Below are 144,179 nucleotides of genomic sequence, written 5' to 3'. Positions count from 1 at the left end.
GTTTGAGCTATTTAAGCATGACCCACCATGAAAACAGCATTGTGGACCATGATTTATATTTAGGGCATTGTTATCCTCTGTCTGGAAATAACCTCAAGTTCTTTTAATTTAAGGTCTGTGCTAACTTCCAGGAAATAACCTTAAGGTCACGAATATCCTTGCAATCCTAGAAACATATATGAGGAAAAACAAATCAATTAAATTTTTGGTTTAGGTTAATTCGATTCACACATTGCTCCATATCATGGTATAAAAACAAAGGATGATGTGTTTGTTGTTATATCCTGTGGATATGTGTTCCTTCTTGTTTTTATGGAAAGAATGTCCTAAGCATTTAGAAAATTGGCTCATAGTACCAAAATCACCAAATTGCTCACGTGCTTTGGGGCTTGAACTTGAGATCTGGACACTGTCCCTGAGCTTTTTTTGCTTGAGGCTAGCTTCCACCACTTGAGCCATAGCTTTACTCCCGGCTATTTGGTGGTTAATTAGAGATAAGAGTCTCAGGGACTTCCCTGCTCCCACTGGCTTCAAACTGTGATCCTCAGATCTCAGCATCCTGAGAAGCTAGGATTACAGGCATCAGCCATAGGTACTTAGAACAAGCTTTTCTTTTTTTATTCCTTCCTTCCTTTTTTTTTTTTTACAATGATGTTTAGTGCCTCTGACCTCAGATTAATGAACTACTTTTACTTAATTTCTCTATCAATTACACATAATTATATATAAATGCCTTACAGCAAAAGTTAATTTTTCTGAGAAATTATTCTTGAGATCCTTCCGAAGCTTACAATATCATTACACAAATATTTGTATTTGGCATGACTGTAGTTTTAAAACCCTAGAGAAGGAAAAAATGTACATATAAATTTAAATACCCTTTCGAGATGTTCTGAAAAAAAATATTACTTCACATTTGCAAAGCGGAACAAGTGCTTTAAGTTTTTGATCCTGTGCAGTTTGAGATTTATGTTTAAATCCACTCCCGAATTCCCTGCCGAGAGCCGTGGTGCACTCCTCCTCTTTCTCACCATAACAAAGCCCAGGCTTAGAATGCTTCTCAAGTTATGAGCCTGAATGAAACAGCTGTCCTTTCTAATGCCAACCTGGCTGAAAGCGAGCCAGTCACCAAAGTCTGGAGGAGAGACCCACCAGGGATCTCTTGCTATCACAATTGGTCCCCTTTCCTTAGGCCTCTTTGCACAATTCAGCATATCTTTGTCACTTAGCTGGTGCGAGGGGGTGGGGAGGGGAGGGGTAAAACGATTTCTTTGCTAACACGGGGAAGGGGCCAGTTGAATGGGAAGTTCATTCACATGCAGTACTTAAAATCCATCACTCTTATCACATGATAAAATATCGTGAGAACTGAATCTAATTCTGTAAGGTTTGCTTCATTATTTCTTCTTATAATACCACCGAATTACAAAGGTGTGAGGGGGTTCTTGTATTTCTAAGATATCAAGTCTTAAGAACATTACAGAGCTATATCTGCAGTCTTTTGTCTTTGGAGAACACTTTTCTCAAGCTTCTATTATGGTTTGGATAGAGTCTAGCTCTGAGACTGAGCTGTCTTAGCATGACACTATGTGTGTGTGTATGTGTGTGTGTTGGTCCTGGGGCTTGCGCAGAAGGCCTGGGTGCTGTCCCTGAGTTCTTTTGCTCAAGACTAGTGTTCTACCACTTGAGCCACAGCGCTACTTCTGGTCTTTTGATAGTTCATTGGAGATAAGAGTCTCATGTACTTTCATGTCCGGGCTGGCTTTGAACCTTGATGCTCAGATCTCAGCCCTCTGAGTAGGATTACCGGAGTGAGCTACTGGCAGCAGGCAGCATGGCTCATTTTCAGATAGATTTTTCCAGCTAAATGCTATTCTATGAAAATTATTTCATAGTTCTGACAATGGAAAACACTTGAAGTGACAGATCTAGTTAAGTAAACATATTAAAATTGTGAGTGATGAACCTTGTGTTTGTCAATATTTTCTTTGCTACCTATCAGCATAAAAAGAACCAACAATTTGGAGGGGGGGGAAATTCTATCAATAGTTTTTTTTTGTTGTTGTTGTTAAGATAGGGCTTCCTCATAACCAAAGTTATTCTGTGGGTAGTCCTTTAATCCACGATAATAACTCCAATGCATATCACCATAAATATTTTATTTCTCTAGCATTTTTCATTTGGTAGGAAAAATGGGGAATAAGAGAGATGTTAACTTATTAGGAATCTGCATAAATTTCTCAAGATAGTCTAACTTGTCTGCAAAGCCCATGCCTTTCCTTGAGCATAAGAATTACATTTCTTGGTATTAAGAACCAGTTGTAAAGAAGATGATGGCTTAGATCTCCAAGGGACATGGAAATAATGAAAGAAAAACATTGAGTACATATTAGGAGTTTGTAATGCAACTTAAATAAAAAACAAAACAAGATGCCTGCCATTTCCTCCCTCTAAAAATACCCCTTTCTTAACCACTGATGACATCTTTGTGTCCTTGCTATTTTGGTGCCTGTGCAGGTCCAGCATTCTCCTGTTGTTCTCATTTTCTGGGCTCTACTGTTGCCTCTGTCATTCATTCAGAGGAGTAGGGCAGAACCTTGGTGGATTGAAATTGCATTTTGTCAGCTCAAGAAAATAATGGAAAGGTCCATTTAATTGCTACAACATGATTACGAGACTTCCATCTGGCTTGAAATATAGAGTTGGTTTTCATTTTGCCGTGAGGCAAACTCTCGAGGGGAATTAGTTTCCCCTTGAAATGAGAATCCTTGGTTCTTGTAGAGTTGAAGAAACACTGAAGTAAACCTAAGGCACCTCTACCAAGATAGAGCCGCAGAGATCACTCGAATTAGGTCACGTTTGACCGTTCCCTTGGAGAACCCTTTACAAGTTGGGATTTGTGTTTCTAGAAAAGCCCTTTTTGCTCATTTCTGTAAGTTTAGGAAAACCCATTTTGGCTTGGTGTCCTGAATCAAAGCTTCTTTTTCGTGTGTGTGTGTGTGTGTGTGTGTGTGTGTGTGTGTGTGTGTGTGTGTATGTGCAGTAGCCAAGCGGGAGCAGTGTATTTCCTAGAAGGAAGACCATGGATGCTCTACCTGGATATTTAATTTTTGTGAATTGTATATTGATTTATATTTTAATGAACCTTTGCTCCATCTACTAAATGTAGGCTTGGCTGGAACAAGATGTTAATCTGTATTTAATGCATGCATCAGAAGGTTAAATCTGGCATGAAAGGCAATGCAGATTACCACAGTTCTTTGGTTCAGTGCTTGACGGGAGAGATCGAGAGCCCAAACCTAATTTTACAAAGAAATTGCTGAAAGAATTGATGTAATAGAATGGCTATAATAGAACAATGTATTTAATTTTTTACATGCTCAGGTGAGTAATAAGGACTTAGAGATTATTTCTTGCCATGGGAAAAAGGCATGTTTGCTAAAACAGATACTACTGTTTTTTGATAGCCATGAGTCAGGTTATTAACTTTGCTTTTCTTTCTTTTTTTTTTTTTTTTCAGTTTTACTTTTACTATTAAGGTGACTTTACTTCAGCTGTATTTTATGGTGGGTGTTTTAAAATAATGTGTGCATTCATGAATGCGAATAGAAGTTATATATGTATACGTATACACACACAAATGCAACTATAAAATTGGAATGCTGGGGTGCTGGAGAAAGGTGATTGCTATCATACTTGGGTGTGCTGAAAAGAAGGGTAAATGGGCAGAGAGTGTCGGCTGACATATACTTTAATCACCTTTGCAATGACTTAAGCCTAGCAATGACTCTCTCCCTTACTGTCCAAAAATGAGAGGAAAAATGCACATGTAATGGGGTTGCATTGAAATAAAAGGCCTGCCTGTCTCCCAGCATCTCAAAATGCGACCTGATTTAAAGACAGTCTCCTAGCATTTATTAAGGTAAGATCCTACTACAGTACAGTGAGATTATCATAAGTAAGACTGCTTTGACCACATTTAAATGGAAATCTGGGCACAGACACGCCCATGGAAAGAATGCTATGTGACCACCATTGGGTCCACATTGGGTGGAATTTCTCTAAGCTAACAAATGCCACAGATTGCCAGTAAAGCCATCCATAGCTGGGAGAGAGGGCTGGGGTGCATTCACATTCTAGCCTCTGAGAAGCCTGTCTTGCAGAATGCCAGGGCTCAGAATGGAAAGACAATGCACTTCTGTTGTTCAAGCAGTCCAGCCTAAAGTTAGCGGGTTACTGCAGCCCTAGAAGACTCTCAGTACAGATAAGAAGTATTATTGAAACTCAAAGTAGTGGGAAATTCCTGCCAAAGATTTAAGATTTAAGTTCAAATCTTCTTTCTCATGCCCTATGTCCCCCAATCAATACGCATCCGCTTTATGATGGAGATGAAGTGAAGTTCATTGTTAGAGCACTCTTAGAGGCTGACATAAAAACTTTGTACCAAATGCTGGGCATAATGATGAAGGGTTTTGGTTGAGAGTTGATATTGTATGCTTGGGTACCGAACTCTAACATTTGGTATGGTTTAAGCAAGGCCTGTTTGGATTTAGTAAAGTTAGATGCATATGTCAAGTATGCATGTTAGTATGCTCGTAAAGCTAGAGGCATACATGAAGAAGAGGACCCAGGTTGTGACTGATTTTAGAACCAGGTCTAACAACCATTTTTCTAGTAGTGGTAAGTCTGCCATTGGTTCTGTGTAGTGTGCATGGGTGGTGGGATCTAATCAGCACTTCCTGCAGTGGTTCTTACCAGGTGAATGTGCAGCAGCTGTCTTTCGAATAGCATGGGATGCACAGGGAGCTTTACTCCCCACACAGGGTCTCCCCACACGTGGAACCAAGTGCAATAGGCTCACATCTGGCCAAGTACAAAGCCAAAACAAGCCTGGCCAAGAAATACCAGAGTGGAGAAAGATTTATAATCCATGCCAGGTAAGCGGAGCCTGTAGTTATTTCCATAAAAATGCCATTCTACAGCAGAGGAAGTGACACATGGATAATCACTCAAGGAGCCTATTCATATTCAGATAGGGAAGGATTTTAGAGGTAGGCACGTTCTTGAGCATGCTTAGTGAAGAAGTACAATCCTAAAACAGGTACTGATGGATCCTACCTGTTTTCCTTGCTAGGTAAGAAGCTGGAATTTAGAGGACAGGAGTTCAAGGACAGCCCCAGGCAAAAAAGGCCAGTAGACTCCATTTCCAAAATAACCAGCACAAAGCAAGGATGGAAGTGTGTCTCAAGTTGTAGACCAAGCCCAGCAACCTCAATGCCCTGAGTTCAAGCCCCCACATCACCCTCCCCTAACCCTTCCAGCAAAAAGAAATACATTCTTGAGTGTACTTAGCCCAAGGTCATAGTCTAAGAAGGAAAGATGGCGGACACAGTTTTGGACATGCGTATCTCTGGAGCACAAGTTTGGAAGGTTAAAATGGTAGATGAAAACCCTTTTGGGCATGCTAAATTTGCACCATAAAGATGGCAGATAGAATATATCTGCATGTGCTCAATATCCTTCAATTGTTTTTCTTTTAGTTGAAACAAAAGGAAAAGGCACTTTGGAAATGTGTTACTATAGGATTTTCCCCCTTCCCTTATTAGCTAACAGAGACACTGAGGCAGATCACTGCTATGGGCTGCAGAGAAACTATCTTTGCTAACCTCCCTACAAGCCAGAAATTCATATCCATTGCTGATCTCATCTGCTGATCGTGGCTGGACCATAGCTGACATTTTTTGTCAACAAAAAAACACAAAAGTTGCTTTGTAAAATATTGGGAAACAGGGTCTAGTTGTTCATACCTGTCATTGTAGTCCTAGAAAGGCTGAGGCAGAAAGATCAGGGGGAGATAAATAAGTTCCAGGTCACTTTAGGATACCTAGTGAGGTCCTGTGTCAAACAAATCAAACAATAAGATGTTGGATGTCAAACCCTGAATACGACCTCATCCGTATTCATATGCATCTATGAAAGTATCACTGCTCTTTTTTCATTATTCTTTTGGTATGAAGATGATAAAGGAGGAGGAGAAGGAGAATGGAGAAGAGGGAAAAGGTGGAGAAGAGGAGGAAATGTGAGTTTTTCTGTTTGCACTCAAGAGGACATGCAAATGTCTGGGGGCATTCAAGTCATTGCTCAGTTGGGGTTTGGAAGAAACTAAAAGAAAGAGGATACTGTCATCACTTGCCCTGACTCACCATCAGATAAGCCAGGGCCTCCCCCACCTGGCAGGTAACTTGTTGGAATGTCCGGAGGGTAAGTAGGGAAGAACAAGAAACCTGTCAGAAAGGCCAGTGTGTCAACTCTGCTTTTCATCAAAAGAGATAGGGTCAAAGAGCTAAAAAGGTTAAGATCTGTCTAGATACAAGAATATAAGAAAGAAGTATTAGGAAACCAACTGACCAAATAAAGAAAATAAAAGTAAATAAGCAAAAACTCAACCTCCTGTATAATTCTTTTAAAGACAGAGAGATGTACACTTGATGACCTGATGGTATGTTGGCAGAAATAGAAGCAACACCAATACTAGGTCATCTTGGGCTGACCGTTCATTTCTATCCTGGCATCTCATGTTTAAAGTAAGGAGAGTTGTCTCGAAGTATCAGTCTGGAGTGTGGCCATTCATCTCAAAGCACATTTCATCAGGGATGTGAGCAGAAATGTTCATGAATAGCACATGGGAAGATGCAAACATTCAGATACATAAATGGGTATCTTTTTTTTGTCCCTCTTGACTTGAGGAAAGGAGGGAGAAGGAATTGGCTTTAGGGAAAGATGGAGAAGGAAAGTTAAAATGAAACCAGAAGGAAGAGAATGGCTTTGATGTGTAGCGATGTATTCTGTAGCAACGGTCACTGGTCTACCTCCGGCCAAGCAGTTCTTGTTCAGTGAGAAGCACCGTAGCAAAAGCGCTTTCCTTTCTAGAATATTGTAAAGATACAAATTGCAAAATATCTTTACTATGCACTTAACGTTCCCAAGTTATTAGTCCAGCAAAAGTCTACCTATGTTTTAAACCCAAGTAAAAAGATGGTAGTTGGTTAAAGTCCTTGCCACCTATCTTATTTATCTACTTATTCATTTCATAGTTCAAATCACCTTCTTCATAATATTGCTTTTTGAAAAACAAACAAACAACACTTTAAATGTCTTGTATGTTTATACTGGGATCGATGATGGACTTCGTGTCTGAAAACACATGGAGATGCTCATGTGTTTAATGGCAATATGAATATTGTTGTGTGTGTACACCATCATTTAGTAACGTAGAATCACATAAGATGTATGATTTCCAGTCTTAAGCTCTGATGTCCTACACCAGACAGAAGATATCTTCAAGGCAGTGGACGTGTTGGCTGTGTTGAGACGTGTCCCAGTTCTTGTATTGTCTGCAAGGGCACTTAGTCAAGTGCATGAAGGAATTGACACTTAGGGAATTTAAAACAGCCATTCAAATGCCATCTTCTCAATGAACTTTACGAATAGCATTGTTCCCTCTATTTCAGTCCAGTAAATGTGCAGTTTTGACTGTCTGTCTATCTGTCTGTCCAACCATCCAACATATCCATTCACTCAAGCATCTATTTGTCTGTTTGTTCACTCATCCACTCATCTGTCCACCCACTCACCCACCCACCCACCAACACAGCTCTGTCTGTCTGTCAATGGCTCATGCATGCACAGCCTAACTGGAGCTGTTTCCTCAGCGTCCTTACACTGAGTGCACACTGTGACTTCCTTCAGGAAAGCACAAGGGATAGCACTGTCTCTTCAATACTGAGCACACAGCACCAGCTTACAAGGTGTAGTATGGTGTTTGGGAAATTCTGCCCTAAATACCTTGAGCAGCTTTCTGTTACTGTAAAAAATATCTAAGACTACCAACATATAAAGAGAGAGGTTGATTGTGGCTCTCCACCTTCCAGGGTCTAATCCACGATTGTTTGACCCCCTTGCTTTTGGCTCTGTGCCAAGGTAGTGAATCGTGGTGGAAGCAGAGGGCAGAATGAGGTCCTTGCTTAAAGGCCAGGAATCCAAAAGAGAGAGAAGATTAGACCAGGATCCCAGCCCCATTACCCTCAGCCCCCATGACCTAAAACCTCACACTAGGTCCATCGGCTTCTAATAACACCAAGCATTTCAGCTCTTACTAAAGCATTGTCCCTTAAACTAGGAGAACCTCTTCCACTGGTAATCAGGGAGTGCTTGCATTCTCTCTCTGATGTAAATAGTCATTGTGTTGTTCTGGCTTATAATAGGTGCTGGTAGCTGGGGGCACAGCTATGGTGCTCCTCCTCCATGAAGGAAATGTGGGACCTCAGGGCAATGGGGGAACTGGGGTCAGTACAGGAAGCTGGAGGTGGCAGAGACAGAGGTGGCCAAGGTCCCTGCTCTGAGCTGGGAGAGGGCCATTCCTCCCACACTGAGTGCTCTGGAACTGTTTTTGGCTGACCCGTGTGGGGGTTTGCATCCAATGGGCCTCGTTTCATAAGAGCTGACCTTGACCCTCTTCCAGGACCACAGCGGAGATTTTCAATAGGAGAAAGTCGGTTTAATAAATACACTTTGTAAACACAGAATTGAATTCACTAAAGCCTTATTTTGCTTGTATGCAGTTTTGCACAATAAGTTCCATCTGGGAAAAGTTGCTTCTGGGGATGGGAGTGGAGTTCTTCTATTTTATTCCCAGGGAAATCTGAATTCACAGATCACTCTAGTTGTTTGGATGAGGAACGTTAAGCTTCATGCAATGACTGGAGGAGATGGAGAATCCCCTTTAGGGACCAATGACACTTTCTACAAGATTATCTGAATTTAATATTTACTATAGACTGACTTTTTAGGAGTCAGTGGAAGCTATGGCGACCTGCAGTGTATCGATCATCTAATATTTTTAGTCCTCTCATCATGTGCTTTTAGGAGGTAGCACATTTCTTCTCAATGTTACCATTAGGTAAGAAAGAGAAGACTCAGGAAGAAATACGGAGGAAGAATGGCTTCTTCTAAGGAGAAATCTCAAGTCAAAAACCAAACCAAAGAGCTAAAAAAATCCCCACACATCACTGCTAAGCCAGGCTCTGAAGACTGGGTGTTATTTCTGGGTACTTGTTTGTACTGTGTTTCGGTAAACAGATTCCCTTTTGAATCTCTGCAATTCCAAGTAATTCTCTTAGACTGAATTTGTTTTCTCAGTGACAATATCCATATCCACATCTAAACTCACAAATTGAATCCAGAAATTAAGCGGAGCCCGAGGAGCACTCTCTCAAGGAAACAGCCAGGCCTTCCACTATGCAAGAAGCCAGCATTCCCCTTAGCACATGAACAGCCACTCTCCTGGACCTTCTCCATTTCCATTTGTCTCTAACCCCGCGGGCTGCTGTGCCAAAGTGGTGGCCTGTTTCTGAGAATGGAGGTTTAGCAAGCAGGATCTCTCACCTGGTTATCTCTAGGAGGGCTTACATAGATAGCCCCGGGTCTCTGATGGTCTAGTGCAGTTGCACAGTTGATTCCCAAACGTGGGAGACCATGTGACCAGCCTCCTCACCCTCAAGACTGAAGGTGTGATGCAGACATCCATCCCCAAGGTCCCCAGAAGCCCACAGATGTTAGAGCTCTGATCCTGAGGGCTCCGGAAGCCCTCCATCATTGCTCAGGGAGTGTAGAGTGTGAGCAGGAATTTGTTACTTTGTAAATCACCAGAGATAGATAAAAAGCCTGGAGTTTCTGAAGCCCTGATTACATGGCTGTGGGATCGATTTTCTTCAAAAACATTTTGCTAACCTTTCTGTATACTTTATCCATTGTTGCATAGGAACCTGTGTCAAAATTTAGTGGTTTAATGTCTTGTGATTTCTAGGGATTCCCTGGGTCAGGAATTGGACAGGGGTCAGAGAATCTGCCCCCGGGTGTTGCCAGCTGGGCCTGTCATCAGCTGCGCTCGGCTGACTGTTGGGCTGAGCGGGTCTGAGCAGGGCTTGAACCCATGCCAGCTCTGAGGCCAGCTTCCACGTCTCACAGCCCACTGGTTCCAGGGGAAGGAAAGCCACGATGGCTTCTAGGAAGCGGCAAGCAGCTTGGAATGGATAGAACAACACTTCTACCTTAGTTTAGTAGGAGACAGTCAAAGTATAAGGAGGGAGAAAGGGCTTCCCTCTGGGGCCAAGGATGGATGTGTGCGTGCCCAGATGGTAAAGGATCGATGGCTGCCATCTTGGTTGAGCCTGTGCTGCACTGTATTGGTGCAGCAGTGCACCTTGCTACTCCAAGGTATCCTGAGCTCCTGGCTTCCTTCTGAGTCGACAGAGTCTATCTAACTGGCTCCCTTTCCTTGCAAGTGACCTGTAGTTATTGGAGCTCTACTATGGACTATCAGAGCATAGTAGCATGTTTCATGAGGAGTCCACCAGAAATGGCCAAAGGGAAATTACTCTCCTGTTAGTGATACATATTTGCAAAAGCTTGAAAAAAATAGCATTAACTTCCCAGGATGGGGAAGGATATTTTGTAGGGAGAAGGGAGTGGGCTGTGAGACAGGGGGAAGAAGCGTGGAAAGAGAGATGGTGGACAAACATAGTCATCATACATATGAAATGGTAGCGGGTAACTGGAAGGGATGGGTGAGGTGGGAAGGTGGTGATGGAAGGGGTGATGTTATACTCATAAAATGACATGTTGAATTAAACCCCTTTATACAGCTACTTAAAGGTATTAAGATTATCTGAAGCAACAGTCATCAACGATATCAAAGACTGAGCAGAATATAATACAAATCATAGAGTTTGTCTTCTCTTGGGCATTTTATTTTTCTTTATTTTTTTATTGTGAAGATACTGTACAGAGGGGTTACAATTACATGGGCAAGGTAATGAGTGCATTTCTTATCAAGCATTGTTGCCTCTTCCTCTGGGGCATTTTATCTAGAAGCAAGTAAATTTTAAAAAATAAAATAAAGGGCTGAGAAGTTGGCTCAGTGGTAGAGTGCTTGCCTCACATGCATGAAGCCCTGGGTTTGATTCCTCAGCACCACATAAGCAGAAAAATCCAGAAGTGACACTGTGGTGCAAGTGGTAGAGCGCTAGCCTTGAGCTGAAGAGCTGAGGGACAGCGCCCAGGCCCAGAGTTCAGCCCCCATGACCGACAAAAAATAAATAAAATAAAACAAGCTACCTTTTGAAACAAGAAATCCCGAAAGTATGAAAAAAAAGTGAACAAAAGTTGACAATAACTTGAGAAGAAATATATGTATCTATAGATATAATATTTACATATCTGTGTATAATAGATTCACATGATATACACACACAGCAACTCTTTTTTAATGATGGTTTGAGATAATGCATTTCTTAATGGACTGAGGAGCCGGCCTGTGTATCTTTTGAGAATGACCAACCCAGGTCCCCCAGATTTCAGCTTCTTCTTATCCCTGCCTAGGACCAATGGCATAAAGTGCTGTTGGTGCTGGGCACGGTGCTGGGCACGGTGCTGGGCAGTGGGACATGATGTGGGGTGGGAGATGAGTGTTGTTCTGGAGATTGCACCTGGAGTACCCAGGCAAAGCACTTCCCCTGAGGGTTACAGATTTGGCTAAGTGAAGGCAAACTGAGGCCTCCTCTTCCTTCTCCCTCCCTCACCTCCAGCACCACCCCGCAGGTCCCTACTGCACTACCCCACAGTGTCAGGAGCCACGGAGGTGGAAAGTGCCCCTTGGTGCCACCCGCCTTCTCCTACTGCCCCTCCGGCCCCCCTCCACCTTCTTGTCACCAGCTACTTCCAGCTGAAACGCATGGAGTCTCTCAGCAGGTAGCACCATCTGGCTTTATTTGAGGGTGAGGGCTTTTGGTTTATTTTGTTTGTGTTTTGAAGACCAGCTCCCGTCTGGAGACCATATGTAGTCACCCCGGACTCCCCCGCGGCCCCCACCATAAACCACCTTCATAAGGAGACAAGGCTCGGAACACCGTTCTCGTTTTCCAGAGATGGCTCATTTGAATTTAAGATATGTTTTATTCAGCACATTAGGAAGATGGGACCTTCAAGTCAGGTTAATCTATGATTACATTTTCTTCTGTTGTTCATAAATCCAGGGAGGGTCTTTATGGGCCTGAGCCTTTCGGCACCTCCCTCTCCCCAAGAGGCCCTGGTTTGGAGGCAGCCCTGGGCTCTCTCCACTCCATCTATCAATCAGTTTCGCTCCTTATGCAAACACAGACAGTTTTGTCATTATTGTAAAAGTAGGTGCTTTCAAGCAGGCTGGTAACCAGTTCGTCTTGTTCTGTTCTGAGGCTGTTTGCACTCGGAGCAACAATATCAGGAGCTACCTTTTCAATGTCTTCAGATGTTTCTCTCACTGAAATAAGCAACTCACCTTTTGGCCTGGAGTTGTCTCGCTGGGGAGCATGATTATTTCTTTTATTGCTGCTTTGTAAAATAGCTTGCCTGTCACATTACAGCTTAATTGGGAACACGAAATCATAAATAACTTAAAACAGAGGAATACTGGCATCTTTCTCCCGGTCTCTCTGGGGAGATGAACAAGACATGCCCCCAGACCTCATTTTCATGGGGTCACCCAAGGGCGTGGAGCCCAGGGGTTTAGTGTGGTTCGGTGCCCTGGATGACCTAAAGACAGGTGTGAAGTCATTCCTACCTCTAATTCTTCCCTACAAATATCTTCAGCCATCTTGTTTCCATGAGCAGATTGGACATCTTTTGCTATGTGTTTATTCAGTGGAAGGGCATTAATGTCTCCGAACCTCTGCCGTCTGTAATGTGACAAGGTAATCAATCAGAAGTACTCATCGGAGAGACTGGCACAGAGGCAAGATGGAGTACATTTCATGGAAAAGAAAAACCGTTGCCCTTTGCAATTTTAACTTTAAAGACAAGTAAACAATTAAAATGTTCCCTGCCCCGAACAGATGGGTTTGGTGTTGAACGTGCTCATCTGTGGGGAGAGGATGACAGAGACAGGGGAGCAGAGCCCTTAGTGTTGTCTGCCCTGCGAAGGCTCATTTCCTGCATCTCGTTGGCTGAACTTTGCTGACCAGACATTGGTCGAACTTTCTTCTAGATGTTGCTCTAGAAGAGTGTTTTGTGGTTTACTAAGCTGCCATAGTAAAGCAGATGGCGTTTCATTGTCTGGACCTGTCTAATCAGCTAAAGACCTAGAAAAAAACACTAAAGAATCCTGCAGGAACATTGCCTCAATCCTACAACATAGAAACCTGCCTGATGCTTGCCCCTTAGGATTTGAACGACTTGGACTAGAGACAGAAGCATGAGTTCTCACTGCATCTTCTAGCTACTGGGTGGCCAAACTGATTCCAGATTTGCCAGCACTCCATGAACAGTTAAAATCCTTTTGGTTCAGGTTTTTTTCTGGAGAACTCTGACTAGTGCCTTACTCTCCTCTCTAGTCTTCATTCGTGGTGAAACAGACACATGGTTCGTTCTCATAGAGGAGATATCAGGTTTCAGGGTGCAGATGGATGCGAACGTGAACTCTCTGAAAGTCCTCCATTCAATCCCTGAGCCTTGTGGTCACGAGAAGGATCCCTCAGGGACGCTTCAGAAGTCCCCAGGTGCGGTGTGTCACCTTGCGGCTCCCGACGGGACATGTGCTAACCAGACTCCAACTCTGAAAGTTGCCATTGGCTTCCAACTCACGTCAGCTGTCAAAACTTAAAATGCCTTCTTGGGATAATCTGGGGCCTATCATCTATCATCAGGAAGTCATTACATTGCTGCAGTGGAATATATGATATGTCTATGTAAGCCCTCGGTCTTCTGAAGTGTTGGAGGGCTACGGGGTCTCCAAGTGACCCTTTGTATCTGAGTCGCGGGGGAGGGACTGTGTAAGTGCTTCAGTAGCTGGTAACACTGGCCAGTTCCCTAGCTTTCCTGGGCACCATTCCTCCTCTAAAATAAGTGAGGTGCAGGTAGGCCATCTTGTTAAAAGAGTCTCAAGCTGGGCAAGGTGAGGAGTTCAGCTTGCTGTCTGGCTCAGCTCGTGCCCTGCATCCATTCTCCATGGCCAGAGCAGCAACTTCTCTTCAACTCACATGACTGGTGCCACAGGGCATGGATGAAGGTTTCCTTCCTGTTTCCTGGCTCCACTGTTTCTACTGAGCTGAGCAGTTTATTTGGAAATGGTTACTTACTCCAAGATTGCATGAGAAACCAGGAAGATCCCTGAGGTTGGAGAATTTAGGACAATACTAAGAAGAAGGACACAGGCAAAGCAGAGCCTAAGAAGGTACTTCATATAAGAATAGTGCAAATTTTGGAAGTGGCGCTGTGGCGCAAGTGGTAGAGCGCTCACCTTGAGCTGAAGAGAGCAGGGACAGTGCCCAAGCCCAGAGTTCAAGCCCCACGACTGACCAAAAAAAGAAAAAAGAAAAAAAAAAAGTGAAAATTTTATCCACCAAATGCCAGCATCATGCATAACTTTTGGTCCTACCTTGAAATGCTGAAAGCTGATTGGCTAAAGGGTCCTAGGGCTCCATAGGAAGGAAACCATCTTTGCTCAGTGACTGCTATGTTCTAGCACTTAAGGAGCGGCTTTATTGTACCTTTACAAACAGCCTATGTGGCTGGTGTTACTTTCCCAGTTTTCGCAAGGGCTGACAATGAGGGTCAAATGGTTTAGTAGCTTTCCTCAGGACTGAGAGTATAGGTCATTGTAGAGTGCTTGCCTAGCATGTACATACTCTGGGTTTGATCCCCAATACTGCAATATGTGTGATGTAGTGGTGGTGGTGGTTGTGGTGGTGGTGGTGGTGGTGTGTGTGTGTGTACCTGAAAAAAGTGGAGCTAAGATTGTGAGTATGGTCTTGCTGATCTCAAATATTCTATGAAGAAATGAAGGACTATGTGCTTCAACTTCCTTGTTTGAAAATCTGCAGCAACAGTCTTTTCCATTCTGTATTACATCTTTCAAAACAACTTTCTGAATGGTATTTCTGATGGTAGAGAGATGCCCTGAGCCAATGTGGGGTTCTGGGGTTGCAAGTTCTCTGTGGTCAGGGTGCCTGCACAACCAAGCTATCTGTTTTGATCTGAGATCTTGCTCAATAGGCTATGAAGGAGCCAGTTTCTAAAGAGGAAGCTGATAGGACCAGAGACCTCAAAGGGCCACCCACATGGACACACTTAGTATTCCAAACTTTCATCCTGGGGATTGATGAGGAAATTTCCCCCTTCAGTGCCAAGCTCTCCCTGGGGGTAGATGAAATCTGGCATCCTCAGATTTGTCTCCTAGTTAGTCATGCGTGCTTGTGCTTATGAATAGGTATTTGAAGAAAGATTTCATGACCATGGGGTCTGATTCAAGAGCTGGGGGCATGACCAGTGGCCCATCTGCAGGTATTGCCAACAGAGGGGCCCCACGGTTAGGCCACCGACAGCAAGCGGAGGCAACCCTTCACCACCCCCACCTCTTCTTAGAGACGCTCTGTCTGAGAGGATGGAGGGACATTTCTCCCCGGAGTCATTGTTAAATTATGCACTTTACCAGAACTCCATGGGGTCATGGAGAGTGGGTAGGACATGGCTTAGTTTAAATATGCACTATGATAAAAATAGTGCACTGCAGACTGGGGAACTTCAGATGTTCACGGACCCATTGGCTTACAGTGGGAAAGTCCAGTATGAAGGTTCTGGCATCCAGCAAGTCTTCTGGCTGTACCACCTTGTGATGGTACCACCTTGTGATGAGAGGCAAAGGGAGGGGTGGGAGAGAGCAGAGGTCACATATCCTTTTAAAATGATGCCAGTTTCACCCCTGAGTGTGGAGCCCTCCTGCCACCTAAGCACCTCTTAGAGACCTCTCGGCCCAAGATTGCTACAATGGTGTTTGTATTAGGAAGCCTTCCATGACTATAAAAACGTAAGTAAGACAACTTCAAAGAGAAAAGGTGGATTTGGGCTCTCTGTTTTTTAAATTTAATTTAATTTAATTTTATTGTCAAAGTGATATACAGAGGGGTTACAGTTACGTAAGTAAGGCAACGGGTACATTTAGGTTGAACAGTGTTACCTCCTCCCTCACTTTCTTCCACTCTTCTTCCCCCCCTGGGTCCCCTTCTCTACAAGTTGTAAAGTTCATTTCCAACATAGTGTCTTGTGAGTATTGCTGTTGTATTGGTTTACACCTTGTCCTTTGTCTCACCATTATGTTGTTCCCCTTTCCTTCCCCAACTCAAATAAATGTATATACAAGACACATATAAAGTGATGCTAATCAAAATGAACTCCAAGATGTAGAACCAAGACGTGTTGTTTTTTTTTTAGTGTACTATGTGAAGTTATTTCTTTTTTCTTTCATTTTGTGTCCTTTAGTTCATCCCCTGTAGTCACTATTTTTGATTTCAGGCTTACAGATTAAGAGGCTGAAATCTAAGATCATTTGGCCTCTTGCTGTGAGCCTGTGGTGAGGCAGTGTCTCATCATATGTAGCATGTGGTAGAGCAAAGTTACTCACTCATGGTGGCCAGGAAGTGAAGGAGAGAAACAGGAAGTAGCCAAGATCCCAGATCCTCTTCAAAGACATGCCGACCTCTCACCAGACCGTACCTATTCATGGTGACACTCTCATAGTGTCACCTTTCCTTTCCTTCCACTAGTGGCTCTCTCTGGAAAGCAAGTATTTATTTAAGTCATGGTTCTTTGGGGTCATTTTACTGTGCTATAGTGGCAAATTGACTTTCCCCATGAATTTGTGAGAGGATACACAAGCCATCCATAGTAGAACTACCTTCTATTAACATAGATTATTCTATCCAATGACCTTCTTGAATCATATGGAGAAGCTCGCTAGTGATTAACGGGGCTCACAGTAGCAGGTAGTGCAGGTGTTGGGCTGCCTGAGCCATAAGGGGTATGGAGATGGACAGATTCCTGAGGTCTAACGAGTAGGGAACGAGTACTCAATACTTGACATATTCTGAAGGCACTGGCAACAAAGAGTAACAATTTGATACCATTTAAGAATATAGTGAACCTAGTTTTCAAGTATTTCAACCAAACAATTCTGATTTTTAAAAAGTTCTACTAGCACCTTTTCTCAATGGATGTGGATTGGGCATACTAGAGATATGGCCACCACATGCCTCCTTGCTTCCCTTCAGTTTGGAGTTTTTTGCAACACGAAGTGGTAGGAGAGGGAGAGAGCCAGGGAAGGGCTGGAGCCCTGACTGCTCACTCACTCCCTGTGTGGTCTCAGAGAGGTCCACAGCCCTGAGGCTCAGTACTCTCATCAACAAAGCCATGAGATTCCATGAGATGACCTCGTTTCTTCCTAGGTCCGCAGTGCGGTAATTCTCTTATTATTTTTCATTGGTGTTCCTTTTCTCCACGGTGCCCTATTTCAGTAGGGAAAAGGGAAGGGGAAAAACACCTAGATGGAAAGCAAGAAAAGGGTACAAACATTTAACAGACATCAATCAAGTACTGGGCTCCCTAGGTTTGCTATTTCATTGGATTCTATAATGACTATGGGGGTACACTCAGTGTTAGTGTCAACACTTTGCAGGTGTGAGTGCAAAGGTAAAACCTTCGTCCAAAATCATACAACTGGAAAGTAGTTGTCTTAGCCCATATGAGCAATTATTACAGAGAACCAAAGACTGGATGGATTTCCAACAACAGGAATTTATATTCCTGGCAGCTCTGGAGTGTGAAGTCTGAGATCTGGGTACCAGCACAGTCTGCTTCTGGTGAGGCCTCTCCTCCTTTTGCCATGGCTTCCCAAACAGAAGCCTTGTTCCTGTGTTCTCGTAGAGTGGGAGAGGCAAGGTGTCTCTGGAGCTTTATTGTAAGTGTGCTAATCCCACTGTGGATACTCTGATCCCAGGACCTAATCACTTCCAGAAGAAGGGGGAAGAGGGGCGGCGGTTTCCGCATGTGGATTTAGAGGGGAGATATAGACAGAGAGGAAGAGGAAGGTGTCTTTAACTTGAACATTTTAAGAACTATTCAGAGAGTGTCCTAAGGGTTTAGGTCAGAAGTCACCTTCTGATTCCATCTTTGGTCACTCTTGACATGATCCAGGAGCTCAGGCCTATCTGGCAGGGTGGATGGGATGTAGGACTTGGGCCCTCATCTCTCTGAGTCAGTCTTTGAGCTCTGAAGGCATCAGCCGGGGTGCATCTAAGCCAACTTGTTCTCAGCAACCAAAGGTTTTAAGATGAACGAGGGATTTTCCCCGACTTGGCACTCCCGAAGTTCTGCGCTGAGGGCAGTACTGAGACATATAAGATGCGTAACATCACACCTATTTCTATCCACGAGACGCCCTGAGTATCTCCCTCCTCCCTTCCTCTCAGCTGTGACAACCAAAGTGTCTGCAGACCTTGCTAAGGGTCTCCAGCTCAGGTTTTAATTGATGGAGCTATGGTGGAGACATAGTCCTCTCTCTTGAGTCTGTGGGTGGACTTTCTTCTCCCCTGTACAAAATTAGAGTTGCAAAGAAGGGAGATCAGTGAGCCTACCAATGGTGGTGGGGTCAATCCCAAGCTTTCAAAGTAGAGGATGGCCGGTGTCAGTCCATGTTAGACTCAGGGTGGCTTCTCCGATGCATGGCGTCTGTGCTAGAGTCAGAGACAAGATGGCCGAATACCTGTCTGTGCATGTCCTAAACAGCTTCCAGGGGGAGGGGTGAATCCTTGTTGCCCACAGCTGGCTGATGCTCTCCCAAGACGGGGAGCACGTCTGATCTGGAGGCTGCTCTGTTCCACTGCGATTGTTAATGACTTGGAACACGGTCTCCAGAGCCAGGCTGCCCTTCTCAGCCCCCTGGGAGGGTATCTGCCACTCACTGCTAAATGAAAGCTTTTCTAGTTTCCTTCAGATTTAAAATAAAATGTATGTTCCTTCCTGAGGGAGAAGTGATTGTTTTCTTTGTCCTCTTAAATTATGTCGATGGAGATGTGACTGCACTTGGGTAGTTTCCTATCTACCAAGATGACATTACTTATAGAAAAGCCAGCGATTTTCAAGAATAGTAACGTTGGTAATTTGTCTTTCAAATACTGTTTTACTTATAGCAGCAATAACAGGAAATGTGCACTATTTTTCAGTGTTATAATCTGATTCACTCTTTGATATAAACAGCTTTATCTCATCTCATTGTTTATATCACATTCCTATTCCTCTAGAAAGAACAATATTTTCCCCCTTGAAAAGTCATATATTCTTGTCTAAGGATGGCTTAAATAAGTAACAGATGGCCTGTTTTTTTTTTGGGGGGGGGGTTGGGTTTGCATCTCCCATCCGCTCATTCTCAGCATTCAATCAGATATTAAAATCAGTATTTTGGGGATGTTGCGTGTCTCCGAACTTAGACATTGTTACCAGTTTGACTTTTCTTATTTATGGAATGGTAGTTTCACTTGGATAGGTTTAGAATACAGGCGATTGAACGAATTTATTTGCGCATGTCAGATGCAATGTGCTAGAATGAATGTCTTTGCCAGTTTGTCGTTACCCAGGATAATGTGAGGAAGACAGATCAGAGCAGTCTCTGTGTGCCGCTGATGTTGGCCAGGAAATCAAATTCACCATGAATCAGGAACTGGCCAAACAACTTATTTGTATTACCTCTCAGGTTAAGATTTGTTCCGGGGCCAAGACTGAGTCTTCTTGTAAAAAGAAGCTTGGTTGAGTTAGGGAAGATGGAAGGCAGTTCCCTTTTAGTGTGGAAGGCGCCTAGGTTGCAAAGGTCACAGACTGTCTCAGCAATCTTCCGCAGAATGCAGATACTGCCCCTCCTACAGCGGTGATTGAAACTATAGCAATGTGAGTTCATAGTCACAAAAATGCCTTAAGAGTTCAAAATTAGCCTCAAGTTGGGGCATATGCCTGTGAGCCAGTAACATTAGCATCAGAGCAGGAGGCCAGAGGATCAAGATGGAGACCTGCCTGTGCCCCACGGAATTCCTGGCTAGTCTTAGCTCAGTAGAGGGCGGGAATATCTCAAAAAACAAACAAAACGGTCAAAAGCAACTACTTTACCACTTTTAAACTTCAAAATCAGGTAACTAAATGTACCATATAATAATAGTGTTGTCTATAACCCTGCAGTTATTATATTAATCATTTTGTCACAGGACATTTCCCCAAGAGGCAACTTTTCTTGACAGTGGAGGCAGAGGGGAAAAGACCACGAACATGCATCAGGTCCTTACTGGAAACTTTCAAAACCTCTCGTCCTAGAACAGGGCCTATGATATAGGTTCCTATATCTGGGCAAGGGGTGCTCTTGAGCCCAGAAGGTATTTTACTGCATTGAACAAAACCAAAAATATTGTGTATAAGCCACACAAAGTCTTTTTTCCTTTTTAAACAAAATCTTAAAATTTTGATGATGATACAATTTTATGTTTTTCCATATTCATTTCACCATCATCATGGAGATCATTAGTTTTTCTTTATTACAGAGAAGGCGGGACCCAGGGATCCTCCTGTAGGATCCTCCTGTTCACTTGTTTTGGTTCTCATTTTTTTGTTTTTTGTTTGGTTCCAGTCCTGGGACTTGAACTCAGGGCCTGGGTGTTGTCCTTGAACTTCTTTGCTCAAGTCTAGCACTCTACCATTTGAGTCATAGCTCCATTTCTGACTGTTACTGAGTAGTTTGTTAGAGATAAGATTCTCATAGCCTTTCCTGCTCAGGCTCACGTTGAAGTGCCATCCTCAGATCTCAGCCTTCTAAGTAGCTAGGATTATAGCAGTGAGCCACCAGTGCCCAGCTGTTTTGGTACTCTTCGTAACATAGTTGTGTGTATATATCATTACAGTCCATAATACATGAAACAGTTCTCTATCATAGGGAAGCTTGAAAGTACAGATGTACAGAAAAGGAAGTTATTACATGAATAGGCCTCCAGTGTGTGTCATAGTACATGAAGAAGCAAGTCACATAAGAGTATGTCCATGTAAGAGCAGTTACATTTACATGGGTATGAGAAACTCACTCACCAGTCCAAGCTGAGGGATGGACTTGGAGACAGAGATGCCTCAGAAGTGAGACTCTAAGGGCTGTCTGTAAAGATCAGGCATCTGCTGGGCAGGCATGCCCTGGCAATTAGAAGATGTGTGAGCCCTCCCCAATTCCTCGTTGCTTGAGTACTATGGGGTTTATATTTTCTCCTTGAAGTTACCTGTTTTGTTAACATTCAAACACAAGCACCTCTTGGGGTTGGTTGACTTTCAGCAGCAAGCTGTCTGTCTCCTCTCCCTCTTTGGCTCTTCTGAGTATATGCTTCTAGCATTCCCATGGTTTCTACCCATCTTTAAAAAATGTTATTTCAGTCCACTCTTCCCCTTGCTAAGCAGATGCCTTCTAACTGGTCCTGTTTGTCGCTGGACTTTCCCAGGCATGAACTTTGGTGCTGCTTTATCGCTTCTCAAGTCATCATGCAAGCTCCTGGTAATTTTCTACTCCGGGTCAAATGCTTTGTCTTGAAAATGGACTGCCATTGACTTTATTTCTAACCGTGTGTTCCTATGCATGCAGAAGAATGTACACCTAGTCTATACGACTGTGTGTATGGATGACGAGCCAAAAGACTAATTACATTGAAAACACATGGATTAAGTCCAGAGAGGAGTCGACTGGAGATGTTCAAGAGTAGGGAAGAATCCTTGTGTGCAGGAATGTGTGGGAGCACCAGCTCACTCTCTAGTCCAGGCTGGCCTGGCTCTTAAGTCCCCTTCCTGCGCTCTGAGTGCTGTGATTCCAGGCATCTCCCTGGGCCTACCTGTGGAAGCTGTCTTAGGGAGGAGGTTGGATTTGAGAGAGGACTCAAAGAACAAGGATGACTTGGATGACCAGAGAGGGCCGGGAAGCTCTATCCTGGTGCTGTATGGTTGAGTGCCTAGGAGGGAGGGATGGAGTCGATGCAAGAGAGATGTTTAGAAAGCTGCGGGTAGAGACATAAAGGCATGTGAAAGCCCTCCTGAGTCAGTGGGAGACAAATATTTTAAATGCTTGAGCAGATGAGTGAAATCAAATGTTCCGGTGTCTTAAAGACAATCAGAAGTGAACTAGAGTTTAAACAGAATGGCCTGGAGTGCGGAGGACTGAGTGTGAGGCCAGGACTCCTGATGTGGACATGAAATGACTTCACTGGAGGAGAGGAAGCCACAGGATGTAGGCTGGCATGGTCAAGGGCAGGAGACACTGGAGGGAGTTGTAGGGGAGAATCTAAGGTAAGGGCCTCTGTTAAGCCAGTGACTTCAGTAATGCTGCTGCTGGCAGAAGTAGGGTGGACTAATTGTTATAGGTAAGAAAAGTTCCTCCTCCACCACCTCCTCCTCATTATTATTTTTACTGGAAACGTTCTCAATGTCAGGCACTAGTATGTGGTTTAAATTGTCAAGATTGTAGGGCGCCGGTGTTTGGAAGTGTGATGCAACATGATATAATGTGGTATACTGTTGTACATTATATTTATTGATTTGGTATCCTCAAGAAATATAACAACTCGCAGATAGGCAGACTAATAACAGGAGATACCCTTGATAAGGGCCTGAGCAGCCGTATGGTTTCCTAGCAATGGGTCATGTACTACAGAGGGACTGCTGGCACAAGAGATCCTGAAAGTGTCCTGTCTTTCCTCAAAGCCACTGGAAGGTGTGTGCAACCACCTGCCACCTCCCCCAGAGATGGTGTAAGTTCCAATGCATATGGTGGCTCCTGAAGGCCCCAGAAGACAACGGGTAACCTATTCTTGACCTTTCTTTTGTCAATAGGTTTCACAGGTATGAAATAAGACTCAATTTATTTTGATTTCAGTAAAAAGAGGCTTTCATTTGAGGGCGCAGGACAAAAGGGCAGCCCCAGGGAGGATGAGTCAGGAAGGAGGGAGAAGGGAATCTGGAAATGTACTCACTGGCTTCCTGGGGTGTTCTGGCTTTATTGCTAGTGGCCCCATGGAGGCTTCAGACTAACACAGCTGTTCTTTAATGGCCAAAGGAAAGTCTGAGAATCTAGGAGGGTTCGTGTTTGCTCTGTGTTTGTGTTGCTGTGGATGTCACACTTTCCCTTCAGCCATTTAGTCAGGATGGTATGGTGAAACATTTCTACAGGTTAATACATACCCTCAAACAAAGCTCATATAAGTAACTACCAAATGCAGTACTTACCACAATTTTGTAATAGGTGTCATAGAGGTATTTATAATATCTTATAAGTAATCATAATATCTTATAAGTAATCATAAGTTAAAACTACTTTTTTCTCTGTAATAAGAATTTTATTCATCATTTTTACTTTTGCTTGAATGTACTTACCACTTTTAAATGATTTAGAGGCAAGTAGATTCTCTGTATTTTGGAATTCATTGCATAATATTTGTGGTGCTGGGTGCAGAAGTATGCAAGAATCAATGTCTTGGGCCTTTTTTTTTTCCTAGTTACTTGTTTCCAGTGCTGGGGTTTGAACTCAGGGCCCTGTGCTTCCTAAACAGGCACTCTAACCACAGCACTACACCTCCAGTTCTGATTTTTTGCTGGTTGATTTCTGGATAGGGTCTCACTTCCTGCCTGGGTATATACCTGGATCTAAACCCAGATAAAAGGCTTCCACCACACCACCTCCCTGTCCAACTCTTCACCAAGAAGGTTAGCCTGTAGACATTTTTTTTTGTCTTCTGCACAGATTGGCCTCCAACACTGACCCCAACAATCTCAGCCTCCAAGGAGCCAGGAGTGCAGGCATGAGCTATTGGAGATGTCTCAGTTTTTAAAACAAGAAGTGCCTATTTTCTCAGTATTTGATATTAATTTATTACTTACCAAAAAATAGTGTGTGGACTTGTTATTATCCAGGATTTCATTCACGTGGAAAGATAGTATTCTGAAGTTGCTATAATTGACAACCCTCAGGCCACAAGAAGGGCTTGAGGTAAAGGACAGAAGTTGCTTTAAGTCTGAACACTGGCCTGTCAGCTTGGTCCCTTTCTTCAGGCCCAGACCTGGACAGTCTTTACCTGGCTTGGAGATAATCCCTCCTTCCAGGCATAGCTGAGCAGAGCTTCTCCTGTCCCAGAAGTCAGAAGGGGCTCTCTCTGAAGAGAAGAGCCCGTGGTTGATCTTCGGTAGCCTGGGAAAGAGAGACATGGGAGCAACCCAAGGGGGCACAGATCTACCTTTGAAGAGAAAGATCCCTGGCTCTGGTGTCACTCACCGGCTCCCAGTGCACACTCGTGTCTACTGCCAGTCCACCAGCAGTGCTGAGTCCATTGTCCCTCTATCCTGGTGCTTTTGAACCAACACAAACAAGAAACGTGCAAAAGGGCTTTGTAAACCCAACATGACTCCCCAGGCCCAGGGGCAGGCTTCCGAGTGGCCTCCTGCCATTTGCTTGGCTCTTTAGCATGCTGTTTGGGTCTTGTTTCTCTACCTGTGTTCTGTATCCATGTATGAAAAAAAGCAGTGCAAGAGAATTAGTATTCATTTGTTTTAATTACCTATTAAAGGTACACAGGATTGATATCTAGCTTCTAAATATTCTTAAGGGCTAATCTAAAAATAGTCCAATTAACCCAAGGTTCTAACCCAGAGTTATTACACCTAATAAAATGTGCTTAGTTTTCATGCTAATTTATTGGTAGGTAGAGCCACCAGTAGATCTACTAATAGTTGTAGTGTTAAGATACACATTGCATGTGTTCAAGCTAATTAGGCCTCCTGCCTTTTCCTTTATTCGTATTCATATTTCTTCATTGATAATGAATGAGCCAAATCAAATAGCATCACTCAGATGCATTGGTTTCCTCCTTCAATAAATGGCTTGGTGATAGCACTTCAACTTTAATGTCTTTGCTCTTAGCCCTCTCTCCAAATAAACACGGGAAGTCCCCTCCCCTTCCCTCGGTGCTGGGAAGGGGCTGTGTAATCATCTAGAATGTTCTCTTTGGCCAACACCGGCCCAACATCTCACTGTTAACCTTTCCTAAGAACAACAACCTTTTCCTCTTGCAAGTTTGGGACTTTAAAAATACCAACACCAAGTGTTTTTATGCGGTCAATGCTCATTATAAATTTGTTTCTTTTCCCCCACCTCCTTGAATCCCACTGTGTCTCTTCTTGCAGAGAGAAGCATGGCCTGTGGTCCTCCACCCGGACCAGCGCTGTCTCCCCACCGTTCAGACGTCCCGGGAAGGCATCTGCTGATTCTCCTCCAGGAGACCCAGGCCTGCGGCTGTTCTCTCAAAAGCAAACCTCCCCTGGGAAGGACACCCCCATGAGGCCAGCGCAGGAAGAGAAGGCCATGTGCTGTTTAAAATCTGGCCCTTTTGACCTGTGGACTCTGAGTTCCTTTCCTGTAGGAGTCCCTAAGAGCAGAAGCGACTGAGAGGTGGAGCTCAGTGAGTCTGCACACACACACACACACACACACACACACACACACACACACACACACACACACACACACACACACACACACACACACACACACAGAGTAGGGTTTGTTTTATTCAGTACGGGAACTCGAACTCAGGTCTTTACCCTTGCTAGGCGGGCACTCTCCTGCCTTGAGCCACACCTCCAGCTCCTTTTTCCATCAGTTATTTTACACATAGTGTCTCACTGAGCTGGGCTGGACTGTGATCCTCCTGCTTGTGCCTTTCTATGTCACTGAGGGTGAGAGCTGTCCACCAGTATACCCAGTTGTTGTGTTTCCTCTGTGGCCTGGAAAAGAGACAAGCACCACTGAACTCCAACACTGATTGAGATAGACTCTCCTGAACTTCTTTTTGTTCAAGCTGGCCTTGAACCGTGATCTTCCATTTCTGCCTCCGAAGTAGCTAGGATTACAGGCTTGAGCCACCAGTTTTTCTTTTTGTTTATTTGCTGACTTTCTCAAGGTAAACTCTCCCTAGGTAGGCCAGGCCAGTCTGAAGCTTGAATTCCTCCTGTGATCTGAGTGCTGGGATTACAAACATGCATCACTGCAGCTAGCTCAAACAGTTGGAAGTAAAGTAAGTTTTGTCTTTGCATTTGACCTTTCTGAGGCTGTGGGATTTTATATCAAGTGACGGAATGATCTGCAGCATCAGCAGGCCCTTCCCTTGGCTTTCAGCTGTAGAGATGCGCCTCCTCTTGAGACACCACAGGAAAGGAGCAAGCCCACCTGTGTCTCTGTAGGACCAGAGTTTGGTTCATGTTGCCTATGGACATGGCAGTCTAATGGTCGCTTAAATATCTTCTTCTCATCTATTCTGGAGGCTTAAAACTGAACCATAGTCAAATTTGAGACGTAGAGAGGATAGACTGGGAGACCCCTGTGCTACAAACAATACAAACAATACTCAGCCAGCACTGGAAACTGAAGAAGACCCACTGGATTTGCTGACTCAACTGGATTTACTTGTTTTGTGCACCCGTTCCTGGACACCATTGTTGCCTGTCAGGAAACAGTGGACTCCATCTTTCTAGGTGTGATCCTACCAAGATGGCACCACCCATGCAAATAGGATTTCACTGTTGTCCTGGGAAAACACAACCCAGTAAGGAGGACATTACAACATGACGCCAGAATGTTAAATTCTATACCAACAGACTAACTGCACACAGAGTCGCAGAGAAAATCTAGGAACTATGAGGGGGAACAGTTCCTTGTGGTATACAAAGATATTTTCAAAGTCTCTGATAAAATTATCATCATAGAAAAATGGACAAATGATACAAGCATGCAAATAGGAGAATAAAATATAAAGTTAAAGTATGCTAAACTTCATACGAGCTAAGTCAATACAAGTAGTGTCGCTTGAATGGAAAGGTAAACATAAATCTATGTTTGATTCTTCTCCTGGGGGCTTGGGGAAGCAATCACTGCATATATTTCTTATTCATATGCAAATCAGCACAAGACTTACTTATCTATCATAACTTCAAATGTTCATAACTCTGAAATATTTATTCCAGATATTTCAAACCTAAGAATGAACCTTAGGATCTCTTGTACAGCAGCAGAAAGAAGAATATGTAAATTATGGGAATCAATCGTAATAGTGCAAAGTACAGAGTCAACCCAAATATCCATTATTACATAATGATAGTCAAAATGCATATTGAAACATTATAAATTATATTATATTTATTTACATTTTGTGCAAATGTCTTATTTGCATAAGATATAGCCCTCCATTTGCTAACATGCAAAGGATGTACAATCCATTAGAATGACTTTCTGAGCATAAAGATATCATTTTCTATTTGAGTGTGGTGGTGCAAATTTCCTGTCACTCAGGAAATTTGGAGGCAAGAGGCTCATGGGTGCAAGGCCAGCTTATGCTACACAGCAAAACCCTATTTTCAAAAAACCAATGGTTGGGTGTAATTTAGTGGGGAGGTGCTACAGGAAGTCTCTATCTTCTGTAAGTGGGTGTTATTGAGGCTTAAATTCAGGGCCTCGAGCTTACTAGGCAAGCATTCTAGAACTTGAGCCAGGACGTGAACTCATTTTGCCATGGTTAGTTTTTGGACAAGATCTTATGATTTTCTTGGAGGGGGTTGGGAGAGGCCAGGGCTAGCCTGAGTCCAGGCTACCTAGGCTTTCTCAGTAGCTGGGATTGCAATCCCTAGTCACCACACCTGGCCAAGAGCCTGTTTTATATATTATATCATCAAACAATATCAGGGAAAATGTCTTCGAACTTCAAAGGGACTTTTACTCTGTATTAAAAATTTATGTTTCTCTTTTATAGCAAGGATATATTATGACCAGAAAAAAACAAGGCGATAAAATTCTGAAACCAGGCTGTGTACGGTGGTTCATATCTGTAATCTCAGCTACTTGGGAGGTGATCAAAAAGAGGATGGTTTGAGGCCAGCTCAGGCAAAATGTTAGTGAGTTGCCATCTCAACAAAATAATCTGAGCATGGTGGTTTGTACCTGCAACTCAGGTACACCGAAGGTGTAAGAAGGAGGAATGCAGTCCATAGTAGCCTGAGACCATACCCAGATAATAACTAAAGCCACAGAAAACACAGGAGACCTGACTCAAGGGGTAGAGCACTTGTCTACTGAGTTGTCAGGTCCTGAGTCCAAACCCCAGGACCACCACCCAAAAAGAAGTAATACATAAATTAAAATAGGAGACAAAATGATGTGTATGCCCAGATCTTGCTGCTTTTTTTTAAAAAAAATCCATTTTTGTTCAGATTTTCTAACCAATCGGAACACCTGAATAAGAAAAGACCTGGGGAACGTTTGCTGCTTGTCTCTTTGCTCTCTGTTTTTGAAGGACAGAGTAATTGTGCTCAACATGGTAGCTGAGTTTCTCTGTTGGTTTGTGGTCCAGGTGGCTAATTCTCCTGTTTGGTAATTATTTTCAACAGATTGATAGCTTGGCCCTGTTGAGTGCCACGGGAAGAGTGCCACATGCCCACATGATCTCAGAACCACCACCTTTCCTTCCTTCTTTTTCTTTTGCTTTCCTTTTCTTTTTTTGGACAAGGTCTCTGTAGCCTACGATGGACTCAGATTTGTGATCCTCCAGCCTATGCCTCCTGAGCGCTGATCTCATAGGTCGTGACCATCCTCATGGCTTCAGGGTAATTTCTTGGAATGAGGCTTCTTTTTTTTTTAAATTATCACACATTTTTATTTATAATTCATCCATTGCTTGTGTCATTTCCATACATTTTTACTGCGAGCGGGTTTCCACACATGCACAGTGTGCACTGAACAAACTCTTCTTCTCTACCTTATTCCCTTCCTTCTCTCTCTACTCCCTGTGCTTATTCTTTTATTTTTTAAAAAAAAAAACAGTGGTTTTTATGTGTTGATATATTCAGGTGTTTATATATAAGTATATATAAGTAAATATATATATATATCCTTACATATGTCCTTTGACGCTCTTTACCCCTCAGAATCCTTTCCCTTCCCTTCCCCTTTCTGCTGATCCTTTCCTAGATAGTCTATTACATTCATTCCTCCTCTTCCTCCTCACTATCATCATCATTTTGGTCTGACCTCCACAAATGAATGAGCCACACCTGATATTTGGCTTATCTTGTTCAACATAATGATGTCTAGATCATCCATTTTCCTGAGCATAACATCATTTTATTTTTCTTATGGCTGCGTAGTATTTTGAGGTGTGTATACTTCTATGCATACATATATACATACACATATTTTATGGTTACACACACAATCCTGAACTTTCTTTATCCATTCATCTGTTGTGGAGCACCTTGGCTGATCCTCTAGTTGGTCTGTTATGAACAGATGATTGACACATGTGAATACTATGTATTCACACAGGTATCTTCCTTGTTTGTTGCTGCATTCCTGGCATGAGACTTCCCAGGCTCATGTCTCAGACCCTGGCTTCCTTCTCCTGGTCCTGGCTTTTCCTCCATGTACTTTTCATGGCCAGCTGGTCTCTTCATCCCCTCCTTCCTATCAGATCTGGGAATAGCTTTATTCAGTTATTTAGGCCAGGCACTGGTGGCTCACGCCTATAATCCTAGCTACTTAGAGGGCTGGGATTTGAGGATCCATTCAAAGTCAGCCTGGGCAGGACTCTTATCTTCAATTAAGCACCAAACAGCCAGCAGTGGAGCTGTGGCTTAAGTGGTAGAGCAGTAGGCTTGAACAAAAAGCTCAGGAACAGTGCCCAGCCCTGAGTTCAAGCCCCAGGACCAGCATACACACACACACACACACACACACACACACACACACACCACACACACACACACACACACACACACACACACACACACACACACAACGGGAAAAGAAAACAGAAAGAAAGAAGAGAAAATATATGACTTTCTAGTTAGTAAGAATCTTCCTTTAAATTCCTCCAGGGAAGTACAAATGACTGCTAATACCTTACCCTGTTATTTCGCTCTGGGGAGTGTGTGCAAAGAGCTAAATCAAACAAGTCAATTATTTAAAATATTTTGAAAGCAAATATATTAATTTCTACCAGCAATGCTGCTGTGTTCATTGAACTAATGGCAGATAAAATTTGAGGGCTGGGGTGGTGGAAAGAGGGGGGGGTGGGGAGCAGCCTCCAAAATTAATTTTCAAAATGCTCCAATCTCAGAGTAGCATGCCAGCTAGCCCGGATTTGTGCTGTTTATTCTTCTCAGAGTCACTCAGCTCCTTTAAATGAGTAACTAGAGCTGCTTGTCTAACTGGCGTGTAAAAATTAACATGTACAACGTAGACATTTCATGTTCTAGCGTGTGAAAATCATCATGTATGTTTGCATATAGTTCCTCCCTGAATGATTCTCTCTCTGGCCCCCACTGCTGGGCTCCCCTGTCCAGTCAGACAGGACAACCACTACTTCCCCCTGTTTCTGAGGCCATCGAAGTCGAATAATGCACAATGATCGGAGACCGGCTCCGTTCTTCAGCTTGATGACTTGCCCTCCACGCAGGTTGTGCGGCTCTGGAGTTTGTTCCTTTCAGTTGCGCAGCAGCATCGCTTTGTACTGACCCCTGGAAGTCTGTTACCTACTGGAGACTCTGGAAGGACCCGCTCTGAACACCAGCGGACACCTTTCTGTGTGGAATGAGTAGCTATTTCTCTAGTGTGACTTAACTAGCGTGGATTGCTGGGTCCCACTCTGGCAAGTGTGTGTTGCCTTTCAGCTGCACGCATGGTATGGCTTTGGGGAATTTTGGTTGGGATTTTTCCCCTGCCCCTTCTGACCAGAGCATAATCTTAGGGTCTGAAAGGGGGAGAGGGGGTCACCCTTCAGCCACAAGGATGCACAGCTTCCTCTCGTGGCAATGCAGCAGGTGCTTGGGTCACTGAGGGTGGCTGAGACGTCCACATGGGAGGCTTGTCACCTGAGGGCATGGTCTTCATCGAGTGACCATCCTGCCATGGAGCTCCTGCACCAGGTGATGGGCGATGTCCTTCTTTCTTTGAATAGCACTCAGGTCAGTGATCTACCACAGCCAGAAACTGACTGAGGGAAGTCCATGGCCACCTTGGCATTTCTCTGATAGGCTCACTCACATGGTGAGTGGCTCAAAGCAAATGCATTGGTGGCTGGGAGCCGGCAAGTACTGAACAAAGGCCTGATTGCCTATCCCACCTAGCCATGGTATGATTTCTTCCATTCATTTCCTGCCATCCACTAGTCCTATGGATAATACATAAAAAGCAAGCAATTCCAATTCCTAGCCACTACACTTGAGTGTACAGAAAAGATTATTCCCCTCCGTTAAAGAAGCAATATTTTTCAGGGGAAATTAATAAGCATGCTATGAGTTAAATGGATATTAATAAGCACCATTGGAAAAAATAGTAACTTTAATAATATACAATGGCGTTAAATGTGAAAACATTGCTTCAGTAGGTTACAATACCTATGGTTAGTTCAAGGGCAGATGGGCCCAGCAGATGAGAAAGACCTGTCTTCGTGGATGCCCAAGGTAGAAACAGACAGACATGAATCTGTGCTCCAAGCTAACAATTACTAACTACACTGCATTTCACACTATTGCCTCCCTTCAGACTCCAGGCAAAGCTGCTAGCAGTCACACATCCAAGGCCTGTGATGGGTCTAGAGGCCCAAACTTCTCAGGGCTTTGTTCATATTAAACAAGTTCTCTGCCACTTAGTAGGCATCACCACACCCAACAGTGAAATAGTTGACATGTGACCCCAGCATTCTGACTTCAAAGCTCATACTTAGAACAATCATGTAACTGGAGTGTGTGTGTGTGTGTGTGTGTGTGTATGTGTGTGTGTGTGTGTATGTGTGTGTGTGTGTGTGTATGTGTGTGTGAAGTACTGGAGATTGAACTCAGACCTCAAGCTTGCTAGGCTTGCTTTACTACTGGTCTTGGCCACAGTCTTCAACTTCTTAAAGATCCAAAGAACTCAATGGCATGTGACCTCAGAACAACCCAGAAAGTGCCAGGAAGCTCTAAATCTTGCTGTCAACCTGGGAAAATGTCCACATCTTCTTTGAGGAATTCCCCCCAAATTAACATTTTCTTGGCTTTGATTGGCCCTAGGATGGTCAGACAGGAAGGAGACATAGTAGAGTTTTCTGTCAAACTTATTTTCTCCATACTTGGTGTGTGTGTGTGTGTGTGTGTGTGTGTGTGTGTCCTGGTGGTTGAATTCAGCTGACATTGAGCTTTTATGCTCAAGGCTAGAACTCTAGCACTTGAGCTACAGCTCTACTTCTTTCCTGCCCTGACTGCATTCAAATCATGATCCTCAGATCTCAGCCTAGACTAGGATTACAGATGTGAGCTTCCTGCTTCTGGCCTTGGCACTCTGCTTTCTGATGTGTTTTTTTGAAGTGTCCATTCTGATCCAAACCCCAGTGTTTCTTCTGCTTCCTGAACATTGGTTTGTTTTTCCTCCTGAATTGAGATGTTCTAGGTGAGGGGTGATGAGGACAAAAGAATTGAATGAATCACAGAAGTATTCTATTAGCAGAGATCATTCTTATATACCACGAATTAATTCTTATGAATTAGGTCCAAAGAGCTTAAGTAAAATACAGCTAATATTTTGTAAGTCATTTCAGCCCCCTTTAATAGTACAAGTCTCTGGTGTGTAATATTTAGGTAATGATTATCATAAAACAGACATCTTTGGAGGGCAGTTATGTGTTCCTGCTACTTCTTTACGAGGGAGCAGGGAGGAGAATGTCATTACATTTGACAGTATATTTATCTCACCTAATAGTGCTGATATGCAGATGGAAATGTGGTTATCTTCCTGTCTAAGAACGTCTGTCTGGAAGCTAGGATACAGATCACAGCATCACACTCACTCACATGTGAAAATCAGCACAACTCAGCTCCCAGAGTAGAAGGTGTCTGGGGCTCGCACAGTGGGTGGTTTTGTTTATGGAAATGGAGTTTTGCCCATGCAGAGACAAGGGCTCCCTCCCTCTCTGGTCCTGGAAGGGACCAGAGAAAACGCTAAGAGATGAGGTCAACAGATTAAGTCCAGAGAATGACAAGTGCTTTTCAGGGTAAATGTGAGAGCTTTGTGCGTGTGTGTGTATGTGTGTGTGTGTGTGTGTGTGTGTGTGTGTGTGTGCATGTGTGAGCACATGTGTGTGCTTGATGTGCACATTTGTATGCATTCACAAATTATCTATCATCTATGTATCATCTGTCTGTCTATCTATCTATCTATCTATCTATCTATCTATCTATCTATCATCTATCTATCTATCTGGTGATACTGAGGTTTGAACTCAGAGCCTTGCCCTTTCTAGGCAGAAGACCTGCCACTTGGCCCCCTGTGTGCTTCCTCCTCCTCCCCCCATCTTTTAAGGAAACTGAAATTGGCTGAGGCAGGTCCCTGGTGTCGAGTGAGCACTGAGCTAGGCACTCCAACACCCCATTCCTCTATTTCTCTTCAGAACTAATGGAAACATGAATTCTGTGACAATGATTTGTACACATCTCACATTTTCCCATTGTCTGGGATGTTTTATATGAACCTTTCATTTTCTGATGAATAAAAAGGGACTGTTACTGGAAGTCCATGGCTCACACCTGTGATCCTAATTAGACAGGAGGATGAGATCTGAGGACTGCAGATCGAAGCAAGCCTGGGCAGGACAGTCCCAGATTCTTACCTCCCAATTTATCAGCCGAAAGGCAGAAGTGGAGCTGTGGCTCAAGTGGTAGAGTGCTCTCAAGCAAAAAAGCTCAAGATTAAGTCCCAGGCCCCAAGATTAAGTCCTAGGACCAGCACACACACACACACACACACACACACACACACACACACACACACACACACACGAGGACTGTTGTTCTTCATTTATAAAGAGGAAATCAAGCTTAAAATGTGACTCAACTATGTGTAATGACACCAGCATCTTGAGCCCAAGTCCAGAGTCTACCCTTAGATGACAAAACACTGTGACAAGAAATAACCCTATCCTGCTCCCAATTATACCCAGCCTGGCTTCCAGTCTGTGTGTGTGTGTGTGTGTGTGTGTGTGTGTGTGTGTGTGTGTGTGTGTGTGTGTGTGTGTGTGAAGAAGTGATCAGGCCATTCTGTGGCCTGGAACATTCTAGTTTCTGCTAATAAACCTGCCCAGTCAATTATGCAGTTATGAAAAAATGGGGGTGGAAAAAAGAAAACCTAAGTGGATTTTGGCTTGGTTGACACTTTTTACAAGTCAGTAAAGAAGTCATATAAGATCTAGGAGACTCTTTGAATTTCTAGCTCTGTAGAGCCTTGGGAGTAAGTCCCTTGGCAGAATTTTACATCCTTTATAAAATAGTAGAATTCTCCAAGACAAAAAAGTCCTCCATCCTTTACCTCTCTTCTTGTCTAATGTTACGACTTTGTGGCTAGAAGGTCAGCACCCATTCTGTGATGCTGAAGTGATAGTGAACAGAAAAAGCTCTAGAGAGGTAGAAAAACGTTACCCAGGTAGTTGAACTGAGGCAGTACCCACTGACCTGTGCATGTCTAACCCTGTTGGTGGAGGTCTCTGCTTGGCACCTGTTCTGTTTTTTACCAATACATGTGGACGGTTCTTTCCAAAGCCTTCACCTTTTTGATGATCCATGGTAGTGACAAGCCAGAGTAGTAGGAAGAAGTACTGAGTTAACTGCTTGTGTGTAAAAGAGCTGCTTTGTTTACGTACTCTTCCTAACTCCAAATGATCATCCGAATCCTTCCTCTCTCCATCTTCAGAGTTATTCATGTCTCTGGCAATTGCCAATGAATAAATCCCCTGCTACCGACAGTGGCGCTGGGTCTTGAACCTGAGGCAAGGATGAGGAGGAAGATGGTTGGCACTCTGCCCAGGTCACCAGCTCAACTCTCCGTTTTCCATCCCTGGCGTAAGTGAAGCGCAAAGGGCGTGTCTTCCTGCTGCAGCCCCAGTCACACGGGCCTCCTGAGCCTGGCATTACTGAAGCCCATACTAGTGAGCATCTGGCTTACAGGCTCAGGCTGCACCCACAGCATGCACCCATTTTGGGGTGTTCCCCCAGCGGGTCTGACGCCGTCTTCTGGCTGCTAAGCATCACCTCCCCTTGACTAGAAGTCTGCAAAGATGATGATGCAGATCACCCCGCCCCCTCCACGCCCCCTGCAGGAGGCCACGCAGCTGCCACCTGCCCTGCTACCTACCTGCCCTGTCCCTTCTGGCTTCTATAGCAGCCAGGAAAACTGCAGTATCCCATGAGAAGAACCTTTTCAATGGTACCCCAACACCTGAAGTGGAGCCGGTAGACCTATGCGTCACTTACATAAACACAGGCAGAGTAGATGGAATTTGGAACAAAAAAAAGTATTAACCAGTGGTACAAAACAGCTGCCCAGGCCTGGGGTGTCCCATGAGCTCAGTTCCGAAAGCTATACCCAGCAACTTCCTTCTCTGGTCCCTTCTGAGGGCTCGGCCAGGTGGGAAGGCCCTGTCCCATGCCAGGGTGGGTCTTAGATGAGAAGCCAGTCAGATGGGCCTTATCTCCCATGTGGCGGACCGATATGTGCTCTTGACACCAGGGAAAGGCAGCACTTCCAGGACCCAGAGGTACTTGCTGCTAGCGAGGTCCCCATGAGAAGACCTGTAGTAAGTCATGGGTGACATCCCCTTCCACTTCCAGGTCTTTGTTGTTGTTGTTTTCTTAAAATTTAGACTCCCATATAAAAGGAAGTATGTCTTGATATTTGTGTTTTTGAGCTGGATTTATGTCACTCAACATGTTGATCTCTAGTCCCGTCCATTTTCCTGCAAGCAAGATTTCATTATTCTTTATGGCTGAAGAGTGCTCCTTCTAGATAATTTCTTTTCCCTCTCATCACTCAATGGACACCAAGGCCAATTCCCCAGCTTGGCTACTATGAATAGTGCTCATACATGGGTATGCAGGTATTTCTATTGCATTAATGACTTAAATATCTTCAAATATAAGTCCAGGACTGGACAAGCAGGATAGTTTGATAGCTCTGCTTTTACTTTTCTAAGGAGACTGTTGATTTCCATAGAGGTATATAATAGTTTACATTGCCACCCACAGAGTGTGAGAATTTACCATTCCTCTCATCTCACCGGATGTTGTTGTTGTTTGTTGTTTTGAGGATAGCCACACTGACTGGGGTAAGAGGGAATCTCACTGTGCCTTAAAGGTGTAAATACTTCTTCATGTTTTTATTGGCCATTTGTACCTCTTCTCTTGAAACTCTGCTCATTCATTTATTTGTTGATTGGATTGTTTGCTCTTTGAATGCTTAATTTAGCTCCTTTTTATTTGGAATATGAATCCTCTCTCAGATATTGATTAGTATTGTAGCAGCGAATGTTGAAAGATCAAGTTTTCATTTTAAAGGCTATCCAATTCTGTAGCAAAGCTTGCATTCGAACTAGTTTGCTCTTCTCAAATGCAAGCACCACACTCAAATCTACTATTTTCCCCCAACACTTTAGATTAAAATTTTTTTTTCCTCTAAAGTCTCTTGAAAAATTGGTAGAATGGAACTGCCTAGAACTCTGTCATCTGCACAGTTGCTGTATTGGTTTAATTCCAGTGTTTGCAGGCTAGGATACTAGCTGGGATACTAGCTACCTCTGAGCCTGAGGTGAAATCAGCCAGGGAAGTTCTCGGGGAACTGAGTGGCACTGATTGCAGGTGGTTCAGGGATCAGGGCTAAGCAGGGCTCTGAAGCATCCTTTACTGGACGATATGTAATAAAATGTGTTAATGTGAAGCTTCCGTGCATTCACGAAGCTGTGCCATGACCACGGTGATTGCTCAGGACTGGAGGAGCAGAAGCATCTTCCTGGGACGGGTGACCTTGTCACCAGCGTGGTTGAGTTGTGCCTGTGATCACAAAACACTGTGTATTATTGTTTGCACATTAACTGGGAAAGCTGTGGCCCCTGGTTGCGTCATTGGGCAGATAGTCCCACCGCAAGCTCCATCCTCTCTCCTCTGCCCTCCTTCCCCCCTCCCCTGTCCCCATCAGGGGGGCAGCGGTGTCTACCAGTCCTGTCTTTCAGCCAATTTGCATGTAGGAGGACAGGACGCCTTCCTTGTTGGTAATGTCAGGGTCCTCAGGTCCTGGCACCCCAGGACACTTGGAGGTAAAGCAGCTTCAGGCTGCTTTTCTTACATAACCTGCTCTGCCCTGGGAGAAGGAGCTGAGCTCTCCGGATGGAATGCCTCTGACCTCCAGTGGGGCTGGCGACAGGTGCTCTTTAACCTGGGGTGGTCAGAAGGAACTGGATGGGGTTGTTATTTCTTCCCTCCCATCAACAGTGGTCTTACATCAGGTGGTTATCCATGGCTCCACCCTCGAGCCACATCCCGAGAACACTGTCCTCTGGCCCCTGCTCTGGTACATTCCAGGTACCAGAAGGATGCCCCCCTTCCATTGTGCTCAGCCTGAGCTGTGCTGGCATCCCTGGGCACCACCTACACCTGCTGGTGCCCTCCTAATTCTCGCTGTCCTGCGAGCCCTGCTGCCTCGTGGAGCAGCTCGGTTCTTTCTCCGATGATTCCTTCCTGAATCTATGAGACTGCTAATGCTACTGCTATGTTAAATCTAGGCTACTGCTGATCTTACTCAGACACACAAATCAGTGTCCTCTAGGTCTCTGGACATGCTATCATGATGTGAAATTCCCTGGGAGGTCTAGCCTTCCTCCGACATCTACTAAATTCTCTCTGTGGAATTCCACAAAAGGATTTGAGCTGAGGAAACACCATGGGTATAATGATTTCCCCCAGACCTTAGATCTACAGCCCAGTCATTCTGCAGGTTCTCAAACCCAAGGTGCTGTCACTTGCCATTCTTCTGAAGGGGCTGCAAGTTAGAGACAGTCCCTTCTCCCCACAGTGCCTCTGTCTGAATTCCTCCCTCAGGTCTGTGGCAGCTAACAACAGCTCTGCCATGAGTGCACACAATTAGAGAATGCAGACAGGGATTAACACAAATAATAAACAAGGAGAGAGTTCAAGAGACGAGAGAGCCTAGAAACTATTAGTCACCGTTTCTCCCACATAGAAATCCTTTGTGAATTGTATCTGCTACGACAGGCAGTGGATCGTGATTCAGGATGTCTTGCCAGGCTTGAGTTGGGTGAGGGAGACCCTGGCCGCAGGGTCAGGGTCTCCAGTGGTGGATCAGAAACCCCTCCACTGTGTGTTGCTAGGGGACTCTAGCTAGACCTTACAGCCTTGTGGCTGTGAAAAAGGCTTCCTTTTGGTCTTCCTATTTTTCTTTCCTGGACATCCATCTCTGACTGGTGACTAGAACCGCTGCCTTCTGAAAGCTGTGTTAATTGGCTTTTTTTCTATAAAACACATCACAGGCTGGATGGCCTAGTGAGTTTTCTTCCAGCTCTGGAGGCTGGAAGGCCAGGATTCAAGCGTAGGCAGATAGTATTTCCCCTCAGTCTCTCTCCCACCCTTCCATAGTCCTCCCTGTCTTTCTCTGAGGAGCTCAGTCCTTTTTGGTTAAGATTGACCCCTGACAGGCTTGCTTTAACTCTATCACCTCCTTAAAGGCTTCATGCATTACCAGGTACATGGGGAGTTGGGTTTAATGTAGGAATTTGTGGTGGACCATTTGAGCCATAATAAAAGCTCTCCCCGACAGAGTCAGGTTGAAGTAGGTTGTGGTTTGGTAATAAGCAATACCAAAACCTCAAACACACAGCTCAAATAAATGCATTCTTGCTGTGTTGAGTTGGTTCTGGGGAGGCTGGAGGGTGGAGACAGACCCCTTCGGTCAGTCAGATCCCCTTTGTAAAGCAGCCCTGTCTCTTGGTCACAGCAGGGAAGCAGAGGTATGAAGGTGCACACAGGCCCTCAACAAGTACTGTGCACTGCTTGTGTGCTCCACCCAGGGCCACATCCAGCCTCATGGCCCTTCCCAGTGTCAGAGGACAGAGGGGGAGCATGGGGGGTCTCTAAAGAAAGGAGCCCTGAGCATTGGTGTGGGTGGGGGTACCTCCTGCATTGTGTTATTGCGTGGCAACCTCAACGCTAAGAAAGTGTCTTCAGTACTCCGTGTCGGGCATTCACGTTTTTAGAGAAATTATCTTCTTGATTTCTTAAAATCACCCGAAGGCCAGGAATGATGAGCCTCAAATTTTGGAAGAAAAAAAAATAGGATGAATACATAATCAGGTGCCTGGCCTTCCCACAGTGGCTGCTGCTTTCGGAGGAGGTTCAGGCCCTGTGGAGTGGCTGGAGGAGAGGGACAGCTGACAGGGTCCCAGAAGTGATGGAGGTCACAGAACGGATGGGACCCGGAGCAGCTGTGGCGTTGCTGGCCTCACGCAGATGGCCAGAGAGGAGTTCCGTGGGCGGGGTTGGCTAACGCATCCCAAGTTTGCTTCTCAGCTTGCATCTTTACCCACCTGCCTGGGAGTCACCTTCTGTCACACCAGATCTTCAGCAAAATCCTTCGTAGCATGTATGAGATTTCTGGAGAGTCTCCATGAGGTGGAGGAGGGTGGCTGCTATGCAGGAGACTGGAGCAGGTCGCTGGCCAACCAAAGAAAACAAAGAAATGAAGGAGAAACAGACAAAGACATCCCTGTTCAAATCCATGACTAAAGTGACCTTTGTTGGGGACCCTGCTGATGGGCGTATGCTGTCGATGGCTGTACTAAGGGATGTCTGTTGTCTGTGTACTGGATGGAATTGTTTGAGTCCTGCAACAGCCGATCCAGGTCGTACAAATAAAAACAACTGACATGATTTCTAAGCGATAGAGGTTGTCATTCCTTCCAGCAAAATCTTTTTGTGAGATGATGATGATAAACACCTGATAACTACTGTTGTTGTCTTGTTTTCTAAACACAGTGTCTCAGTTTTGATGCTACTACAACATGCCCCAGGTGAGATGATTTCTAAGGAACAGAAACTTATTTCTCACAGGTTTTGGAGGTTGGAAGTCCCAGAACAAGGGGCTGGCATCCAAGGAGGAGCTGGTCCCAGGTGGGAGGGAAGAGGAGGAACTTGTATCCTGATTGGGTCTTCTTGCTGTTGTATTCCACATTGGAAGAGGAAAGAGAAAGAGAAGGGGCTGAGGAGAGTGGATGTCCTCGATAAGACATTCAGTCTGCCACTGTGGCCTCAGGATTCAGATTCCAGCAGATTCTGGGAGATACCCAGAGATGAGAGCACACAGACCCATTTCCCCTGCCACAGGCTAGCCTAAAACCATAGGAGCGACCATCTTCTCCTCGGTGCTATCTCCCCTGCTTTCTTGGCTGTACCCATGGCCTTCAGTAGTGTCCAAAGCCTTTCAGCTCTTACTAAGTGGTAGTGGCTATCACTTCAGTTAGAAGTAGATTTAGTGTGAGAGAGACAGCTTCCCTTCCAAGCAGGAACAATGGTTTTAACAGCAAATTAAGGGAAAATTTGAATGATTTCATTACTACAAAATAGATACTATAGTCCATGTAAGACACAAGTTTCAGATTTCAGATTAAGGTATCAGCCGTCCCTCCTCCTCCTCCTCTTTCTCCTCCTCCTTCCTCTTCCTGCTCCTTTTTCCTTCTTCTCCTTCTCCTTCTCCTCTTCTTCCTGCTTCTTCCTTCCTCCTCCTTCCTTCTCCTTCTTCCTCCTCCTTCCTCTTTCCTCCTCCTTCCTCCTCCTTCTCCTCCTCTTTCTCCTCCTCCTTCCTCCTCCTTCTCCTCCTCTTTCTCCTCCTCCTCTTCCTTCTTCCTCTTTCTCTTCCTCTTCTTCCTTCCTCCTCCTCCTTCCTCCTCCTTCTTCCTCCTTCCTCCTCTTCTTTCTCCTCCTCTTCCTTCCTCCTATTTTTCTTCCTCCTCCCCCTCCTCTTTCCTTTTCTTTCCTCCTTCTCCTTCTTCCTCCTCCTTCCTCTTTCCTCCTCCTCTTTCCCTTCCTCCTCTATCTTCATCCTTCCTTCTCCTCCTCCTCCTTCCTCCTCCGCCTTTTTCTCCTCCTCCTCCTTCTTCCTCCTTCCTCCTCCTCCTCTTCCTTCCTCCTATTTCTCTTCCTCCTCCCCCTCCTTTTTCCTTTTCCTCCCTCCTTCTCCTTCCTCCTCCTCCTTCCTGTTTCCTCCTTCCTTCTCCTCCTCCTTCCCCCTCCTCCTCCTCCTCCTCCTCCTCCTCCTCCTCCTCTTATTGTAAAAGAAGTTTTACCTGGAAATTCAGTATGGAAGGCGGAAAGCTGGAACGGCTCTGAATACCTTTTTTCCCCCTCCTTTCCTACATGGAATGTTGACTGCTAGTAGAACTTAGAGCAAAGGATCACTGCCCCCTCTCCAAATCCTCTCAGTGCTCCGGCTTCATACATCAGCTGTGCAGGCCTGTTCTGAGCACTTAGACAAGACTGCACTGCACACCGGACAGCGCGGCCAGGCTGATGAAGGGTAATGAAAGGTCAGTCTGGGAGAGATGGATAATAACCCATCATCGAGGAGGATGATGGGGTTAAGAGCGTTCTTGCTAAGGTTGTGTCTACAAAAGTAATAAGCCGTCACAGCAGAGCTGATTTAGTAGACACAAGTGGAAGGGCTCTCACTTTGCTGGGGTTGGACTGGCGAGGTGAAGGAGGATTATTCAGAAATGATAAGAATAAAAACATCACGGGATCGGAATTATTTATTTCCCTCAATATAACAATTTAAGTCATTTATTTGGACAGGGAAATAGTGAGTCTTCATCCTGGCTTCTGAAGGCAAACTTGGGAAGGACGTTTCTAGATACCTTCAATGACCTTTTATATCATTGGTATATTTTCTTAAAAAAAAAAAAAAAAAGGTTTTATTTGGACTTGATTTACAGGAACATTGAGTAGTAAGTAGAGAGTGCCCGAGGATTGCCTCATTCGTCCTTACCTTGTTAATGTCATACCTAGCCACTACTAATGGCCATGTGGATCTGTGGGCCACTGTTCTTTCTGGACTACACATGATGTGGATTTTGACAAATGAGAGCATCAGGGTTCCAGCACTGACTTCAGGACCCTTTCACTACTCTAAATGCCCGCCCTTCACCGGCTCATCCTTCACCCTGGCCTCCTCTACCTTGGGTAACCTGGGAAACTCATCCTTTTTTTTTTAATTATCTGCTTAATTTGCTTTGTCCTGAATGTCATATAGTTGGACTCATGCAGTGGGTATAGTTTTTTCAGATTGCCTTCCACACCCAACAACTGAAAGTTTCTCCCTGGCTTTTTGAGGCTCAAGAGCCCCATTCTCTATTATGCCTGAATAATATTCCCTTGGCTGCCCGGACTGCAGCTTGGGATCTGTTCATTGACTCCCATATGCTTAATGTTGCTTCCATGTTTGGGCGGTTGTGGGTAAAGCTGCTGTTAAGTTGGAAGTTGGTGAGAGTGGAACCTCATGTCCTCATTTGGGTAAATCCAAGTAGTATTAAAAACTAGATTGTGGGGTAAGAATGGCTAATTTGTAAGCCACTACCAACCCATATTCCAAGTACTTACTTATAAATTCTTTTCATACCTACATCCCTGGTTTTATCATGCTGGGAGCTCAGCGCTAGTAACATTTACCAATCATTTGCTAATTATTTTCCTTGCTTAAAAAAAAAGAAATCATAAAGGCGCCTGTAATTCTTGCTATGCAAGAGGCTGAGATATAAGGGTCACAGTTCAACACCAGTTGGGTCAGGAAAGTTCTATGAGACTCTTACCTTCCAGTAACCACCCAAAAGTCAGAAGTGGAGCTGTGTGTGTGTGTGTGTGTGTGTGTAAATTAAGATGAGAAAACTCAAATTCTCAGCATTAACTTTTTCATAGGCTAATTTATTAAAAAAATTTTTTTAGCTGTGGGTCCTGAACTCTGGGCCTGGGCGCTGTCCCTCAACTCTTCAGCTCAAGGCTAGTGTTCTACCATTTGAGCCACAGTGCCACTTCCAGCTTTTTCTGCATATGTGCTGCTGAGGAATCGAACCCAGGGCCTCATGTATGCAAGACAAGCACTCTACCACTGAGCCACCTTCCCAGCCCCATTAATTCATTTTTAAAGCATATTGTAATTTAATTTAAAATCTACGATTTTGAGATCCTGTTTTGGCAAGTGTTTTCCAGGATGCTGGCCAGTTGGCACTGCCCTGTGTACTGTCATGTTTTTCTCCGTTTACTCACATAGATAAAGACCAGAATAGTGCACACTCCCAATTCTTTGTCTTTAATATTCTTTGTCTTTGGTATTCTTTGTCAAAACTAAGCTACGTGGAAGCTGTCTAGACTTTAGGGCTCCAGGTTGGTTTCTTTGGGCGCTTTTATCCATTAAACTCACTCATTTTTCAGGAGAGGAGCTATCAAGGGTCTGTATATGCTTCCCTGAATGCCTGACAACAGATCAGAGGGAAGGCCCTGCCGGTCTGATAAGGTCTTATCAGGTAGAGGGAAACAGAGCATCCAGGAAATTTGAAGGATGAGATTTGCTTCTGTCTCAGGCCCCTCGGACTCTTTGAAAACTGTTTAGAGACGGGGTGGTCCCCCCTGGATCAGGGTGGGGGGTGATTTGTGCTCAGCTGGTTGCCCAAGATGTCTTTTCAGGGTGGTGTTGGGGGTGGGGGAGGCAGCACCCCACCTCAGCCATGCGGGAGTCGGGCTCCTCACTGAGCAAAGCAAGGCCTCTTCCCTTCCTTGGAGACACAACGACCTTTGGAACTTACCAGGGATTTAGAGACTTTGTGCCAGAATCAATGAGTAATAGAGGGGAAAAATGAGGTTAATTTTTTTTCAAGGACAGGTTGGGTCTCCTGGTAGAAGGATCCAAGAGACAAAGAGCTATTCTTTCAGTTGAGGAGAAATAAAAAAGATAGTTATATCCCTGAGTTTCAATGGGCTAAATTAAGGGAAGGCCACATAAAATATCCAAAAAAAGGAGTGACAACATTGGGATTTTCAAGGAGTCGGGGTCTGAAAGTCAGCCTTAGCCACTAGGTCGTTTAGGAAGTGAAGATGAGGAGGCCGGGTGGATCTGTCTCTGTCCCGGGTGGAGATGTCGTGGACTGGGGAGGTGGCTGCACCTCCAGCCTCAGGGTTAAGTCTCTGCTCCCCACAGCCCACCCCAGGCACTCAAAGGGACTCACAGCCCTTCCTCCTCTGATACCTGTTATGTCGCCACTGTCACAAGTCCTGCCAGAAGGAGCTGGCTTCCACATGCCCAAGCACTGGTGTCTCTTACACAGGTGACAGCATCACCTCAGGTTTCTTTAGAACCCTGAGATCTGAGGGAGAGAGAAGAGGAAGGAAGCTTGCAAGCATCACGTCTGAACCTCCACTACCACGTGAACAGTAGTATTGAAGCCAAACCTCATTCAGCTTACTTTAATTGTCAAGCAAAACCAAGTACTTCCTGACACCCCCTAAACATCTGCCTGATACGAGCAGCTTTGGTGAATTTCCTGTTCGGGTTTTGTCCAGGTAGGCGTCTGAGGGAGAGCTCAGCTTCTGTGTGCGTGTTTGTGTGCATGAGTGTGTGTGTAGGTGAGTGTATATGTTTTGCAAGTGCATGTGTCAGAATGTAAGTGTGTAGGAGTTTTTGAGGAAGTGTAAGCCTGTGCGAATGTGAATACTGGTGTGAGTGACTGTGTGTTTGTGTGTGTGAGTGAGTGAGTTTGTAGGTGTGACCCCTTGCTCTGCAGCCCTTTTGTCTGTGGTATGTGTGTGTTGGGTGTGGTATGCTGTGTGCATGCTATGTGATATATGTGTTGTATGTGCGCTATGTATATGTTGTGTGGAATATGGCCTGTGTGTATGTGCATATATGTTGTGTGAGGTGCATGTGTTGTGCAATGTATGTGTATGTATTCTGTATATATTTGCATGGTGTGGTATGTGTGTGGTATGTGATACATGTTGCATGGTATATGCTGTGTGTATGTTGAGTGTGGTGTGTGTGCTATGTGGTATCTGTGTATGTATTGCACGTGGTGTGTATATGTTTGTGTGGTATGGTGTGGTGTAGGTGCTGTGCGATGTATGTATGTTTGTTGTATGTTGTGAGTGGCATGCTGTGTGTATGCTAAGTGATATATGTGTTGTGTGTGCGTGTGTGTATGTTGCCAGGGAACCTGCTTGCCCTGAGAGATAGCAAAGGGGAAACAAAGGCAGGCCGCCCCAGCTGGGGCCCTGGGCTGCAGCCCAGCTGTGCGGGGTATGGGGGGGTGGGGGTGGGGGTCCTCCAGCTCTGCCTCCTGTGGTCCTGAGTCACTGCCTGCCATCCGGTGCTGACGAAGGCCACTGACGAAGGCCGTGGGAAGCGGTGGGCAGGTGGCCTGGCCCCCAGGGAGTCCATCCCTGTCAACTCCCCTCCCCCGCACTGCCTCCTTCCCCCCTTCCCCCCTCTCCCGTGGACTTCAGAGTGGATGTGCCCAGACCTGGACAGAGCTGGCCGCCTGGACCGGGGATGGATGGGGAGGGGTAGGGGGGCTGCAGGGGAAGCTGGGGGCTGTTTGGATAAACGGCGGCGTTGTTTGCTCTGCCCGGGTTTTTGGCAGTGCAGGTGAAGCCCTGGGCTGCTGGTATCTTGGCCCAGGCCCGGCTCTCAGGCTCGGCAGGGAGTGGCCGGCCATCTCTGCAAATGTTCCCAGCCAAGCTGTGAAAACAAACGGGGTGATTAGCTGGCCAGGCTGGCCGGCAAGGGCCTGTGGAGCATCCAGCCCGTCCCTCAGTTGCGAACTTATCAATTAACACCGAGGATTTTTTTTTCTTTCCTGCCAGGGTTGCTGGTTGAGCAGAAATCTCCAGGCCAGGGCCTGGTATTCATGCTGGTGCCGATGCTCCAATTGCCACCAGCAAAGGCTGCCCAGCTCTTCATGTAGCAAAAAAATAAAAGCCGCTTTCATTACCATGAGAAGAAGCTGTAAAGGCACAAGATGCACAGGAACAGTTCTGAAGCCTGCGTGTTTCCTATAGGTGTGACTTCACGTTGCTGAGTGCTGTCACACGTGATCCGCGTCACACTATGCGGATTCTTCAGACTGTGCCAAGGCTAATAAGTGACAGCCATGTCTTTCTTTCTTTCAAATGGTATAATTTAGCATGTGTACATGTCCTTGATGCTCTGAGCTTTTGGGAGTGCTCTTCAAACCAAACTGACTTTTTTTTTTTTTTTTGGTCTGCTGCTGGTTTGAAGTGACAGGCAACCAGGGATCAAGAAAACGCTGTCCCCTTTGAGGTGAAATCAGAGCGAATTAAAAAGAGTGATTACACCCTTGTTTAATCAAAGGCTCCAGAGATGATGTTTCTCTTAGAAAAAGCAACATGGGCTTTGAAAATGTCTTTCCTGATTCCTTGAGCATTTTGGAGCGGTAGCACATTTGATGAGTTGTTCTTGCATCTCAGACTCCACCATCGACCTTTTCTCCTGTTCCTGTCCCACTGCATCTCTGAGAGGACTGAGTAGTTGGCCATGATTTGTGGGGGAGGCAGAAGTAGTCAAGTGACAAATGCTGGGGGAATCTCACGTAGATGCTGATTCTGTAGCCATTGCTGAGTCCTGTGTTCTTTTGTGTCATGGAACCATCTAGATCCTGCCTTGATCAAGGGACTTGATCATTAGCCTCTTGATTTCACTTGGCATAATAACAAAGTCATTCATCCTACCATATGACAGGCCTGTCCTGGGTAAGTTGTACACTGCATAGTGAAAAGGGAATAATTTCCAATGTACTCTTCCAACAAACTTAAAAACACCAGTGTCTGTAGGTCTATGTTAGTCATGCAGTCTAATTAGCTCGAAAGTGTTACAGGAATAAAAGCACAAGGCACTCAAATTTATATAACCAATGTTTACTGAAACATTTCCCCACTTCTTAGGATAAACACTACTCCTTACAGGAATAAAAAAAATAAGAACAAGTATCTGAATTGATACTAAGAATTAATTGACACTGGTAATTCTTGATACTAGTCGTATTCCATATTGAAATCCTTAGCATAATTAAAATCCACATAATCTTTTTTTTTTTTAAATAGGCATCATCAGGTTTTAAAAAGTTTTAGCTGATGAAGAGTTTTTTTTTTTTAAGTTAGTATTTTGCATCTGTTTCCTAAGAACTTGATTGGTTGAACACTGCACAGATGCTGGGTCTGGAACCTTAATTTGGAGGCCTGGAGAGAAATGGATAGAAATTATATTTTTGTCAGAATTTCACGTGAGCTCGTTGCTTAACCTGAGACATTTAAAAATTAGTAGAAGCCAGAATCAATTAGTAGTGCCAGATTTCTCTCACAGCTTTTGGCTTATATTTTACTTGTTTTTGCCATTTTAATTAGAAGATAATACAATAACACTATTAACTTTACCTGGCAGGAGTCATTCCTATGACAACACTGGCATTTGTAAAATTAAAAAAAAATAGGACTAGATGTTTTCTTTTTCGCAAATAACAATTCTGAAAAGCATAAAACCCAATTAGTTTTTGAGTGTTTACTGTATTATTAGTGTTAACTAAATTATTTGAGGATACAGGAGATTCAGGCTAAAATTTTCATGTCTTAGGAGCGTGTAAGGACTTTGAAGTTAAATGAATATATGATTCTTTATTTTTTGTTTTTATACTAGTTTGTATTATTACATTTTGTATTATGCTGGAATCCAGTGGTTCAGTCCTGTAGTCCTAGCTAGCTGCCCAGGAGACTGAGATCTAAGGATCACAGTTTGAATCCAACTCAGACAGAAAACTATGGGACACACTTATCTCTAAGTAACCAGCAATATGCTGGAATTGGAGGTGTGGCTCAAGTGGTAGAGCAATAAACTTCAGCATAAAAAGTTAGAGGACAGCACCTAGACCCTTGAGTTCAAGCCCCAATACCAGTATATTAGAAAATCAACTTGGTGTTAATATTACAGTTAGTTGTATAAATAATCATTTGTATGAATAAAACCTTTCATTATAATACTGGCCAACATTTATACTCAAGCACTTATAAATATTGTTAATATCACTATTCCTCGGAAATTGCACAAATAATTACAATGACATTTTAATATCCATGTAATTGATCAAATTATGTTTGATGTATACTTGCTATGATAAAGATAATTTCTTAAAATTGCATAAAAAATTTACATTAATTCAAATTTGAACTAAATGTTATGATCGATATGGTCTTGGAAAAACTGATCTAGTTTATCATTTTGTCAAACTGTGATATTTCTTATAATTTTGATGTCTTTCATTAATCTTTTCTATTTCTACAATCTAGTTCAAAAGTTGTATTAAAATTATGGTATGAAATCCATTTTATGTATTTTATATATATTCAAATTAATCATAGATTAAATTAATATTCTAGAAATAGAACAGTATAGTAACAGTAGAATGAACATATCACAAATGTTAACAAAGTAACTGATACTATTACTTTGTGTTTATTAGACTCAGCTTATTATTTTTATTGTCATTTTTAACATCAATTCATTAATACCTGATGAAGGCAAAAATATCTGTAACTAATTCCTAATACTCTGGAATGACATGCCAATATAAATTGAGCCAGAAGATCAACATGGTTTGTGAGGTTTAATTATCTTTCAACAAAAGGCACTTTAGAAATCTACCTATGAAGATTGAGGATGTAGCTCCAAGGTAGAGTGCTTGCTCATGTGGGTGAGGCCTTGAGTTCAGTCTCCACCTACATCCCAAATAAGTAATATCAAAGAATGGACTTGAGGTTTTCTTGTGTATGGCTGGTGCTCTACCATTTGAGCCACATCTACAATCCAGCATTTTGCTGGTTAATTGGAGATGGAGTCTTGAATACTTCCTTGCATGGGCTGGCTTTGCATTTCGATCCTCCAGGACTCAGCCTCCTGAGTAGGTAGAGTTACTGCCATCACCAGAAATGAACTTTACATAAACCTATAGTTAAATTTTGCTTCCTAATGGATGCAAAGGATATGGATTCTTTTGAAACTTTTAATTACTCATTATTTCTCTTTAGTTACTTTACTGATACTTTTTATTACTCTTTATTTTCCTTGGTTCTTAAGGCTAGAGTTTAGGTGAAAGAAAGCAACAGAACGCTTGCAATCTTTTGGCAATCTCTTTAATCAAATGCAGGCCTTTACAAAGCAGGGGTGAGAATTAAGGTTCCTGGCCCTTGTGTTGTTTCCATTGGCCGGCCCATGGCCTTGGCTCCTGGTGTGCAGAGGTGCAGCTGCTGCTGGGCTTGGTTTATATGCGTGACAACAAAGCTTGCCTAGGGTAGAGTGACTTTGATTGGGGCCTAATCATGCATACTTCTAGAGAATGCTCAGAGTTACCTATTTTTCTTGGCAGAAGCAACATAAGAACTCGAGTGTATTATACACTGAACTATCCCTTTTATGTGAAACCTTGTTTATTATTTTAAAATATATTCATTGTATATATGCGCATTTTACAAAACAACTCCTTAAGTTGGGGTAGGATAAAATCTCAAGTCATCAGTAAGGGTTGTATTTATAAAATAAAGCCACTGTGTTATGTCTTACCTGTTCACAAACTCCATGAAAGCAAGGAGAATACCAACTCCTTTGCTCTTCTGCAGCTAAGGCTTAGAGCTTGTGTGCAAAGGAATTGTTTTACCTGACCCTAACATGCTAAATGATGTTGACTTCAGATTTTGTAAGTGACTTAACAGTTTTATGTTGTTTTGTTTTGTTGTTTTTTTGTGGTTGGTTGTGGGACTTGAACTTGGGGCTTGAGTGTTGTCCCTGAAGCTCTTTTGCTCCAGACTAGCACTCTACCACTTTGAGCCACAGTACCACTTCCAGTTTTCTGGTGGTTCATTGGAGATAAGAGTCTCACAGACTTTCCTGTCTGGGCTGGCCTTGAACCATGATCCTTACATCTCAGCCTCCCAAGTAGCTATGATTACAGGCATGAGCCAGCAAAGCCCAGCCAGTTTTGTATTCTAAGTTTGATGTTCTCCATAATTTTAACGCAACCAGCAGAGGTATGGTGGAAATGGCCAAGTTGGACACTAAGAGTATTCAGTTAACATGTTCTTTCCAGCACAGGAATTTTGGTTGGGCTTGTGTGGGTCTGTCTATCTGTCTCTTTCTACTTTGTGGCATACTGGACCTGACCTCAGGTTGTTGCACTCCCACTTGTTTTTCTCACAAGTGCTCTACCACTTGAGCCACACTTCCATTTCCTGCCTTTTGTTGGCAAATTGGAGATAAGAGTCTTCTGGATTTTGTCTCCCCGGGCTGACTTTGAACTACAATCCTCAAGTCATCAGCTCCTCAGTAGGTAGGAATACAGACATGAGCCACCGGAGCCCGGCCCACAAGTTTGGTTTTCTTTTCCTTTTAATGAAAATGAAGTCTGTTGAAAATCATAGCGAAGTTCTCAGAGTTTTGGTGATCAGCCACCACATTGGCAGAAACAGACGCTATAAGATGTTTCTCAAGGTTTGAAGTAAATGGAGAGGCATTTAACAATCACATTTATTTTTTAACGTTTGATATTTCAGTTTATTTTTCAGTTTGAATGAGGGGAGCTGAACAGGTAGCAAAGAGGAGACACTATATCCATAAACTATGTCCCGTCATAAGCCACAGTGAAATATCAGCCTTTACCAAATAAAGCAGGCTTTATTTATGGTTTCAAAAGCCCCTTGTTATTTCCTTGTCTCTAAATGCCAAACATTTTATAGGCCTTCCCAATTTAACAAACCAGAAGCAGCATCTGAGAAATGCTATAAAGTCAACTACCGACTGCCTGTCCTTCCTGAGCCTCGGTGTTTCTTCATGCCATGTTAAATTTTTTATGGTATTGGGTGATAACTTTAAAAGCTTTGCATGAAATCAAATTTGTTTTTGTCATCCTGATTTGCTTCTTTTAAGAGGAAATGCAATGCATTTATTTTTCAATGCAAATGGAAAACAAGTAAGGGCCTGGGTAGGCTCCAGATCGTAACTTCAGCCCCAGCCTGTGATCCTGGTTAAGTCTGGAAGGGACCACAGATAGGAACATCCCTAGTGCCCTGTACATCTTAAAGTAACACTTCGATGTTTGGACTGGAGGCTGGAAGGAGACCGATATTAAACAAGATTCACCAACAACCACTCTATTCCTACTGCTCTAGGTTTCCAGGCAAGTTTTGGATCCAGCGGAGGGTCAGTAAGGGGGAGACTGACCTGGGAGCTCATCTTATCAACAGGCCCGTGTGGGAACCCTATCTTGCTTACACAGCCAGGATCTGCCACCAAGCGTTTTTAGTTATTGGGAGTCTATCTTTATTTCTTGTACCTGGATATCAATTGCCTTTATGATGGGGAAAGAGACTACAGTCTCACTTGCTAAGGGGCTGAGGACATGGGAAGAGGGTAGGCATCTGCCCTGGGAGCTGTCTGGGGGGAACAGATCTGTATTTAAAGCAGACAGCTGTGCGTGAAGTTAATGGGATAAGTAGAGTTTAAGTAGGAAAGCTTAGAATCTCACGTTTTTACAGGGTGGGGGTGGGGGATGGATGATGGGGCTGGTGAGCAGAGCTGTGGTCCACAAACACAACTGTCTTGAAATCTCTCCTCTGAGACATCAAAGCTAACCCGAGGACTAAGTCTAACATCCCCTTTGCTGCAAAAGACAGTAGGTGCACCTAGCATCTACTGTGTGCTTTGGAGGGCCACTCCAAGGCACCCCAGGGCTCTGGAGTTGCTTGAGAGCTGTGTGATCTTAGACTGGAGGCCTGTCTTCTCTGAGCTTGCTTTCTTCTCTGTCAAGTACAGATAGATGCCTGTGGTGTCTCCCTTATCGAGCTGCTGGTTTCGACGGAGAATTTAGAGCAGCGTGTAGGACACAGGAGGCACTCGGGCTTCACAGGAGGCACTCGGGCTTCACCTCACTTCCCACTGCCTTTCCTGTCCTGTGAAACCAGAACCTTCTCAGCTTGCCTCAGCCCAGGTTCTCTTGAAAGCAATGCTATGGCCAGGGAAGTCTCTCAGAAGGGAGGGGGGAAGGGACTGGCGGAAGGGGTGAGGGAGGGAGAGCCAGCGTGATACTCAGGCTTTCTTTAGCACAGGCTGTGGAAAAGGAGCTGCTGGATACTCACAGCCGTTCTGTCAGAGGAGGCTGTGGATGGTGGTGACTGCCCTGCCCATCCCATTTGTACCTGGGACCTCTGTCCCCCGGGACCTTCCCTCCTCCCCCTCCACACACAGATGTGTTAGAGACACCTGGCACACACTTGCAGTGTCTGCTTGGCTGGGTGGGAGGTAGCACTGAGGGCTTGGCGTCAAACCCAAGTGGGGCCCAACACGCCCTCATTTTACACACATGGAAACTGAGTCAATGAAAGCAACCCAGCCACCCCCCCCAAAAAAAAAACCACTCACAAAACCAGTGTTGCATCCCAGGCCTAGGTGAGCTCAGTATTCCCCTTTTTCCCTGTTGCTGTTCAATCTACTTTTCAAAGCTTTCTTTTTTGTTGTTGTTTTTATTTATTTATTTCTACCCAGCAGGACTAAGATGTAAACTCAGAGCCTGGTGGCCATTCCTCTAGCCCTTTTCAGATGGGCTGTTTTGGAGATGGGAGCTGTTTGTGCCTGGGCATGTTCCTGGACTACCATCCGCCCATTTAGGCTTTCTGTAGCAGCTGGGATGTCAGGCTCACACCGCCAAGCCCAGCTTCTTTCCTTGGACGTGGAGTCTCACAAACTTCTCAGCTGGGCTGGCTTGGAACCACCATCTTCCTGATTTCCTCTTCTCAAATAGCTAAGAATACAGAATTGCACTACCTTGCCTGTCCCTGAGGCTGGATTTCTGCCTTAAAGCATGGCTTATAAGCCCAGTTTTAGTTTATCAAGTGAAAAGTTGTAAAAATGATCGAATAAACCTGTGAGAGTAGAACGGCAAAGAAGAATTCATACTGGGCTGTAATTTAATATAAGAAGGCTTTAGCGTAGTGAGTTTCAGTGTTGCAATTTCAGCTGAAGCTTCCTTTTAAAAAAATGATGAATAATAGGAGCAGAGGGGAAAAGAAGCTGGGAGTGGCTTTCCTGTGACTCAGCCTAGAACCTTCTCCAGGGGACCAGCTGCCTCTCCTCCATATGTGTCAGGTTTTCCAACATCAAGTATCAGTGGTTGAGACCTGAAGGCAATTGTTCACCTTCTGAATCCAATATCTGGTCTACACCAGCTTCCATAGTATCCATCTTGGCTTGTGTGTGTGTGTGTGTGTGTGTGTGTGTGTGTGTGTGTACGTGTATGTATGGGTGTATATGTTTATATGCGTGTGTAGTGTATGTAGATCCTGGTCAATTATATGTATGTTCCTTCTTTACTATCACTCTTCTATTTGAAATGAATCCAAACCTTTTGGACTTTAGAAGCGATTAAAACCTTGCTCCATGGTTCCCTGACAGCCTGAACTCTGCCCATCTTCCATGCTGTTCTTTGGATGTTAATGGATCTAAAAGCTATGACCTAGCACAGTTGGACACACGTAAATAAATGATGAGGTGTGTGTGCAGCAGATTTCCCTTGGCCCTGTCACAGTTTGTCTGTCTTCCTTATCCTCCATGTCTTAAATAACCCTCTGTCAGCACTGTGGGTGTTCCAGTTTCAAATGCCATCTGAAGGTTGATAGTTTCTCTCTCATAGAATTTTCCAGTTCTCAACGTGTTTTTGGTAAAAGAAGGTTATAAAGATATTTTGACAACTAAGAAGGAGGATACTGGGAAATTTGATGTATCTCTGCTTTGGACTAGATAGTTTAGTTTCTTTGAGGCATTTCTTATGTCAAGTTGTTTGAACAGAATGGTCTGGTTAGAGTAGCAGTTTGGAGCAAACAGTCAAATTTCACATAGATTCTCATGCGGAAGCTAATAATCCAGCCAGCTGAATGAAATCTACTGTGCGTGCAAAGCTACGCGGCAATGTCAGTTTCTCCTTGCAGAGGGCTACGGTTCAGGCTCCTGCTCAGACTGGAGAGTATATAAAATCTTAGCGACTAGAAGTTCAGAGGCAGAGAAGGGAGGGACCCGGTAGCATGCAACTGAGAAGAATCAGTCTCTTCTTTGCAAGGCATCTTCTTTTGAGTTAGATTGAAGACAATTAGCTTGCTGGCATTGCAGTCATGAATGTGGCTTTTGGGTTCACATAGCACACAGAACAATTTGCTTCAGAATCTGCAAGTGTTCTTTTGAGGGTCATCAATTGAAATTGAACATATATGGGGAACATAATTTCAGTTTAGTTGGAGAGACTTGTAAAAATAGAGGGATTATGTTCATTGCACTAGAAAGGGAAAGGAAACTCACGATGCTTTTATTTTTTTCCAGTACTGGGATTTGAACTCAGGTCCTTGAGCTTGCTAGGTTGATGATCTGCCAATAATCCAGGTCTTCAGGTAAGTGGAAGGGATGGGTGGAGTTGGGGTAGATGGCAGGGGGAGGGAGATGACGGAAGGGGTGACATGACTCCAACAGCATTGTACTCATAAGTGGACATGTTGAATTGAAATGCTTTTGCACAAATGCTTAAAGACAATGAAAGGAGGAATTTTTCATGTGTCTTTGGCCTGACATTGAAATTTTCACTAGAATTCATTATCCAAAGTAAATCAGAAAGTAACAGAAAATGGATACAAAGTGTTTTATGGATTCTTACAGTCAAGTTTAATGGTATTAGTCACGAATAGGAAAAATAGAAATCGACATTTGAAGAGTGTTCAAAATATTCTAGCATTTTATTTTGTTGTATTTTATTTGTTATAAATAACATAATTATAAATATTATAAATAATTGAAAGCAACTAGTAGGTAAGTTAAGGAGCAACATTTCCATTAATACTAAGAAAGCTTAAGAGAAAATTTGGGGCTGCAACTGTCATATGTTAACATATGGGTGGCAGAAAGAAAAGATGAAAAGTTTATACCTCCAAACGAATTAGACTTATTGTCAAAGTAGAAGGAAATCATGATTTCCTTAATTAGTGTGTATAGCTAGGAGGCAGGGTAAAGAAAAACAGAGGTGGTTGAAATTAATCTTTGGGTTTGCAAATTAAAAACAATAAGTCACGGACCTCCAACACGAATAATATGTAAATGCAATGAACAGAAATAGAGAGGTGTTTTACCACAGCTTACCCAAAGTGCACAATAACAAAATCCAGGCCTGTGAATGGAAATGAGGAAGAAGATTCTGTAAGTGGCTGTTAGGGTGGTTGCAGGTGATGACCCAGTGTTTATACTCCTGGCAGTGGTTTTTGGTAAAGTCAGATCTCTTCTGGAAGGTACTGATTACATTAGTAGCCAAATCATCTCTGGGTAGAAAAATACCAACAGAAATTTAGGTTTGTTAGATGAGGAGATGATCTTATGCATTATAATAATTACCCACGAAGTTCTGATTTGAGGTCTTGGAAAAGCCCATACTTTTTCCTCTTTATTTTGGTTGCAAATTTTTATATTTCATTACATTCAAAGGCCAGAGTTTTACTATGTGGAAGAGAGATTGCATTTGACCCATCCGCTGGCTGCTCACCTCCCTCCCCCCACCACCCTCCCCCCCCCCCCCCCCCCCCCGCCACCCTCCCCCAAGTGTCTTCCTTGCCCTGTCAATCACAGGTCACAGCAGCCCCTTGGGAGGCTTCCTGGCAATAATGACATGGCTTTCAGGAGCTATTTCATCTTTTAGGAATTAGGGGAAAGGAGGCAGAGGAAAGGAACACAGAGTAGAACTGTGGAGTTCGGCAATAATACATTAAGGTTGGGACAGCCTGGTTTAACCTTGTTCAGGATGTCCTGTCTTCAAGAGGTCCAGGAATGGAATTCACTGGCTGTTCCTGCTTAGTCCCTGGCTCAGGGCCCAGGAGCAAGTGCAGGCTCATCTTTCTGCACAGAAGACTGGATTTGCATCAAGCTGGTGAGCTCCCTGGCTTTCTCCTCTCAGGGGCTTCAGTTCTGGTGGGCTGTGATCTCCAACCTGAGCATTGCCTTTCTTCCCGTCCAGAACTGGTCAATGACCAACTAATCAACTGGACAGCGGACAAATTTGATATCACAGGGCCCAAAGCTCCGAGTCATCATGAACCTGAGGCTCCTCCCCATCCACACCTGTTTAAAAACACAGGCAACATTGCAAAACTGTATTATAGGATAAAGTGTACATTTAGTAACAAGATAAACTTTTGCTGCTGGTCCTAGGGCTTGATCTTGGGTGATGGGCACTGCCTCTTAGCTTTAATGCTTAAGGATAGCACTCTACCACTTCAAGCCACAGCTCTACTTCTTGCCTTCTGGGGTTCATTGGAGATAGGGGTCTGGCTGGCTTTGAAACATGATCCTTAGATCTCAGCCTCCTGATTAGCTATGATTACTGGCATGAGCCACCAGTGTCCAGCAAGGTTAACTTTTTCAGAAACAATTTAATCTTAATGCATTTTTCATTAGAGCAAGATAGAATTCTGTTGTTAAATGATTAGTCTAAAAGATCCATCATAACAGTTTTAATATTTTTTATGGTCAATAAAAATGAAACATGAAATATTTACAATTTTAACATTTACAAATATTTATCTCACTGTTAAATAAACCTATTTTTTATTAACTCAACAGAAGATAAAATAAATGTGTACTAAATCTTTAGCTTTTTGTTAGATACGTGACTTGTTCATAAAAGAGATGAACCTTTTTTGGATACTGTTGTTTTTTAGCTTTTTAAGTTTTAGCAAGGGTTGAAGTTAGTATAACAGGTGAAAGGAGAGTGAAGAGAGAGAAATATTTCCTATTTCCCATGTAGAAAATTGGAGTTAAATACTCCTTGATTAAATTAAAAAATTTTGCCTCTAATGTACAATTCTAAAATTTCTTTGTATAGTTGAAAAGGTATCTTGCTGTAAGAGCATGAAAAGATTTTAAATATGCATGTTAAGTAATGACTGTTCTATTAAATTGGGCCTCTTTTGGTGGGAGTGTGTGTGAACTCATTGTCTCCTAACACAGGGAAACACTAATTTCCCAAGATTCAGTTCTTCCTCATCTTGGAAATGTGCCTTCCAATGTCAAATAGATGCTATAAAAAGTTCTGATCTGAACCATTCCTCTATTATTTATTTATTTTTAGTCTGATAAAGGGAAAACAGCTGAGAGAAAGAAAAAAGAACTCCCCAAACTCAATGACAAGTAATGAAACAAATGGCATTTACAACTCAACTTTTGCATGGCTCAGGAAGTCTTCCATTGCTGAAAGGCCTGGAGTGACCAATTTGCATAAGAATGAAGTCTTTTTCTGGCTTTCTTGTATGAGGTTAAAATCACAGTATTTTCTTCAGAGAAACCAGTGTATAGCTTGTAAAATGACCAGAGTTTGTACAACTAGGTCTTTACTTTTATATGAATTGGACTCTTAGAAAAGCTTTAGAATAGTCGAAGAAAGGAGTGACCTCCCAGTGTGTGTGTGTGTGTGTGTGTGTGTGTGTGTGAGTGTGCGCGCGCGCGTGCGCATGCATGTATGCACATGGCCTTACCCCACAGTATGTGTGTACTTGGGCTTACTTCATAGTAGCTGTGAATTGTATTCCTGACTACATTTCATTGATAGAGTATATAACAGTTTTAAAAATGCAGTAACATTTAGTACAAATCCTCGAGTACAAGGAATCTTCCTTCCTGATTCAAATCACAGACATTTTGTCATTGAAAACTAACCTAATATTTATCATTTTTTTCATGTTTAGAAGTTTAGAGTGAATGGCATTAAGCTCATTTATGATGTCCAGTATCCATCATCACTATCTATATCTGGAATATTTTTGTCATTCTGGATGGAAACTGTGGATGCACAAAGCAGTAACTTGTCCTTCTCTGCCTTGGTCTGTGGTTCTAGCTTACCTCAGATGAAAGAGATCATACAGCTGTTGTCTTGTATCTGGCTTATTTCACTTGGAATAATGGCCCTAGGATCAGTCCATGATGTAGCTTATATTGAAATTCAGTTCCTTCAAATGCCTGAATAATACCCAATTTCATTTGCATCGTAAGAAAAGTAAAAGAGTAGAAAGGCAAACGCAACAGTCCAAACAGTTTTATTCTGGAGGCAAACCTAGGAAAGGCAACTGAGTCTCCTTCAGCCCAGCTGAAGGAGAAATGGCGGCCCTGCCTTACAACCTCTTTTAGGCAGAAAATATGAAGTCAGGCAGGGCAGTTGGAGGAGGAGTGGACTGGAGGCAGGAGAGAGATCTCATCTCTAATGGAGGATTTCAAGGTTTCAACAGCACCTGTGTCCAACAGGAGCATCAGCGCCAGACATGGCCTTGGTCTCAGGCTCTCTTTTAAGATCACGCAGTGCATTTTCTCAGGGGGAAGCGAAGAGGGCATAATTCAGTGAGGTGAGCAGGTCAGACAGTTCTGAGATAGAGCTGTCGGGGGAAGGTGAGTGCTTTCTGTTCAAGTTATTTTTACATCATAGATCGCACATGCTTGTCTATTCATTTGCAGGGGGGAGTTGTCTGCTTCTTGCCTATGTGGCCTGATGGCTTGAGGAATAAATCAGCTTTCACTTCTTTTGGATGAACTCGTTTCATAGTACTGAACACACAGTTGGTTTGAGTGATCTACTCATGTATCTTAGCTTCCCGCTTTGGTTTGTCAGTTTCCTGAGGGGAGACATTATGCTTTATTTGTTTATACATTCCTTGTGTTCGCCCTTGAAAGACTGATTTGAAAAAGAAATTATTATCTTTATTATTATCCCTAAGTCATATGGTAGCTCTATGTTTATCTTTTAAAATAACAGACTGTTTTCCACAGTGGTCTGGACCTTTTTATTTTCCTTTTTGTGTGTTAAAATGACCAAATTCCGCAGTGCATTTTTTTCCCCAAGAGCACAATCATTTTATTTCCTTAAAATACTTCTTCATCAGGCTAATGATAATGGAAATGATCTGATTGGAGCCGAATCACTTTTTTCTTGGAAATTCATTCAGATTGCTGTCCAGATAGAAATGATTTTAATCAGATTGCACCAAGGAGAATATCAGCCATAGAAGTATAATCGTCTGTTTGTCACTGCATTGTCTGGGTGGATCCTCCCTTCCTGGGGCATCCTGGCCCTTCTTATCCCACTTTGCCTCACTGGCAAGTTACTGATATGATTCTCTCTTTTCTGCAAAAGCCAACTCAACCCCTGAGCAGAGGAACTATGGCCAGGCCACAGTCAGATCCTCTGGGTCTGCTCTCTTGTCTTGTGTTTTTAGCTCTCACCTTATAAGCACTAAAAGCTGAGAGTACACTGGAGTTCTTGTTCACGCTTCTCCACCTTTGGTCTTGTGATTTGTACCTGGAGAAGCACACCTCATCTGTACTTACTTGTCTGCTGCTATCTCCTCCATGGAAATTTTCGTTTTCCAATTTCCTTCTGGACACACTGGTCTTTGTACCTCAGTGTGCAGGGCTGAAGGGCTTTCTGGATGTGTTCCTAGGTCATTGCTAGGGGAAATAGATAGATGGATGGATGGATAAATGGATGGATGGATAAATTGATAGATGTATGGATGGATGGTTGGAGAGGTCTGGCAGGGAGTCAGAGTGAGAGAGAGAAAGTGAGAGAGAGGGAGGTCTCCTTTGATTCAGGTTAGCTTTTCTTCTTTTTTTTTTTTCTTTTCTTTTTTTTTACAGGACTCTGGGGGATCCTTCTCTCCACTCTCTCCTCATTTTCTCTCCAACCTTAGGGTGACTCTGGGGACACCGGTTCCAGGTCTATTTATCCTTGGACAAGGCCATCCTTGGACAAGGTCTCCTCCCTCCAGATCAGTCTGTCGGAGTGGGGGGGGGCAAGCAGGTGAGGGAGGGAGATGTTTCTTGCTGTAGCTCTGGTAGTTACCCACTCTTTTCCCTTCATTCCCATACTGGGTCATACTCGTTTTATGGCACCGAACACACAGTTGATTTTAGTGATCTATGCATGTATTTTAGCTCCCCTATTTGGTCTGCCAATTTTCTAAGGGAGGGCGGATATTGAAAGACTGATTTTCATTTTTTAAAATTATCTTTAAGCAGTTTCACAAAAGAATTGCCAGTCCCTAAAGCAGTTTATGACCACAGAAGCTCTTGATGGGTGTCGTCCCTTCTACATTCTCACCTACTCCTCTGACCCCTCCCTTTCCTTCCCTAATTTTCGGTTATGTATTGAATGTTTTGCAATTTAACAAAGCAGTGTGTGTGTGTAGAATGCATCTTGTGCTATGATTGTCTTCGATGACTTATAAAAACTGCATTAACATGAATACCTTTGGTTTTAGGTGAAGGATTTGGACTCTCCATCTCTTGTGGCCGCAGGGTGCGTTGGAAGGTTTACTCTGAAAGGTCATCTAATTTCAAAAGAAAGAAAAACACGGAAACTTATTAAAAGCAAATGAAAATCATATTAAAATCACATTATTGAAATAGCTGCAATGAACTTAATTAAATTGAGAATTTGAAAATTAATAGCTGCTTCTGTACGAAATCATTAATTTTGAAGGAGGTTGAGATTGTGTTGTTTTTAGGCGTAACAACTTCATAATTAAAGCTGGGGCAGCTTATTTTTTATGCAATACACAGGGTGAACATACATTTTAGATGGGGCTTTATGAAGCAACGCGTCACGAAAACAAACTGGGAATTCGAGGTTGCTTGCTTTCTCTTCCCTGCATCATTCCTGTTCCCATACAAACCGGTAGTGACAGCCCTCTGGATATCCGACTCGTCACCTTTCCCGGGGCTGCTGGTGGGTCTACTCACTGTCTCTCTCCCATGTACCCTTTTCCCCTTCAAAATTCATTGGTGGCAAGTTTCATGCCTTTGCCCTTTGCAAAGGCATCATGTCCAATGATAGTTTATTTGGCTCACAGTTCTGGAGGCTGAAGCCTGCCTGAGATCTAGAAAGCACCTCATGGGGGCTGGGAAGGTGGCTCAGTGGTAGAGCACTTGCCTTGCAGGCCTGAGGCCCTGGGTTCGATTCCTCAGCACCACAAAAGCAAAAAGCAAAAAGCCGGAAGTGGTGCTGTGGCTCAAGTGGTAGAGCACTAGCCTTGAGCTGAAGAGCTGAGGGACAGCGCCCAGGCCCAGAGTTCAGGCCCCACGACCGGACACCCCCCCCCCCAAAAAAAAAAAAAGAAAGAAAGCACCTCATGGGACATGATAATGTGGAGGAAGATGGGAAGGACGGGTCCATGTGTCTAAAAGAGCCAGTCTAGGAGGGGCCTTGCTTTACAACATGGCGCCCATGCCGGCATGGTGGAGTCCAGTCTTATGAACTGGAAAGTGAGAGCTGGCTCCCACAAAAATCCAGCCATTCCTGATGGTGGCATGAATACTGTCGTGAGAAGAGCCTCTGTGGCACAAATATCCCTCCACTTGTGGCACTGGAGATCAAATGCCAGCATGGGTTTCAGAAGGGAGAAACCACATCCAAGTCATGAGGCTCATTGTCTGTATGGTGACTCATGGGCTGTGCCCCTGTGGGAAGGAAGTTCATGCCTTGTCATGGTCTGGTTATGGCGTGGCCTCCACAAAAGGCTCATGTGTGGAAGACTTAGAGCCACTAAGAGGTGAATGGCTCATGAAGGTGCCATTTTCATTGATGGATAGATGGATTCATTGCCTACTAGAGTATTAGGAGGTAAGGCCATGAGGAGGAAGTGGGTGAACTGTGATCATGGTTTTGAAGGGTATATCTTGTTCCAGGACCCTTCTTCTTTCTTGCACTCTCTGCTTCCTGGCTACCATGAGTTAAGCAGCTCCCTTCAATCACACACTTTCTGCCATGAGATCATGCTTCATCTTATGTCCAAAGCAACAGCGCCAAGACACCCTGGGCTGAGACCTCCAAAGCCCCGGCACAAGATAAGTCTTTCCCCTTTAAGAGGTTTCCCTCAGGTATCTCAAAAAAACCCAACACGTATATTTTATCTCTATCACTGTGAACATTAAAGGGCACGGCGTAGATTCTCAGTAATTATTTGCATAATGAATGAGGATGGTATGTTTTCAGAAGTAATAAAATCAGCAAATTTGATGGGCCTGGTGTGAACTTAGCATGTCTTTGTGAATATATGACTTTCTTTATATTGGCCAAAGTCCAGGATGAGAGCCATGAGAACATGAGACAGTTTTTTTTCTACATCCTGGATGAAGCGGTATTTCACAGGCCTACAGGGTGCTATTAAATTCATACATGCAGTTCTGAGTTAACTTGGGACTTAAATGTGAAATCTCATCCATGTCCTAAAAAGTTATCTTTGATTTGATCATGAACCCCTTGGTGGTGACAAATTTGATCACAAACCCGAGAGCAGATGTACAGCTAACTTCTAATAGAATACACAAGGCACCCTGCGTGCTTGGAAGATCAAAGACAGCAGTGATTTCAAGAATACAACAGGTGACCAGTGCATTGGTAGGACAATTGTGTTCAGAATAAAACATTGTAGAATTTTTCACGTGTTTCTAATTATGAAGATCAAAGTGGTGCCCTAGTTTCAGTGCCCATGCTGGTCAAATAGAATATTACAGGCAAACATCTACTTTTTCTATAAGGATTTTTTTTTCTGTTTTAATGATCATGATAATTAATGTTGCTTTCTAAGTGCCCCACCACATCTGCTACAGAACCAAAACCTGGGGGTGAAGGACAACTCATCTCTTTCAGTTCTTCCTGGTTTTGTTTTGTTGTTGTTTTTTTTTTTTGAGTCAGCAGAGTTAAGGTTGGAAACATGACTGAGACTGAACAATTAAACAGCCTAATTGTAGCTCTGAGTTACACATTCTAGAAAACGCTGTTGTTTTAATTTCTTAGCATCTTTTGGATTCATTGTTGTATTATGATTTCAGAGTTCTGAAGTAATAATTAGAATTTTCTAGTGTTAGGTAATTTTCACAAATGATTCGCATGTACACTCGTAAATTTTGTTGAAGAACACTCATCTTGGAAAGTACTACCAACTATCCATCACCTCAGGAATTTTTCTGATTGAGGATAGAAAAATTTTCTGGATTTATACAAAAAATGTAGTTAATTTGATTTAAATAGAACATATCCAATAAAGTAAGACATCTTACTAATGGTATAATTAATGTAACAATCAATTTGAGTTATTCCTTCTGCAAGTGATGTAAAGAATCTGTTTGGTGCCTCAGGAACGAACTGAAGTTAAATAATAACTTCAATTACAAAAATAGATCTGTGAGTTTAGGAGAGAGACTTAAATATTTTAGGGTTTTGGATTCCTTAAAAATGTGGCATATATTTTTTTCCTCTTGTTTTCTCACATGTCAGGACAAATCCTATTCTCTGATTTCAACAGAGAGCCCAGGAATTATTTTCAGATCCTTTCTGACTCTAAAATTTACAATGTAAAAAAAATATATAAAATTATGTCTAAAAAAATGAGCAAGTTGAACTCCATCCGTGTTGGGAAGAGAGCAGTAGTTTGGATTCCGGGTGCATTGCTTTCTGACCTCTTTGCGGTCCGTGGCCGTAGCTTGCCTCTGAGTTTGAATGTCTTTGGCTGGGTTGAGTCAATGAAATATTTATGCATCACAGGGTCCTGGAGAGGCTTCCTATGGGAGTGCGTACAGTAATGCAGCTTTTACACAGTGTGGTCTTTGATGTGCTCAGCGCGTTTTGCAGATATGATGATCTTCAGTGCACCACCCATGAAGCGGGGTGGTGGGGGCGAAGCCGGGTCTCGTTTACAAATGAGAGAAAGGTAGCAGAGCAGACCTGCGCTGAGACTCACCCAGGGGCCACGGCTGAGCCGGAAGCCCTGTCTGTTCAAAGGTACAGGAAAGGGATCAGTTTCACACTGTCTGCAGGGAGTTTTAGCCTCCAAACTTCTGACTTCCCAGGACACCCGGTGCCTTATGCTTCATGACCTCCCAGGCCCTTTCCAGTTCTAGAATTCCACCACTCTGCTCAGAACCACAGCTTGTAGGCAGGCAAGAGAGAGCAAGCCCTGGCAGGAGGCAACCTCAGCTTTGAGTCCTGGCTTTGCTGCCCATGAAAGACAGAGAGAGAGAAAGAGACAGAGAGAGAGAGAGAGAGAGAGAGAGAGAGAGAGAGAGAGAGAGAGGGAGAGGAGGGAGGGGGGCTTGGGACAAATCAGTGGATTAATCTGACCCAATCTGTTCCTATTTGCAGAATCTGCAACATATTAGAGCCTCAATAAACAGGAGGAGGAAGAAAGTTTGCTGTTCAAGAACCCCCCTTTTGTGGTTTCTTTCCTTCACTTCACCTCCTAAAGTGTCATCTCCCAGTAGAATCACCATCTGGGGACCGTGCCTTCCACACAGGAGTCTTTGGGGGACATTGCAGATCCAAACCATAGCTGAGCCAGGTTGGAGGAAGTTCAGGCTCCTTTGGGTAGGGTGGTCAAAGTAGGGAGAGGATTTTGTCTAGAATCAGTGGGTTGAGCAGAGGAGGAAGACTCTGGGCCAGGCCATTCTGAGCTGCTTTACCTCTCTTCAAGGAACAGGGATGCTGGGGAGAGATGGCTGGAGCGGGGATCAAGGGAACATTAAGAAGTCATCACATGTCTTTCTTTTTGGGGAAAGTTGTACTGGGGTTTGGACTTGGGTACCTAAGTAGACACTCTACCACCTCACCCACATCCCCTGCTCTCTTGTTCCTTCCTTCCTTCCTTCCTTCCTTCCCTCCCTCCCTCCCCTTCCTGTTTGTTTGCTTGTTTTGAGACATATGCCTCCTGCTACAGTCTTCTAAGTGTTCACATACAGACATATGCTACCATCCTCAGTTGTGTTGTTCATTAAGTTCATAATGTTAAGGGATTTCTAGCATTTTTATACCCACTTACTTTTTTTTTCTGGCAGTGCTACAATTTGAACTCAGGACCTTAAGCTGGACAGGCAGGTATACTATGGTTTGTACCCTGACCATCATTTCTTTCTTTTTTCTTTTTTTATTTTTAAAAGTGTTCCCAATAGGCTGATTGCTAACAAAGTAGCATATATAATGAAAACCTAGTGGGACATATTTTTATGGTCATGTCCACAACAAATTAGAAACTGCATTCTATAAGCCTTGGTAATGACCATTTCCTTTTTTTTATTGTGAAAATATTGTACAGAGGGGTTACAATTACATGGGCAAAATAATGAGTACATTTCTTATCAAGCATTGTAGCCTCTTCCTTTGTTTCCTTTTCCCATCCCTTCCCATACTCCCCCCTCCCCCCACCCAATCCTTCCCCCACCCCCCACCAAAGTTGTAAAGTTCGGTTTCAACATAATGACTTGTACATCTCATTGTTGCAATGGGTCCACCTGTATCCCTATTCAAATGATTTGTTTTTTCCCTTCCCCTCCACAAATTATACCGACGTCAAATACAGTGAAAGCAGGGGTTATACTGTGGGGGAGGGACATACAAAGCAACAAAGAAATAATCTTATAAATGTGTTAGAAACAATCGCATGAAAGAAAAAAATATTTGAATACATATCTTAGGGTTCATTTCCCTAACATCAACTTATCTGACCTTTTCTGCTTGACTCAGACATATACTAGTTATTGTAAATAAGGGAAACCATGGGACCTATGTTTCTTTGGGCCTGGCTTACTTCACTTAATATAATTTTTTCCAAGTCTTTCCATTTCCTAACAAATGGGGCAATGTCATTCTTTCTGATGGAGGCATAGAATTCCATTGTGGATATATACCACATTTTCTTGATCCATTCCTGACCATCATTTCTTATGATCTAATTGCAACGGGATGAGCTTAGAGCATAGGGTAGAGAATGTAATATGCTGAAAAATGGACTCTCTCTCTCTCTCTCTCTCTCTCTCACACACACACACACACACAACCATAGAGTTCTATCTTTTATGCCAATTTCTGTCGCATGACTTCTTCCCCGAGGCACTGTAGCCTTTCAGACTGGGTGAAATAACTGATGGGAGGTCAGCTCCAGCAGTCTTGAGCACCTCCCATGTGGACAATAGCAGAAGGGAGGGAGGGAGGGACCAAGGAGCAATCAGAACTGGCGGGTGGCCACCAAAAGCTCAGCGTTCTGGAGTTGTGTTTGATAGAGAAGCAAATCGAGTTGTTCTGCTCAGCACAAACACAGTACATCATTTATAAATTTGCTGAGGCTTTGAATACGAAATGAGCTCAGTGTAGAATCGTGATGGAGAGCCGAACCCCTCCCTCCCCCCCCCCCCCCCCCCCCCGCCCCGCCAGCTCTCTTGCCCTGGCCAGTGCTGGATGTGGCTCATCTGGGTCTTGGTATCCCATGGGTGCTTACTGCATCGGCTTCAAGTTGCTGCAGAGAAGTTGAGCAAATTTCTGTATGGGAAACAGGTAGTGATGCCGAGCTTTGCTCAGAACTGTGTGTATACAGTGTGTGCGTGTTGAAGTGCCAACCCCCCATATTTCGGAATGGTCGGTAGTGAGTGGCTAAGAGTAGGTATCAGGTCCACTGGGCTGGTGCTGTAGAAGAGGAGCAAGTGACACACAAGGAGGTGTCTGGTCCCCAGGGCTGACACTGAGAAGAGCAGCCAAGTCAGTGTCAGTGTTTGGTGTGCCAGGGGACAGGACTCCCTGGATGACAGCCCTGCCGGCACCTCAGGCTCCAACTTCCAGTCTGCAGAATCCGAGAAAATTTTTTTTTTATCCTTGAAGCGATCCCATTCATGGCAGCCCTAGTAAATAAATCAAGACCGTAATACAAAGGAGGGTAATAAAGACAAACTGGTGATTTGAAAAATAAATAGAATGTAAAATTCAGGAATCTAAAGTTACTGCTGATTAAGAAGACTGAAGTAAATGTGGAAATGTTATTTTCAACTGTGAGAATAATTAAATTACTATATATGTTTTTGTTTTTTGTTTACAAATAGCAGCAGTAAGACTGGGAATGTGGCTCAGTGGTAGAGTGTTTGCCTAGCATGCATGAAGCCCTGTGTTCGATTCCTCAGAACCACATAAACAGAAAAAGCTAGAAGTGGTGCTGTGGCTCAAGTGGTAGAGCACTAGCCTTGAGAAAAAGAAGCCCAGGGACAGTTCCCAGGCCTTGAGTTCAAGCTCCAGGACTGGCAAAAAAAGACAAAAAAAATAGCAACAGTAGGAACAAAATGGAGCTCTAGAAAAGGACGCAGTGTGGTGTTAACATCGTCGATGAATGTCAGAGTAGTGCTCAGGACGTGTGCAAGTTGTTGCACTTGGTCCTAACAACAGTGGGCTCACCAAGGAGAAGCTGTGCTGGCGATGGTTTATGTGTTCCGTTGCAGTCTATGCCTTCAAGGTGTTCCCAAAGGCACACAGTCAAAAACCTCACACCCCAAACCTGCTTGCTTTGCAGTGTGTTTTCATTGCGGGCTTTTTGTTTGTTTTCTCTTTCCTTGCAATGAGCTCCTAGGTTGAAGCTATATTTTTGAAGATGAGATAACTATGTCTGGGAATTTGTGACAAGGAGTAGAACACCTGCATGTCTCTGGGCTCTGGACTCTGGGCAGGGCCTGGGGTGTCCTCAAGTGGCACTTACTTGTGATGAAGATGAGGATTTCTCTGTTTATAGGACTCTTCCCTGTGGGATACCTCCAAAAGAAAATGGAAGCCGTGAATACAGATGGCAGAGAGACACAAACACAACCCACGCAGCAAAGAACGCAAGAGAGGCAATCCATGCGTAAAGTATTGGTATCATAGCACTTCAGATGCTATGATATTTATAAACGAAAAACAAATCACCTGAAGATACAACTTGGTTGTGTCAACCTTTTAGAGGGTCTTTGAAGCAGAAAGAGAATTCTGTAAATACCAGCAGCTCCAGAGAGTTACAGAGGCGCATCACAGATGTAGTATGTAGCAGTATAAACAAGAAAGAATAACAAAAGCCCTTTGTTTTAGAGAAGTAAACTATTCATTTTTACTAGGGCCAAGGTTTCCTAATATGCAAAGAAATCCCTTGGGTCTCTTGTTAAGATGCCTTTTCTTATTCACAGGTCTGGGTTCTGAGAAGGCCTGATAGATTCTGTGTTTTGTTTTTTTTTAATTAAATAGGAAGGATTTATTTATTTATTTTTTTAATTTTTTGGCAGTTGTGGGGCCTGAACTCTGGGCCTGGGCGCTGTGTCTCAGCTCTTCAGCTCAAGGCTAGTTCTCTACCACTTGAGCCACAGCGTCATTTCAAGCTTTTTCTGCTTATGTGGTGCTGAGGAATCAAACCCAGGGCCTCATGCCTGCAAGGTAAGCACTCTACCACTGAGCCACCTTCCCAGCCCCTAGAGTCCTCAATTTTCTAAAACCTATATTTTTATTATTACCAGTAGGGCAAAGATGTTAATATTCAACAAATGAATTTATAAGTACACTGCTTCTTGATCAATGCGGCCCCTTTTGTTATTCTCCCTCCATGATAGGGTTTTCATGGGTAACCCAAGAACCAATAGGGACCGGTACAAAGAAGAAGCAAGAAGAAAGCATTTTGTTCAAGTAAGGTATTTCAAATGATGAACTAAGAAGTGTGTGACGTCATGAATTCCTGACATGGGAAATGTATAAAAATAGGCAGGCCATCATGGTATCCTATGTGAAAGGATCGAGACAGTGGAAGATGAGGCAGGGAGAGAAGATAATATTTTGAGACTTACCATGTCATACAGTACTTTAAATTTCAGCAACTTGCTTCTCAAAGACTGCTTCTTTGGAAAAAGAACATAACACTAATAATGTCCACTTTCCAAGGTTCCTATTAGAATTGTCACTATTTTTGTTGTTGTTGTAGCTGGTGGTGGAAGTAGTGCTTGAATTTAGAGCCTAGGCCCTGTCCCTGAGCTTTTTCACCCAAAGCTAGTGCTCTATCACTTTAAGCCACAGTGCTACATCCAGTTTTCTGGTGATTAATTGGAGATAAGGGTCTCATGGATAGCCCAGACTGGCTTCAAACTATGATCCTCAGATCTCAACTTCCTGAGTAGCTAGGATTACAGGTGTGAACCACCAGTGCCCAGTTAAGTGTTAAAGGTGTTATTTATTTGTAATGAAAACCTCATGTAGTTAATTCTCCTTTCTCCTGAGAGCACATAGTGTTGTGCTAGTCAGTTCCCTAATTTGTGGTCTTTGCTGATTTCCAGGATGTAGAAATCTCTGTCATGGCCAGTTTCACAGGAACAATGCTTGAATAGCCTACTTGCAACATTGTTTACGAGTTGGCTCTTGGGAGCCACTGGTGTGAGTCAGCTACAGAACAAGTCCGCCTCCATGGTTCCCTGCCTGATGACCCTCTGTGATACAGAAGCATGGCAGAGACTCAGCAAATTAGTAGCCTCTGTTACTCATGCCAGCTGGAAAAGGAAGATCAAGGAAGGAGGATTGGCCCGGAGAGATGCTCACCTGCAGGCTGACTTATATGGGAGAAAGGCCACGAGGTAATAAGACAAACGTCACCACTGACCTCGGCAGGTGCACAGGTTCATTCTTAGGTACAAAGAGAACTGAGGATATGGCAAATTCGTTGGGAAGTTGGGGCAGGGACCACACGAATAATGGGCAGGTATGTGCTCTTGCAAATTTAAAATTTCCTATGTGTTTCTCCAATTAAAGAGCTATATTCATGAACATAATTATTCAGTAGTTCTTTGTTAAATGAATTTTGAATTTTAAAACTGTGTTCTTCCAAATTAGCCATTAAATAGATGAACATTTCTATTTGAATTTAATTCCATTACCTGACAAGCTTTAGTTCTTCATAATAATGACAAAAGTGTGATTAGATCATTAAGTTCCATGCAGCAGAACAATTTCCAAATGATAGGCTCTTCGTGCATTTGTATTAAGCTATAACTTAATCTATAACCAGAAATCAAGTGCATTTCAATCTTTGCTAAAAGAATGACATTCTCTGGCCAGCTGTATGTCAAATCATATGAATAGTTTTTCTCTTCCATCTACAAAATTAGATTGATATGGGTGATAAGTGCATTGGGCAGGTTAATTGTTTAGCACAGCAAAAAAATAAGCTGGAAATGAAAAACACCACTCATCTCAGTCAACATGTTAATGTCAGTTTTTCCTCAGTCTTTAATTAGTCACTCTAGTTTTATACAAAATATGCAGACACAATTATCAAGTCCCTTTGGTTAAATGTATTCACAAGTTGCTTAAGAGCAATTGTTTTGCCTAATTTCTAATCAGACAAATGATAGGATAACTGTGAATCATATTTCAACTTTCTCCATTTTGGTGCTATTTATTAATCTTAACTTTCTGAAGGTAACAGCTAAAATTAAATAGCTGAAGGAAATTTACTATACAGTTGTAAGACTGAGGCCTTGGATACTCATTGCCTTTTGAAGAAAAAAAATATACATAAGTTAGGTTGAGTTGCTTCTCTGAAGTTCTATGGGCTGGTAAAAGAAAATATTTACAAACAGAAACAGGACCAAATTAAATGGGCTCTAGATTGTATTCTCAAAATTGTATTTTCAAAAATTTTCCAAGGCAGATTTTTAAAAAAATGTATTTTTTAGAAGCATACATGGATAGTATAAGCTAGTTTCACTGTAATAATTCCATTAGTGTGCAAGCATGCACACACATGCATGTACACACACATAAACTTTGATACTCTCCATTCCTCCCAGTACCCTCTTCTTTCTCCTTCCTTCTCTTATAAGTTCCCCACATGCCTACTTAGCCTCCTTTTTACACTATAATTATAATCATTTTAGGTCTAGATTCTCCATAGGAGCAAAAGTATGCAGTAGCTGACCTTCTGAGTTTGGCTTATCTCATTCTACGTGATGTTTTCAAGTTCTATTCCCAAGAAAATTTGCACAGGGTCTGTTCCATGCCTCTGAGGCGGAAGTCAAAGGTATAAATCCATCTAGGTCCTTCTAACCTGACGAACGGAATGATCAGATGGCTCACAACTGCAATCCCATGTGTAGATAGAAAGGTCATGGTTCAAGGTCAGCTGGGGCAAATTGTACAACTGGAGCCTGGCTCTAGGGTGACAAAAAAAGAGAGGAAAACAAAAGGATTAGTTAAGAAGAAGTACGTTTTCTGAGATGAGCTACACAGAGGTGTTTAAGAGCTCAATTGCAAGTACTGGGGAAAATGACACAAAATTCATGAGCAGGTTGCTGCACAAACCTTGTGTTACTCAGAATTCTCTGTGGCTGGGCAATGCTGGAACTCGGGCAGGCATGACTAGGGCTGGGTCTTTGTGAAGTCCCCTCTACTCTCCTGACTTGTCCCCACTAGGCACTGATTGACTAGTGTGGTCCCTGTATTGAGGACCCCATCTTAGATTAAGAAAAAAAGATCTTTACAGGTGGACCCATTGCAACAATGAGATGTACAAGACGTTATGTAGAAAAAATGAACTTTACAACTTTGGCCCGGGGAGTGGGGGTGAGGGGGAGATGGAGAGGGGAGATGGGAAGAGATGGGAAGGGGAAACAAAGGAGGAGGCAACAATGCTTGATAAGAAATGTATTCATTACCTTGCCCATGTAATTGTAACCCCTCTGTACAGTATTTTCACAATTTAAGCAAATAGCATAAAATAAAATAAAATAGTTATGTCAAACTTTTCAAAAGAAAAAAAAGAAAAAAAGATCTTGTCCTCTAGACCGTGCAGTTTGATTTTGTCCTGTTTTCTGTGGGTTTTCTCAAAGGCAACCGCAGCAGTCTCAGCCCTGTTGGTGAAGGTTTAGAAACAGGCAGATGAAACGTCTGACCCTTCTTCTGGCACAGAGCAGTGGCTGATGGTCTCCTGCTGTGGCCACAGTGGCCTTCATGGGGCACGCTAGGGTAGGCTGTGTTTTGTGGCAGTGTTGTCCATGGCTTCCAGACGTGAAGTCAGAGAAGCCAGGGCGCTTTTGCCAGTTTGCCATGGGACAGGACTCTAAGAAAAAGTTGTCACTCCCGAGGTCTTTGCACAGGAACAGCACATGGCTGGAAAGGGAAGCCCAGCCAAGGACCCTCTTTGCCTGGCAGGCCTAGCCGTGCTTTTCTCCTACCCAGTAAACTAAAGGCTTTCAAGAAACTCAAGCCCCAGACATCTCTTTTCCAGCGCCAATAGTCATCTCGAGCAAGATGGCCTGACCTGAGTCAGACCCAGGCCCAACAGCAAAAGAAAAGTCTGTCATGGTTTTCAGTGACTGTTTGTAGGTGTTTTGCTTATTGCACTAGACAATCAGAACAGCCTGCTCTCAGGGAAGAGGATAGTCCCACGTGCCGCTATCTCCAGCATCCAACTTCTACCAGGAAACCTCACTCAGCAGCTGATGTTTGATGAAGATGATTCCCAGGGTGCCTGATCCCAATGTCCCACACATGCCCAGAGTTCAGCTGGCTTTATTGTACTGGAAGGACTGGCTGGCTGTCTACCTGGTCAACCTGACACAAATTCTTAGGGTTCAATTTAATAAATGGGTTCCTTGGTTTCCCACAAGTAAGATGGCTTGGGGAGGGGTTTGGGGCAATGAGGACAGGGGGAAGTTTCTGGAACTGGAGGTCACCATTTGACCACGGTTTGGTGTCAAAGGAGACATACCTCAAGGCGATGGGTGACCCAATGCGTGCACAAATGGCACCTGTGCTACTTGGTGCTTGAAATCTTCTCCTTAGTGTGACAAAAAAATGATTATTTTCTGTCTTGTTTTCTTTTCTTTTCTTTTTTTTTTCCTGTCGGTGGTGGGGCTTGAATTCTGGACCTGGGCTCTGTCCCTCAGCAATTCAGCTCAAGGCTAGTGCTCTACCACTTGAGCCACACACAGCACCACGTCCAGTTTTCTGGTGGTTTGTTGGAGATAAGAGTCTCACAGGACTTTCCTGCCCAGGCTGGCTTTGAACCGTGATCCTCAGATCTCAGCCTCCTGAGTAGCTAGGATGACAGACGTGAGCCACCAGCGCCTGGCTTTGTTTTCTATTTTTAAAACTCTGGTGTTAAGACTCAGAAGCTCTTTGTCACAAATGTGTAGGACACGGCTCTCTTAATTCCTGTTGCTCTTCTGTTTATGTGCTTTAATGACACAGATGCATGGAGGGAAGCGAGTCTAACTTTAGCTTTGAGTGTAAAAGCTTTCCCACCATGATTTTGGATAGACACTGCATGGTGCTTCGGTGGCTGGGGTAGAGGCCCAAATCTATCCTTGGTCTCATTTCCAACCCTCCTGAAGCATCTTGGCAGCTGCTAGATTGCATCTCTGTGAGTACTGGTAATCCACAGTGGCTCACAGGCTGTGTCCACAGAGAGTCCTGGGGTCAGTCTTGTCTGAGATGTAATTGAGGCCTGGCAAACAGGACTGCAATTCCACAGCACGTCATTGCTGCCTCTGCTCCCCTACCCTCACGCACTGTGGCAGCAGATAGAGTTGCTTGTGTGGTATGTCTCCCTGGCCTGGCTCCCATGACAGGGAGCCTGATACTTACATGCTTCCTGCTGCCAGGGTGCTTTAAATTCTGATGCTGGGCTGGGAGGAGAAGTTGGAAGGTGATATTTTCAAAACCACTGAATGAGCTCCTCTCCTGTTGTCACTATGGGAATGGAATGCCTGAGCCCACATTTCCTGAGACCTCCTGGGGAGCAGACGGCAGCTGGGAGAAGTTCCCCCAGGACCCTGGCTCTGGAGGTTGGAAATTGAGTTTATTTAGAGATGTAGTAGGCTTGTACGTCAAACTCCTCTCTTTAGAAGCGACGCTATCCCTAACCCGAATCCGTTCATCCTCACTTCTGCCATTTTTACCACTAGCCTGGGAGACCTGGGATGATCTAGAATGTTCTGCTAGTCAGGAAATCTGGGGCACGTTATCTAAAGATAAGAAGGAAAGTGTGATGATAGAAGAGAGGTGGAAATAAAGGAAGGTTCTTTGTTTCACAGCAGGAGAGAAAGGAGAAGGAGAGAGCCAAGCTTCATGACTGGATGGGGCTCCGGATTTGTTTGGCCCGGAGTGAACTGTCATAAAACATCAAACCCTGCAATAACACTCTGCCACCCCTGGACTGAGAGACCCCCCCCCAAACTTCCCATATCCTAGATGTTTGTTTTTATAATTCTAAATGTTAATGTCTCCTAATGGTGATTCTTAAAGGCTTTCGGCAATGATCAACTCTAAAATAAGTATTCTATTTAAATGGAAAATACTAGGAACATTTCACTGTGTCATCACCGTGTTAGTTCAGGGGATTTTCCCAAAATAAATGAGGCGTAGTTCAGCTTCCTTCTCTTCTCTGTAACCTCGTCTCTGTATTGGCAGGATGTCTACCTTGTGTAGTCCGGGAGGTGGAGGCTTTTGGAAAACAAAGCTCACATCAGAGAATGGAGAGCAGTATCGGTTTTGTAACCACCACAGCAACCACAGCAGGAAATAGAAATAAGCCAAGGAAAATGAGGTTTTCCATCACTTAAGCTGAGGACAAGCTGAGGAGCCATGGTGTAAAGGGGCTTTTGGAGGGCTTGCTGGGAGGCTTTTCGAGTCTCTGGGCTGAGGTAGGAAGGGAAATACTCAGTGGGCAGGAAGTTCACCTGGAACAGGTGTCATGACTAAGAGAGGTCAGTGGGATAGAGATCAGATATTCTGAACTTGACCCAAGATCAGGGGTTCTGAACCAAACAGAAGATGAAGTCTCCTGCCACTGTGGTCTAGGGAGCTACTTTCTGTAAGCAGTTGCTCTTCATCAGATGTCTGAGATCAGACTCAAGGGCACCCCTATTCCTGGTCACTGGTGCCAAAGCCGGACACAGACCCTCCACATCCCCACCCCTGGCCTGGTGGATCATGAGCTGGTCTGCCTGTCTCTCCTTGTACATCAGAGCAATGCTTGTTAGCAAAACTTGGATTTGGCTCCCTCCTTCCTCACCAGACCCTTGAACTTTGACCCACCCCCAGCCACAGCCAGTGTGTTGGCCGGGTGTGATTTTCTCAGTTGGGTGAGTTCTTAGACGTGGAATTGTTAGCTGAGGAAAACTGACATTAAATATTTTAGGAGCAGTCTCAATTTTTCCTTGCCAGAAATGACCCCATTGTTTTCCCCTCACCAGTATCATGGGATAGAGTTTGTTTTCTCATATTCTTGCCACTATGGGCAGCATTATTAATCTCTTAACTGCTGCCGATTGATAGTTGAAAAATGAAATCTTATTGTTACTTGAATTTAATGGCTTAAGAGTCTGACCAGCTTTTCAAATGATTAATGGCCACCTCTGATGTGGCTCCATATACCCTCTCTCCACATAAAATATTAGACACCTTTCCCTAGTGACTTACAAAAAAGTTTTCTATCTTATGGAAACTTAAATCTGTTGTCTGTCATATGTCATATGTCTTTCTTTCTCTCTCTCTCTTGGTCTTTCTTTTTGTCAATTTTTCTTCTTCACTTCTCAGTTGCCTGCTTTTTTGGGGGCGGAGAGGGGATGTTGATAGTGGGGCTTGAACTTAGGGCCTGGTCACTGTCCCTGAGCTTTTATGCTCAAAACTAGAGCTCTACCAGTGTGAGCTAATTGTGGTTAATTGGAGACAAGAATCTCATGGACTTTCTTGCCCAGCTGGCTTAGAACTGTGATCCTCAGATCTCAGCCTCCTGAGTAGGTAGGATTACAGGTGTGAGCCACTAGCGCCCATCTACTTTACTGATTTCTTTTGACAGAGGAATTACTTTTTCATTTTTCCATACATTATATGCAGCATATTTCTATATGTTGTTCCTATACAGTCAATCTCTATCTTTTACTTTGTTGTTTTTGCTTTAAGCTTAGAAAGTTTCACTGGATCAAACTTAAATATCAAGAATTCTCTTCTTTCCTTTTTTAATATTTTGCCTGTGTATTTTGACCCACCAAGATTTTATTTTCTAAGTGACCATCAGTCTCCTCCCACATGGCCAATGGTGGACACTATTGCTTGAGCTGGAGTTCAATGCTTTCTTCACTGTGGGATACATCTATGTCTCCATATACAGTGGATTCTAGTCAGGCTCTTTCTAGTCTGGCTTGCTTTCCCTGTGTCTCCAATCCTCTACAACATTTTATATCACTTTAATGATTATTTCAAATTCTGCATTTCAGAATTTTTCTTCATTATGTGAAAATTTACCTTGCCCAATGAACTCTGAAATTGCTTGATCAAATTCTACAAGATTCGTTCTAGAAACGTGATTACAATCACACTTAGCCCCAATAATACTTCATGCAGAATTTACATCTTTACCACAGTAGGTATTTCTATTTATAAACAAGTTGTACTTGGTTTGATGGAATTGGTCATGGTCTTTCTATAGATCATTGAACTTTCTCATCCTTTTAAATTGTAGCTGTTTATAGAAAATATCCAATTGTGGGAGCAGAATTGGAAATGACTTATGCAGCACTTGCGTCTATTGGTTTGCAATGTTTTTCAAGGGAAACGCAGTCTCACAGAGATGTAGAGGCATTGAATGTCTTTATATATGGGCGCACTCTATATCTTCACATGTGTATTTCGTAACATGTGAGTATTCTCTGCATACCAAGTCAAGTAGGACTGATGGCAGAGACCCTGTCAATCTGTCGACTTCATTCAGAAATGTGAGTCATCTCTGTCTTTACTCCACCAATCAAGGGAAGCCCAGCCTGGTGACCCTCCAGGGAGAGACAGCCTCACTGTATCAATCACAGAGATATTCGATCACTTCCTGAGTGTGAAGGAGAAGTGGAGAGACACTGAATACAGAGCAAACTGGCAAAAGGTGGGCATTTTCCCAGCTTCTCAAGACTTCATTGCCCTTGGAATGTGGATCAGTTGCCTTTGAAATCTGTTCAAGTGTTGTGAGTCACAAGAACATAAGACATACGCATATTAAAATGTACGAGCGAATTTCCATTCCAAATTCGATTATAGATTGGATTACCCACTGTCTTTAAATATTTCCACAACTTCACTACATTTCCAGCTCCTTCATTCCCAATTTCCTACCTATAATTCTGTTTCATACACAAACAGATTAAAATATGTGCTCTTTCTTAGAGAGGAAAAAAAAAGTTGGCTTAAAAAATGGTGAGTGGGTAATTTTTCTTGTCAAGCTGCTCCTACATTTTTGTTGGATTACTCTTGTATACTGGAGCCAACCGTTTGCCAGTGTGCACACATTGCAAAATCCACTACAATTAAAAAGGGAATTAATTTGAAAATTCCTCATAAATTAGACATTTTGTTTTGTCCTGCCTCTTTTTAAGAATATGATTTCATCACGATGCATCTCCTCTTGGGAGGTTATTATTTCCAAGCCAAATATCTTGACATGGGGAGAATAAAGCTCACATATGACATGACAGATCACGTAAAAAGGTTTTCATACCACAATTCTTATTTCATGCCAGTAGTTCCCTGTGCCAAAATAAGCTCTGATAATGGCAGTAATTTGGATAACTTATCTTGCTTTTTTTTTTGAGGAGAAGAAAGTCACAAAAAATCCAATTTACTAAATTGAGAATGACTCAGAATCCACAATACTCAAAAAAAGAGTCAGAAAACCTACAAGTGCCATCTTTCTTATCACTTGGGTATAATTGGCTCCTGAAAGGTTACTTTCTACATATTTAATTCCTGTGGGTCCTCAGTACATTAAGTAATTTAGCCATTGCTAAGGGAAAAAAGAAGCTTAAAAGTCAGGAATGAAGAAATGAATTGTCTTTAAATGTTATATTTTATCAATATCAGATCTTACAGGCAACGGGCCTGGTCTGGTTTTTATGCCTGAATTTTGATAAACCCCTTCTCTTTGAAGGGGTTGAAAATGAAATAATATGTTTCTTAACTACAATCAGATTTAAAATATCTACTTACAAAACTGTGTTTTATAAAAAAGATTTAAAACATTCAGGAAGTGAAAAAATTGTAGTAAACTCACATAAATAAATGTATTTGTTTTCTAAAGCTGCTGTAACAAATACTGGTAACAAGGTGGGTTTAGAACAATAAAGATTTATTCTCACAATTTTGGAAGTCAGAAGTCTAAACTCTATATCCCTCAACTGAAATCAAGGTCCTGATTCAGGGAAGCATTTTTGGTGCCCTCTCCCAGATTCTCATGGCAGCTGGTATTCCTTGTCTTGGGTCCATGCATTTCCAATGTTCAAATCCATGATCTTCTTCGCTTTTCATTCACTTTTTTTGCTGTGCATATAAAAATCTCCTCTGCCTACTTTTATAAGCATACATATAGATTTTATAAGGATACAGGTGTTTATCCAAATAATCCAGGTTAATGTTCTTGTGTCATGATGCTCAGTACAATCTTGTCTCCAAAGACTACTTTCTTCTTTTTTGTACCTGCAGGTTTAAGGGATTGGGGGGGTTGGTATGTTGTAAGAAGCCAATATTTTTCCAACCTACCCCTGCACTAATGTCTAGATTCAATGATTGGGCCATTTTTTTCTGTACATAGTAAGTTGTTGATAATAGTTATCCCTCAGCATTTCAGGCTATATTGCAGAGAACAAGAACATCTATCTGTCTGTATATCTATCTATCTATCTATCTATCTATCTATCTATCTATCTGTAGATAGATAGATAGCAACATATAGCAACTATAGCAACATCTAACAAAACTTACACATTAAATTAACCTAATACATTAATTCCTTATAGCACTTAATAGTCAATTAATCCCAATTTGTCTTTGAATTATAAATACATTTTATAGCTTTGCATCAAGGTTCCCACAATCCACTTGGCATAAATTCCTGTATTCCTTGTTTTGTCCACTGACATAGGACTTAGTGCCTAACTTATCTCAATGGGTTTTAACTTGCTTCTCTACTCATTGTATTTCCTATTAATTAAAATACATTCAAAGATTTGGATTACATTTAGACATATTTGGAAAGAGTTTTTGTTGTTGATGATGCTGTTCATGCTACACCTGGAGGGAAGCTGTCATGTGAAGGGAATAATGCGGACAAACAGAAACCATGAGAGAAGGTGCCTCTTGCGCATGGAAAACGTTGGCAAGGTGACAGAATAAATGATGCCCAGAGAAGTGGTGCTTGAGAGAGAGAATAAAGCAAAAGACTTTGTTGGTCAAACTTTACGTGGGAAAGTATGTACTCAAATAACCAAAAACACTCCCTTCAAACACCCCAATGAATAAAGCCAGAATTTTTTTTTTTGCCTTTGGTTCCTTGCTATGCTTTTATTAAAAACGATTCTAAAGAGAAGCCAGAGTAGCATGCTATAACTATCTCTTATCTTCAACAATCATTAATTCTTGAAGCCAGAGTAGCATACTATAACTATCTCCTATCTTCAACAATCATTGATTCTTAATCTGCTTCATGCATATTTGTTCCTGTATGTCCATAGAAAATTAGTTTCATTGAGGAATGGTGACAGTTAAAAGTAGTACAGATGGAATTGTTTATTCTTAGATTTTTTTCCTACAATTGGCTAAACCTACAGATATAGGATGTACAAATACAAAGGATCAACTGTGTCTTTTCATTCACCACGAACTCTCCATATTTTGTTTAGAAGCTAATATAGAGATCACTTTACCATCAAATATTCAAAATGTTTCTGTGACAGATAAAGATTCTAGAAAATAAAATATACTGTGTGCCGGCAGCTCACATATTCAATCCTAGGCACTCAGAAGGCAGAGATCTAGAGCACCGTAGTTCAAAGTCAATCTTGGCCGAAAAGTCTACAAGTCTTCATTTCCAAAATAACCAGCCAAAAGCAGGGCAGGAGGCATGGCTCACATGGACTGGAATTTTGCTGGATAGGGAAAGTTGTATTGATGATCTTCTCCCCAATAAATATCTCGAAGGCATTATTCCATCATTTTCTGGCTTTCCCTTTTCTTTTTGAAGGAAGTCAGCTGCCGTTTGTTTGTTGGTCTTGTGTTCATTGTGTTTCTTTGCTCTCTGGTATGTAAAAACAAAACAAACAGACAACAAGCTGAAAAACTGAGCTGTGCTGGTTTCCTCAAGCTCCCTCAAAAGAATGCCAGAGATGGGATGCATAAGCAGAAGTCTATCTTCTCATGGGTCTGGGGGCTGGAAGTCTGACATGAGGGTGCCAGTAGGTTGGGCTATGTCTGGAGCCTTTCTCCCTGTGTCCTCTTGTGCCCTTCCCTTTGTGTGTACACAGCTCCAACACGTCTTTGGGAACCCAAGTCTCCTCTTCTCATGAGGACACCCATCAGACTGAGTTCACAATGACCTCAGTTTTAACTTTGTCACTCCTTCAAATGCTCTGTCTCCAAACACAGTCCTATTCTATCATCCTGGGTATTAAAATTGCAGTATATAATTTTGAGTGAACACAACTCGGCCCATTGCACACACCTGAGCATATTTAGGCGTAAGTCTTCTTGCTGTTTACATTTGTCCCTGTTTAGAATGCAGAAAAGTCATACCAATAAGAAATGCTTATAAAAGTTTAATAGGAGGCAGGCACACCAGCGTGCTTTGGTTTATGCAATGTTAACACAGTGGGACTAAGGGTGAATAATGATTCACCTCCAGTCTCTTTAGTTATATAACAACAAACACCATCATGATTCAGGTTTCTTTTAACTTCTCATTCTCTCTCCAAACATCACACTGGCAGAATCTATATTCACCTGCTTTTCTAGAGGTATTTTGTTGCTGAATATAAATAAGATGAAAATAAAGTAAAATATTAACAGTACATTCTTCATATGTTCATGATCATACTCAGCAGTGGTGTTAAGGGATAAGTGAATTTGTACATGTTCAGGATTTGGGGCATATGCCTGAGCTTTGCAGTCCTAATGAAATTCGTGTGATGTTAATGTCTATTTTTTCTCTATATTGAAGAGGTTAGAGACAGGGAGGGAACATCAGAAGTTTATATGTTAGACTAGTTGACATTCAACTGGATTTATAATTTCTTCTTAAAACTCAATAGTCCTAGGAGGAGTTAATCCTATTAGTCATTTTCATCTTAAAATAGATACTCCAAAATTACGGTTTCATCCAAATATTGCATTAAGCACAATTGTCATAAACACAAAGGGAATTGGTTTGAGGGGGAGGGTGTGGCCAGGAATTGAGTTCGTTGGTTCTTGCAGGAAGCAAGTCTCTGAGCAACAATGCGTTGGTCTGTGAATAGCCAGATGGAAATATAAAGTTCTGAGAATTTGGAAAAGCCGCAAAGAACTTACATCAAGAGATAGAAGAATTTCTCTCCAGATCCTGATGTTCATAAAAAACATAAACATCATCTTTATTTGAGACAGACCAGACATATGAGTATTTGAATGAGTATAAGAGTTCCCATTGATGTTCTTGGCTGCTTGGAGTTTCCCATTATTCAGAAAACACTGAGGAAAAAGCCTTATGGAAAGAAAAGTGAGTAAAATATAAGATTCCTTCTTCAGAGGGACCTGCAAAGTATGCTAAAAACAGAATCAGAGAGGTTTGCAGAAAGATCCAACTAATTCCCCAACTTCTGCTGTAGCTCCTTTCAAGTGTGTGTGTGTGTGTGTGTGTGTGTGTGCAGATGTGTGGGCACACTTGTGGACAAAACATCCTGCAGAAACAGAACTCATATTCTATTGGGCGAAGAAGATGGTAGCTAATAAATGAAATGCATGGCACATTGGAAGTATTATTTCTATTTTGCATTGCATTCTGTGTTACGTAGTATTGTAGGAACTTTTAAGTCCTAACCGGGAGCAGAGCAGGGCTAACCGGGATGTGTGGTGGGGGTGGAGGTGGAGAGGGTTTCACTGCTACGTCACATGAGCTTGGATGTAAATTCTCTTTGATCCAAATGCACAGCTTGAAGGAAATCCTGTCTGCTAGTTGTGTGCCAGGACTGTCTGCACCACGGTGTGTTCCATGGACTTTATCATTCAGACCAAAGAGCTGGCAACCCTCTCAAGCCCACTTAGTATTGATGTATCATTGTAGGGATCAGCACTGAAGAAAAGGTAAATGATATTGTGATAATATTCTGAAAGCAAGGTCCCCAGAAAGGAAGACATCTATGGACTGTACTGATTTATATAATTCTGATTTTTATCACTTTGCTGGCTACAGGCAAGAAACCCTTTGGAGCACTGCACATGTCTCTCATTACTGAATCTTCCAAAGAAACCACTTCCCAAGCCCATTTCTGGGCTTCCGGTTGATTTTAGAGATGATAACTTTAAGAAGGGAGATTGAGTCACTTGTCCAAGGTTGCACAATGCAGCTGGACTTAGCCTGTCTGTCGGGTTGTAGGAAATATGATTTAAGCTTCAACGTGATGCTTATCAGCCTATCACTTACATGTCCTATCTGCCATATGTTTGATTAGGATGATACCATTTTACAAATGTTACAGGAAATTACCCCCTCTTTACCCACAACTGAGACTGATGCATTTGCAATGTTCACTATTTTGAATTGTGTTCAGGATTTTTAACCACACCTAGTACATTTTCCTCATGCTCACCACTTCATTGATCATGTTTACTATATTAACAAATTTAGAGAGTATATGTGTGCAACTATTTGCTTTGTGGCCAAAATACATAGAAAATGTCTTTATAAATGGATTCACCCAAACCCACGAAGAAAAGCTCGAATGTGTGCCACGTGTTGATTTGGAATTCCTGATTCCACATGGAGTGAGTTTTGCCTAGGTTGTGCACTATGAAAAAAAAATGCCCCAAACAACAACAACCAAAACCTCAGAAAAACAACAACCAACACTTCCCAGGGTTCTGAGCAACCCAGAGGCTCATGACAGAGCAGCCAGGAAATCTGAATCCAGTGTTTGTCTCCTCTAGAAGAGGCGATGCCCCGACACAGCTCTTAATTACACACTTCTGACTTTTGGGCTTAAAGATGATTTTACTCTTGGCCACCGACAGTTCCTGAAATCAAAGGGCTCAACCCAAGCTCAGGGGTATTAGAGGTACTTCCTTGACTGCTGGCTGCACGGGAGGAGGCAGGCAGGAAGGTGTTTGCTTCCTCTGAAGTGTGCCAGCTGGAGAGCCTGTGAATCCCCAGCCCTGCAGCCTGGTGTGTCACCCAGAGCTTCTGGGACGGTGGGCTGGCTAAGGTGGGCTGAGGGTTGGTGCTTCAGGCTGCTGGGATTCTGGAGAACAATAGCGACCAATCCGTGTTCACTCTACTCAGCTCCAGCCTCCCTTCCTTCAGCTTCCTCACCTGGGCTGTCATGAGAGGTCTGGGGTTGGGAGAGGACTTGGTGGTGAGCACTCAGGTTATCCATAAGGCCATCCCTAAGTCCACCGCCTGGAAAGCGAGTTCATCATCCCTGGGACGCATCACAGGATGCCCAGCCACATCCCATCATCAGGAGGATCACTTGTGGCAGCCGCTAGGCGGCACAATCTTGTTTTTCTACTCTTTTTTTTCCAGAACCTTCTACTCACTGCATAAGGGATGCCCCTGGCTCTTGGACTATGTCATGACCAAGTTCCTCATACTGGCAGTCAGGACTTGACCTGTGAACAGCGGATTGCTCCTTGGTTTTTGGCTTTACCCTGACTAGCAGCGTTGACTATAATGCTGATGTGAACCCAGGCTTTCTCCTTTCCCAGCTTTTCCTTCTATCAACATGTTTTGCTGTTAATAGTCTGCTAATGTGGCACCTAGCCAAGGAGACCATGGCAATGTTTTCTGTTACAAAGCCTAAGATCACAATGCTAGTGACTTCAATGTCTGTGGCATTGCTTTTGGTAGGAAAAACAACAAAACCAAACCAAACTCTTTTATCCTTTGCAATTCTCCTGAGATAGAGATAGATATACCAGCACTGACTGGACCTTGTTAAATTCAGATACACATTTGCACACACCCGTGCACACTCACAGCACATTTACACTCATACACCCAAACCTACTTTTCAAACTCATTACCCATAATTTCAACTTATCACAGTCCATAGAAGTTGAGCTTATGCCCCCTTAGCTACTGATATCTCTTCTTTCGCTGTGCAAGTGGAAAAAGAAAATGGGCAGTATGAGAAGTTTGAGGGGGAAAGGACTTCTGGATCAAAAAGATTTCTTTTAAGCAGAGTTCTAAATGAATACATGAATGTCTTTTTGAAACACAGTACAGCTTAGCTTTGTCTCATGAGGGGTCCATGTAGTGTCTTCTTCCTCTACAGTATACATCACTTTTTTTGTGTGTGTGGGTCATGGGGCCTGAACTCTGGTCCTGGGCACTGTCCCTCAGCTATTCAGCTCAAGGCTAATGCTTTACCACTTGAGCCACAGAACCACTTCCAGCTTTTTTTTTCTGCTTTTGTGGTGCTAAGGAATCGAACCCAGGGCTTCATGTGTGACAGGCAAGCGCTCTACCACGGAGCCACCTTCCCAGCCCTATATATCACTATTTGAATGTTATAAGATGGCAATCATCGTCTAGTGGCATGAGAAATAGCTGAACTGTGTTCGAGGAAAAGATTTCAGGCTGTGACTGACAGCGCATGCCTGGGCGTGTGCTCTCCTGACAACCTGTAAATTCTACCAAGTTACAGGGACCAGGTCCTGAGCAAGGCCCTAGCTGGAGAATTCATGAGTATCTGCCTGCATATCAACCAATGATGCAGTTGTGTGTCAACCACATTGGATGCAGAAGCATCTATTCTTTGAAAGGCTGTGTGTGGTGTGTGTGTGTGTGTGTGTGTGTGTGTGTGTGTTTATATCTGTGACAATGAGTTATGGAGGCCTGAGGAAGAGGGATTATAGATTATGTTGGTGAAAAGTGTGACCATCACTCAAACTAGTAGTGACAGAGCCTTCCAATCAAGATTCCACTTGGTGGCCCTGGTAGATTAACATTTTTCCCCCTCTTTTTCTTTCTAACTGCTGGAAGTTCCACAGAACAAGTCACCTCTCCATAAATAAACTCTGCCGCAAAGGTGCCTGCAAATCTATGCTCTTCAGATTTAACAAAGGTAAATCATGAAGGAAATGTCTCTGTGTGAACTCTTATGTCCTGTCTGAATGATGGCTTCTTTTGATTATTAAGGATGTGCTTTCTTTCTTTTTAAAAAACTTTTCTTGTTAAGCTCAGTTCTTACCTCATTAGGAAGTAAAGGTATGCTTCAGACTTTTTTTTTAAGGGGCAAATTGAATTTATTAATAATGCTGTTCTAAAACTATTTGTATTTCATTTTAATCATTCATTTGTTCATGTGACCATCTAGGTAGGGTCTTCACCCACCTGCATAGGTATATTATTATACTGGTTATTTTGGTCAATTATTTGGTATTTGTACTGAAACACCGAAGATTTTCTATTTCCTCAGATGCTTGATTTTTAGTTTTAATCTTATTACGTTAAAACATCCAGCTATTCTTTTGAGATTTTCTCTTGACATTTGTCTTTCTTTTCCATTAGTCATATCCCCTGGTCTTAGGATAAACAAAGAAGAGAATATGGTGAACTGGTTATATAGTTGAATAAGCTATTTTTATATTGCTGATTATTTGCACAATTTTAGAACTAAAACAAAAAATAGTACGTGGTACAATCAAACTATTAAAAGTGTACTTAGTAATTTTATTTCTTTCTTGAATTTTTATATTAAGATAATAAAACATGGCTCATAAATTTATTTTCTTTCTCTGGGTGCATTACGCTTCAAATAAAACAAGTCTAGGAAATAAAAGGAGAATATTTCAAACAAAACTTTAAATATATCTGGGAACATCATTTATAAGGTTTCTATTGCTGTGTTATCAATTTTCTTGGAACATTTATTAAAGAATATCTTTTGTTTTAATTTGACTCATACAAAGCAGTTTAGAGACATTTACACTGATGAGAAGGGAGCTTCAATTAACCTTGGTTGCTGAGATATTTTATGTGCATGTATTATAATATAACAGGGTAATTACCTAATATCTTTTGTGAAGAAATTCTAATAAAGAATAAAATTGATTTATACATAATGAAATTCAGTCTCTTCCTTTCATTTCTCATCTAACTTTTATGATTAAAATGCTTGTAAACTCTTATTTTGAGACCAGTGGAGAAAAGTTCAAACTTACACATCATGTTGAAAAACTCCCTTATTGTCATTTATTTTAAAGCAAATTAGTAGACAAGCTACAGATGAAAAATTATACATTCTTCAAAGGCCTTGTATGCAATATGCCACCAAGTACCATTTTATTTTCTAGAGAAATCAAACATAAGGTTCTCAATTTTATTCATATGTATAATTCTAAATACTATTTAATCAATGGGAAGATATTTCTGAACTTTCCTGTTTAATAAATATTCATTTTTAATCTGCTGTTTTAAGTTCTAATCAATGAGCTGCTGTTAGATTAATGGGAATAGTATATTTCCTTTTGACAGTACCAGGAAAGATAATAAAATGAATGCTTTTAGCATTACTTAAATGTCGGAAAGCCTAAAAAGTTGTTTTAAGCTTATGAGAAATATAACTTGTATATAAAAGTTAAAATTATTCATGTTTCCCTTCCTTTTTTTTCTTTATTCATCAAGGAGCCAATTAATACCAATTATTTGTGGTGTGAGCTCCTGTCTTTTAGGGTCCATGTGGGAAAATATCAAGCAATGAGGGAGAAGGTTAGAGGATCAGGCATTGCTGCTCTCTTAGATTTCTTTGTACCTCCACCTTAACAAACATCAGGAAATGTGTGAAGAAAAAGGATATTGTTATACCAGGTGCCTCTAAGCAAGTGAGAGAGACTGAAAATAGCCTAAAAAGTGTGACAGTTAATGAGATATTTAAAAGTAATTTTTTTCCTATCAGAATTTATCCTCCCCTTACTAATTAAAGCAGATTTTTTTTTGCTTGCATTGACTCATAACATATATACACACTCCCAATACTTCCCCCACCTCTAAACCGTGCAACACTAAAGACAAAACTGAGTCTATTTTTAATCATTGTAGTCATGACAGTGCATTGATTTCCAACTAAACTTCTCTCACCTAATGGCTATCATGATCCACGCATAAGTAAGATGTGCAATGTCAAATACTAAACAACTGAACATCTCTGGAAGGGATTTTTTTTTTCAATTTGGTAATTTGGTAATTACACAAGTAAGGCCTTGGTGAGAGTTTCTACAAACAGTGCTTGGATAAAAGTGAATCTAGTTACAGTTTTCCCACGCTGTCTCTTCCCAAGGGTGCTGTGGTTAAGAGTGTGCTTAGATTGTAAGCAGAGAAACACAGTTCAATAATTTGGGTGTCACAATCACTAACAAACCACTGGGGCTTGTGGCCTGCTGAAGACGGTGGCTCTAGCCAGGGAAAGCGGACATCCAAAGCTTCCCTCCCTCATAGTTCCTCGGGAGCCTGTCAGGATGACCTAACAGGTCATCAAATTCTCTTCCGCCTAAATCTACATTTCTCTAGGTCCAAACTGGCTTCTATTAATGGCAGCTGATTTTCTCTCATCCGATCTACTTCTTCCCTTTCTTCCTTCTCTCCATCAGCATTAGCTTTCTGCTTTTTGGATACCAAGGTTTTCTTTTCATTCTTCTCTATCTTTTTTCTCTTTTCAGTCACCTTGACATGGTCCTGTTGCATTATGTGTGTTCTGGATGGTGGTGGCTCTCAGCTTCCATTTCTAAGGTTTTTTTTTTTCTCCTATGCTCCAGCTATGGTGTCCTTTGGACCCTGTCTGCTCCATTGATGACCTCAACTTAAGCAACTCTGACCTGTGGGTCTTCAGCCAATTGCTCTTCTGCAGCTCAGCTTTCATGGTCAAGAATGAACTGTCTGCATTGGCTCAATCCCTAAATGCATCATCATTCTTGACAGAACTCACCTCTCCTTTTCCCACATATTGCTGATCTCACATTCTATTGGTTCTTCCACTTCAGTAATCCTTCACCCTGTCAAGTGTACTACTTTCCTAGATGAGCTATCAGCAAACTCCCATATGTGAAGCAGACCTGGCCTGTCACTTGTTTCTGTTAATAAAGTTTTATTGGGACATGGCCATTCCCCATGTTTTGTACATATTATCTAGGGTTGTTTTCTTGCTACAACAACTAAAGTGGTGACTGTTCTGCATTTTATTGAAAACCATGTTTGTTGACCTTGACATTGAGTACACACACACACACACACACACACACATACACAACACACATACAACATTTTAACACAAAGCACACAACATTATAACATACAGGACACACCTATAACATTATAACATAGAACACACACACACAACATCATAGTGACATACTGATTGTTTCCAGGAACTTCTTGCTTTCTACTTCAAATAGAATTTTCACAATGGAAGAGTCATACTTCATACCTCTATTAAGGCTACACCAGCAAGGGCAGTGTTCCAGGTGTCTGAATGAAATGAAGTGACAATCTGCTGCATTAACTTACTCTATGATGAAAATTTTGATTTCTTAGAAAGGCTGTCAACTACACAGCCATGTCTCCACTTTCATTTTGTTTTGCTTTGCAATGTCCACTTGTGTCTGACCTGGCCAGGTAACCTGGACACCCTTGTCCAGCCTGAGTGTTTAGCCAGAGGCTTTGCTAAGATGGTGACCCTAATGATGATTCTTTAGACTCTGCACATTTGCTTTATTTACTTGCTTTATTTAACAAAGACCTTTGCACAGTATTTATTGTATACCAATGATTGTTCCAAGTATTATACTAATGCTTAACTAACTATTTACTACCCATCATCATGAAACAGTGCTATTGTTATGCGCACATTACAAAGGAGGAAACTGAGGCACACAAAAGTCAGGTCCAGATTCAAGCTGATACCCCCCAGCTGGGGCCAGAGTCTGGGCTCTGCATGGCGTGTCCACACTGCCTGCTCTTCATTCTGTTTCTGGCCCCACGCCTCCTCGTTCCTCCCTGCCAGACATTGTTCAGGCTGAACTTCATCCTGCTCTGCTCTGTGCCCAGGACCCAAGCACCTCATCTTCTCTTTCTAGAACTTTCCACTTGGACTTTGTTTCTATTGTCTCATCTGGAGACTCGTCAGCCTACCTGGCTGGCCACACTGTGCCATCAGCCAAAAGCACTGGTCTATGTCAAAGGAAACCAGTTGTTCTGTAGGAAAGAACGCAAGTCATAAAAGGAAAGAAGTTCCTGTTAATTAATGTGAATTATCGTTCATTTCTTGGGTGAGATCTTGGGAGGACAGGACGGAGCCAGGAGCAGCACACTTCGTGGACCAAGTTGGGTCCCTCATTTAGAGGCTCAGCTTGGCTGACTTAGTGGGGGGCTGACACAGACACCGCCCTGCGATGGCCGTGACCCGTGGGCCTGGGGGTCCTGCCAGCGTGATGTTCCGACCCACTTGCTGGTGGAGGGACCGTCTGCCCTTTCCTCCTGCGCCCAGCAGACCCTGAGCTGCTCCTGTCCGTTCCAGCCCCAGAGTCCCTTCCCTGCTCTCTGTCTCTCTCTTCTGCTTCCTGATGCCCTTCCCGACTCTGGGAAGCAAACACACTTTGCTTCTGGAAATGGAATGCACCTGAGTCATTCATCACCACCGTCCCCCATGTTTACCACCATTATCAGTTTAGTTAGGGAAGTGACTGTGGCATGCAGAGGCATGCTAGCTCCTCCTGGCCCACACCACATCTACCTGCACAGCTGGCTCACGTGCAGAAAGAAAGTAGATGATTGATTTTCTCTGTAATGCATATCACTGAAATGATGGAAACATGGCCAGCTTCACACAGTCAAACCTGATCTCTCTCTCTCTCTCTCTCTCTCTCTCTCTCTCTACTCTCTTGGTGGTTATCTGTGTTTTCGATCCAGGTTTGTCTGGTCCCACACGACAGCTATGGGAAGGGAAGGAATTCACCAAGATCAGATAAGGCTGGTGGCAGCAGCAATCTGTCCACAAAAGCTGAACTGCTGCAGGCAGTGCATGTATGTGTGTGTGTGTGCGTGTGTGGAATGTAATTATAAAAGGAAATGCCCACTGAAATGTTTTGTGACTTCTTAATTTTTTTTGTTAAAATTAATATTGGGAGGTGTTGCATATTGTTTGCTTGCGCTATCTTACCAAAATAACAATAGGATATCAGGTGTCAGGCACAGAGTAAGTGCTCACTGCACACTGTGGATGACTCATCAGCGGCTGCTTGAACGGCATCAGGTCAGAGTGATACTCGACAGGGCAGCCTTGCTGCACAGAATGCACATATGTACTTCTCACAAAGAAACATGTACACAGTAGATCTGGGCCACAAAACATTACGATTTCGTGCAGAGAGATTAGTAGTAAAATGTCAGATAAAACAAGCCTGGCACCTCTACTGCTGGGTACTTGGGAGGTACAAATAGAGAGGATCATAGTGCTGGGCCAGTTTGGCAACAGGTTCCCAAGAACTCACCTCAACAAACAACTTGGCATGGTGGTATGTGTGCCTATCATTTCAGCTGTGGTAGAAAATGCAAAACAGGAGGATTACAGTCCAGGCTCAGTCCAGATTAACTTGGACAAAAAAGCTAGACTTTCTCCTCAAAATAACCATAGCAAAAAGGGATGGGGGTATGGATCAAGTGGTAGAGTGCCTGCCTCGCAAGCATGAAGCCCTGAATTTAAACCTGAATTTAAATTCCTGCACAAATCCCCAAAAATCAAAGCTCTGGAGGTGGGGTGAGAGTGAAAATGAGGAAAAAAAACCTGGAAGTAGAAATTTGGGGAATGCTTGTCCCTCATTTTTAACAACCAGAATATGTCTATAAATCTACAAGTTAATCCAATGGGATAGTAAAATAAAAACAACCAGATAATCACACTGATTAATTAAACAGCACTCTAAGCATTCACACACTGAAAACAAAGGAGGATATTCTTAGGAAAGGATCACAATGGCTCAATAGTTATGTGCATATGACCATATAAAATGACGTTTATCAAAATGAACTCCAAGAAATGGAATCAGGAGTTTTTTTTGTACTGTTTGCAGTTATTTCTTTGTTCTTTCTTTTTTTTTCTCCTTTAGTTTATTCCCCGTTGTTACTGTTTTTGATTTCAGTACCCTTTGTCTTGCACACAAATTCATCTGATTTGGGAAGAGAAGAGGAATTACAGAAATGGTGGGACAAAGAAAGGGTGAACCAATTCAGCAGTGATACTCCCTAGACACATTGTGTTACAACTTGGAGGTAAGGGATCAGGATGGGAAAAAATGGGAGAAAATGAGGGAGGATATGACACTGTGCAAAAAGAAATGTAACCCCTCTGTACATCACCTTTACAATAAAATTTAAATTAAAGAAAGGAAATCGGGGGAATGGAGAATATGCATTTCAATGATTGCCTTGTGGGTCTGCAGAGGCATGGTTTCTTATCCAGCACGACCAGAACTGACAATGTGGATGAAGTGTCTATTGGAGCTTGGAACTCTCCTCCTCCTTCAAATGCGGAGAAGTAATGTTCTTCTCAAAGGAAAATTAATTATAATGATATAATTGGGGGAAGTAGCTTTGCTTTTCTGGTATAGTTCTGTCTAGAGTTGTACCTGGTACGGGGATGATTTAAATTGCAATTTCAAAAGATGGAAGAGTGGTTTTCCAGTGGCTTCTGTTTCCTGATCTCTCTCACCATCCATCATGTTTCTGCCCAGCAAAATTTTCTGAAGATTACCTACAACTCATTGTCAGTGTACTGCGACCTGCAAATTGGAAATTAATTAAGAAAAGATCCTGTTAATTAATTTCCTGAACAATTCTTATCGGTACACAAGCAAATTGTGAAGCTCATTTTAAAGAAAACATTTTTATTTGAGTCATTGGTATTTTTAGTCACTTCAGTGGTTTCCAAGTGCTTTTTATTTATTTTTTTTAATTTTGGGAATGTTGAAAAAAGATAATGGCATTGGTAGGTTTCTTTTTGTGTGTATGTGGTGGTGGGGGGGCGGTCATGGGGCTTGAACTCTGGGCCTGGGTGCTTTCCCTGCATTCTTCAGCTCAAGGCGAGTGCTCTACTGCTTGAGCCATAGCACCAATTCTGGTTTTCTAGTGGTTTATTGAAGATAAGAGTCTCACAGAGTTTCCTGCCCAGGCTGGCTTTGCACCATGATCCTCAGATCTCAGCCTCCTGAGTAGCTAGGATTACAGGCGTGAACTCTCTGTTCAGACAGAGAGCAGGCTTTCAAATAGAAAAAAAAAAAGGACTACATAAGCAGACCCTGTCTCAAAAGCAAAACCAAAAGTGTGACTCTCTTATTCACTCATGATGTGACTTTAATCTGTGTAAAGTTAATTCTTCCTCTTTCTAAGAAAATAATAATATTTTCTCTCCTGTAGCATAGATGTCCAGACTAGAGATAAGCCAGCTATAGGGCACATACTTATTATCACAGCGGCTTGGGAGGCAGAAGCAGGAGCATCTCAGGGAATCTTAGCAGGACCTGGTCTTAAAAATAACAATAATAACAACAAAAACAAACCATTTTTTTTTAATTTAATTTAATTTTATTTGTGAACATACTGTACAGAGGAGTTACAGTTACATGGGCAGGATAATGTGTACATTTCTTACCAAGCATTGCAGCCTCCTCCTTTGTTTACCCTTCACATCCCTTCCCAGCCTCCCCCCTCCCCCCCAATCCCAATCCTTCTCCTTCCTCCCCCCCCAGCCCCCCCCCCCCCCCCCGCACCAACGTTGTAAAGTTCGTTTTGGACATGACAACTTGTACTTCTCATTAAACAAACCATTTTTTAAAGTGCTGGGGTGTATCAAGTGGCATGAGCAAGGCCTTGGATCTAATCCCCAGTATTACTACAAAAAAAAGTGAGAAAATACATACACATGTCAATATACATCTATGCTGTTGACGTGCCCCACACAAAGTATGCAAGTTATAAAGAAGATGCCATATGTTAAAAGCATTGAAACAGATTGGGGAAAATGTCTCTATTTTCTTCATTGTGGTATAAATGGCCACAGGACAGGGCTGATTGGTGCAAAAGGCCAGAATTGCCCAGTGAGGACACAGACCAGTTTTCCTAGTGTTCTGCATTGGCCTGTGTTTCAGGACAGCACAAAAGCTGAGGAGGAGGAGCTATCAGATGGCATTTGGAGGCTGCAGGTCAGTACATCAGCTCACAGATAAAATCAGGCTCATGGTATTTCATTTTCATCGGTCTCTTCTTAGTCACTCAGATTGGATAGCTAAATGCTGGCAAGTTTCAACCTGCTTAATTTATGAAAATCGATAAGATCACAGACCAGTATTCAGTGGTTTCAGCGGTGTCATTTTCTTTTTCCCATATTCACTCAAGTTGCTTGAATACCGTGTTATTCTTGTCCTTGCCTTCCTTTTTTTTTTTTTTTTTCTATTGCATTGTTGAGAAACCAAAGCAAAAGCTTTTAGCCAGCTGATCTTATTCTGTAGTTGACAGTCTCATAAGGTTAGAATTATTTTATTACAAAAGCAAACATTTGAAACCACAGATCTACATCTAAGAATGTTTGACCAGGCAGGTGACTTCAAAGATTAATAACGAGATATACTTCTACAGGTTTTAAGGCTTTATGAAATGAAGTAGAACCTTTTTTTTTTTAAAAAGACTTCTTTTTTTTTTTTTGGTTGTTAACTGTTCCCTGATGATAAGATCAGTATTACATATCAAAGAACTTGATTTCAAATAGGCGCAAACACACATATACACAACCGCTTATTTTATTTCCTTCATTCTTTTTGAAGAAGCAAAGATTTTATGAATCATAAAAGATCAATTCTCCATGCTCTTGCACTGACTCTAGTCATGCAAATGGGAGGGGTTTATGCCAGGAGGAACAGATGAGAATTTCTAAGCCATACATCTCACCAACTCAATTGTGCTGGAGCTTTTGTTCTTAGGCAACCAATAGAACATGTTTTAGAGGTCTGACTTCTTAATGAGAGGGATGTTAGAGTGGCTTCTTAACCACATAAGAAGGAAATCTTTATTATTTTCCTTGGCTAAATATAAGGACTTGTGTTTGATGCGCTTCAAAGATGAGACTCATTAGCACTACCATGAAAACAAACACTCAAATGACAGAGGCAGGGAACAGACACAGTTGCAAGCTCTGCCCCTGGATCCAGACCTTGCTTGTCCTTTAACAGCTACCAGGAAGAGCATGCCTGGAAGCCTTATCATAGAAACAACAAAGCTGCCACTGCTCCTGCCCTTGGCGCTTGCTTCCCAGGACTTTCCAGCCCCATTGAGAGTTAACTTTTCCTGTGATAACTTCTAGTAGCAGAAGCAACAGGAATGTGTCAACAGGAAATTTATAGTTGAGACATGAAGGCGATGTAAGGGCATACGCAAGCAGAGCAGGGATCTGTCCTGCTTCAGTAAATGGAAGAACAGGGTTCCAGAAGTTCTGGCAAGGATTGTTTGGAAAATGGCAATTGATTTTGCTACATGTCCATTGTGTTATTTGCACCGGTCAGTATAAAAGTCATTCAATGCAAAATTCTACCATGTGCTAAAACGTCTATAACTCCTGACGTGAGTAGCTGCTCAGGGAGGAGCTCATGACAAATCACGCATTTCTTACTCAAATAGTTTTGAAGTGCTGGAGAACGTTTAATGGTTAGTAAAGGGGGGAAAGAAAACCTATAGTGAGAACATCTTTTTCCAAGAAAATGTCAAATGTTAATTTGCTTAATTAAAAGTCTGAATTACAATACCTAATTTAAAAAACAAGACTGGATGGGAATATTATAATAATTAAAGACAAACAGTTACTTTCAGAGTCATTTAGGATTAACACTAGACTGAGAGATGTGATATCCCCCAGCAGAATTGGTCTTGACTTCTGCGTTCTCTTCGATTGGCTGCCTGTGTAGAGAATGACCAATCATGTGCTGGTCCTTGCTGTTTCCAGTTATGTGCTAGCATCCCACAAGAGAGTACTTATGGTGTTCGGTTGATGATGCGGGGGATTCTTAGCTTTGTAGGTGGGAGAGGAGACTTTCAGGTGAGTCGCTGCTGTTTCCAATTCTTTCTGGGAATTCACCAAGGAGGGGGACAGGCACTGAACAGGTCTGTATCCTGAGCCTAAAGCTGGGGCTTGGAAGAGGCCTTCTGCGCGTGTTGTCCCCATTAGTGGTATAGGAGGGTAAGCAAGAAGGAGTGATCTGCAGCCAGGAGTTGGGCATCGGCACGGGTGGCTGACATCTGTAATCTGTAGTGATGAGTGCTGACCGTCTGGATGTGTTGGAGACTAGACTGAATGACTGACCCACCCCTGTCCCTGCTGCCAAGGCAAACTGACCACATCCACTACTTTCGAGATAGAGGCCTGTGGAGGTGCTCCGGAGTGCCAAGGCGATGACGGATGCTGGGTGGGATGAGAACTCGCTGGCAAAATCTGGCTGCTTCTGCCTCCTTCTACTCCCATGTTGTCCCACCGTAACTAGAGAAAAAAGTAAGCCTGGGTTTGCGTCATCGTTTTGTTTTGTAGACATGGGTGGACCCTCCTGAGAGTCACGTTCTGGGTCAGTAAGGGGCTGGGTCCTTGGCTCTGAGTGTACAAACACAGCCAGGCTGCTGCTGCAGACCTGGACCACAGGTTTGCTAGCCACAGCCTCCTAGCGCTGATCAGCTGACCACAGCATCCTCACTGAGGCCTCCAGCCCAGCGAGGAGGCTCCACTTCCACACCCGGGCCCTCACATAAGCACTGCACAGAGCATGGGCATGAGCACATGGGAGAAGGGGTTGTTTCTCAGGGGGCTTTTAGGGGTAATCTTGTTAAAAACAGTAGAAAGATTATTTTAATGTTCCCCTAACCAGTAGTTCCTCCCTCTTGATAGTTTCAAGGCCAGTAATCTGGTCTTTGTTTGATTCTGGGGCTGCCAGCCCAGCCAGCGATAGGTTTGGCACACATGGAGGTTGGCATCATGTTCACCGTTGTCAGATGCCAGCTTAAATGGACACTGCACAGAGAAGCCAGCATCCTACGCTTCAAATGCCAACTCTGATTTGTATGAAGCCAGCAGGTAATTTTCTTTGTTTGGGGTGGTGACTTTTTTTTCCCCCCTCCCTGTTCCATGATTCCACAATTAATTTTCTGGCTGGGAAATGATCTCTGGAAATACTGTGTCTATTATACATTGGTGCATGAAATAGCCGACACATAAGGAGGAAATCAGTTAAAAAATGCATTTCATTAGAATTATTTGTGAGTGTGAGATACCATCTATGTGGTTTCTGGCTGATTTGTTTTCCTAAAAAAAAAAAAAAATTGAGCCTAAAGGCCTTATTGAAAGGGTTAAGGCCTTTCATACTGAAATAGGAAAATCTGTTTAAATACTCAATTATAACCTGAAAGTTTTTCTAGAACACATTCTCATTCAGTACCTAGCCCCCATGATGTGTGGCAATGAATATAAACTTGGATAATGAATTGAGAATAATAATTTCTTTTCAGATAGGCATGCGAATTCAAGACAAGGAATTGGATTGACATGATTCACTGATATTTTGGCTTAATTATTGCTTCCTTCTTAAGTAGCTAGTTAGCTGAAAAACCTCAAATTATTCATCTTTTCTCCCCTTCCAGCAAACCTCAAGCTGCAAAACATGTTGATGTACAAAATGATTCTCAAAGCGTACGGTCATTTTCTTGGAAGAAGCCATGGTACTAGGTTGTTGACTGGGGAATGTGGATTGCATTCAGTTATGCTAACATTTCGTTTAATCCTTTTAAAATTAAATAAATTAAATGCTAATAAAACCCTTTTACTGAGTTGTCTACCAACCCCACTGCGGTCTCAGAGGGACACCTACAGCTGTATTTTGGGGTCCCAATAGAGTGGAAGATTATTTTCTCAAGTTTCAAGCTTCAATAAGCCGAAGATTTTGTTGGTTCTGGGCTGAGGTGGGGGGTGGCCGTGTGAGGATTAGTGGAGCCATTTTGAAAACCATTGCTAATCAGGCCAAAATGAGTTGCACATTTATAGGTATGCTGGCTTTCGGGTATTTGTGTGCGTAGCAACTTAGTATCCTTTGCGAACTTATTTAAGTCGGTAGTAATTCCTCATTAAATATCCAGATCTTTGGGGAATCAAGCTATAATCCAAAGTAAACTAACTGTGGAAGGTCACGTATATCTACCTATTATGAATTCCCGGGAAACGAGCAGCAAGGTGATTAGAATTTCTATTTGACAGTGGTCCTCTGTGGAATAACAGTTCCCCCATGGCAATGCCCAGTAAAAGCATCAGAGTAGTTCTGACGATTTTTTGAAGGAATTTTTTTTTTAATTTGAGATAGTTGAAACAACATGCTTTGGACAAAAAGCAAGACTGCCTGCTGAAATAGAAACTATTTTTTTTTGTCTCATACTTTTTGCTACCCAATCAAATAATTTTAACATTGCTACATGCAAAATGAAAGGAATACAATCCGTTGGGCAGCAATGGGTGGAAATTGGTTGAGCAGGTACTTCTTTATGAATACATTCCACGACAGTAATTTCTAGCACATTCTGTGTCTGTGGCCAGAAAAGGATGTAAATATTCAGAAAATGGAATCCTTGGGTTGCCAATATATGAGATCAATCAAAATAATATGATATGGGGCTGATCACAGCCATGTGGGATGTATTTAGTTGCACAAGCAGAATGTGTCACTCTGTGTGGAAGTTGGACTAAATGGGTGAGGTAATTGCACCCACCCAGCTCTGCCCAACACAGACTAAGGTTTCCTCCAAGATGGAAAGCGAGTGCTGCACCCTAGCCACAGACTTCCCCACGGCAGCTGGCACTCTCCTAAACAGGAAAACATGTTATCTTGGCCTACAGTTCTGCATATTTGTGGGACAACTGAAGAAGATGGGCTGAACACAATTCATAGTCTGTAGTAGTTTTATGCTAAACTGCTTTCACTGAAGGAGCAACTGCATGCTGGGCTGGGAAGCACGAAGGGGCTGACGTGTTCCATCCTATTGAAGCCAGATAAGAGCAATAAAAAGACATGGCAGAGACTTATCAGTCGGCAGCCTAGACATGATTAGGATGCCTTATGTTTTCAGTTGGAGATTTGGGAAGAAACCTCATACGTTTGTTTAAAACTTTGGGGCTGAGGCAGAGAAGAATGTTGCTCCAGATAAAATTTGGGCTTTCATCTGTGGGGTAGGAAAATGTCAAGAGTCTCCTCTCATGGGTTGGGACCGAATCAAGAATTTGATGAGGAAAATTAAATGGGTTTCTGCTCATGGTAGAAACTTGGCAATATGAAACAAAACCGATCTGAAAGTCATAGGTGGAAAAAGCTTCCTTATTCTGGAATGCACTCTGACAACCTGGTTTTCAGATCCCTCAGCTGTGGTGTGTGGGTATCTCTGCAGAGTCTCAAACCAGATGAGGGGTGTGGAGAAAACATTGCTTACTCACATTGCCCTGTCTTCTTGCTCTGACCACCCTATCACAAATTCCAAAGGTTTTTTTTGGGGGGGGCGGGAAAGGGGATGTCAGTTTCCTGGTGGTGCTGTTCAGATGAGCATACCATTGAAGCTCTCACTTAAATTTTTTTGTATTTATTGATAAATACTTGCTCAATAGGTGAATTTAGTCATTTGTGGCCATTTCAAGAATGAAGTAATCCAATATCTCAAATCATGTGGAGACATAAATGTGGAAAAAGACACAAAACACATCTCTTTCTCCCCAGGACACTCCTATTCAAATTCAATTGTGGTCAACAATCAACCACATTTCTTGTTTCATTCCTATTTGAAGATCACGGGGTGACTGTCTGAGTTAATCCCTGGAAATACCACAAATGGTTCTGCTGCTCGGCTCTTCCTCCAGGTTCCCATACACTCCGTCTTTTAGCCAGTCCGTTGCTGGACACACTCCAGCTGAGGTTCTTGTAACTCTCTGGAGAAGGTAGCCTGAGTGCAGCCCATGTGGACCATCAGCACTTGGACGGACTTGATCTCCCACTCTACTGTGCTCATAGGGTAATAGAAATATTCCAGCTTTAGAGGAATCTTTGAAGGTCACTTCAGGCCACATTCTCCTTTGTGGAATCCCTAAAATTATTATGTCTCAGGCTGAAACAGAGTGAGGTGGAAGGCCAAGCCATGTACCAGATGAGCAGTGGGTGTGTATTAACAAAACCAAAGATTACAAAATACAGGTGGGTAGATGGTAAGCAGCCCCGTGTCAAAGCTAGCTGGTGGGACCTCAGGGTCACAGAGAATAGCAACAGCCTTCATTTCCAGACTTGGGGACTGGGAGATGGCGTGTGATCCATCCCTATCAACTTCAGCATCTTTGGTCTTGATGGTTTCGGCAAGTAAGATGAATGTGAGATGCTGAAATATTCTTAAAAAGCATCACCTTGTGTCTCACATTCAATTCTAGTTCATTTCCTGTGATGGAAAACTTAATACTTTAAAGGTGGATATTCAATTGTTTAAACTGTATACATCTATCTATCTATCTATCTATCTATCTATCTATCTATCTATCTATCTATCCATCCATCCACAACCTTATCTTTCAGCAATGTTCCTGTTGGGCCATTTGCTATCTCTTCCAGCTTGGTGGGAAAGCCTTACTCCTTCAGACAGTAGCAACTTACCAGACACTGTTACATCTGCACATGTGATTGGTTAGTGTGGGTATGTTTAACTTGATGACAATAATTAAGGATTCTCAAATTTAAAAAAATCATTGCTTTACTGCTTGACATGAAATGTGTGTTGTTTGTAATTGTGGCTGAAGGGTTTTAAGATCTGAGAAGAAAGGCCCTGGATGTCTGAGAATGAAGGGATGGTAACTACCGTTTACATAGGTATTTCCAATGCATGTAGAGACCACTCAGCACTGCCTGTGTTCTTACCTGTGCTTTGATTTTGAAAAGTGGGGGAAGCCAATCGTCAGACATTAATGAAAAGTTACAAGAAGGATAAAGATGAATAAAACACACAGTTGAAGAAGGTCAAAGACAACCAAAGACAAAAATGTTTTCTTTAAAAAATGTTTTTAAAAAATGAACTTTAAGTAGTTGTACAGAGGAGTTACCACTTAAGAAAGCAACTTATAAATACACTTCGTCCTGATCAGCGTCACCATCTTTACCGTTCTCACCCCTTTGATCTATCCCTTCCCTGACTCCTCCTAATTCTGTGGTGTATACCTGGGTTCTTGACTGCATTCTTCCCCTCTCCCCTTTCTTCATCTACCCTTTTCCCTCAACCTCAACCTCTTCTCACGCAAGTACCCCTTTCCTGGGGCTTATTTTGTGGGTCTTTGTCTAATATACTTCAGCGAACTTGTTTGTGACCATGTGTGTGTACTACCCAATGTGTTTTCTAATAGGTTCTTAGGCTCATTCTCGCTACCATCAATGAGGGAAACCTGGCAACCTCTGTTTCTTTAGGTCAGACTTACTTCACTTAATTATTTCTTATTATCTGTCTTTGGATGATTTCTCTCCCGGTGGCAAAACCATCAACAGTAGATCTTCCATAGCTGTTGTAGTTGCAAATCTCTTGTTAGGATCTGTCACCTCTTGGACACTTGATTCTTCCCAGCCGTGCCCTCATTCACAGGCTGAGACCCGTCACAAGTAGTGTCTCTGCACATACAAGCCCCTGCGTTGGGAGTGGGTGTGTTCTGAGCTGTCTGAAGGGCAGTCACACACCGCTCTGGGTTGGATGCACTTTGGGTAGGCAGAAGCTCTCCTATTTGTGTGTGTTCTCAGTCTCACAGGTCTTCCAGGAGATGGATGGTGAGGGCCGGGTGGTGACACCTGCCAGGGGACAGATGGCCAGGGCAGGCGCCTGATGGTGACCCCTGTGTGGGGAGGGCTATTGCACTGTGCAGTCCCAGTACCACAGGCATGGATGGTGTCGCTCCCAGGGCCTGTGTTCTGTCATTCCCGGGCAGGTGTAGTCCTCCAGACAGAATGGAGCTGGCTGCCAGAGGGACGTCTCTCCACCCAGCTGCAAGGTGATGCCACTGTTCCTTCTGTGACCACAGGCTCTGCCCCCTTCACCAACCACCTGGACCACCATCATTTCTGTAGTCATGGCAACTGGAGAAGTAGGCTCACAAGTATATCTCCAAATCCTTTTGTGTGGAGGAGCTTCCACGGACTTCCGTAGTTTGCACAGCAGGCGCTCAAGTCTGTCAGGGAGCCCTGAGGAGGGACAGGCCCTTAGGGGTGCTTCTGAGAGGCTTTCGCCTGCAGGAGCAGCGAGGCGGGGACATCTGATCCTGCCACATGTCCATGTCTAGGAAACACTCTTGCTCTTTCTTATCCACAAACCCACGCGCATTTCCAAATGTGAGTGCCACTTTTGTGCCAGGATGTCAGCTTCCCTCCTAGTGTGTGGAAATGTATCTGAAGGCAGTGAGCTGTGTCTAGCGTTTCCTATGACAGTGTACATTTGCAGATGGCTTGTTCATCTATGCCTGCCACTGTGCTGCTTTGGTGCTTGGTGAAAGTGTCCGTGCTCTCTTTGAATTAAGACTGTCGTGGCTGTTCCATTAACTCTTTCACACACAGGGTCAGTACATGGGACACGACTGCCACAGAGGAGCTAGACTGTACACTAGACATGGGTGGACCTCCCCTTGCTCAGCGTTCATCACTTGGGTTGGTCATTTGATAGAGGACCAACTGAGTCCCAGAGGAGAAAATAATTGAGACCCTGAGCATACAGTTTTAGAGGCTTGTATTCAGACCTCCACATCTTAGCTGTAAGTCACGATAGTTTGACAGCAAGCATCCCGATGGCTAAGGAAAATTAATTCTACTCAACTAGGGTGAGGGCTGGTGGTATTGTCTGCTCTGAATCTGTCTTGTATTTCATTTCTATCTATCTATCTATCTATCTATCTATCTATCTATCTATCTATCTATCTATCTATCTATCTATCTATCTATCTATCTATCTATCTATCATTTTTGCCAGTCCTGTGACTGGAACTCAGGGCCTGGGCACTGTCCCTGAGCTTCTTTTGCTCAAGGCTAGCACTCTAACCTCTTGAGTCACAGCACCACTTCTGGTTTTTTCTGTGTATGTGGTGCTGAGGAATTGAACGCAGGGCTTCATGCATGCTAGGCAAGCACTGTACCACTAAGCCACATTCCCAGCTCCCTTCCTTCTTTTTTTTTAAAGAGCTGCATTTCTGTCTTTCTAAATTTGAAGAGTCATTGATGATTCTTCATGCTAGCAAAATATGGCACCTTCTTCATTTCACCTTCAACCTTTGGGCCATAGTTGGAACTTAGTATAGCTGAATTAATGCATTGCTTCTTGGGAATGGTGGGGACTGTCAAGGAGAGAGAATACGTATGTTTTTCTGTACCAGGTTGACTAACAACAGGTCTTAGTCATATTTTCTTCCCTATGGACAAGGATATAAAGCACTGTATTATAACATGAGTGCAGGAAAGAATTGGAGGGGAGATAGAAGAGTGAGTGAGATCTGTACCCACAGCCCTGCCCCAGGGGATCAGAAGAACACATACAATTGGCTGTGTGGTCCCCAGTAGTTTCTCCATGAAGGTAATTCAGGACTGAGATCTGAGTGTGAAATGTGAGGCACATTTGGGTCCTATAACAATACAAGTTGTCATGTCGAAAACGAGCTTTACAATGTTGGTGCCGGGGTGGGGGGTGGGGGGGGAGGATTGGGTGGGGGGTGGGAGGGGAGGCTGGGAAGGGATGTGAAGGGTAAACAAAGGAGGAGGCTGCAATGCTTGATAAGAAATGTACACATTATCCTGCCCATGTAATTGTAACTCCTCTGTACAGTATGTTCACAAAAAAAAAATAAAATAAAAAATAAAAAAACAAAAAAAACAATATACCCTGACTAACTTAGATGAAAATTTCTGTTACTTTCTGTCTAAAGAGCTCCAGTTAGTGGAGCAAATATGAGCCAGCGGCTCCATCATTATTGCTGTTCTGGAGTTTGCAGTCGCAGTTGTTTAGAGCCTAAGCTGATAGGGAAATAAATAAATAAAAGGAAGGGAAAAATATCAAAGAGCAGGATTTTGAAATGCAAGCAGATAAAGCCTGGTTGTGTGGTCTGGAGTGGTTTTCTCTGGGGAGTGAATATTGAGAGAGATCTAAAACAACGGAAGTGAGGACCGGCCTTGCAAGTTCCAGGTTCTGGAATGTTTTACACAAAGGAGCAGCGAATGGACAATGCCCAAGGGGAGTGAACTTGCTTTCCAGGTGGGTGTGGAGAGTAAGGGGTCAAGGGAAGAAGTAGGAGAGAGAGGAACTGATGTCAGCAAATAGGGAGAAACTCGGGTCAGGTTTCTCCAGGGAGAAAGATGGGATCAATTAAAAAGCCTAACCCACTAATGAAACAAACAAAAACAACTTGGAAGTTTTCTCAGAGTTGGACTGTTTCTAATGTCAACCAAGGACTCATGTGACTGAAGACTAGAGAAAAAAAGGGCGAATAGTTCATGACCCAGAAAAGGATTTTTTTATTTTTATTTTTTGGTCTCCTACATTTTCCTAAATGAGAAAGAAAGACCAAGGGTAATAGGAAATGGAGGGATTTGCAGCTGGGCACAGACCATCACAGTAATTCTCCCTCATAAAGAAAAGAGCAAACTTTGAAGGGCTGTCAGCAATGTGAAACTATGCCATATTAAAAAAATCATAAACAGATAAATTATCATTGTATTTACTGGAAACAAAGTGATGTTACATATACTAATCAGAACGATTAAGTCAAGCTAGGAACGCATCTATCATCTCAATCTGTGTTTTTATAATGAAAATATTTTAAGCACTGTTAGCAGTTTTGTAATTTTAATATAGGTGTATTTAAAATTTTTATTAGTATGAGTTTACTGTACAATGGGATCTCACAGTGATGTTTACAATGTGCATGGCATGTGCTTTGGTTAAGTTCAGCCCCTCCATAGATTCTTTCTTAGCCACCTACTCCTCAAAAGTACTGTATAAAACGTGATTGTTAACCTGCATTCATTACCCATGGTATAGATCCCTAAACACAATTCCTCCTTTATACTTTGTCCCCCTTTTTTTTTTTTGGTCAGTTGTGGGGCTTGAACTCAGGGCTTGGGTGCTGTCCCTCAGCTCTTCAGCTCAAGGTGAGTGCTCTACCGCTTGAGCCACAGCGCCACTTCCCTTTGTCCCTTTTTGACTATCTTCCCTCACTCCCTGCCCAGGTAACCACTGTTCTACCCTCTGCTTTCAGGAGTTCAATTCTTTTAGTAAGAACGTGAGATGTTCATTATCTGATAACAGTCTTATTTCACTTAGTGTAATATCCCTTGGATATATTCATGTTGCCGTAAACAGTGTATTTCAATGTGCAGAGATGCTACCATTTCATTATCCATTTGTCTGCTGGTGATGGTCGTGCTTAGGTTGACTTTGTAATAGCTATCAAGAATAGTTCTGTTATAAATGAGCAAGTGCAGAAAATCCTTGGATGTATGCATTCCTTTTCTTTTTCTTTTTCTGGTGGTGCTAGGGATTGAACTCAGGGCCTTCCTCTTATTAAGCAATTATTCTACCACAAGAGCTACCCTTCAGCCTCTGTTTTCCTTTGGTTATTTTTGAGGTAGGTTCTCACTTTCTGTCAGGGCTGGCCTAGGCCCCCATCCTCCTCCCTGGAGTCCCTCAAACTTCTTCCCCACCATGGCCTTGAGCTTTACCATTCTATCTCCACCTCCCAGCTATCTCCGATTCCACTCATAGGCTTGAGCCCCTGCGCCTGAGCTTGCCTGTTGTATTTTGTAACTGAATTCAGAATGCCTCTTCTGGCCTGTGCTCCCGGGCTGTGATGCTACCCTCAGCTCCCATGGAGGTGATCCCCACCTGCTGTGGAGAAGTGAACTCCCACTTCAGGGCCTCAGAATATGGTGGGGGTCACATTCAGGCACCAGCCACTCTGTGAATCCTTAACCCACTGGTCTGAGCCTCTGCCTTCTCAGCAACCTCTGTGGGGCCGCGGTAGCTGATTAGCCTGAAAAACTCTGACACAGACTAGGCTCCCTGGGGTTCCGGACAGTTTTGCCTGGGAGACCTAGTCTGGATGAAAAATCCTTATGATGTATTATTTGCTAGTAACTAATCTATTCTATATCCAACCTCTGATAGACTTAGCAATGCCTACCAGGTCACAGTGGAAAGCATCTTGAACAGGAAGTGAATTATGAGGTCTGAAAAGCTCCACTCTCTCTAGAAGGTGAGTGTGTGATCAGAGGAGGAAGAGGCGGTGGTGGTAATTTTCTCATACTATACTTTGGAGAAAACAAGTTTAGATTTTTTTTTAAGGAGAATCAATTTGACACCAGTCCAATCTTACAGGTTACAACTATCTTCTCACTCTTAGATCTGGAGTTATGTACATACATTCTGATTCCAACCAAACTTCTGAGCAGGTAAATGTATTTTTCTTTCTCCACCATGACGGCAGATTTTCATCACATTATTTTCATAGGAAGCTGTGCAAAGTATTTTGAATAAATAATTATAATTATATGGACTCCAAAGAATTTTCTTGAGCTAAAATTATTTTTTTAATCTACAGGCTTTAAAATAATTTAGTAAGCATAAAACGGTAGCATAGACTTTCAAATTTGCTATGTATGTGCTATTTATGGTGACAAGAATGCTACTCAGAGTGTGCATTTCCTACCCTACTTTTGGGCAATGGACAGACATCATGATGTTAAAACAGGATTTGAGGGGGGGGGGTAGGGTGAGGATTTTACACATATATATATATATAGTATGTTATATATGATATAAATAAATAATATATTTATTTAAATATATAAATATATAAAATAAATCACACACACACACACACACACACACACACACACACACACACACACACACACACATAAAAGAACAGAAAAGAGCAAAGGGACCAAAATTATTTGATGCCCCTTACACTGATGAAGACATAGGACTGTTTTCTAGCATATGTTATATTTTTAAAGGAAATATGAACATACAGGCATAATTTGCTAAAATTATATTTATGAGCTTGTTTTGCTGTGGTAAATGTGGTAAATGAGACACTGACTGTCTCATGAGTAGGTTCCTGAGCCTCCTTGATACTATTCAGCATGGAAAATTCTGAGTTGCCCCATTCTGAACTCTGAAGCAATCATCTCATGAGAGGCTCAAGAGAAGGACCTTGGATGTGTACAAGGAAGAAGACAGGCTGAAGGAAGTGATAAGTTCTGTTAGGAGACACCTGTTTCCTGGTTGCCTCGTTCTCATGTGTAAATCTTACCTTGCTAGGCTCACCTGTGCCCTGTGCCCAGTGCCCAAAGAGAGCTGCTAACCTTTAGACCTATAAACCTGGGAGGTGACATTTGTGTTCCAAATATTGTCAGCACCTGAAGATGTTATGTTAAATCCTCATTTTATAAATCATTATGGGATGCAGTCAATCTTGCTCTAGGTGGCTCCTGACTTATGTCTTTATATAAAGCCCTGAAGCTTTGGAGGCAATTGATTGCATTTTATTTGTTTTTAGCCTGGTTCATTTCTTACAATGTGAATGCATCAGTGAGGCTCACATTTTATATTCTAATTAGTTGATTGATACAACTGGAGACGTTTTCTCAGTTATTATCACATCTCAAGCAAGTTCTCTAGTAACATAGAAAGCATGTTAAAAGTCAGGTGCATTTTTTTTATTGGATGAGAACAGTTTCTTTTTATTTTCCATATAGAGTGTTTCAGATTCATATTGTTCAAAATAGTTGACAAGTTCCTCTTTAGCTAGACTCAGTCTTGCTATGTTTTATCTAAATCTAGGAATCACTTGTTTTGTGCTAATGGAGAAAGAACTTAACTTTAATTAGCAAGTTACATGCGTGAAAATCAGTTTTGCTCAATTTATTTTTACCAAAATTTGCAATTGTATTTTCATTATCTCCCTTCCTTAGCACTATTCAAGTCTTATTGTCTCTTATTTTCATGTAGTTGTAGATAATTCCCATAGTCAAAAGGACAACAACAGTAGATTTTTTTTAAATGAAGCAATACAAAAAGAAAGCAAGTTGAGTGAATATCCTATTATGTAAGCCTGTTTAAAGATCCTGGGCTAAATTGCCCATGAAAAGTTTTTTCCTGATTGAATTCTAATTTCAGTTAGCATCTCTTACCTAAAATTCTCCAGTGATTGAATATTGATTTTGCTCCTTTGTTTTATTTCTGCATGAACTTACCTAATGCAAGGAATAACATTAGCAACACTCTCTAATCGATAGCGTGTTTCTGTAGTGCCTACTTCTTGTGAATGAATTAGGGCAAGCAAAGAGGAATTCATGTTTAACAGGTTTAAAATCCCTACTGCAAGCTAAGCATTGTTGAAATGGGAAGTGTTGAGGTCTGGCCTCTTTTGTGTCTTATGGATTAAAATTCTTTTTCTTCACTTAGTACAAAGCTTTGAATGGAAGTATTAAACCCCAGTTTGCAAATTATGTTTATTTTTTATGTCAATTATGAATTCACAAGGATGACCAATGGGTTCAAGTTACTTTATTTGATACTTTAGTTCTGTGATAAGCATGGAAGCAATCATTATTTCCTGATCATTAAATGTTGATTTGATCCTTTCATATCATATATGAAATATACATGGAGAAGCTGAGCTGGTGGTCCACATCTGTCATCATAGCTACTCAGGAGGCTGAGATCAGAGAACTCTGGTTGGAAGCCAGACTTTTTTTTTTAATCTCCAACCAACCACCAAAAAGCTGGAAGTGGAGCCGTGGCTCAAATGGTAGCATTCCAACTTGGAACAAAAAAAGCCAAGCAACAGTATTAGGCTCTGTGTTCAAACCAAAAACTACATGGAGAAAGAAGAAGAAGCATGCTACAGATTTCCATAGTCCTGAAGGCAAAAGAATGCGACTCTTCCAAATGTAAGTGAACAGATAATCCTTAATTTGACAAATTTTACTCATCACATTCATTAGCATCTGATTTTATTTTTAGAAAAATTAAATCAAATGTACTTTAGAAAAATAAAGATCAAAAAGGGAAGTACCTTTCAATTTTTCATTTCTAACAATCCAGTTCAGATGCTTAAAAAAAGAAAAGCCTGAATAGATATTGTTCCATCCATGTTCCTCACTGGATGTTTTTACCTGCATAAAATAAGGAAAGGAAAGAAGCCCCAGCTTGTTTGTTTCCTGTAAGCACGGTGTAGAATTGTGTCTAAAGACATAAGGTCATTGTGGGCTTCTCCAGCTCTGAGGCTCAGCACACACAAGGTTGACAGCATTCCCTCATGATATGTTGGGAAATCAGTAGAAATCAGGTCACAGGAGGGAGCACATTGTCTGGGTCGCTGCTCCAGTGCAGGTAGGAGGTAGGTCATTCTTAGTGATTAATTGTTTATTGTGATGTGTTTTGATTCCCCCCTCCTCTCTTTGCTTATACTGGGTTTTGAACTCAAGGCTTTGCTCTTGAAAGACAGATGCTCTACCATTTGACCTCATCCCTCCTTACCCTTCCTAGCCCTTTGTGGTCTGATTCCTTTTGTGATAAGATCTAGCTCTTTGCCTGTCCTGGCCTGGCCCACACTCCTCCTATTCCCACACTCCTCCTATCTGCACTTCTCGCTCCCTAGGGGGACAGTGCTTAGCACCACAACCAGTCTATCTGGTGGAGGTAGAGGTCTCATAAACTCGAACCACAGTCCTTCCAATCTCAGCCTCCCACGTAGCTGAGAGAACAGATGGGCGCACACCATGTCCAGCTATTGGTTGAGATGCAAACTTGTTGCCTGGCTAACCTCCAACAACAGTGCTGCTGATCTCCACCTCCCAAGCGGCTGAGATGGCAAGCAGGAGCCGTAGCTGCCTGATCTTAGTACTAGAATTTAATTAAATATCTTATTCTTTTAGAGGCTATTTTCCAAGAGAGCAAACACAGCCAAAACAGAACCAAGAAACAAGTAAGCACTCAACCCTATATAGATTTACTTGCTACTGTAATGAAAGCCTATTTATTTTTGTAGTCGAATACAAAATGATATCTTTGCCCTGGTTATCCTTCTAGTTGCCAATAGGTAAAATAGTAACAACTATACAGTGAGCATAATTTTATGACAAACTTTACTTGGTAACCATCTCATATGTGATCTCCTGGGTAAACGCAGGTATGTTTCTGTGGGATTAAAAACATACGGTGGATAATGTGTTATAATTTTCTGGAGTAGAATCCCCCCTCTCAGAAAAAAACTAATCCTATGAAATACATTTTGACTGCTTGCTGTCCCTTTAATAAAGCTGGACTTTAAAAGAGCAAATGGCACATAAATGCTGTGGTCACCACATTAAACACAGTTGGAGGCCAGCTGTGTGGAATGCATTGTGTACAGTGAAAGGAGACCAACGTGTCTCTTAAATTGCAGAGCAGTTGGAGCAAGCAAGTCCCGCCAAAGCAGCTCATTTCATTTGGCAGCTTCGAAGAAAGTTGGACTAAATTCCTGGAGTTTACTAAACAGAGTGAGTTGCCATGCAGTGTCAGGCCCAGAGGCTGTGGCCAGGACCTGCGTTTCCAGGTGTGTGCTTTGTTTACTCCTATTAATGTGTCATGGTGGAATTACCAACTGTCCGTCAAGAGGAAAGGATCAATGATTTCCCCATCAAGTGTAATTTCTCTGAGATTGTGGTGGTTAAACTAGACAGTGAAGGGCTGACTCATGGATCTCTTCTTACCTACCTTCTCTTTCCTAAGTGACATTCCTAGATTCCTATTAGCTGGTCCTTGTTGCCAACACTGGGCCAAACAAAGGCATCAGCAAAGAGAGTTGGTTGATGGAACTGTGTGGGTGTTTATTTCCTTTTTTCTCTTAGGAAGTGGATCAAATCTTGGCCTTGACGATAATTTTATTCATGTAACTCTTATTTAGGACAATGACTCTTATTTAGGACAAGTTAGAACAATATTAAGTTCTAGATGTCTTCATGGTTTTAAAAGAGCTACACGGATAAATAGCCAGAAAATAGTTAGCAAAACAATTGGCAGGAAATATTAGGATTTTTCAGGAAGATTAAGGAGTACTAACTCCCCTGCCCCCAACCCAGCAGCATAGTTCCACACTTGAGTCTGGCCTTAGTGAAAACCAAGTGAAAAGGATATGCTGAGTCTGGCATCCGTGTTGGTGCCTTTATAATGTGTTAGTGCTTCTAGTGCAGATCTGAGCCTCTTCTAATGGTTTATTCATTCATTCATTCATTTAATAAACGCATCTACAATGTCCCAAGCATGGATACAATGAAAAATAAAACCTGAAATTGTCCTCTATCATCGTAGGACTCAGAAGCAGCAATGGATGAATGATGCCCAGTCACCATGCAGTCTAAGCAGAGTAGATAAAGCCCAGCAGTGGTTGAAATGGGGTGATCAGCTTCTCCCAAAGAGGAGAGAGGGAGGATTTTGGAGGAACAGTAGAAATTTTCTGTGTTGATTGAGAAGGAACTCGTGTTTTTCAAGTGAGAAGTGTTTGAAAATGTATAAAAGCAGGAAGTTGCCTGATGTGCTATCACAGGGTTCATGGCAAGAAGTGGCTGGGGTGTGTAGGCAGAGGTCAGGGGTCAGGTGAGGATGGTGCTGGGCCATGAACCTGGAGAAAGGCAGAGGTCAAAGCTTCTCGTGCTTTAGGAACTGGGCTGAACTGTGCGAAGTGTAGAACCACCGAGGACTACTGAAACAGACCGTGACCAAGTAGGTTCCATATTTGATAGATTGCTTGTGCAGAAAAAATAGGAGTGTGAAGGGGAGGGTTTGAGAGTAGAGGAAGAGAGATAATGGAGGAAAATGAAACGAACCAAGTGGAAGATGAGATAACATTGCAGCCTGTGTTCCAGCTTGCTCCTGGGACACACGGGGCTTGCTCTTGAAGTGAGCAGTAGAAAGAGGTGTGGCTGGGAGGGCTGCGAGGGCTGAGGGCCTCTGGAAGGCTTCTAAGCCTCTCCTCCACCTGCGTGGCCAGGGCAGACCCTCAGGCAAAACAAAATTGAAAAGGCCATGTTCAATTATTAACATTGTTTAACTGGCCAGTGAAGCTTAGCCACATCATTCATCAGATTTCTAACCGAGGAGATCTTGCAGAAAGAACAAAGGTTTGGAATGCATGAGGGATGATGAATAATCAGAAGAACATGATATGATTAATTGACTCAGTGAATTTGAAAGGTCTCCGTGCACTGAAAACCGGCATACATATTTTGGATGTTGCTACTGTTTTTCATATGCTTACAGAGCATAGGCATTACTCTTTACTTGGTCGCTGTGGGATAAAGATAGAGCTTTATTCTGTTCCAACTCCTCAGACAGAACCTGGACAAAGCCATACTCTCAGAACTGGTTCATTTGAAAGCTGATGTGTCACCTCCCTGGATAAATAATGACTTTGTTTATGTGTCCGTAGTTCCACGGCTTTTCCATTCGGTTCTGTAGGCCCTGTCTGTCATGAGGTGAGAGCTTCTTGTCTTTCCTGAGCCTCACTGTATGGGAGGAAGCACTGGGGTACTGGACACTTTCAAACTTAGAAGACAGAGAATCATGGTGTGGGCTAATGCCAGGGTTTCTGAGTGGAGAGAGAGAGAGAGAGAGAGAGAAAGAGAGAGAATATGTACAAACAACCTGGCCTGTTCACCTAAGGGAAAGCAGGAATTAGCCAAAACAATGGGGTTGCTCATTAAGCACAAAGGAAACCACATGTCTACACAGAAAATGGAGTTAGGGAAAGGAGTAAGTGGGTTGGATAGAGAGATGTTGATGAGGCGGAGTGAGTGAGATCAGATGTGGGAGCTAAGAGCAGGGATAGGCATTGGGTAACTGGATGCAACCAGTCACAATGACCCGAGCGCTTCCTTGTACTGACTGGAGAATTCTTTGTTTCGGCTCACATTTTGGTTTACACATGCATAGATTTATTCATTCGTGCCATATAGATGATATAATCAAATATCCCAAATGGTTTTTTAAGATGGAAGAAAAGTAGAAGTCTTGACATTGGAGGAGAGAAATAATGCTTCCATTCATTGAGAAGAGCCAAAGAAGAGAGGAGAGAGGAAAAAAAGGGAGCGGGGGAGGGAGTAGGCCACAGGAAGAGGGAGGGGGGGCGAGAGGAGAGGCTGGATCTATAATAGTTGATGAACGAGCCTTGTAAGCTTAGATGATTTTGACCTCATGTGCAGATCATCAGAACAATATTGGAGACTTTTTCTTTTAACTCTATACAAAACCAGGATAATAGAATAATTGTTTTTATATAATACATTATATGTAAACATGACTAAAATAGTTGCTTTTTTGTCTCTTTTATAAAATGGATAATTTTATTTGCAGCATCCTGAAACCAGCTACCTTTCCCTGACCAGATTTATTGAAGATTTCATCCAAGTATTGTAGATATGTCTTAATTTTGGCATGCTGAAGTAGCAGGCAGAAGTATGTTGGTATGTTCCCATAACTTAAAACAACAGAGTCTATCGATGGAATGTTGGTGGTTTGAAGTGATTACCAGCTATACTGGAATTGCAAATGCATTCGATTTGCAAGCCAGTACTGTTGTTTTTGGAGGATGAGAAAAGCAAATCACCACGAAGAAGAGAAATAATTTTACCTATCCGCAAAAAACCAAAATATGATTAAAATCACTTACAAAAAGGAAATGGCAATAATCTAATACATGACTGAAAACATCTAGATCAGGAGTAGTCAGAGAAAAATAAGCAAATACAAAAAAGCAAGAATATAAAAACAAATACTTCCATGGTGGCTCGAAGAGAAGGAAACTATGCTATTATTACCGATGAAGACGAACTTCCTAAGAGTTTAGGAAGCTTAAACATGCACAGATCTGGAACCTTGCTCCCCTGGAAACTAAACTGAACTATTTCTAAAGAATACCAGGAATATTTGGCAACTGTTACGTCCAGAGGAAAGCCATGAATGATTGAACTAATACCTTAATATTAATGTGGAAATACTCTGTGCACTGCAGGCCTTTAATGCGGTCTACCCGGGGGTGGTCTTCGTTGTGGAAAGATGTTCTAACAACTCTGTCGCTCTGAAAGCAAGGCCAGAGGAGGAGATATTGATCACTGGACCACAGGGCAGAGAGCTGAGTGCAGTACAAGAAGAGAGGCGTCGCGTGCCTGCAGCCAGAGGCTTGCACATTCTATTTGAGAGAAGCAAAACTTTCTACAGAAAGGAATTGATAAAGACTCTGTGGGCACAGACTGTACTTGTAGGAAGTACAAAAGGAACCACCGAGGACAAAGCCTCAATTCACAAGCCAACACCCTGACGTGTTACAGCATTGACCGGAATGGTGTGAGTCACATAGGAGCTTAGGGACCATAACACAGGGGTGCTCTGCATTCTCCACAGCGCACACCTTCCCCAGTTCCTTGCATCAATAGACAACTATCTATCTATCTATCTATCTATCTATCTATCTGTCTGTCTCCTAATATATATTAAAACATGCATAGTATATTATATACTGTACATGTGCCAGCTTCTGAATCTTTATCTCATTCTGTACATTGATCTATGTCTAAATCTATATGCATATCTACATTTGCATCTATTTTTTTTAACAAAGTATTGGCTATGTAGCTCCAGCTGACTTGAAACTCACTCGTAGCCCAGCCTAGGCTGAACGTGAATACATGTTCTTTCCACCTCATCTTCCTGAATACTGAGATTATAGGTATGTGCCACAATGCCCACTCTATATCTGCATCCTTCCTCCCTCCCTCCCGCCCTCCCTCTCTTCCTTCCTTCTTTCCTTCTTCTGTGTGTGATGGTCCTAGGGCTTGAACTCAGGTCCTGGATGCTGTTCCTAAGTTCTTTTACGCAAGGCTAGCACTCACAGCCCCACTTTCAGGTTTTTGGTGGTTAGTTGGAGGTAAGAGTCTCATGTACTGGAGGTTTTGGTCTGGTCTGGCTTTGAACCACAATCCTCAGATCTCAGCCTCCTGAGTAGCTGTGATCACAGTGGTGACCACAGGTGCCTAGCCTTTCATCTGGTTTTTTTTATTTGCCTGTATGTCCATATCTTCCTTTGGGTCTTCCTTGGTATCTATGTTGGCATCTGTAACTGCAACACTATCTTCTCTCCCTGGATAGTATACGTAGCTATGCTTCACCAGCTCTTTTTCCATCTTCATAAAATCTTAGGTAATATCCCTTGAAAATGCTGTAATTGAAACATGATCTAAAGCTCTATTCCCTAATTTTACACTTGATTCTGGGACCCCAAATGTTAGGCATATGAGCAATTCCCTGTCACCTCCTCCCTGCCCCCTGCTTTTCTCTGAAGACATGATGCATGTCCTCAAATCCATGCCCTTGTCCTAAAAGAGGAGAAGCAATGGCTGCTGGTGACACAGACAGTCAATAGGGCTGGTGTCCACTCATGCCAGTGCATCTGTGAGGGTATCTGCATGATCTGCATGTGAGAAGCAGAGTCTGAATATCCACAAGAGAGGATTGAGTATGAGAGGGCCAAAGAAGAGAATTTCCTCCTATTCCATCATTTAACCCTCCCACCAAACCTTCAGAAATTCATGTGAATTCTGCTGCCCTATGAGGCGTGCTCAGTAGGTGAGCCCCTGGGTCCGTGGACAGTAGGAAGAGGACTTGATCTTCTAGTGCCAACGTTTCCTTGCTGAGCTGGCATCATGCCCAGGATGCTTTAGGAAATTACCCAGCTACTTGAACCTTAGTTTCCAGACCTTTCTCTTCCCCTCTGTGAGTACTTCCCAGGTACCCGTTCCCTAAATTTTACAGCAGGATGGACTTTGGGGTATGTAGTACCCACTGTGGCAGCCCCATTATTTTCGTCATGGTAGTGCTTCTCAGACTATGCTCCTTTTCTACTTGGAGAGCCGCTACCAAGAAAAGGAAAGCAAACGGGCCATGGGAACTGAGGCAGCAAGGAGACATGGATTGCTGGTAGTGGCGCCTCCTCTGGGGACTGCTTTCTTGGTTGTCATCACCACCTTCCATTCTTCTGCCCGAGATCTTTTCTCAAGTCCTCTACATGTCTGTGACTGGGGCTCTTCTTCACACTTCTCAGTAAACTCACAAAGCATTTGGGGGTTTGTTAAGAATTTTTACTACCAGTGACAACTGAGAAAAGAAGGTGTTCAAGAAAAGCATATGAATCATTTATGAACGCATGAGAAGTCTTAAAGCGTGGTCGTGGGAGACACCTCTGCCATTCCTGGGAATGACATGGAACCAGGTCTGATGGTTAACTTTGGCGGATGAGCTCATCTGCTCTGGTTCCTTCCAAACAGTTTCATCTCTCTGGTGGATGCCAGGAACAATCCTCTCCAGAATGTTCCATTCTCTCTGAGCTCTCATGCAGCAGATTCCAAGCTGGAGAAGTTAGATAAGGAAGGAAAACCATTTACGGTCAGAATCTCACCCACAAAGTATGAAATGAGATCTGTTTGCAGTCCAGAGTCTTTGCCTCAATGTCAGTGTCATGTTGGACAGCGTCCTGCATCCTGGCCCCACGAATCAGGTACTGTCAGTGCTCTGGGCGGGGCCTGTGGAGTAGCGCTGGGTTTCTGTCTCTCACCACTTCCTTTTCTGTTCATTGGACCTGCGGGGGCACATTTAAAAGTGGAACTCCTAAGAGATGCTGTATTCATGGTAACTTGTAGAGTAAGATTAAGAGGTGTTTGGAGTGGATTTAATGTCAGCAATAACACAAATCTCCCGTGGAGCTGGCCAGTGGGACTACTTGATGATATCAAGAATTTATGATTGGGAGGCCATTTATTCCAAATACAATTAGAAAACCCAGGCACTACTTTGGGATTTTGGAAAACTTCACTGTTCAATTCCCAATGCAGAAATGCTTGAAATGTAGAAAGTGTCATTTCACAAAGAAACAATGGATTAATCTGTACTCTTGAACCAGAGCCAGGGGAAAGAATATTGAGAACTGAGAAGCTACCCTCAGGGATTGTGTAAAATAAGTTTCTTTCTTGCCTCTCATATTCACACAGGCACTTGGATATTAGGCATCTTTGTCATCTTTTGAATGTCATCATTTATAACTGGCAATAGTGTTATCGATAAAGACAGAAATCATTAATTGAGCACTTGCCACTCTGCTGAGGGCTATAGTTTGATGCCACTTTATTATTTTTCTCTGATCTTCTCCATTATTTTATCAGGTAGTACAATTTCATTTTCACAGATGAGAAAACAGGGAAGTTATATATAACTTGTTCAAGGTTATCCAATGTGTCCATCAAGAGCTAAGATTCAGAGGCATGACTCTAGAGAATAAGGTTTTCTCTGGTAGAATAGCTGGAGAAGATTTATCAGTAGAGTGCATCCAGGAGAAAGTGAACAAGATGGTGGCCAATTGGAAGCCAACTGACATAAGGAAAGCTGAAATGATCAAGTGGGTAAAGTCATAAAAAGAATAAATTGGTTTTCTTTAAACACTTGAAAAGCTGTCAAGCAAGTGAGTGAGTACAGTCGGTAGAGACAAGAATAGCAGAAGTGGCAGTTGAAAAGGGAAAACTGGATCCAGAGAGAGGAGAGCATTCTGAGGCAGCTTACTAGCAATGGATGGGGGAGGAGCTCAGCTGTCCACGGGGGACCACAGATGGTTGCTTCCAAGACAGGGCAAGGGGACAGGGCTAACTGCATACAAGAATGGGTAGGATGGTCCCAGGTGCATGTTTCCATTCCCAGATAGAAGCTCCTTTCTTTTAATGACTGCAGAAGACAAGCGAACATGAAATCCTTGAGATTGGAAAAGAGCATAAACTCTCGGAAGACCCTTTCTCCTTTTTTTTAAGTTGTAAAGGTGAGCTACAGAGAGGTCACAGTTACATATGTAAGGTCATGAGTACGTAACTTTTTGAACAGCATCGCTTCCTCCCTTATTTTCTCCTGCTTTCCCCTCACACCCCCTTTCTCCTTTCAACAATCTCACTTAGCATTAGTCTCAGTCATTGATCTTCTCAGAAGCACTGTGAACTCAAACAAAAATATATGTCAACATAAAAAAAAATCAACCTAGTGTAATTTTTAATGGATCTGAGAGTTCTTCCAACAAGATGTTTGATGAGTTACAAATAATCCAATGTAAAGTTATCCAGTATGGTAATGTATATAATGGAGTGGTGACAGGATATGAGATAGGACTCAAAATATGAGTGATTATTGCAGGAAAAATCATTTTCTCCACGAACTCTGAATGTCAGTAAAGTGTATATGAATCAGTGGTGTTGGTATGTGAATATCCCACATCCAAATATATGTTATAAAATGGTAGATAACTTTTTAAAGTGGGTGTTGTGCCAAGTCACATTTCTTGAAGTATGACAAGTGGAAGTAGTGGTGTGGCTCAAGTGGTAGAGTGTCAGCCTTGTGCAGAAAAAGCCAAGCGAGAGTGTGAGGTCCTGAGTACAAGCCCCAGCACTGGCAAAAAAAAAAAAAAAGACAGGAAGGAAGGAGGGAAGGTAGGAGGGAAGGAGGGAAGAAGGTAGGAGGGAAGGAAGGAAGGAAAGAAAGAAGGAAGGAAGGAAGGAAGGAAGAAGGGAGGGAAGGAAGGGAGGAAGGAAGGAAAGAAAGGAGGGAGGGAGGGAAAGGAGAAGGGAGGGAGGGAGGGAGGGAAGGAGGGAAGGAAGGGAAGGAGGGAAAGAGTAGGAAAGGAGGGAGGGAAGGAGGAAGGAAGGAGGATAAAATTAATGTCAAACAAAAAAAAGGTACAAGTTGGGCACTGGTGGCTCACACCTGTAATCCTAGCTACTCAGGAGGCTGAGATCTGAGGATGGCGGTTCAAAGCCAGCCCAGGCAGGAAAGTCTGTTAGACTCTTATCTTCAATTAACTACCAGAAAACTGGAAGTGGAGCTGTGGCTGAAGTGGTAGAGCGCTAACCTTGAGCTGAAGAGCTGAGAGACAGCGCCCAGGCCAACAGTTCAAGCCCTACAACTGAAAACAAAACAAAACAAAACAAACAACAAAACAACAACTGTTACAAATGTCCCAACAAAGAGTTAGATTCAGTTAAACTGTGGGGATGTAATTTTAAGGCAAGATTATATTAAGAAGAATAGCCGTGACCCTCTTCTGGAAAACCTAGGGATGGAGAAAGCACTGATGCTTTTGTCCATTTATTGTTAACTTGATACTTGGAAGTAGCATGGCTTGTCAACTCTGCTGGGAGGTGATTGCAAGAACCTTCTTCCCCATGGTGACCTGAGTTCCCAATACCCTCCTCACCGCCCCCCTGCCCACACACACACACTAGATGTTCTAAATGCCTGTAATAGATTCACCCTTTTCTTTTTTCTTTTATTTATTTTTTATTGTGAAAATACTGTACAGAGAGGTTACAATTACATGGGCAAGATAATGAGTACATTTCTTATCAAGCATTGTAGCCTCCTCCTTTGTTTACCCTTCACATCCCTTCCCAGCCTCCCCCCGACCCCCCCAATCCTCCCCACCCCCACCAAAGTTGTAAAGTTCGTTTTCGACATAACAACTTGTACTTCTCATTGTTGCAATGGGTCCACCTGTATCCTTATTTAAATGATTTGTTTTTCCCCTTCCCCTCCACAAATTATACCAGCATCAAATACAGTGAAAGCAGGGGTTATACTGTGGGGGAGGGACACACAAAGCAACAAAGAAATAATCTTATAAATGCTTTAGAAACAAATGCATGAAAGAAAAAAAACACTTAAATACATGTCTTAGGGTTCATTTCACAGCTCACCCAAGCAAACTTCAGTCAGCAGAAGAACCAGGCATTGGTATGACCGTAGGCCCAGTCCACAAGGTGATTTATCTCTTGCTCAACGGTTAGTTTGGCCTTAGTGTATGAGATTACTTAATAAATGCCCTGTTATGCTCTGTTCCGTCCTCTACACTTGTACAACACTTATCTAACACGAAATCTACATACATGTTTCATAGATAACATTCGTATAAAACAGGACCATTCAAATCCTTCTTTTTTTCCCTATTAAAAAGCGATACTATTCAAGGTGAATACGCAGAGAACAGGGAAGGTATTGGGCTCAGCTGAGCCAGTGCCTTCACCGTGATGCCTCTGTAGTGCCCTACTGAGCATGTCCTGTATGAAGCATGGTGGAAAATATTGCGTAGAAGGTGAAAGCTTGCCGGGATTTGATGTGCAGAGCACCGTCCTCCATGTATACACACACTTGCGGATGTTACATGACATGGCTAGTGTTAGTGTGAGCCAAGAATGGCCACCAAACCCCAGCCTGCAGGCCTGGCTCTAGCTTCCAGCAAGGGGACCACATGGGCCCTTTGGCCTCAGTAACCTCCCAGGTGGCTTTTGGGGGTGGGCTTTGCACGGGTAACTGCGCTTTATGAAGGAGCAGATGATGCCTTCCTCCTCCAGGGTCTCCTCTGGCTTCACAGACAGGGCACCCTGGCCGTGCAGTTGGTAGCCATGCTCGCTTACCCAGAGAACCTGGGTGCTGTCTTGGGGGGGTCTGTGTTCAGAAGCCCGGAGAACTCTCGTACACGCTCAGGCCTGCATCGGCCCCACATCTCCCTGGAAGCTTGGGAGAAGTCTTTCTTCTTTGTCTTTGGTTTTTACGTTTGTTTTTCTGTTTGGGTTAGGATGCACTTGAACGTGGCAGAGTTTACTCTTGCTTCTTGTACAGAAGTGCATCTTCATAACCTGAAAATAACAAATATTCTTAGTGTTGATTGTGCTTTGCTTTTATTTTCTGAGTTTTTAGGGCAGCTACCTCTGTGGTTTTCCCTGCCCTCCTCCTGGAGGGCTCCTTCTCCTTCCCTTCTCCTTCCCCACGATCGATCCCCTCCTCCTGCTCCCCTCCCCTCCTCGTCGCTCTCTCCTACACAATGTTTTCATTTCATCTTATTCTTCACCTGCTTACAATTTTCTTCCCACTTAACTTTCTTCTCTCTCCACCCTGTCACCAACCTGTTTGCTTGCTCCTCACTTTATCTTTCTGGTGGTACACTAGGGATCGAACTCAGGGCTTGGTGCTTGCGAGACAGGCTTCCAGCCCTTGAGCCAAACCCTAAGCCATTTCTTGCTTAATTTGTCCAATAGGGTCTCTCTGTTATTGTCTAGGGCCAGCCTTGGACCTCTTGGGCCACCATCCTCCTACCCCCATTGTTGGGGACCACAGGTTCAGTGAGTGAGATGCAGCCTCACTAACTTTGGGCTGGGGTTGGCCTTGAATCATGATCATCCCAACTCTGCCTCGATCAGAGCTGTGATTATGGGTGTGACCTCCCTGTCAGGTGCTTTGTTTGTCTTCTCTTTTCTGCCCTGTACAGGTCCAGCCTTCACACACGAATGTGAAGGACATTAGGCATTTACCTACATTTTTCTTGTGCCACACCTCCCTTCAGACCTGGTAGTGGTGTTCGAATCTCAACACTTTTTTGGTTTCACACTTGTTATAAAATAGTTTTTTTCCTTGTGCCTGTGACCAACTTTCAGGGTAAATCGATCCACTGGCCGCACACGCCAGTGTACGTGTTCACAGTGTGCTTTTAGAAGAGGAACATACCGGCGCTGTTTGGTGTCACTCATAGGTGACTGGTAGGTTGGTGCAGATAGCACACATGGTGTGACAGTGGCAGTGGTGGAGATGGTTGGTGCCAGGAGCAGAACCTGGGCTCCTGAGGCCCCCCTCCTCCTTGTGAGGGTGAAGGGGAGCTTTATGGCATGCTGCTTGGGGGCTTGGAGCATGGTGAAAGCAGAGGCCTGCCTGCCTCATGTCTGCACGTTCAGAAGCAGGCAGGCCTCATGAACGCTAAGCAGAAGACGCTGCATCATCTTTTCTTGACAAATAGATCCTTAGAAGGTCAAAATGGAAAAAGATTATGTCCAAAGTTGTGGTTGCCATATGATTAATGCTGATAAAATATGATCAGACTTCATCAGGGTTGCATGTCTGGAGTTCTTTTGACTGGCCAGGGAGCTTTGTCAAGCATTGAGAAGATACATAGCTTTCACCAATTTAGTGGTTTTTTTTTTCTTTTCTTGGCTTCAGTTAGTCAAAAATAGTGAATTATTTTTCTCACAGAGATTTTTTTTTACCCCCTAGCAACCTTTTTCTGTATTGAGCATAATAATGCAAAGGTCTGAAAAATGTAATTGCACTTTATGTTCACCCTCTGCATGTATCTGGCTTGAAAAAAGACGTAAAGATTGCAAAATGGAAAATCTCAATAATTTAGATTTCTGAAAAAAGGTGTCTTGTCTAAAAACGGAAATTAGCCAATACAGCCAAAGTGCGAATCACCAGTGATGCAAGTGAAAAATTAAACCATCACTGTAATAAAACTACACTTGATCATTTGACTTGTTTAGATAATGCCTTCAATGGTTTAGAAGTATGAACCTCCGTATGCACACATATGTGAACGATCAAGATTATTTCTTCTTGGATGACATTTTCCCTGCTGCTAAGTCCAGACTCAGTACATAAGCAACGAACAAGAAAACGGATGCTTGTTCCCACCAGAATGGAATTCTTACTAGTCCGCAGCCATGCTTCCGTATCCCATAGCACAGAGCTCCTTACATCTGCAACATGACAACATCTGCAGTGGATCTGAGCAAGCAGAGGAATATCACTCAATCCACACTGTTCAGACAATATTGACTTCTGTTTGGAGAACATAGTGGGGAGGTGTGGAGATGAGGTAGTAGATGGTATGATCCACTCAGAGGACAAATACATCATTAACGAGGAGACTCTGTGTGTTGTTTTGGGCTGTGAGTGTGTGAAATACAACACGTGGGCCAGACATCCACCTTTGCTCCTTTTTGCTTGGGTGGTAGAGAAGCTGATTTTGTAAATCAGGGTGGGAGCAGACGCCATAGGAGAAAGGTACATCCGGCTACCTTCCTTGGAGATTTTCTATGATTGTCAATGGGATCAGTGAATATTTTCTATAGAATGATCAAAAGTTTCAAAGAAGGATGGTGACTGGACATTAAACAGTTGTTACTTTTTAAAGTTTAAAGGTGGGAATTCTTCTAAAGATATTATTATTGTTATTATTAAAGTGTTGTACAGAGGGGTTACTATTTCTTAAGTCAGGTAACGAGTACATTTCTTTTTTGGAGAGGGAGGAGCAGTATCATCCCTTTCTTTCCTTTAAGATAGTAAATTGTTGCTTTTTTTGCTGGAAGTACTAAAGTTAATTTGTAATATTTTTGGCCATAGTTGGATTTGAACTCAGAGCCCTGCACTTGCTAGGTACAAAGCTCCTCTAAGTGCTACGCCTAAGTGAACTCATAATTCCTTCACTGAGGTTAGAGATGGTATTTTCCATGCTGTTCCTCAGAGAGATTCTCAGGAGTTTGAAGCGTTTGTGCCGGGTGAAAGTACCAAAGGCCTTTTCCATTCAGAGGAGAGTGAGTCGTGTGAATCAATGATAGGTTTCAACTTGTGTTTCCTTGAACTGTCAGCCTGTGGTTTAAGACTATTACCTGTCTCTGGTACATATATGTATGTATGTACCTACCATACATGTGTATCTCTTTTTATTCATACATACGTCTTTATTCAATTCTAAAGGAACTCTTACTTTATACAAATAATTCTAGGCAAAGACTTTCAGTTAAGACTTCTCATGGTACAAAGCATGGCATTCAGTTGTTGGGGCCTCAACCACTCCAAAGAGAAAGCACGGACGAATGAAGGGTCATGGGATGGGCCATCTGCATTAGAGAGCATGAAAAATAAAGAACTTAATATTCTTTTCTCTTTTTCTTTTTTGGGGTGTGTGTGTGTGTGTGTGTGTGTGTGTGTAGGACAAGTTTAGGGACTTTGTTAAGTGACCAGTATTGTTCAACTTTATCCCTTCTCATTTTTCTGCGTCTACTAATTAAACATCTTAGAATATGAACAAGATACTTGTGATTGTAACTGTGGCTGAATAAAGGCTGAGCTAGAGATGATTAGACTAATAAATATAAAACCCTTCATTTTGAATTAGAAAGCAAATGTTCTCCTTCCCACTCCCCAACCCCCTTGAGTTTTCAAAGTGGTTTGATGGTCTCAGTGAACTCCCGAATGGATAAAATGGACTCAGATTGTATTTTTTAATTTTTTTTTGTATTTTTAGGATGGAAAATTGATATAAATTTTCATTGTTTTCCATTAACACTCAGATTTTAAGATTTTTTCCCAAGCTAAATGATCGTCGTGTTTCTTTCTCCGTGAGATGACTAAATCCTACAGATTTTGAGGGGTTTGTTTCTTGGTATCACTTTCTTTTTCAAGGAGTGTACTGTATAATCACGAACTCCTCTGTAATTACATGGCAAAGACTATGTAAATACGTAATTATGTTCATGCAGATTACTTGATAATTATACATCCAGTTACCAAGTAATGAACAGAATAATCATCATGCACCTTGCAGTGCCTAGATGTTCAGTATGGTCTTTGTTTTAAAGGAGTATGGTACTGGACCCAGTGTGGTCTGTGTGGAAGGAGGGGGAGCACTGGACGGTCCCTCCAAGGCTCCATGCATCACTGTGTCCCCAGCCAGGCCTGACGGTGCCATCACTGGCCCTTTACTTGTAATATAAAGTGAGCTTGCTTTTAGAAGGACCCCCATGCTCCTCTTTTCAGGAACAATCTTCTGTTGCTCATGAGAACCACACTGACCCTTTTTATTTGGTTATGTGTTTTATAACACAGGGTGGCATTGGACTAGAGGCCAGGGTAAAAGATTCCTCCCTTCCCTTCCCTTCCCTTCCCTTCCCTTCCCTTCCCTTCCCTTCCCTTCCCTTCCCTTCCCTTCCCTTCCCTTCCCTTCCCTTCCCTTCCCTTCCCTTCCCTCCTCTCCCCTCCTGTCTCCTCCCCTCTTCTTCTTTCTCCTCCCCTCCCCTCTCTTCCCTTCCTTCTCTCCTACCTCCCTCCTGGAGGAGGTAAAATGGAGTGGAGAGTGGCCATTATCTGTGTACTCCATATGCATGTATAGAAATATCATGACAAAACCTATTATCTGGTGGCTCACGTCTATAATCCTCATGACTCAGGAGGCAGAGGAATTAGGATAGTGGTTCAAAGCCAGCCTGGGCAGCAAAGTTTGTGAGCCTCTTATCTCCACTTAACTATGAGAAAATTGGAAGTATTGCTGTGGTAGAGCACTAGCCTTGAGCAAAAAAGAGCTCAGGGACAGAGCCCAAGCCCTGAGTTCAAGCACTACAACTGACTCTCCAAAAAAAATCCAATAAGTTTTTAGCTTGTAAAACTAGTATGTGATATATATCTGTGTGTGCCTATATGAATATATGTATATTTATATGTGAAATGAAGTAAAATGTGTGGCCTGGGATGTACCTCTTCATGTAGCATTTCCTTGCATGTTATATTCGATGTTTATCGACTGGCACCTAGGAGACTCAAAGATGTATGATTCACTGTTGTTTGTCTTCTAATAGCCCAGTGGGGAGTGAGGACAGTCATCCTATTGTTAACTGTACCATAGCAGAGGAGCAGCAAGGCACATTCCAAGCAACAAACCACACATAGTGCTTTCCTATGGTTTTAAGGAATGGCTTCTTTTTCCAGAGAAAATTAGGCCAGGTCTATTCTTTTGCTTGATACATTGGGGGAGAATTTGTGGTTACTTTTGTTCATTGGTATGAGTTCTTACAAAATTTTAAAATATGCAGCTCCTAGGCGAACAAACTTTGTTATAGTAACCATTTCTCTTTTTTTTGTTCATCAGAGATACAAATTTGCTTTAAGAAAAAAACACATGGATTTTGAAGGCTAGTGTTACGACAGTTGGATGACCATTTGAAGCTTGAATGACCCTTGCCAGGATACTTTCATTAAACTAGTAAGCTCAAATACATTAATGACATCGATAAATGTCATTATTCCTTGTTTTAAAATATTAAATTTAGAATAAATTAAAACCAATAACATGTACGAATAAAAAGTATGAAAAAGACAAAAGCGTTTAGTAAATGAAGTCTGCATTTAAATAGCTAGGAAAAAAGATCATTGCAACACTAATCGTCGCAACACAAGCTGTGAGCACTTCAAATACTGACGGAAAAAAATTAAAATATAAAATAGCTTTTAAAAAACCCACAAAAAGGAAGTAGCATTTGAGTGGAAAAGACCTATTAAGCTATTCATTATGACCACAAGAGAAAGATGAACATTTTACTATATAAATATTAAAAAATATATTCATAGCGTAAAATAAGCTCATTTTGTTCGTAAGTAAAAGCATTGCGGTTCAATGAAGAGATAAACAATGTGAAGGGTAAAATAAGTTAATGGGTAGTCTGCATGGAGAAAATGCCACTTTGGTGTCAGAACCATTAAGGAAAGGTGCAATAGACTGGGCGTGGAATATGTTTATCTCACAGTCATTTCTCAACACTGCATTGGTATGGAGTCCTGACGATGCCAATTGCACAATGTGTCCTTACATGAGGGCTCACTACCAGTAAGAGGAAGGAGCTGGCCTCTGCAAAGATTTCCCACCTGAGTACTAGCCAGTGGGCTCGTCCAGTATGCTCTCCTCACAGCCCTGCCCATTCTCAGGTAGGACAAACAGAACCTGTGCCTGGCAAGGTAGCAAGGAATTTGCCTGTGGTTGTTGTTTCCATTTCTATTAATGTTTGCCTCTTGTCAGGGAGATTTGAGATTCGGAACTATATGGATACCTCATTTTCTCTGGGTTCCTTTGTATGGGATTTGATTTTTTTTAATACATATAATATTTGTGCTTGATCATCTTCATTTTTTAAGCTTAATCTATACATGTTGGTATGGCATGATATCTAGGATTTTTTATAAGCATAAAAGTTGAAAAATATGAGAATAGACATGTATGCACACCTATATGTAAATCTACAATATTTACAAGATATGGTTAGATATGATTACCATGCGTGCTTACAGACAATGGGAGAGAGGAGTTTGTACTTGATCCTCTAACATGCCTATAGACACATGTGTGTTTGTGCGAACTGGGTAGTGGTGTGACTCGCTGAGGCACACTCACGCCGATGGGCAATGACTATCAGCAAAGCTACGTGGATGTCATAAAGGGGACGGCAGTTGTCGGGGGATGTGTGTCACCTGCACATGAGTGGCAGTCAGTTTTCGCCGTGTGGATTTTCACAAACCGTTGCTGTGATTTTAACCCCGCAGGCTGCAGGAATGGTGTGCTGTGGTGTGTGCCCCCTACACACGGCTGATAACAACCCAGAACCCGCTCCAACTCAGAGCCACAGCTCATTTAGAACAGGACACAGGCACTGATACACTTAGGTGCTTTCTACAGAGCTGATAAGCCTCTTATCTCCTCTACTGGGAGTGTAAGCCCTGTCTTAAAGCTAATTCTACTCTCTGCTTTCTGGTTTGAGAAGTGAACTCATTCCTATAACAGAATCCTGACAAATCCAGGCTGCAACAGCCAATAATATCTGAGGCCTTTCCATCCCTATGAAGCTGCATGCATGAGCTACAGCGTGGCCACTGAAGACCGTGGTACCTGCAGCACGAACCTGCAGTCCACACTTATCTGTGCCCTTTGTTGTCCCAGATGGTAAGCCTCACCTTAGAGAAACTTTAGCAGATAGCCCTAAGTGTCTAGATTTAGGCTGAGAATTGGAAACAAACAAACAACAACAACAAAAAACATCAAAGCTAGCAACTTAGTTTATGCATCTTTTGCCATTGCGTGGCCCAACAATTCTGTGGGGAGTCAGGGACTGCAAGGCACCATCCTCACCCTCTTCCCTGTCACTTTTCTTTTTCATTGGCCTGGATGTTATGATTCTTTTGCCCATGACAGTTCTGAAGCTGTCCTTTATGTGGCTTCTTCACTTCTGGAGAAAGTCCCATTGTTTCCAGAGCTAAAGATCAAAGATGGAAGGATTACCAGCATTTCTGCATAGGTTGCACTGGGCATCAGGGTCATGAGACTCTATCTCAACCAATAGCTGGGCTGGGTGATAGACACCTCTCATTTTAGCAACCAAGGGAAACACAAATAGGATTGCAGTGCAGGCTGGACGAGGCATAAATTCTATCTTGAAGGTAACCAAGAAAAAGAGGCTGGCCAAGTAGAGCACCAGTTTAGCAGGTGCAAGGCCCCAATATCCACCAAATAATAACAATAACAACAACAGTGATAATAATAATAATCTCATAGTAACTAATAGGCTGGTAGCAGGTCCTATCCCATGATTCTGAATTCACAGCTGGTGTTTTCTAGAAAAGGAATGACAAGTCATAAGCTTCATGAAAGAAAATACCATATCTGTTTGGTTTCCTGTTTTTCTATGATTTATTGTTAGATGAGCCAGAGTATACACTGTGCAACTATTAGCTGATGATGTCTGCATAAACATTTTCCCTAAATGTATAGAATTAAAATATTTTTGAGGGGAAAGAAACATCACTAGCAGGGAATAACTGATTGTGCTGACCATCCAATTGCTCTAAGAAGTGTCATGACTAGTCTGCGAGGGGCCTCGTTGCTGGAAAGGCCATTGGTGACTTGTTGAGGAACCTGCGTGTACTCCAGGGTGGTCCCAGCAGACTGGACCTAGAAGGAACTGTTGTACAGTAGGAGGAGGTGAAATCAGAAACTAATGGTGTTGTAAACAGGCAAATGTGTGTCTCCTGCCCCTCAGTGGGTAACAGTGTCAAGAGAGATGACGTTAGTAGTAACACAGCACATAAGCTCACTTCCTGTGCAAATTCTGTATATGGTAAGCCTATTGGCTTGTAAGAATGCTGTGTGTACCCTCGAAAATGAAAAGCCAGGTGGAAGATTGTGTTTGAAATCTCTAGAACATTATCCTAATCCTGAGAAGTATTTGGCAGTGTGTGTGTGTGTGTGTGTGTGTGTGTGTGTGTGTGTGTGTGTGTGTGTGTGTGTATACCAATCCTGGGGCTTGAACTCAGGGCCTGGACACTGTCCTTGAGCTTTCATTTTCTCAAGATTAGCATTCTACTATTTGTACCACAACTCTACTTTCAACTTTTGGATGATTCATTGGAGAAAGGAGTCTTCACTGGCTTTCCTGCCTAAGCTGCAATCCTCATTGCTCAGTTTCCTGAATAACTAATGAGCCACAAGTGCTTCTCATATGTAACAGTTTTACCAATTGTGTAGATAAGTAAAAGACCAATTGAAATGTGAGGGCTTTTGCTTTTCAATGACTCTGAAGAGAGCTATGATTTGTAATGTGAACCATACACTGCATACACTGTATCTGGTTATTTTTGTGTTTGCATATGCATCAATTCTTATTTTGTGTTAAAAGTGACCAATGAAGCATAGCCCTAGAAGAGATGAGCAATTGACCCCACTATACACAGAGTTTGCACACAAACCCACATGCAGAATGACTGGAGGTCACAGCTGGCAGCGTGTTGTTCCGCTTCCTCTCTCCAGTGCATTCACGCTGGATGATCAATAACTTATCAATTCCAATTAATGTAACTATGACACGCTAGCAAGAAGAACAACAGTTCTCAAGAAAAACAAGATACCTCGATCTGCAAAGCCTTCTTCAAACACTAACATATTTAATCAGAAAATAAATACCCAGCCTATACAAGGAAGGGATATATGTTTGATGAATTTGGGGTTGAGATCAATAACGAATATCCCTGCCTTGGATCAACACATATGGTTTTCAACTGATACCACCACCACCAACACAGTCATCATTTACTGTAGTCTCGTGAAGGATCGTGGCTTACAAGAGCGCTAGCTTTGCTTCTACGACTCCAGCTAGTTCTTAGCTAACTAACCCTGAGTTAACCTGGTTATAAATCATATGGTTCAATTGTTCTAGGATTTCTTTGGTATGGAATCTGGTCCCTTCAAATGCCTTCCATGAAAAGGCCACCTTATGCATATTAGAACGTCTTTTACTTTCACCATTTCTTCCAGAGAAGGAGAAATAAAAGAAATGAGTTGACTTTCTTGCTTGGTGCTGGCAGGGCCTGGTCTGTCTCTGCTCCAGCCTGGCCCTGGCGTCTTGCTATCACTCAGAAACAAAGCTAGCCCCGGTCAGCCTAAGTGAAAGTGTGCAGATTAGCCAATGACGGTTCAAAGCTCTAGAGAGGTGTGATTAATCCTTTGAAAGTGTGAGCCGGTGTGATACGGCAGCTGGAGTCCTGGGGGAATGCGCACAATGCTCTGTGTCCTTGATAAGGCAAGCCCAGAGTAAAACGCAATGAACTTAATGACCTAGAAATTATTATTAGAGGAAATGAATACCATCTTTCAACAGAACACTGGAAAGAAGAAATGGTGCCTTTATTTCAAGCGGCTTTTCCTTTGAAGAATAGGCATATGCATTTGTATCTGGCAATAGGAAGCTGAAATATTGGGCTTGAGATGAGCAGAGGTTGCTCCGCGTTGAGCCAGAGGCATGGATGACGGTGGTGGGGTCAGTTTCTGAGGGCTGTGTCCATGCTTCAGCCTTCTTTTCTCTTCTGCCAGCTATTTTAGATTTGGGTCTGTGTTTTTGAGAACTACCACAGCCTGTTCAAACGGCTCCCTGGGTTTACAAGAGGAAGTTTCATGGCTGCGGAAGTACAACGTAATATAAATCATCCCTGTCCACCCCTGACCACTGTCCTTTATTAGCTGGAGATAATAAATGTTTCATTCAGAATGGCATCCAGGGGCCCTGTCCCTACACCTTCCCCTTGTTCCTGGGAGTACAGGTGCCTGTCCCTCCCAGTATCTTCCTTTTGTCCATTCTTCCTGGTGCCAGCTCCACTCCTATCCAAAGCTAGGAAATGGAGCCACGGCAGGTCAGAAGCCTGCTGTGATTTTTCCAGCAAGGGCTCCTCAGCCACGGACATGGCGGGCAAACCCTTCCTAGCATAGCTGCCTCCTCCTACATTGTATCGTGGAATTTCCCAGCTGGAAGGCAGCTCAAAAGTTTAGTTGCAGCTTCGCTATAGAAAAGACACTTGATCAGCAGAGATCCAGTGAGCTACTCAAAGCCACACAGCTAGTTAGTGGTAGAGATGGATTTTTTTTTTAAGCCAGATTTTAAAAATTATCAGTACATCCACTTGTATTATCATGACTATTTTAATTTTTCTGTACCCTTATTCTTCTTCAACTTCCAGTTATGTTCAATGTTATATTAGGCAACTTTGCTCTTCTGGAAAATGAGTTTTGATTCTTGTATGTAGACAGCATGGTAATCCGCAATAGGGTCCCCTCCCTGTTCTGAGCCTCTTTCCAGGATGCCCGAAAGATGCAGGTGCCCCTGTTCAAACACCTTGTAGCAACCATTCCTTGCAGCCTCCCTGTACAGGACATTTAAGGAACCCCAGCTGTTCTGGATCCTCAAAGGACAGCTGTAGCCATGGCCAGGGCAGGAGAAGTTCTATTTATCACACAGTTTTCTTACTTTTTTCTTGATGGAATTTGGTGACTCTCAGAAGGAGCCCCTGTGGAATAGACCCAAGATTTTTTTTTTTTTTTTTGGCTCAAGAGTTTGAAGAGTGTCTTTGTCAAACAAAATTAAGCCAACATATAATTGTCATTTCCTTTATTCTTATGGAAATTGGACATTAGCATGTGTATAATTGATCTGAAATCCAGACACATCAGAGACACAAATCTTTGCATCCACAGGCATTTAATCTAACCATACAGAGCTCCATATGTTATTACTCAAAACTTGTTTTTACTTTATTTTTTTTAATTAAAAGAAATGTTTTTCTATTCCACTCCCTGTCCCTGGCTTTTAATATCTCTTTCCTTTTTTCCCCCCTCAAATAACCAGAGCTGCAGCCATCAGCTTCTCTAGGGCCGTTGAACTGAACACTTATTCTTTTAAAAAATCATCAACATGGGATCCGTTGCCAAGTGGAGAAGCCAATTCTTGTCTCCATGCTGGAGGAAATGTTTTCTTTGTAGCTCCGTTGGCATGGAGGTGAAGGGCTTGGAACTCAAAACTGAAATCTCAGTCAAAGTGCTGCCGTTAGAAACAGTAGATATCAGAATTAAGGCAAATACAGCAACACCTGTACACCGGGCCATTCAGCTCTGTATACATGAAATGCTGCAAATGTGACTACGGGAATGTCCCTTTGGGGAGACCAATAGAAAGCCAAGTCTATTTGTTTTACTATGACAAACTACACATAGATTTGTTTTTGTTTCAGGACTACTACAAATGTAGGAAAGCAAATTCAGAAATGACAGTGAAAGTTATTTGTAGTTGACTGGGAGAATATTTTATTCTGTAAGAATACACACATTTCTTGCATCTACTACATGTAATTTCTGTTTCTTCTCAGAAAAAAATATGAAGCCGTAGGTTTTTGCTTAATGCTAATGGTTTTACTAGCCATAAAGGAAGATGTAAAAGAGGACTAGAGTTCTGATCCAACTTGAAATTTAGGGTTTAGCTTCTATTATATGAATATACCCATGTGCCTTTTGCAAACCATAGGGAAAGTATGTTTCTAATATTATATGCTAGTAACCTGAAAAAATAATATGGTATATAATATGGCAAAATGTTCTTGCATGTGTATACTTTAGTGAAGGGTAAACAGATGCTCATTTTTATAGTTTTTCTCATGTTTGCTGTGGGTGGTAAGAATCTAATCAGGTTTTATTAGATGTTTGTAAAGTTTTCTAATATAAGTGAACTAGTATTTTCTGTTTCATTTGCAAAAAGAAGACTCATAAAGCAAGGATGTATTACTGGAGCTCTAAGTGATCGACACTGGGTTCTGAACACATTGGTCTGTGTGAAGGTTGCTTTGGGACCTGAGGGGTCATTACATGTGAATACATGCTTGTTGGCTCCTGCACATGTGTGCACACTACTCTGTGTGTATGTGTGTGTGTGTGTGTGTGTGTGTGTGAATGAATGTGTGAACACAGAAAAAAAAAGTTTTTTTTCCCCTTGGGACCACATGTCAAAAACAATCTTAATAATTGCTCTTATATGAAAATTTTACATTCTTATGACTAATTTAAAAAATCTGTCTTTGACCCTCAGCTGGATTGTCAATAACATATAGGCTTTTTTTTAAAAAAGCAAACTATTTTTAACATGGTAAATCAATTGCAGGAGTAAAGTCTATATGCCCAATTGTCACGTACCGAGTAAAAATGTCCACACTAGAGGAGCTGATTGTTCCTGTCACCTGCCCCTCTCCCAATTGTGCTCCTCTCAGGAAATGACACCAATGGCTTATTCATAAGCATTTGAAATGTAAGTTTTGTGCTGGTGTAAAGGGGAGTATTTGAGGCATCATGGCTGAACATTTGTCTTGACATTTGCTATAAAGTTCTTCAAAAGAATAGTATTGGTGTGAACAGAAAGTTTGCTCAAAGTTTTCCACAAGCTGTGGTGCTAATTTGCAAAACATTTGCATAACCATGAATACATAAATAGTTTTAGAGTACCTACTAACTGCTGGATACTTTTAAGTTCCAGGAATGGATCAGTCCATTGAATTATACAGTTTCTCATTCAGAAGAATCAAAAGAAAAACAAAACAATAACTGTATTATTATAGCTTCATGTTCAATGCACATCATAAAAACGCAAAATTCTTTCCCCTTTCAATCATTAAGAATGCTTCATTCCTGGTAGATTAATATAAAAATTCTTAAAACTAAAGATGAATTTAAAAATCCAGAACACTCTATAAGAAAAGATGAACTAACTTGAGCTTATAATAGAATTGTATATTAGGAATTCAGTGTATGTGAAAGAAAATGTCAAATTGAGAGTCATTCTTTAAACAAAAAAACTGAGGAGAGATTTTATACACTGCATGCATTGTTATGCTTACCTACTGGGCACTACTATGACATTTAGTTTTTCCTTTATTCTCATTTGAGATGGAGTCTCCCTTCGTAAACAAGGCTAGCTCAATTGCATGAACCTCCTGCCTCAGTCCCCTGAATAATGGGATTACAGGTGCACCCCAGTGTGCTTGGCTTAGTTGGAATATTTCTCCCTCTTTCAGCAAGCTCATGCTCATTGAAATTCTTTTGTTTGGAAGGTGCTGGGTTAGGTGCTGGGAATAGAGTTTGGACCATGCACATCCTTGATTTTCTGCAGGACAATGTTTCGTAGCTGCTGCCTGGTGTCGTTATCAGATTGTTTCCATGATCTGCTTTTCAGGAGCTGGCACTTCCTTTTATAAAATCTCTAAGTAGTTGTACAAGGAGCATGTATGAAGGAGCATATAGGATGACCACTTCCTGAGTGGAGTTGTAGTTCCCAGCCATTGTCTTCACAGCTCAGGAAAAGTACACTGGAATCAGGATCCCTCAAAACAGAAATTGTAAAAACCCTTGGGAGAGATGGAGAGAATGATGGACAGAGGGGTAGCATTGATTAAGATGCATTAAAATATTAAAATTAAGGGCTGGGAAGGTGGCTCAGTGGTAGAGTGCTTGCCTCGCATGCATGAGGCCCAGGGTTAGATTCCTCAGCACTACATAAACAGACAGAAAAAGCCAGAAGTGGTGCTGTGGCTCTAGTGGTAGAGCGCTCGCCTTGAGCTGAAGAGCTGAGGGACGGTGCCCAGACCCAGAGTTCAGGCCCCCCAACTGGCAAAAAAAAATTAAAATTAAAATCACATGCTGCATTGAAACTCTTTGCACAACTACTTAAGGTGAAGAAATAAATAAGGTATGTTAGAGTCAAGGGAGAATTCAAATAGTGTAATTCCTTAGAAAGCCACAAAGTTCAGCAAAATAAAACATCAGAAAGCAGATACTCAAAAGGGGGTGGGGTGGGCTCAAAGGGAGAGGGGAGACAACCAAAGAAGAGGAGAGGGGAAAATGCAATCAAGAACCTAATGTGTACCCTATGAAATCAAAAAGAGTGAGGGAAGGGGTGGGAAGAGGAGAGATGGGTATGAAAATGGATCAAGAGCTATTGGACTCATTAAACTGCTTCGTTACGTGGCAACTCCTAAAAAAAATAAATGAAACAATACCAAAAATTGTTTACTACTATTAACTTCAAAATCTGAGGTAGTCATCGTGATTTACCTAAGTATCTTAGAGAACATTCGCTGAGTTCAACAACACCCTTGAAAGTTTCTAATGTTTAGAGTGACTCTTAAAAGACAATATTTGATGTTTTCAGTAAGCAACAAATGATCAAATGCTCCGATAAATTAATGATATAACTAGCATTTGAATTCTCAGGGAAGGTCTATAACCAAATTTATAAGCTACTGAATACGTTTATATGTTGATTTTGTGAAAAAGAAAAGTGGAGCTAGTAAAATTAAGGTTATCTAGAGTAATTGAAGAGAGCAATCTATAACCTTAGTGGTATTTGTTCAGGAGGGGGAACGAATTACCTTCCTATCCAGTGACATTTGGTGAAAAGGCTTTGTATATATCAGTGCCCTGGACAAAGCTATTCTCATCTCCTCAAAATCAAAGTCCTTTTCTGTGGTAGACAGCATTTCCTTGGCTCATGCTCTCAGGTGCTGTGAAGGCACCTGATCAGCGTTCTTCGGGACAAGGGAAAGAAAATGATTGATGGTGTGTAAATAGCCCTGGGACCCGGCTAAGCAATAACTGAAGAAGAAGGTGAGAGCTTGCTGAAGTGCAGGAGACTTAGGTGTAAGAGGCAGGTATAACACACGGGACTCTAACCTCTTTCCTGCCTTTATTCTACTCTCCTGCAAGCCACTCTCAGCAGAACTAGCAATCCTTGTACACGTAGCCCTCTGTATTGGAGTGGCACAGGCCCCTGGAGCCGGGACATGGCTGTGGTGTGGGTCCAAAGACCCTGGTTCTGCCTTTGAATAAGGACTTGTCTCTTTTCGTCTGTGTCTTCCACAATGTTGGTCAAGTTAGCTGTTAGGTTGGAAGCCAACTTAGCCCCAGGACCTCCAACGTTGGGAGGAGTAGCCTGCATTTTTCCTAAAGTAGGAGAAAGAATCTGGGGGCTATGTAAAAGGGGACCAGAGGCAGAGGTGGGCTGAGGCAGACACAAGATGGAATAGAAATGCTTCAAAGTGACAAAAACGGAGATAAAGGCGGGCTAGGTTCTAATGTTGGAATGAGCTTAGAAACCAAGAAAGATGGGCATCTCCTCCAACCCTCCCTCTCCCCCCCCCCTCCTCCACCCTTCACCCCCCCCCACCCCGGCTGCCACCACAGCCAGGGATTACTTGATTTTCTGCATTCTGCATGTCACAAAGTCTGAGGATGGCTGGAGAAACCATCCAGAGACCATTGTTGTAGTTCCCAGAAAATATCCAGGGCTCCTTGCGGGTGTCAGGACATGGAGAAGACCACATACACCATCACGTGTCTAGCAAGGGCTGCAGAGCACTGCATGGAGTCCAGCTGGCTCCACCAGCTGGGTCTGTGCACTGGACCACAGTAGGGAAAGACAGACTTGGTTGTCTAATCCTGGATCCCCTGCCAGCCCAGGATAAAGCCTCAGGAAGTCATCCTCTATTACCTCTCAATCTCATCTGAAACACGGGCAAGATCCACTCCTTCTGACCACAGAACATGTTACAAAGGTTCGCCTGCCAGCGTTGGAAAGGTGTTATTTATATGCTGTTCAAGTATTATCATTCTGGTTGTTGGTGCTTAACTAGAATGCTTGAAATCACCTAGCTAGCTCTGGAATTCAATTGCCATTGTTGGATGCTGTTTTTTCTTTTTCTTTTTCCTTTCAAAGACATAACATTGTATTGTCACATAGCATAGAGTTCATAACTTTTGAGTCTTGAACTCTTGATCACAAATGTAGGTTCCACACGAACACATTCAAATCCTGACAACAGAATTTGGACATTCAGGGTGTCTAAAAAAAAAAAGAAAAGAAAAAAAAAGGGAATGGGTAATACCCTAAAAAGAAATTTAATTCCACCTGGTCAGTAAGTTTTTCCATTGGTGGGATAAGGTAAAACAAATGTAGACAAAGCCAATTTGAAGTATTACATCATTATTTAGCTGGAGATACTGTGAAATATGCAAATGCAGAAAAAATTGACAACAATTTCCTGTATCCATGTGCATTCTATTAGATTGTTTATTTCCAAACTAAAAAAATAATCCTCATGATTCCCCCAAAGGCTGTATTTTCTTTGCTATTATTTTTTTAAATAGAGCTTTCTCATTTTGCAACTCAAGTTGCCAATTTCTTTATTAAAATTTTTACTGTTTTCTTGCCATCAAATATTTCTTTTGAGTAAGTAGATCCTGTTAGGTGCAGACTGTGTGGACTTCTTTGTAGTTCAAGTGAGATGCAGGTTCCTTTTTCTGAACTGCTGCTGCCTTTCGACCCCAGGCCATGAATAGTGGGTTGTTTTCCCTTTAACTTACTGGCGATAAAAGCCATGTGATTGAATGTCTGTTTACTTCTTGGGCCAAGAGGAGTCCATCCCTCCTTGCCAGAGACTGTGGTTAATGGAATTGAAATTGGGGATTGAGGCTGGAGCTGGAGCTTGCCTGAGATTTTTAGAATGTGTTTTCCTATTAAATCTTTAGAACAGTCCCAAGACTTTTCTCCTTGCTTCCTTATTTACATACTTGACCCAGACTCAAGAGACCATTTACTGCTTTTTTTTTTTTTTTTTGAACTGTTACTTGCCCTTCAATAGCAATAACTGCTTTTCCTAAAGATATCATCATTCACCCTTTAAATCTGCGGACTGGAATTCCCCTCCTCCTAGAATGTTTCATAAACCCCCAAACCCTGAGTTTTCCCTATTCAATCGGGGTGGTTTGGCAACTCGCTCAGCAGATGTTCAGAGAATCACATTTACAACTTGTTAATGTGGAGATAGCTAGCTCCTCTTGGAAAGCGTTACTGTTACAGTTCCGCTCTGTCTATGGACTGGCTGGCCATTGACAACCCATAGATTTATTCACAAAGCAATAAACCTCAAACCTAACTACTGTTCATGGTGGTAGACTTCCATTCTTTCACTTTTCACATACTGTGTGTTGACTTCTCTATTAATAGCTTTTCATATAAATCACTCCGGGAAAACTTTCCAGTTTGAGTTTCCATTAAAAATGACCCCAGTCTGTGCTAATTAAAGCAAAAGACAAAGATGGTTATTATTATTATTATTTTGAGTAGATATGAGACTGCTGTTATTTATCCAATGCTGGGAGCACACAATGCCCCACACAAACAAAGCAAATGGTGACAGATTGCGTGATTGCAGCTTCCTTAGTCCCTGCACCCTGTACAATGACTTCTTTTCTTATCTTCTGGGTAGGGCCTTCCTGGGCTGGTAGGGAAGGCAGTGTGTGAGTTCCACTGTGCTTCTCATAGGAACAATGAGGACTATATTCTCTCTCCCGCTGCAACAACTTTGAGTTGACTGCTAACAGCATTTAAGTTCTTACCAAGCCAACGCCTGCAATCTCCAGAAGAAAGCTGAGTATTACAGCTATTGTTGAAAGATTTAAAATGGCATCCAGAGATTAATTTGAAATGACACCATAGAGCTCCACGATTCATGATGGCTATGTTCATGTGTTTGACAATTTTGCATGCTTCTTGCATGAAAAAGCTTCCTCAGGAAATGACCCTGGTTATTCTAAAATGCAGAAAGCAATTCCTGGTGAATAAAATCAAGAAATGCAAACGAAGAAAATGAGGGTAACATTCAATTAGCCAATACTTTCCCACCATTTCTTTGCGAATTATTTTTTCCCCCTTTTCCACAGGAAAAACACGGTGTCAGTGAATTAACACTCATGATTTGGTTTAATTGGCATTGGCGCTTACCAACTGTTGCTTATAAATTAGGACTTGTGGAACATTTCTAAAAAATCTGTCGAGCCCTCCATGGTTAGCAGGAAAGAGTTTGTGTAGACACCAGGGATGCTCAGTTTACTCTGTGAGCTGCAAGGCTGCGCGCTGGCTTGGTCTCAGCACAGCTGCTGTGCACTGGGATTTATTAGAAAATGGGTAGGATCTGTGTGCTGCTGAAGCTGTCCTCTCTCTCTCTCTCTCTCTCTCTCTTTCTCACTATGCTGTTGTTTATAAAAGATGTAGTTTACATCCCTGGAGTGAGCATTTTGTCATCTTAATCTGTGACAACCTATCAAGAAGTAAACCTCTGCTATTTCCCTCCACATTCTTTTTTTTTGTTTGTTTGTTTTGGGTCCAGTTGTGGGGCCTGAACTCTGGGCCTGGGCGCTGTCCCTCAGCTCTTCAGCTCAAGGCTAGCACTCTACCACTTGAGCCACAGCACCACTTCCGGCTTTTTTTTCTTTTTGCTTATGTGGTGCTGGGGAATCGAACCCAGGGCCTCATGCATTGCAAGGCAAGCACTTTACCACTGAGCCACCTTTCCAGCCCTCCCTCCACATTCTTGAGCCACACCCATTCCTTTCTCATCTACATTCCCCATTCAAAATGTGCTATGGGTTTCACTAGAAGCACTCATGACGTTATCATAAATCCTTCCAGTGATCACTTACCTTTCATTCACTCTATCTCACAACTCCTAAACAAAAAGCAAAAAGAACCAGCTCAGTCGCCCAAAGACTCTTTCCACTAGATGCCCAATGGTAGCTCAAAAGAGTGATCCAATTTTCCATGTCATCTGGACATCAAGGTTGGAGGAAGGGAAGAAGTGTGTCTGTGTGAGAGAAACAGGTACACTGACAGACAGACAGAGAGACAGACACAGATAAAGAGAGAGGAGAGAAAGACAACAGGTGGGAGTGAGAGGGCGGGAGAGAGATACGGAGAGAGAAACACAGAGAGAGAGAGAGAGAGAGAGAGAGAGAAACAGAGAGAGAGCCCCTCTGCTTGTTATTCCTTTCTTAGAGGCCTTCATCTTGTTGAAGCAAATTACCTCATCCTTTTTTTGGCTTTCTTCCTGTTCTTTTCCATCTCTTTGATGTGTTTTATTATTTTTTCGGGTATCACTGAATGATTATTCAATTAACAAATTCCAATTGCTTAATAATCTTCTGTAGGATGTATAGCAGTGTAAAAATGTTGAAAAGGAGAAACTTCTGACCTGGTGGAGTTTGTATTTTTAGGATACGATTATTGAAATAGCAAATGACTCAACAACATCATAATATTGCATATTTATGATTGCAAATGAGTGTAATTTAAGCTGAGTACATAAACACAGATATGAAGAAGTTTGGCTTAAGGGTTTTTTTTTTAAGTTGCAAATGAGAGTCACTGTTGAAAAAAGGTAGTTGAGCAGTTCCTTAAAAGGGAAAATGAATTTTCAGTCAGTCTCTAGAAGTTGGTGTGAATCGTTGTTTTTTCAAAGGGAAAATACAAACAAGGGGACCAAAGCAATTCAACCCCTTTCTTTGCTGGAGCTGGAAAGTACTAATGTTATGTAAACTTATTTCTTATCTTCATTGTCTAATCCAACCACAGTAGAGTGATTTGCCTTGTTAGGATCTGTGGTGATGGTTCTAGCTCACTGGTGTATTTCTCTGTGACTATTAACTCCTCTGGGAGTCCACAAAGAGAATGATTTTGTTTGAGTGTCTGCTCTGGGAATCTGAACACACCACAATGGAGGAAAATACATGGGGGTACCAGTGAAACAATTCATAGGACACCAGGTTTCTAGAGTTACTTTTTTTTTTTTGGTTGGTCATGGGGTTTGAACTCTAGGCCTGGGCACTGTCCCTGAGGTCTTCAGCTCAAGGCAAGCCCTCTACTACTTGAGCCACAGCGCTACTTCTGGTTTTCTGGTGGTTTATTGAAGATAAGAGTCTCACGGACTTTCTAGCCAGGACTGGCTTTGAACCATGATCCTCAGACCTCAGCCTCCTGAGTAGCTAGGATGACTGGCGTGAGCCACCAGCGCCTGGCTTAGAGTTACTTTTACGTATTTCATCAATCCTCTTGCCTCTGCCTTCTCTTCTTCTTTTTTTTTTTTTTTAACCTTCCTGACTTTCTTCCTTCCCTCCTTTTCTTCCTTCCCTCTCTTCTTTCTTCCTTCCCTTGCCTTCTGTCCTTCCTTTCTCTTTGACAGGAATCTCAGCTCCTTCCTGCGCTCTCTCCTGGCCATGGGAGACAGAACATATACCTGGCTGGGGGTGGATGTTCCCTCCTTGGGGATCTCCACAGTTCGCAGGCTTAGAAGGAAGACAAAGTCCTGGGTGAAATCTAAGAGGCCCCTCCTTGCTCATTACCAGAGCGATTAGACTAATAGACCTGGCAGTAATCTAGGGGTGGCCTACTTAGGAAACAGAAATCTAATCAGATCTCGTGGTAAGTCCATCCCCTCCAGGTAAGACATTAAAAGATTTAATTCCCAGCCAAATCATCCTGAGAAAGGAGAAGTGGGCCTCTCTGCCCAGGCTTCACTTAATCCTGTCTTTGTAAGTGTATCCCTGTGCATATAAGCCACACGCTTGCAATTTTCTTGCAGATGATTGTCCAATTCCTTCCATTTGTTGGTTTGTCTTGTCTTTGCTTTGTTTATCTTTTGGGTTTAGTGGCACTGGGGTTCGAACTCGGAGTCACCTCCTTTGATGTGAGGTGCTGTCCCACGGAGCCACCACTCAGGTCCTTTGCTTCTTTATGTGCTGATTATTTTCGACATAGGGTCTGGCATCCATCTGAGTGAATGCTTGGACCATTGTTCATACCTATTTTAGGATTATTGTATCTGGGATGTCAGGTGTGGTCTACCATGTCTAGGTTCTTCCACGCAGCTCAACTCTTGAAGTGTTTTCTGCCTGAGCTGGTCAGGAAGCACGCTATTTCTATTTCAGTTCTCTATGTAGCTAGGATGACAAGTATGTGTCACCAAACCCAGCTATTGATTAAGAAGGAGTCTTGAGAACTTTTCTGCCCAAGCTAGCCTTGACCTGTGATCCTTCCAATTTCATCCTCCCAAGCAGCTAAATTCATAGGCATGAACCAATGGCACCTGGTAGTGATTATAATTTCAAACACATCAGACTCTACTACACACTGGCTCACCTTGAAGATGCTGAATTCACTTGTAACTCTTTTCCCTTTCCCACAATCTCTCACCCAAAAAGCGAAGTCAAATCTTTGCAGACCTGTAAAGCTGATGGCTCTTCTAGCAAAACCAGAGAGAATTAATGCCCTTGTTTGCCTAAGTATTCTGACTTAAGCAAATGAAGAGTGGAGAACAAACCAGAAAGAAATGAACACACACATTTATTTCCCCAAGAATTTACTAGATGAATTTCTTCCTCCAAAATTGGGGAGAAACCATTTCCCTACTTAAATATTCCTGACCTTCAATGCTGTGACATGTGCAGTTTGCTTATTCCTCGAGGACAGTGATATGCTGTATTAAGACATCAAATTTTGAGGGCTTCGATCAGAACCTGTATATGACCTTAGAAGCATGCCCAGAAGTTAACACAAAACAAAATACCCAAGAGTTCGGCGTTTCCAGTACTCTGTGGTAACAAGTGACTATGCATCACACTTCTCCTTGTCTTTCTTCTTATCTCTCCTCCACCCTTGTCCTGCCCAGGGACAAAGGAACCGCTTCACCAAGTGAATACAAGGCGTTTTCAGTAGCAAGAGCTGGTTGTTCGAGCAGCAGAAACATGTCCATTTGCCTTGAGTTCCAAAGCCCCAGAAAAGAGCAGGCAATGTTTGGTTTTAGAATTGTAGGATTTCTTTTAGTCAAGGGAAATACTGAAAGCATTTGTTTAAAATCCAGCCCTTACCTTTTATGGCCAAGTAAATACATTTATAACAGAAGGAATGTTATCTTTTCCCATTTAGAGGGGTCAGTTTACGATACCTTGAAGTCTAAATTAGGTGAAAATGAAAAATCTCCTTCTTTATTATTTCTCTTATAATTTGGAGAATGTTATCTTTTCCCATTCAAAGGGTCAGTTTATGGTACCTTGAAGTCTGAATTAGGTGAAAATGAAAAATTCATTTCTTTATTGTTCCTGTATCCTTTGCATTTTCTACAAGTGCATGTGGGGGTGGGGAGTTGCTGGTATCCAAAGAGTGTTTCACTATTAAAACACACTGGTTACCACATTCAATTTTTACTTAGTTTACAGGAAGACTACCTGTCTATCTCTTTTTTTCTCTTTCTCTCTCTCTCTTTCCCTATCTGTCTGGATATATGTTAGAATATACATACATAGTATACATCTCTACAACAAAAATATTGCCTCTCATGATTACTTCTTATTGAGTAGTTAGCAAAACTGATGGGGATTTATTTCACCTGACGTCTAGAGGAAATCCAGGTAGCTCTCAGCCTCCCCAGAAAAGCCTCAGTTCAAAGCTTATTGTTAATGAATGTGTCTGGGCACCTGGCTTTATGGTTGGTAAGAAATCATTTCTCTCAGGGGTCTAATTTCTGTAAACCTCTTTTACACTACTAAGAAGCTGGTATATAGACAAAACTCAAGTTACTCCAAATATTTGGTCTAGAACTTGCTTTTGAAATCCAGTGGATATGAGAAGTAAGAATTTGAAATCCCTTGGGGACAATAGGTTACTATTAAATCTTTGCATGTTTTAAAAAGAGTTCTCATTCAGATAAAATCCTTAATTTTAAATTTTAGATCATAGCATTAACCCTGAAAAGCTAACTAAATTGCTGAACACGTTCCTTGATCATTGGGGGAAAAATAATTTTGCTCTTAGGAAAAAGACACAGAATTCTTATTAGCAGTAGATGTTAACTGGACAAAATAATGGGCTTCACTGTGACATTTTCATACATGATCAAAAAGTATTTGGATCTTATTCACCCACCCCTCTATCTTCTCTTATTTCTTCTCTCCCTTCTCCTTTCTCCCCTTCTGGGTCCTTATTAGTCTCTTAAGCCAATAAACAAAGCTCAACAACAACAACAACAACAACAACAAAAGCTCTTGGGAATAGAGATTCAAGAGAGTAATACTTGATTCACTGTTGATTACAGCATTTAATTACAGAGCATTGTGTTTCTGGATATACGAAGCCTAAGGAGAATAAGGGGGAAAGGCTGGTATGTCCCAAAAACCCAGTCTCAATTTAAAAAGGTAACTGTGTGGTGTTGGTTCAGATTAATTCCCTAAAGGTAGAAGTTTACATTTGGTTTGCTTTTGGTTGAATATCACTTTTGAGTTTGAAATATTAACAAAAAATCCTGAGAAAAGCTTGTAAAACCCTGTGGGTAGTGCCGTTCAGGGAATCAGAAACATATGGGTTTGCATTTCTCTGAAAGGGCCTGGTTCTGTGTGTTGGAGCAAACAGTTTGGGGTTTCATGGTGTGGCTTCTGGAAGGAGTTTCAGATGTAAGATTTGGTTCTCTGCAGACCCTGGCACAAGCTCATCCTTCTATTAGAAAGGCCTGCTTAATATTTCTGTGTTTTGGAAAAGGTAGAGTATGCATTTATTTTCCATGCCACAAGTGGCCTTGGCAATTGACACAAACATTTTTGTCTAACCAATGTGGAGTCCTATCTTACCAATGGTGAGCTGTGCTCTACCACACCAAACCATTTGGTGCTCAGTGGACCTTGCTGTTGACAAACAACAACAATGACAACAAAAACAACAGATGCAATGTGTTCCCTGGGCCTCAGTTTCCTGTTCTGTCATGTAAGGAGCAAGCTGTGCTTGACCACAAACACTAGCTGGTCTGGCTCCAAAGACAGGCGACAGTCATGCTTCAGACTCAAGAAGAATGCTTGTTTTTTTTTTTTTTTTTTTCCAACAAGTGCTTCTAAACAGTGGTACAAAAATGAAAATTCAGTCCTGGACGGAACAGAGGGTGGTCAGCTACCGTGACTTTCCCCCAGTTTTGCTTTTGCTCTTAGACTTTTATTTCTGAGGGCCTGAGACCATGGTTTCTAATTCATTGATATTTTTCCACATTTTTTATTAGCCTCAATTAGTTGTTCAATTTATATACACATATATCTCCATGTATATACATAAAAGTTTACCTGATCACACTGAAACCCTCCAACACTTTTTCTCAGTCCCCTTCTCCCTTCCCTAACCAATCCAGCAGCTTTTTGCCATATTCTCTGTGTGTACCTCTCTCTCCCATTCAGACATACACAGGGCCTGTTTACAAACCTGTATTCATTGTTTGTGCGTATGGTAATTGTTCAGAAGGTTCCCGCTGATGTTTCATACATGCATGTACGGTACTTCAGTCAGATCCATCGTGTGACTCCTCTCACTTCCGCATCCCTGCTACTGCCTCCTGTGAGCCAACAGCATTCTGAGACTTTCCATTCTCCTCTTCATTCATTCCCTTTAGCTTTGGGGAGGGGGCTGTGGGGCCTGCTTCCTTCCAGCTGCAGAGGT

General features: G+C 42.5%; 1 non-coding gene across 1 annotated transcript; it reads right to left on the bottom strand.

The window, feature by feature from the left end:
* Window positions 1-64,864: 64,864 nt before the first annotated feature.
* Window positions 64,865-64,989, bottom strand: LOC122122895. The gene has a single exon (XR_006150212.1). It is a non-coding gene; the product is annotated as a small nucleolar RNA SNORA32 (small nucleolar RNA).
* Between the last annotated feature and the right edge of the window lie 79,190 nt (window positions 64,990-144,179).

The sequence above is a fragment of the Dipodomys spectabilis genome, unplaced genomic scaffold (genome assembly GCF_019054845.1).
Source record: "Dipodomys spectabilis isolate Male_0828 unplaced genomic scaffold, ASM1905484v1 ptg000215l, whole genome shotgun sequence".
Classification (NCBI taxonomy): domain Eukaryota; kingdom Metazoa; phylum Chordata; class Mammalia; order Rodentia; family Heteromyidae; genus Dipodomys; species Dipodomys spectabilis.
This window is presented reverse-complemented; position numbering and strand designations above follow the sequence as displayed.